Source organism: Sciurus carolinensis, chromosome 11, assembly GCF_902686445.1.
Source record: "Sciurus carolinensis chromosome 11, mSciCar1.2, whole genome shotgun sequence".
Lineage (NCBI taxonomy): Eukaryota > Metazoa > Chordata > Mammalia > Rodentia > Sciuridae > Sciurus > Sciurus carolinensis.
Genome location: NC_062223.1, coordinates 76,349,866 through 76,461,645, shown reverse-complemented (window position 1 = coordinate 76,461,645; position 111,780 = coordinate 76,349,866). Strand labels below are relative to the sequence as shown.

Below are 111,780 nucleotides of genomic sequence, written 5' to 3'. Positions count from 1 at the left end.
ACAGAGTTGGGTTTCAAACTCGTGTCTGATTTTGTAATCCCTTCGTACATGAGATAAAATCACTTTACGCATTTACTTACTTTACCCTCAGTAAATCAACCATTTGCATAACACTGTTTTGTGCCAGTCCTTCGAAAGAATCCTGGGCACACAAAAATGAATGTTAAGTGGTCCCTTACCTTAAGTAGCACATAGAAATTAGTTGGGAGGCCAAGTCATAAACAAGCAAATTATAGAGCAATGAGGAATTCAAGTTACAGCAATATACACATACACTGTGTACAAAGTGCATAAGCAGATAAAGTCAGCATCATGTGAAATAAATTTGAAATACGTTGGTTAGCAATTAAAAATTGTTGCTTTTGCTTAGCTTTTATTATTGTTACTGGAAGGAAAATGTGTAAAAGCAGGTAAATATGAATGGGGTTTCAATGACAGGGAATTTGGTTTACTGCCAAAATCCCTATCCTAATATTTTATCAATGCTTTAGATGATGAAATTCCAAGGAGCCACAGAGATATGTGTATGTAAATCTGCTTCTCCCCAAAGGTAGCTCTTCTCCCTTCTGGGGCAGACCTGCTAGGTAGACTATGATGGTTAATCGTATATGTCAACCTGACTGAGCAATGGGGTGCCCAGGTATTTGGTGAAATATCATTCTGGGTGTTACTGTGATGTTGTTTTGATGGGAGGTTAACTTTTTTTTTGTATCAGGGATTGAACCCAGGGGTGCTTAACCACTGAGCAACATATTTTTTTTTTTATTTTTTTTTTAGAGATGGGGTCTTGCTAAATTGCTTTGGGTCTTGCTAAATTTCTGAGTCTGGCTTTGAACTCACAATCCTCCTGCTCAGCCTCCCGAGCTGCTGGGATTCATGCATGTTCTGGGGTTGTGGCTCGGAGATAGAACACCTGACTGGCACGAGTGAGGCTCTGGGTTCAATCCTCAGCACCACATAAAAATGAATAAATAAAATAAATATACTGTGTTCATCTACAACCAAAAAAATTTTTTTAAAAAGTTGCTAGATAAAACTATGGATTCTAGATTTTTTCCAGATCTTGCATCAAAAAAAAAAAAAAAAAAAAAAAAAGTGTGGAGGTACCTGGCCTTTCTTGATTTATTTTTACAAGTTAGCCTTCTTTAAAAACTTTAGGGAAAAAAAAAAATCTGCTCCAGTCCTCAGCATAGCCACATCAGAGAAAACCTTGGGGAACAAAAGAAAAAAGGGAGGTCTTTTATGTTTAAAAACAGGTTAAACTTCCTTTAAAGTAATCATTTTATTGTCACCTATAATAAAGTTTCCTAATGGTGCCAAAAAGCTCTAATTCATGACTTATGTGAAAATATACAAATTATAAGCTACCTCAAATTAAAAAGTATTTTAGTTTCAATAGAATTTTTCTGCTTCTATTTTTTGGTATGGTTTTGGTACAAAGAATATCATACTTAAAAGGAAAAACAACACAAAAGGTCAGAGGCAGAAGAGGTTGGCTACCTAGGAAAAGAAAGAGGTGGTGCTCACTCCCCAACCTCTTAACCTGTTTTCTGTTTGTATAGGGCTGGGCTGACTGAGTAGTGATTACCTAACCCTGGAGAGGCACCTACAAGATGATGAAAGTGATTGAAAACAGGAAGCTCAAGTGAGTAGTGAAGTCATAGAAGCCCATAGGAATGCAGAAAGAGGGTACAGTGAACCACTTACCAAGCAACTAGGTATGCAACTCAGACAAGAATCTTTCCAGAAACCCAGAATCTGTGTTCTGGTTGATCCAGGTTAGCTCAGTTCCAGCACAGTAATATTCAAAGAGTCCCTGCTAAACAAAGTTCCTCCAGCATAGAGACACTGGGATACCTGGACACCTGAGAGGCTGTCTCATCTGTTCATTCAATGTTACTTCATTCAGTAATTGTTAACAGAAGATCCCATATTCAGGCCAGTTTATCATTATTACAGAGCCCCTGAGCAGTCAGTCCCTCCTTCCCTAAGGCCACCTGGAAAGGACCTAAAGGAATTAAAAGTTATTTCTCTACATCAAATAAAAAGTGAATAAATCCATGAAAACTCCCTCTTAGCTGGACACTGTGGTGCATGACTGTAGCCCCTGCTACTTAGGAGGATAAATCAGGAGGATCCCTTGAGCCCAGAGTTTGAGATCAGTCTGGGTAATATAGTGAGACCCTGCCTTAAAAAAAAAAAAAATTCATATATGTAGCTCAGTGGTAGAGTACTCCAGGTTCAATCCCTAATATAACCAAAAACAAATCAAAACCAAACAAAAACCCTGCAGTTCAAGACGAACCACACTTGGATACCCAGGAAATCTACCTGGGAAGGTTAGGGTTAGAAGTTCTAACTTCTTTATTTTCTTTCTTCTTTCCTTCCTCTTTCTCTCTCTCTCTGACTTCAGAGAGAGACAGTACAGCTATGAGGCAACACTCTAAACTTAAGGGATTCAGCTTTGAGAAGGCTCCTACACTTAGGCACTCCTACTTAAATGAAAGTTTCCACCTTTCTTCAGAGGTCTTTCCTAGACCAAGATGTTATAATTCTTGAGTTTCTCAAGACTGTACTACCTAGAATCCTAATATCATAAAGACTCTTAATCTTCTAATGCCTGTGGAACAACTTTCAAATGGATGGTGAAGTTGTGGAATGGCCAATTCTTAGCAGCTCTCCTTTCCTACCTGCCCCACCTCCAATCTGCTATCCCCTCGGTTCCGTTTAAATGTTCAATGGGAAATATAAAAATTATGGCACATTCATCCATGGAATACTTCATCCTATAGGTTTGTTTTATTTTGTTTTGTTTGTGCCAGGGATTGAACCCAGAGGCAGCTTAACTACTGAGCCACAACCCCAGCCTTTATTATTTTTTATTTTGAGACAGAGTCTTGCTAAGTTGCTGAAGGCCTCACTAAATTGCGAAGGCTGATCTTGAACTTGCGATCCTCCTGCCTCAGTTTCCAGAGTTGCTGGGATTACAGGCATGCACCACCCCTATGCATTCTATTAAAATGATAAAGAAAGACAGTATGCAACCAACAAATACATATTAGTTTGTTCCATTATATTAAAACAGATTCACAGGGCTGGGGATATGGCTCAGTTGGTAGAGTGCCTGTCTCGCAAGCACAAGGCCTTGGGTTCAATCCCCAGCACCGCAAAAAATAAATAATAAAAAAATAAAAGATTCACAGAAAAATAATGACAACGGTTAATTATGATTTTCTTTTTTCTTTCTTTTCTATCGGGGGGTGAATAAATTATTGCTCTTTTCATAATTTCTCAGTTTTCTAAAATAGGCACGTATGTTTATAATAAAAAAATTAAGTTCAAACGAGTCAGGCCACACCTGACGCGGCCAATTCACAGAGATGAATCAGCTCAAAGGAGAGGGAAGAGAACATGGCTTGTACTGGGACAGGCTTGGAAGGGAGGGACAGACACTGGATAGGGAGGGGACCGATCAGCTCAACCACAGTTCAACCCGGAAGCGCTGACGGTGGCACAACACCGAGCAAAATCCAGCTGCAAAAGCCGAGGATAACGTGGCGACCACAGCCTGCCAAGGCCAGCGGGGACATACTAAACCAGCCGCTCTTCTTCCGACCCGGATAGTCCCGCCCCTCGCTTCTCCCCATTGGTCCGCTGCAGGTCTTTTGGGTCCCAGGACCCGCCCCCGACCTGCCAGTGAAGTGGCGCTTCTCCTCTACTTATGCCTGGGGCGGCCATGATGAGTGTGGCCCCTGCCGGAGGCGGGTGTGGCCGTTCTCTTTCTTGGCCGCCTCTGACTCGGTCCCTCCTATTGTGTCGTAGTTGTACCTTTGTCACGGTCTCTCAGGGTCCTGAAGGAAAGATCTGGTTTTCTACTAAAATGATTCCCACCTGGGAGCTGGGATATGAGTGAAGTCCTCAAGTCTCCAGTTCTGCCTCCAATTTCCTGAAGGCCCATGGGTTTTAGTTTCCCAGAGGTGTTGTCATCACAAAACCTTTCCAAGGTCCTAATGCCCGAGGTTAGAATCTTATAGCCCACTCAAAGGCAGAGCTTCTTTTAGATTGGGTGACCAGATAATTCACTGTTCAAACTGGGACAGCTTTAAGAGTCTGGTAATTACGACCAGCACGACAGGCGTTAAATGTGGACCGTTCTGGGGTTTATAGCTGCACTATTTTAAGAGATCACCAGTTCTTAGGTCCAGCATTTTTTTTAATGGTATTTTGGATTGAATTTAGGAACTCAGTGTGTGCTAAGTAAGCCCTCTACCACTGAGCTATGTTCCCAGGCCCCCCTCCTTTTAAAAACTGTGGCAAAATACATTTTTTAAAATTTTCCATTTTGACTTTTTCTTCTTCTTCTTCTTCTTTGGTACTGCGGACCGAACTCAGGGGCACTTTACCACTGAGCCACATCCCCATTCCTGTTTTGTGTTTTATTTAGAGCCGGGTCTCATTGAGTTGCTGAGGCTGGTTTTGAACTCGCAATCCTCCTGTGTCAGCCTCCCGAGCCGCTGGGATTACAGGCATGCGCCACAGCTCATTTTGACCATTTTTTAGCATACAATTCATTGATATTAGTTACATTCAGTGTCACTAAACATCCCATTATCTACCTCCAAAATTCTTCATTATTGCAAAAATAAACATTAAACACTTAGTTCCCCATTAACCACTCCCACAAGCCCCTGGTAATCCCCAATCTACTTTTTTGTCTCTATGAATTTGCCTATTCTAGACATTTCACATAAAAACAACCTTACAATATTTGTCCTTTTGTGATGGCAAAACCAGAGCTGGTTGTGAAATGAAATTACAAAAAAGTTATGATAAGAGAACAATGCCTGGGGAAGGAATGAGTTCTGCTCCCCTCTCTCAGCCTTTCTCCAGGAAGCCTAATTAACCGTGGGTCCCTACCTTTTGCATTATCAATAACTTCCCTAAGAGCCTGAGTACTTCCTCTTGAAATGTAATACATTCCTGTGAAAAGAGCTGTTCTTCCTGTTTTGTGAGCATGCTTTATGTTAGAGACACTGCACAAGGGTTTCAGCCACATAGATTAGGAAAAAGCCCCAATGATAGGTGGGTCTAAGATGACATCAAATAACCTATAAATATTGTGAGAAACTGTGAGAAACTGTGAATTTGGAGTTTTTGTTTTTCTCTGCTCTCCCCAGCCCCCCCGGAGTAAAATAAAGTTCTCCTCTCCTAGTGCTGCTTGCTCCATCAGTCTGTTTCCTGCAGCACTTTTCCACCTGGTTTACTTCACTTAGCATGTTTTCAGGGTTCATCCATGTTGAAAATTGTAACATGTATCAATACTTTATTCTGTTTTATGGTTGGACAATATATCTTTGTATCCATTCATCTGTTGATGGACTTTTAGGCTGTTTCTGTTGACTACTGTGAATAATACTATGAATATTTGTGTACCGGCATTTGTTTGAAGGTTTGTTTCTCCACATTCTTGCCAACGTTTTTTAGAATTTTTTTATTTTGATTTTTTAAAATTCATTTTTATTGTAAACAAATGGGATCATCTTGTTTCTCTGTACATGAAGTAGAGGCATACCATTTGTGTAATCATACATTTACCTAGGGTAATAGTTTTTGATTCATTCTGTTATTTTTTCCTCCCCCCCACCCCTCCCACCCCACTTTTCCTTCTATACACAATCCCTCCTTCCTCCATTCTTGCCCCCTTCCCACCCCTTATATGTGTCATCATCCGCTTATCAGTGAGATCATTTGTCCTTTGGTTTTTTGCGATTGGCTTATCTAACTTAGCATGATATTCTCCAACTGCATCCATTTGCTTTATTTTGATTTTTTAAAGCCATCCAAGGACTCTGAAATGGTATTTTATTGTGGTGTTGGTTTGCATTGCCCTAATGAATAATGATGTCAAGCCTTTTTTCATGTTTTTATTAGTTATTTGTTTATTTTCTCTGGAGAAAAGTCCATTCAAAGTCTTTGCCCGTTTTCAGAATGGATGGTTTCTGTCTTTACAGTTGAGTTGTAAGAGTTTAACATATATATTCTGGATAGTCTGTATCAGATAAATGATAAATATATATATACATATATATATATGTATTGTATGTGCATATACATATTTTTTTTCCTCTTCCATTATGTTGGTTGTTTTTCCACTCCCTTGGTAGTGTCCTCAGATACACAAACATTTTTAAATTTAATGAAATCCAATTTATCTACTTTTTTTTTTTAGTTGTCTGTTCATTTGGTGTCATATTTAAAGAACCATTGCCAAATCCAAGGTCATGCAATCCGTCTCACTTCACAGGTGTAGAAATTGAAACCTTCAGGGAAAAGACCTGAGGTCTCAAGGTCACTGGAAGTTAATGACAGCTGGAACTAAGACCCAGACTTCTCTTCACAACCAATGCCAATAAACAACTTAAAAAAAAAAACTATTGAGTCAAGATTTATTTGCAATAATAAAATATTATAATAGAGTAAAACCTTTATAACAATTTTCCTCACAGAATAAACAGAAAAGGTTGAATATTGTTCAAGTTATTGTGACAGTAGACAACTCTGATTGAATGTTTGCTCAGTATTAAGCAAACAAAAACAGCTGCTTTTTTTTAAATACAGTGCTAGAGATTAAACCTAGGGTCTCACACATGCTAGGAAAAGGCAAATGCTATGTAACTGAGCTACATCCCCAACTCAAGTTGCTATATTTCTTATACCTTTATATTATTTATTTTTTTAATGTGGTGCTGAGGATCAAACTCAGTGCCTCACACAAGCCAGGCAAGCGCTCTACCACTGAGCCACAACCTTTGCCCTCAAGTTGCTATATTTGATATAGAAATAAACAGAATCTTGGCTAACCTCAGGACACAAAGTTTATAGAATGACCCTTTAATTTTATAAATGGCTTGAGATACTAGGATTTAAAATTTTTTTCCTGACTTAGTTACCTGAAGGGGTCCCTGTCTGAAAAGCCAAGAACCAAAATGTCAACTTCACTTGAAAAATTTTTTTCAACATTATACATTAATAGAAATGTCCTGGGGCTGGGCATATAGCTCAGTTGGTTGAGTGCTTGCCTTGCAAGCACAAGGTCCTGGTAAAACCAGAGATGTTCTGACAAAATTTGGCTTTAAAATTTTTTTAAAACATCATTAGGTCTATTAGAATTTTTATTCCTATTTTATCTATTAATTTGAAAAGTAAATATTAGGATTTTTTTTTCTTTGAGATTTACATGATGCAATCAGTTAGGGCCTGAGCAAGACTAGTCCTTTTCTCACGTATCTAAGTCAAAGTGAATGTGCTGTAACACCAATGTTTCCCATTAAGTTCATTAATGAACATTTAAAATTGCATCATTTTAGCTGAGCACAGTGGCACATACCTATAATCCCAGCGACTAGGGAGGCTGAGGCAGGAGGATTACCAGTTTGAGGCCAGTCTTAGAAATTTATCAAGACCCTCAGGATCTTAGCAAGATGCTGTCTCAAAGAATAAAAAGAACAGGGAATATAACTCAGTGTTAAAGTGCCCCTGGGTTTAAAACCCAGTCCCCAATAAATAAATAAATAAATAAATAAATAAATAAAATCATTATTTTCCCTTTGACATTATAAAATTGGGTATAGAAAGAAAATAATTAGAAATTACGGGGACAGGTGGGAGGACTATTTAGATCCTATTCTAATGTGAGTAGGTTGTAGTGATTCCTATATCCTAATGTGCTTTAAAAAGTAATATATGAGGAGATGGGTACAGTGGTGTGCTCTTGGAGTCCCAGCTACTCCTTCTTTTTTTTTTTTTTTTTTTTTTTTTTTTTTTTTTTTTTTTGTGGTGCTGGGGATTGAACCCAAGGCCTTGCCTCACAAGCACTCTACCAACTGAGCTATCTCCCCAGCCCCTGAGTCCCGGCTACTAAGAGGTTGAGTAGAGAGCCAAGAGCTTGAGACTAGCCAGGGCATATTGCAAGATCCTGTGTTTCATTGAAAAAAAAAATTATATGAAATATTTCACTCTTGAAAATATTAAAATATTTCTACCCAATGATCCCTACTACCACAAAAAATAAAATTAAAAAATCTGCCCCAAACAGAGACTATATAATAGCTCCCTTCATTGAGCACTTAATTTTATAGGCAGAAAAATTACCTATGATATCTCCCTTTTTCAAATCTTTCAATCAACTTTCCCACCCCTGAGCTATTATTCTATCAGAATTTGCTTTAAAAACAAGCAAACCTGAGAGAAAACTAATCATGACTTTTTTTTTTTTTTTTTTTTTTTTTTAATCTGCAGAGCATATCACATTTCAGGAACAAAGAAGGGCACGGTAATTATTTCTTTTGCTCCTGCTCCAAGATTTTACAAAAAGGATGATAGCAAGTATTTTCTATATCTTCCCTATAAAAATCAGACCACTCTAGTACATGTTTTCTAGTTCACTTTCTCTGTTAAGCATATAAGACTGCTTGAATTCTAAAGTCTTTTTCAAATTAGCTTAGTTTTACTGCTAAGGAAAGAAGCCCTTGGTCAGTCTGTAGGGCTGCAAGATCTCATTTCTAATTAAAGATTACTCAGAATTGCCAGATTTAGCAAATAAAAATAGGATGCCAATTAAATCCTAAAAATAGGAGGCCAGTTATTTTAATTTATTATTATTAATTCCAGGGGAGTACTGACAAGTGAACCCAGAGGTGCTTTACCACTGAGCTGCATCCCCAGCACCACCACCACCCCCCTGCCTTTTTTTTTTTTTTTTTTTTTTTTTTTTTGAGATAGGATCTCACCTAGTTGCTTAGGGTCTCTATTAGTTGCTGAGGTTGGCCTTGAACTTGTGATCCTCTGCTCAGCCTCCCCAGTCTTGGGATCACAGTTGTGCACCACCATGCCCAGCAGATGCCAGTTAAATTTTAATATAAAATTTGAAATCTGAAATTGAAATTTTACTTGGCATCTTGTACTTTAGTTGGTCATCCAATCTATGATGTACTAATATTATTCATTTATTATTTCAATTGAGTATGTGTATATTGAACAATACTAGTTTAAAACATGTGCTAAGCATCGTAGATTAGACAGAATATAAAATTTATGTCCTCCCCCAGACATAGTGGTCCAGACCTGTAATTCCAGTAACTTGAGGCTGAAACAGGAGGAGTGCAAGTTCAAATTCAGCCTCCCCAATTTAGTGAGACCCTGTCTCAAAGTAAAAAAGTAAAAAGGGCTGGAGATGTAGCTTAGTGATAGAGCATCACTGGGTTCAATCCCCAGTACCAAAAGTACATATGTGTGTGTGTGTGTCTATGTGTATGCACATATATAAAATTTATGTCCTCAAGGAAACGTAATTATCCAAAGATACAAGGCAGGATACTGAAGTTATAAATAAGCAAACAAAAAAAATAAAAATAAAAATTACCTGTGTAATAAGATTACTGCATAAAACCATCAATCTTTGTGTACTTTGTATCTTTGTATGTTGAGTATTAATCCTTTCCAGGTATTTATTTGCATTTCTAATAATAGAATCCTTCCTCTGTAGTGAAGCTCTGTCTTGGAATAAGCATAATTTTGCCTGTTTGTTACTAAAGCGTAAATATTTCTTATTGAACAATACTAACATTGTTCACTTCTCATATAGTAAAGTGGAAAATTAGAAAAGTAAACACTTAAATGCTTTTTTTGAATTTAATTTGAAATTTGCTTTATCTTGTGATTAATGGATTGATGTTTAATCAGTAGTGATTTGTTATAGTTGTGCTCTGTGTTTGACCTTCTATTAAGAATTTATTAGCGGGGCTGGAGTTGTAGCTCAGTGGTAGAATGCCTAGAACGTGTGAGGCACTGGGTTCGATTCTCAGCACCACATATAACTATGTAAAAAAAAGGTCAATTGACAACTAAAAAAATACTAAAAAGAAATAATTTAGTAGGGCCACAGTTGTAGCTCAGTGGTAGAACACTTGCCTGCATGCGTGAGGTACTGAGTTCAAGCCTCAGCACCACATTAAAAAATAAATAAATAAAGGTATTGTGCCCATCTACAACTAAATTTTTTTTTATTTTAAAAAAAGAATTTAATAGCCAGTGCCATGGCACACATCTGTAATCCCAGCCTCTCGGGAGACTGAGGCAGGAGGATTCCGAATTCAAAGTCAAACTCAGCAACTTAGCAAGGCATTAAGGACTTAGGGAGACCCTGTCTCAAAATAAAATATTTAAAAAAATGACTGGAGGTACCAAAAAAAAAAAAAAAAAGAAAGAAAGAAAGAAAGAAAAGAAAAGAAAAGAATTTACTGGGTGTGGTGGTGCATGTCTTGTAATCCAAGGCACTGAGGCTGAGGCAGATAGTCCAAAGGTGCAAGGTCAGTGTAGCAATTTAGCAAGACCTTGTCTGAAAGTAAAATAAAAAGGTCTGGGGACATAGCTCAGTGGTAGAGCACTTGTTTAATATGGGTGAGGCCCTGGTTTCAATCCCCAATATTGAAGAGAGAGAGACAGACAGAGAGAGAGAATGAATGAATTTAATGGAGTTTAATGATCTCAGAACACACATGTGAGAAGATGGTACTTTTAAAGTAACCCTGGGCCCCTTTACAACTCCTAAATCATTTTGCAATGTGATTAATATAATTCTCTATAAGTAAAATGGGTTAGTAGTTCAGATACTAATATTGCTTCCTATTAAATAATGTAAAAGGGATGAAAGAGGGTAGAGAGACATCTCTGCAGAAACACCTATTTTTTTCATCTCTCTCCAAGTCATATTATCCATTTATTGAGTTCTTTCTGGGTGCATGCAGTGCAGAGCTTTATAGACATCATTTAATTTAATGGGTTAACTGAGCCTAGAAAAACTAGATATGTGGTCCAATATTTCTGGTGGACACCTGGTGACCTTTTAAACACTAGAAATAGAAAAGCACACCAGTGCACATTTTCACTTCTCTCTTTTTTCCCCCCTCCATGGTGCTGAAGAACAAACTGAGGACCTGGCACACACTAGGCAAGCCTCTACCACTGAGCAACATCCCCAGTCCACATTTCCCCTTTTCATTTGTTGATGCTGGGAATTTAACCCAGGGCCTTTGTAGGCACAGGCTCTACTGCTGAGCTACCTTCCTGACCCAAAGATTCTTCCTAAATGAGGAATTTTAAAGGACTCAATTGTGAAAGGAGAGATGGGAAACGAGAGATTAGGAAAAACTTGCTGACATTGAAGAACTGGAAAAAGGGAGAATGGGAGAATAAAGAGAAATGCTTTATTACAGATACTGCATAATTGGGTGAATTTTATATGCCTGGAAGCTGATGGAGATGAAAAAATCATATAGATATTCTCTGAGCTCAGTAGTTATGGAAAATGGAGTTTTCCTAGAGACCAAAGAGGGGGTCTTCATATGTCGTGCATTGCTCTTTTAAGCTTCAACCTCCTGCCCACCTATTGTGAAAACTTGTACTGAGCAATTTGCTTCAACTCTAAAATAAAAAGTAATATTTAATTATATCTAGCTATTTGGATACTCACTTCAAGTGAAATATGTGTAAAATTAAACTCATTATCTTCTACCCTTTATAGACTTCGTCTGCCTCTTTAGGTGCTAATTATTTTCATTCCTTCTCTTAGAATCAAAATCCTTAAATTAAAAAAAAATCTTAATTTCTTGCCTCCATTTCTTCATCTTGAATTTACTTCGAATTCAAATCTGACTTCTGTCCTAATTACACCATTGATATTTCTCAGACCCAGGGAACCAGTAACTCTCCAAAAACATAACACCTTTTTAAAGTATAATTTCTATACTACAAAAGTCACTCATGTTAGGCATATAATTCAGTCATTTTTAGAAAATGTTCAGAATTGTGTGATCATCACCACAATTGAATCTTAGAACATTTCTAACACCATAAAAACATCCCTTGTGCTCTTTTGCAGTCATTCACCTTTTATTGGCAGATTAAATAAATGTTTTCAGTCCTTGGCTTAGTTGCTCCTATGTGTTTGATGCTGAAGAGACCTTACCTTTCTTTCTTTTTTGGGAGACGGGTACTGAGTACTGAACCCAGGGACACTTTGCCACTGAGCTATATTCCCAGTTCTTCTTCTTCTTCTTCTTCTTATTATTATTATTATTATTATTATTATTTTATTATTATTATCTTGAGACAGGGCCTCACTAAGTTATCCAGGCTGGCCTTGAACTTGCCATCCTCCTGCCTCTGTGTGCCCAGCCCTCATCTTTCTTTTTGAAAGTTCTCTTACCATTACTTTCCTGTTAACATGCTTTCTCTTGGTTCCTCCATAACCTCCTGGAATTTATTCACAGATTGTTTTCTCTTCCTGATCTTAAAGATTCCTGGGCATGATAGTGTACACCTATAGTCCCAGTTATTTGTGAAACTGAGGTTGGTGAATCATTTGAGCCCAGGAGTTCACTGTCAGCTTGGGCAACATGACATAATCCCCTTCTCAAACAAACAAACAAACAATTTGCTATTCTATAAGATTCTGGTCTGGCCTTCTTATCCTCCACTCTACTTAGGTGATAATGCTCCATCTTCATTACCACAGTGGACACTGACCTATAAGATAACTTCAAAATCTCTATCTCCAGCTCACATTTATGTCCTGAACACCAGAGTGATATGTTAGAGTAGTGCAAATACTTATTACCAACAGTGTTCATCTCTTGGACTTATTAGCTATAATAAAAAGTAGGTAAAACCAGGTTTTGGGAGGCTGAGGCAGGAGGATCTTGAGTTCAAAGCCAGTCTCAGCAATTTAGCGAGGCACTATACAAATAAGGCTGGGGATGTGGCTGAGACGTGAGGCATACCTGGGTTCAATCCCTGGTACCAAAAAATAAAAAAGTAGGTAAAAAAACTCATCAAATTAGGAGATAAATATTATTTCTTTTGGAGAAGAGAATTAAGATTCACCCAGATCTTAGTAAATTTTTAAAGTGATGTTTTAAAGTGGCAAATGAAGTAGTAAATATATAAGGCAGGAAGAGCACAAGCTCAAAGACAGCCTCAGCAACTTAGCAAGGCCCTGAGCAACTCAAAGAGACCCTGTCTCTAAATAAAATATAAAAAGGGCTAGGGATGTTGCTCAGTGGTTATGCGCCCTTGGGTTCAATCCCTGTATGCCCCGCCTCCTGCACCAAAATCTAAAATTACACAGGCAATTTTTTATTTTCGGTCAGTCCTGGGGATTGAACCCAGGGCATTCTACCACTGAGCTACATCCCCAGCCCTTTTTCTTTTTTCTTTTTGAGACAGGGTCTTGATAAGTTGCTGAAGCTGACCTTGAACTCGTGATCCTCTTGCCTCTCTCCCAAGTAGCTGGGAATATAGGCGTGTGCCACTTTGCTCAGCTATTACTCGCTTTATTCTGACTTTGATTTTTTATTTTTACACATTTGTATTATCAGATTGATGTAACCTCGAAAGTGAAGACCAACTCTTTTTCCGCTTCATATTTCCAACAGGAAAGCAGAATACTGGTACACCGTAGTCAAAGCATTTGTAGAAGGAATAAATAAACAACTAAATATTTTAGGACAAAACATACTGGAAACTGACTATACTGAACATTGGTATTAGGTTGCCAAATGTCACTTTCTGTCTTTTCCTCCTTATAACAAAATTATAATTTTATAGCAATAATTCATCTTTCTCCACACTTCCATATCTCTCTGTATGCCAGTCATATTAATACCATTTCTCTTGCAGTGACAGATTTGGGATGGATATATGAAACAATTCTGGCCAATGAGATGTAATGGGGAGTATACTGAGGGGTTCTGGGAATTTTTTTCACGTATAAATACAGATACATTGAGGTATCTCCTTTTTCTCCACTTTATAGTGTCTATATGTGTCAAATTGGACTATGGCAGCCATCTTGTAATTATTCAGGAAACTACTTCCTGAGCAAAGTCAATATTCTCATGAAGGCAGAGCAGAAAGACAGAAGAACCTGGTCCTTGTTGATATGTCAGGGTGGTAATTAACCAACCCTGAAGATGTCCTAGCTACTGTGGAGGCTGAAGCAGGAGGATGGCAAGTTTGAGGCCCAATTGGGCAACATAGTGAAACCCTGTTTCTCCTTTGGTGTGTGTACTAGGGCTCAAACCCAGGGCCTTGTGCGTGCTATGCATGTATCCTACCACTTAGCTATAGTCCAAAGACAAAACAAAACAAACAAAACAAAAACAGTGGCATGTGCATAAATAGCACAGTGCCATAAACTCTGTTGTCTGTGTTGTACTACAGGTGTAACCTTCTCAGGGAAGGCTACACACTGACCTTGAAAGTCTCAGATGTGCACAGCAGAAATAGCAATTAGTATGTCAGGTGAAGCCAGGAAGACAGACGATAGAATCAGTGATAAGAAAATCTTATTTTTACTCATGAAAATAATGAGAATTTTCAACTGACTCTAGCACCAAATGCTGGCATTTTTATAACCTAAGGGGAAAATCCCAATAGTAGTAATTTTCAAGATGGTTGATAATATATATTGACATTGATTCTTTGTTATCACAAAGCTTTTACACAATATTCAACATACCTATCTTTTTCTCCTTCCGTTCCATCTACTCAAATTCTGCCAGTGTGCCGATAGGCAACTGAGATTTCACCCTGTCATAACTTCTCTCATCTCTTAGAGAGGCCTTTGTTCCTTATTTGGCAAACATTTATGCAACATGTTGTGAGATCTCTATTATTTTGAAATGTTCAAATATTTGTTTTTTAAATTTTCACATGAATTTCCTCTTCAACTAACTCCTCAAGGGCAGAATTAATGTTAAGGATCCCACCTAAGCACCTCATCTATTGGGTAATAAATTATCATGATTAAATTGTAAAATAAAAAAATAATATTTTCACATTTTTATTGGTACATTATAGTTATATACAATGGTGGGATTTGTTATTGCACATTCACACATGCACAGGATGTAACAATATAATTTGACCAATATCATTCCCCACTATTTCCCCTTTCTCTCCCCTTCTCCAGCCCCCATCCCCTGTCCCTTTCCTCTATTCTACTGATCTCCCTTCGATTTTTTAAAAAATATTCTTCAGTTGTCAATAGACCTTTATTTTACTTATTTATATGTGGTGTTGGGAATCGAACCCAGTGTGTCTCACACATGCCAGGCAAGTGCTCTACCACTGAGCTACAATCCCAGCCCATCACTTTGATTTTCATGAGATTCCCCCTTCTTTCTTTTCCTTTTAACTCTCAGCTTGCGCATGAGAGAAAACATACGACCCTTGACTTTCTGAGCTTGGCTTATTTCACTTAACATAATGTTCTTAAGTTCCATTCATTATCCTGAAAATGACAATTTCATTTTTCTTCATCACTGAATAAAACTCCTTTATGTACATAACACCACATTTTTCTTATTCATTCATTCATTGATGAACACCTAGGCTGGTTCCATAGTTTGGCTACTATGAATTATGCTGCTATAAACATGAATATGCATGTATCACTATAATATAATGACTACAGTTCTTTAGGATAAATACCAAGGAGTAGTATAGTTGAGTGATGTGGTGGTTTCATTCATAGTCTTTTGACTCCATATTGACTTCCATAGTGGTTGTACTAATTTACAATCCCACCAACACCGCAAAAGTGTTCGCTTTTCTCCATATCCTCTTCAATATTTATTATTGTTTGTATTCTTTTTTTTAATTTGGAGAATACTTTATTAGTTTCTATAATCAAACCCAGGTAGATAAGACCTTACACATTTAATGCAGTGCATTACCCCTGTACAAATGGAAAAAAATTATGTTTAATGTTTCTAGACCAATATGGTTGTTAATTTCTGTACAATGCCAACTCAACACAGTAAACTGGGATACTTTTTCCAAAGTTGATTATTATTTGTATTCTTAATGACTACCATTGTGACTGGTGTGAGATGAAGTTTTGATTTGCATTTCCCTAACTGCAAATGATGTTGAACATTTTCACATATTTGTTAGCCTTTTGTATTTCTTATTTTGATAAATATCTATTTAATTCATTTGCCCATTTATTAACTGGGTTTTGAGATTTTTTATGTAAAGTTTTTTGAGTTCTTTATATATTTTGGATATTAATTCTCTGTCAGAGAGTAGTTAGCAAAGATTTTCTCCCATTCTGTAGGTTCTGTCCTCAAATTCTTAATTGTTTTCTTTGCTGTGCAGACACCTTTTTATTTGATGCCATCCCACATATTAACTCTTGGTATTATTTCCTAAGCTTTAGGGATACTATTGAGAAAGTAGTTACCTGTGCCTATATGCTGGAGTGTTTTCTTCTAGAAGTTGCATCATTTCTGGTCTAATTCCTAGGTCTTTAATCTTTTGAGTTGATTTTTGTGCCTGGTGAGATGTAAGAATGTAGTCTTATTCTTCTACATATGGATAATAGTTTTTCCAACATCATTTGTTAAAAGACTGTCTTTTTTCCAATGTATGTTTTTGGTGCCTTTTTCAAGGATCAGATATCTGTATCTGGGTGGTTTTGTCTCTGTGTCTTCTATTTTGTACCATTGGTCCATGTGCCTGTTTTTATGCCAGTACCTTCTGAGTTTGACTTATTTCGCTTAACATAATGTTCTTGAATTCCATCCATTTTCAGTTTTTGTTACTAGGGCTCTGTAGTTATAATACAATGTCAAGTATTCCTCCAGCATTGCTTTCTTTGTCTTGGAATTGCTTTGGCTATTCTGGTTCTTTTATTCTTTCAAATAAATTTTAGGACTGTTTTTTTTCTAATTTTGTGAAGAATGTCATTTTGATGGGGATTGTATTAAATCTGTAGATTGCTTTTGGTAGTCTAATGGTCTTTTTTTTTTTTTTTTTTTTTTGGTACTGGAGTGTCCCGGCCTGCAGGACATCAACGAGGACGGCAAACCTAAGAGAGAAGGAATGAAGGGACAAGAGACGCAGGGAGAGGCAGCAAGACAGGAATTCTGATCAAGCTGCAAATTTTTATAGTTCTCACGGGTATTTATGCTGAGGGAATGAGGGGTATGACGAGGTGCAGCCTGGTTGGCTGTGTTCTTCTATTGGGCTCCTGATAGACTGCAAGTTCGCGCCGGCGGGAAGGTGAGGTTCGCAACGGCGGGAAGGTGAAGTCCCGGAAGAGAAGCAGGGACGGCACCATAGGCGCCATACTGTCAGAATTATCAGCCAGGAGGTGGGGGAGGGGTGCTGCTGCTTATTGTAAAGGTCAGAATGTTCTCAGAATGAGAACTTCTTGGTCCCTGACATTTCCCCCTTTCTTATATAAAATTATTGACCATTTTTTGATAGCCATATTTTAAGGGGGTGATAGAGGTTATGTGGCGAGACGGGGGCACAGCTTGCCTGAACAGGTATAGGGCTGGAGTGACAATCCCTCGGGAACTGCGCCTGTCTTAGGTTGTCCGTGGCAGAGCAACATCCTTACCCGTCATTGGAAAATGAGGCTCTGGCCCTCATTTCCTGTCTTAGGTTGGTATGAGCTCTCACGAATCTTACCCGTCATTGGCTGTCCAGTTCAGCTCACAGGGGTGATGGTCTTTTAAGATCACCATCACGATCCATCATCTCCAGTCGATGGTAATGAACCTGAATAGGTTTCGCCTGTATAGCCTCAATATGAGCTCTAAGAAAAGCCATGATCTTATTGAATATCAAAGGACCTATAGATATGATAAGCAGCAAGCAAAGGAGGGGACCTTAGCAGGGTCCTCAAGTCCTGCATGGCTGTGGGAGAGCAGTGAACAGGCAGCCATTATCCAGAGAAGCAATGGTGTGCAGTCACAGGGTCTGGCATTCAGGGGATTTTTCGCATAGATTGTCGGCTGCATCTATAAGAGAGGAAGATTCATCCTCAGGGGGAAGGTTTCCGTCCCTGGGTTGTGGTAAATCATTGACCTGTTTGACCAGGCGTTCTGGTAACCATCTTGGGGCTGCTTGTTCTTGATCTAAAATACAAGCTGAGCCTCGTCCCCAAATGAGGATGGGATCTGGGCCTTTCCATTTATTTGTTAAAGGATCGCGCCACATAACAGATGGGCGAGCAGAATTAGAAGAGGGATGCCAATGTCTGTCTGCGGTCGAATGTCCTTCATTGTCTAGGGTAAGAAAGTTAAGAGCAAATAATGCATGATTAAGGCGATCCCTGGGAGTGGTAAATGCAAGGGAAGAGGCCTTAAGGCGGGTAAGCCAGGTTTTTAAGGTGAGGTGTGCACGTTCCACAATGCCTTGACCTTGAGGGTTATATGGAATTCCAGTAGTATGAGAGATTTGAAGAGTGGCACAAAACTGTTTGAACTTGGTACTGGTATATGCAGGGCCATTATCTGTCTTAATATGTGCTGGCTTTCCCATTATGGAAAAGGCTGAGACAAGATGAGAAATGACATCCTTGGTAGCTTCTCCGCAATGCGGTGATGCAAAAATAAAGCCACTAAAGGTATCTATGGAAACATGTATGTACTTTGTTTTCCCAAATTCAGGAAAGTGAGTAACATCCATCTGCCAAATCTGATTGGGCAGTAATCCTCGAGGGTTAACACCCAGATGTTGAATAGGAAGGGAGACAACGCAAGCAGGACACGCTTTTACAATTTCCCTTGCTTGTTGCCTGGTAATTTTACAGAGTAACCGAAGGCTCTGAGAATTTAAGTGGTGAAGTTTGTGTAAATCTGTGGCCTCTCGGATGGATCCAATAAGAACTGGGAAAAGGGACCGAGTGGCTGCATCAGCCTGAGCATTACCCCGTGATAGGGGACCGGGAAGATCAGAATGTGCTCTAATGTGTCCTAAGAAAAATGGATGTTTTCTAGCCTGAATTAGTTGTTGAAGCTGGTTAAACAAAAAGGCTGCATTGGAGGAAGCCTTAATGGCGGGTGAAATCTCCAATAGGGGCACAGAATGGGTAATGTAAGCACTGTCTGTATAAATATTAATAGGTTTATCAAAAAATGTCATAAAGACTTGTGTTATAGCAAACAATTCTACAAGCTGTGCTGATGGATAAGCAGTGTCAAAGGTGGTAGGCTGATTATCAACAACAAAGGTTGCACGGCCATTGCTGGAGCCATCTGTAAAAACAGTAAGGGCTTGTGGAATAGGAGCCTTCCGAGTAACCCGAGGAAAAATAAATGGATGTAACTGAGCAAAATGCAAAAGGGGGTCATTGGGAAGGTGGTTATCGATTATTCCCAAAAAGCCTGATAGAGCAATACCCCATTCATCCCTCGTCTGTAGCAAAAATTGGGTTTGATCCTTAGTGTATGGAATCAGAATGTTATCAGGGTCTTTGCCAAAATGTTGTCGAGAAAGCAAGCGACATTTAATAATGATAGAAGCTACCTGAGCAGGATAGACAGCAATAACTTTAGAGGATGTGGCGGGCAAATGAACCCAGAGCAAGGGGCAACCCTTATTTTTAAAATGTGGATCCCGCTGCCAGAATAGTCCCGTGGGTGTATGAGGGGTGTGTAATATAACCAAAACCAAAGGAAGGTTATAAGATATTTGTGTAACAAATTGTTGAGCGATGGCTTCTGTGACTTGAATTAATGCTTGCCGTGCCTCGGGAGTAAGCTCTCGAGGAGAAGAAGGGTCAGAATCTCCCCTTAAAATATCATTAAGAGGCAAAAGCACATAGGTGGGTAGTTTTAAATATGGTCTTAGCCATTGGATATCCCCTAGTAGTTTTTGGAAATCGTTAAGAGTGTGGAGATGGTCCACACGCAATTGTATATTAGGGATTTGAATTTGATTAGTTTGAAGTTTGAGGCCCAAGTAGGTGTAGGGGTCCTGTGTTTGAACCTTATCAGGGGCTATCTGAAGTCCCAAGGCAGTAAGGGCTTTATAGAGATCCAAATAACAATTGTTAAGATCATAGGTATTAGGTGCAGCAATTAACAAATCATCCATATAATGTAATATATAAACTTGTGGCCACCGCTCTCTCACAGGGTCTACTGCTTGAGCAACATATTTTTGGCAAAGACTAGGGCTGTTAGCCATACCCTGGGGAAGGACCTTCCATTGAAATCTTTGCATAGGGCCCTGAAAATTGATGCGGGGGAGGCTGAAAGCAAAATAGGGTCTGTCCTCAGGATGTAAAGGAATAGTAAAAAAGCAATCTTTTAAGTCAATGACCATTTTATAATGGTCCCTAGGAATAGCTACCGGTGTAGGGATGCCTGGCTGTAATGCCCCCATCGGGCGCATAACCTTATTGATAGCGCGCAAATCCTGTAAAAGGCGCCATTTGCCTGATTTCTTCTTAATAACAAAAATAGGAGTATTCCAGGGTGAGGTTGAGGGTTCCACATGGCCGGCTGTCAACTGTTCCTGTACTAACATGGAGGCAGCCTCTAATTTTTCTTGGGTAAGGGGCCACTGATCCACCCACACAGGAGTTTGAGTTTCCCAAATAATTTTGTCTGCATGGGGTACAGGAGGGTCAGGGACCGACACTAAAAATCCACATACCCAAGTCCAAATTTGTCTGTTTTTTGTATGGGCTGTACAGGCTCAACCTGTCCTTGTCCTAGCCTCCCAAGGCCTGTACCAGGGATAAAGCCCATACGAAGCATTTGATGAGTGACTAAAGAGTCGGGACTAGCAAGAATAACTTTCATTTGGCTTAGAATGTCTCGTCCCCAAAGATTGACAGGGAGATCAGGACAACGAAGGGGGTAACGGTTCCTTTATTCCCTGTGTTATCTTTTGTGTCAGTCCAATTAAGCACCCTGGAGCTAACTAAGGGGTTTCTTGACTGCCCTATTCCTTTAAGGTCAGTTAGTGATGAGGTGAGGGGCCATTCTGATGGCCAATATTTTTGAGAAATAACTGTGGCGTCCGCACCAGTATCTAGGATCCCTTGGAATTTCTTTCCTTCAATAAATAAGGTAAGAGTGGGTCTTTTGTGGGAGATAGGTTGGGCCCAATACACATCAGAGGAACCTAAAGAGGCTGTGTTTCCTGGTGAATTTCCTGAATTGAGGGGAAGAAGTATTAATTGTGCAATTTTTGTTCCTGCAGGGATGGCAGCTACTCCGTTAACAGCTGTGGCCAGTATTTTAATTTCTCCAGTGTAATCATCATCAATGATGCCAGGGAAGACCTGAACACCTTGTAAGGTGTTAGGAGCTCTCCCAACAATAAGAGCACACATATGAGGTGAAGGGGGGCCTACAACCCCAGTGGGTATTATTTGAGGTCCTTGCATAGAGTCTAATATTGTATTGGTGGAGGCACAGAGGTCCAATCCTGCGCTGCCTGGGGTAGCACGTTGGAGGGAGGTGATTGTGGAGAAGGACAGGGAGCCTGGATTGGGTTGGGAGTCTGAGAGGGAACAAACCTTATTGCCCCTGGGTTTGCTCTGGGGGTGGTCGGGGCCAGGGGCTGGCCCCGAGAGGAGTTTCCCGAGAAGTTAGAGGGAATAGGCTGTCCAAGGGCATTGGTCTTGGATCTACACTCCTTGGCCCAGTGGCGACCTTTACCACATTTAGGGCAAAGGGTGAGCGGAGGTGGTTTAGTCCTTGTTTGAGGAGATATGGGTCCTTGACCCAGTTTCCCTGTTAGGCAGTCTCGCGCAAAATGGCCAGGTTGTTTGCAAGTAAAGCAAGTACATGGGCCAGGGTGGTGAAGGGCCTTGGTGAAGGCGGCACCAATGGCGAGACCCATGGCATGGGCTGTTCCTACCCCGGCACACAGCCTAATGAAGTCAGAAAGGTCCCCTTTATCTTTGTGGGGCCGAAGAACATCTTGACATATTGGGTTGGCATTTTCAAAGGCAAGATATTTTACAAAGGAGCTCTCGTTTTCACTTGGTCCAAGTAAGCGCTCCGCAGTTAGATTAAGCCGGGCAACAAAGTCACTGTAAGGCTCGTCAGGACCCTGACGAATTTTTGCTAGGGAGGTGGTGGCCGAGCCCTTTTGAGGGAGCCGTCTCCAAGCATGCAAACCAGCAGTTTGAACCTGTGCTAGGAGCCCAGTAGGAAAGCGTGCCTGTTTAGGGTTAGTATCAAATGGCGCATTACCCACTAGTTTAACATAGGTCCAGGATTTAGAGGAAGCCTTGGTTGAATTTTTTTGGGCAGTTTCCCGACAGTATTCCCTAAATTCTGCGTTCCACAACAGGAAGTCACCTGCACTGAGGGTGGCTCGGGCCAAAAATTTCCAATCATTAGGGGTGAGCCACTGTGTACTATGGTTCTCTAGCAAGGCCAGTGTATAAGGTGCAGTGGGGCCACACTGTATACAAGCCTTTTTAAGTCTTTCAAGAAAGCGGAGGCTCAGCCTTTTATAAGAACCAAGGGCTCCACTCTGTCCAGAGGTGGGCTCCTCCTCATCCCCTGATTCCTGGTCCTCCTCTTGTTCCCTCTCTGGTTCTACCTCTTGTTCCTCCCCTGATTCCTCTTCCTGACTTCCTTTTAAATTCTCTGCTTCAGTTTGTGCGGGCTGATCTGCTTGACTGCGAGTGACTGGAAAGGCAAGAACAGGCTGACCATGTGGCTTCACCTTACGAGTATTGAGGGGTCTTGGGCCAGTTTGTGTTAACTCCGTGCCCAAGGCCAGTGAGCGAAGCTCGGCATCAAGGGCTTTTAGTTCTTTTAAAAGTTGGATTTGTTCCCGCCTATGTTGGAGAGACTCGCGTAAAGGGGTTAGATTAGGCAAGGGAAGTGGGGAAAAAATGTCTGGGGGGGCAGTAGGTCCCTGAAGGGCCGGAGCACGAAAGGCAGGGGGTGTATAAGTGGGAAGTGGATTTTTAAGAGGTGGCAGGTCTGGAGAATGGTGTTGAGCCGCTGCCCCCTCCAGGGTAGCCTCCTCCTCTGGGGTCACGTCATCATAGGGATTTAAAACCGGATAAATCTTAGGGGGACTTTTAGGGGACTTTTTTGGTAAGGTGGGGTCTGGGAGGTTCCCGGGGTCTGGGAGGGTCCCAGGGTCCTGAGAAGGCTGAGTAGGGGGCATTTGAATACTAACCGAAGGGCATGCCGATGGGGGGCGAGAGGTGGATTGCATTGCCTGCTCCCCAATCTTTACAAGTTTTAAAGTACCACTGTCAAAGGGTGAGCTTTTAAGAATCTCATTAATTAAATTCCAATAAGAAAAGGCAGTGACAGGCACCTTTTGAGGACCAAAAGTCTCATAATAATCTTTGAGGCAGTCTCCTACTCTGAGCCACCTTTTACCATCAATTGACCCCTCGAGGGGAAACCAAGGACACAAATCCTCTATGTATGAAAAGAATGATCTTAAATCCTTTTTCTTAACACGCGCTCCCCAAGTCTTGAGGGCCTCCTCGAGACCCGTCAGAAACAAATCATGTGACGAAACTGCTTGTCCCATGGTGCGTCACTCACCTTGCGCTGGCCTCACTCTCCTCCTGGATCTGACTCCCAGTCGCGTCCACCGAGGCGATCCCGAATCCCGCTTGGCCAAGTCTTCCCCAGAGGGCAGCGTTCGCTTCTCAAACAAAGGCTCGAGCCAACCACGTTGGGCGCCAACTGTCCCGACCCGCGGGACATCAACGCGGATGGCAAACCTAAGAGAGAAGGAATGAAGGGACAAGAGACGCAGGGAGAGACAGCAAGACAGGAATTCTGATCAAGCTGCAAATTTTTATTGTTCTCACGGGTATTTATACTGAGGGAATGAGGGGTATGATGAGGTGCAGCCTGGTTGGTTGTATTCTTCTGCTGGGTTCCTGATAGGGTGCAAATTCGCGCTGGTGGGAAGGTGAAGTTCGCGCCGGCGGGAAAGTGTAGTCCCGGAAGAGAAGCAGGGACGGCACCATAGGCGCCATACTGTCAGAATTATCAGCCAGGAGGGGGGGGAGGGGCGCTGCTGCTTATTGTAAAGGTCAGAATGTTCTCAGAATGAGAACTTCTTGGTCCCTGACACTGGAGATTGAACCCAGGGGTGCTCAAACACTGAGCCACATCCCCAGCCCTTTTTTATATTTTATTTATAGACAGGGTATCACTGAGTTTCTAAGTGCCTTGATAAGTTGTTGAGGCTGGATTTGAACTCTTGATCCTCCTGCTTCAGCCTCCTGAGATGCTAGGATTACAACTGTGCACCACTGCGTCCAGCTATCTAATGATCATTTTAACAATGTTAATTCTACCTATCCATGAAGATGGCAGATGTTTTCATTTTTGAGGTCTTCAATTTCTTTTTTCAGTGTTCTGTAGTTTTCATTGTAATGTCTTTTGCCTCCTTGGTTAGCTTTATTTTTTGAGGCTATTATGTATGGGAATGTTTTCCTAATTTATTTCTCAGCAGACTCTGTTGGCATATAGGAAAGTACTGATTTTTTTATGTTGAATTTGTAACCTACTACTTTGTTGAATTTGTTCAGTTCTAGCATTCTTTTGGTGGACTTTTTTGATCTTCTAAGTAGAGGATCATATTATCTATGAACAGTGATCATTTGACTTCTTCCTTGCCTGTTTTTATCCCTTTTATTTCCTTCTCTTGCCTAATTGCTCTGGCTAAAATTTCTAGACTCTATTAAATAGGAGTGGTGAAAACAAGTAACTTTTTTGTGCATTTTTAAAATTGTGGTAAAGACACATAAAAATTTACCATCTTAACCATTTTTAAGTATACAGTCCAGTAGTATTAAATATATTTACAGTGTTGTAGAACAAGTCTCTAGGACTTTTTCTTCTTGCAAATCTAAAAATCTATACCATTAAACAGTTTCTCTTTTCTCCCTCTCTCCAACCCCCAGAAACTACCATTCTACTTTCTGTTTCCATGGATTTCAGTACAATAAATACCTCGTATAAGTGGAATCATGGATTATTTGTCTTTTTGTGACTGGCTCTTTTTTTTTTTTCTCTCTCTCTCTACTGGGTATTGAATTCAGAGGTACTCAACCACTGAGCTACATCCCCGGCCCCCTACTCCTTTTTTAAAAATTTTGAGAAAAGGTCTAAGTTGTTGAGGTTGGCCTTGAACTTGGGATTCTCCTGCCCCAGCCTTCTGAGTTGCTAAGATTACAGGTATTCACCACTGCCCCAGACATGATTGGGGCTAATTTTATTGAGCAAATTTGGTTTATTCATTCCACTTCTAAGGTATTGTGAATGGTGCCACTATGAACAGGGGTATGTGAATATCTAAGGCCCTGTTTTCTTTTTCATTCTTTCTTTTTTTCTTCTTCTTCTTCTTTTGGTACTGGGGATTGAACCCAAGGGTGCTTAACCACTGAGCTACTTCCCCAGACTTTTGTTTTGTTTTGTTTTGAGACAGGGTCTTGCTAAATTGCTGAGGCTGGCCTCAAACTTTCAATCCTCCAACCTCAGCCTCCCAAATTGCTGGGATTACAGGTGTGCACCATTGCACTTGGCTAAGACCCTGTTTTGAGTTATTTTGACCCAGAAGTGGGCTTGCTGGATCACATGGTAATTCTATTTTTAATTTATTGAAGAACCTCCATAGTTTTCCATATTAGTTGTGCTATTTTAAAACCCCAAGACAGTACATGAGGGTTTCATTTTTCCCACATCACCTCCAATACTTGTTATTTTCTGTTTTATTGATAGTAGCCATCCTAGTGAGTGTGGGACAATATCCCATTGTGATTTTGATTTGCATTTCTCCAGTGATTATTGATGTCAATTATCTTTTCATATACTTGTTGGCCATTTGTATATTATCTCTGTAGAAAGGTTTATTCAAGCACTTGGTCTATTTTTAAATTAAGTTATTCAATTTTTTTGTTCTTGAGTTCTTTATATATTCTTGAAATTAACCTTTTATCAGATAGATTGTACATTTTTAATATACCATGTTAAGACTGTATAGAAGTAACAGATTTAGCAAAGGAGTTAAAAAATTTAGAAATTTTCTATGTATTTTGTTACTGAGAGCTAAACAACAACAACAAAATTGTGTGTGGGGGTATGATACTAGGGATTGAGCCCAGAGGCCCTATACCACTGAGCCACAGTCATAGCCTTTTTTATTTTAAGACAGGGTGTCACTGTTTCTGAGGGTCTTGCTATTTTCCAAGATTGGTCTTCCAGGGTCACTGGAATTCCTTTTTTCTTTCTTTTTTTTTTTTTTTTCTGGTACCAGGGATTGAACTCAAGAGTGCTTAACCACTGAGCCACATCCCCAGTCCTATTTTATATTTTATTTAGGGACAGGGTCTTGCGGAGCTGCTAAGTGCCTCACTAAATTGCTGAGACTAGCTTTGAACTCGAGATCCTCCTGCCTCTGCCTCCTCAGCCACTGGTTATTACAGGCATGTGCCACCATGCCTGACTTTAAACAAAATTTTTGGAATTGCAAAAATATCCTTGCTTCAAATCCTGAAAAGAATATCCTTGCTTCAAATCCTGAAAAGGATAGTAATTCAGTGGCAATAGATATGGTGAATCAAAGAAGACTGGATTTGTTTAAGTCTTTGTATGAAGTGACTCTCTTGCTTTATTTTCTCTTACCTCTCCTTAGCATAAAGCATATTGGATTGTGTATAATTTGTCCATAATGAATGTTGAAACATATTACAAAATGTATAGACTCTTAATGATAAACTATGGTTATTTTGTATTTTTTATCTTATAGAAGTTTATAAATATTATTTATATCTAATTATTATTTATTAAAAACAAATTTAAAAAACAGAAAGTGCCCAGTTAGCTATTTGCCACTATTTTGTTTTAATGACCTGTATAGCTACTCACTAATTTATTTGGCCTCTGTTTTTTTTCTATGGGATTCGATTGTACTTTTTATCCTGTTCTGTATTTTATTTATATATTTTCACAGTTGTCCTCAGATCATTTGTTACTATTGAATCCTTTGCCTAAACTGTCCTTCAAATAACCGCCAAAGTTTCTCTCTACTGTCATGACATTTTATTTTATTTTATTTTTTTGGTGCTGGGAATTGAATCCAGGACCTCATGTATGCTAAGCACACACTGTACCATTGAGCTACACCCCCAGCCTCCATCATGGTTTTTTTTTTGTTTGTTTGTTTGTTTGTTTTGTTTTGTTTTGTTTTTGCGGTGCTGGGGATCCAACCCAGGGCCTTGTGCTTGCCGGCCCTCTACCAACTCTACCAACTGAGCTATCTCCCCCCTCCATCATGTTTTTATATTCACATTTCCAAAGAGCTTTTCTTGTGCTTGTTTCTTTTCTTTCTTTTTCTTGTCTTCTTCTTCTTCTTCTTTTTTTTTTTTTTTGGTACTGGGGATTGAACTCAGAGTCTTGCACATTCGAGGCAAGTGCTATATCACTGAGCTACATCCTCAGTCCTTTTTTGAATTTTATTTTATTTCACTAAATTATCCAGGCTGACCTTGAACTTGTGATCTTCCTTTCTCAGCCTACCAAGAAAGATGTGTGCCACCAGAGCCTTTCTTTCTTTCCTTTTGTTTTTCCTTTTGGTTGAGATGGGGTCTTTCCATGTTGCCCAGGCTGGTCCCAAATGATCCTGTTATCTCAGCCTCCAGAGTCTCTGGGGCTATAGATGTGCACCACCTTTCCTGACAAAGAATTAACCCTAACAGTTTTATGAACATTAAAACTCCCTTTTCACTTTATCTTCAATCCCCCCAAAAAAGAAACTACATCTATGACAATGCTTGTATATAACATGAACTATCAATAAGTATTTTTACTTGAAATACAATTCACATGGCACAAAATTATCTCTTTAATGTGTATAATTCAGTTGTTCAGTATATTCACAATGTTGTACAGCTATCACCACTAAATCCAGAACATTTCATCAAGAAAGGGCTAACGTTGTGTCTGACTTCTTTCACTTGGCATCTTTTCATCCATGTATGCTATTGAATGTATCAGTACTTCATTACTTTTTGTGGCTTAATAATAACAGATTTTATGGGTATTGTTTACCCATGTCCTCAGCTGATAAGACATTTGGGAGGTTTCTGCATTTTGGCTATTAGAAATAATCCTGTTGTAAACATTCATGTACAGGGTTTGTGTGAATGTTTCCAGTTCTCTTGGATATATACCTAAGAGTGGAACTGTTGGACAATTTCCTCTGAAAGATCTTTAGAAGCGACAGAAGGTAGCATATGATTAGTGCTCATAGAAGGACTGGTACAAACTATAAGAATTAGAGGAGTTGTGGAAAAGGTAAGATAACTGTGGTCTAGCATGAAGCTTCTTGGTGCTTTAAAAATTCGATTACACTTAATTGAAGTGCTATATGTACACAGTTGTAAAGTTCTAATAAACCGATTACAGTGGCCCCCACCTATAATCCCAGTTACTTGGGAGGCTGAAGCGAGAGGATCACAAGTTTGAGCCTCTGCAACTTAGGAGACTCTAAGCAGCTTGGTGAGACACTGCCTCAAAATAAAAAATAAAAAAGACCAGGTGTGGTGGTGCACACCTGTAATCCCAGTCACTCAGAAGGCTGAGACAGGAGGATCACAAATTCAAGACCAGTCTTAGTAATTTTATGAGGCCTTCAGCAATTTAGTGAGACTCTGTCTCAAAATTTTAAATAAGGACTGGATATGTGGCTCAGTGAAACCCTGTCTCAAAATTAAAAAAAAAAAAATAAAGGGCTGGGTATGTGGCTCAGTTGTTAAGCACCCCTGGGTTCAATCCCTGGTCTGGTACCAAAATGGAAAATAAAATAAAAAGGTCTGGGGATGTAGGTCAGTGGTAGAGCATCCCTGGGTTCAAGCCCCAGTAAAACATACATACACATGTGCGCGCGCATGCACGCACACACACACACACACACACACACACACAGCCCAATAGTGCTAAAATGCTATTTTCATTTGCCTAGTTTTTATTATTGCATTTGTTGGTAAGTTTTGGTTCACCTTTTGGTTGTCTCTCAACTGTTTTCGATGTGGTCAAATTTAACTCATCCATCTGATCTATCCTGTCTGATAACTGACAACTCTTGCCCTATGACTTTTTTTAACCTTCCCTGGGGATTTCTTTTATTCCTTTCTTGTATAGGATTTTCTATTCTTGGATCTATAACTTCTTCTTTATCTTTAGTTTGACTCCTTAGCTAGTTCTTTTTTTTTTTTTTTTTCCTCCCCCTCAGGGCTGAGAATCAAACGGAGGGCCTCCTACATGCTAGGAAAGCATCCCACAACTGAGTTACATCCTCAGCTCTGTTTTGAATTTTATTTTATTTCACTAAATTATCCGGGCTGACCTTGAACTTGTGATCTTCCTTTCTCAATCTACCAAGAAAGATGTGTGCCACCAGAGCCTTTCTTTCTTTTCTTTTGTTTCCCCAGCCCCCAGATAGGTTTTTGAAAAAGAGAACATGGGAGGTGAATTTCTAAGACCTTGCAGATCTGGAAATATTTTTACTTTGCCCACACATTTAAATGATACTTTGCCTGGGTAATAAATTCTAGGTTAAAATCTCTTTCATTTTGGCATTGCTTCGTTGTTTCCAAGTTTCCAGTTTTATAACTGGTTTTAAACCTTTTTAAGATTCTTGGTTGTTATGGGGCACAACTTAAGAACAGACCAATCACCACTGAGAAGTCCAAATTTGAGAGTCTTTATTAAGCCGGCGAGCTGACTGTCTCACACAATGCCCCAAAAAATGGCTATTGGGAGAACAGCCCTGACCATAGGGTTGTAGGAGTTCTTATACCAAAAATCACATCAATCATAAGTGTCTGTTGCTATGATTCAAAATTACAAACTAACATCATGAGATCATCGACAGAGGGAGAAGTGGGTCAAAATGACCCTTACCTAGGTACAAACTAAAGAATGGTTACTAACATCCACACAATCACTGTTCACATGGTACATTGTTTAGGAGCAATAGGAATCAAAAGAGAGCAATTTTTCTTTACGTAGGAATTGTCATTCTGTATTGTTAAACATGTCACACTAAGTAACTGATGATGGGTACAGAGGCGGGATGGTCCCATGGGAGAAACTTATTTCCTACATAACATGGAGTCTCAGAGCAAAATGGAGTCTGTTTAGTCATTTCCCTTAGAGTCTGGCCTATAACATTCTCATGGAGCCAGATCTGTCAGTCTATCACATTGGTCTTTGATATTGTGGAATTTCATGATGATGTAACTTGATGTGGGTATTCTTTTATTTATTAATTATAATTTTTTTATACTGGGGATTGAACCCAGAGGAGTTCTACCACTGAGCTACATCACTGGTCTTTTGGATTTCTTTATTTTGAGTCGGGATCTCACTGAGTTATCTGGGATAGCCTCAAACTTGAGATCCTCTTGGCTACACCCCTGGAGTCACTGGGATTACAATCAGGCCTGTGCCACCATGCCCAGTTCTTTAATTTTTGCTGGGTATCTGGTGTACCTTTTCAATTTAGACATTCATAGCTCCCAAGTAGGATACATTATTTCTTTTATAATTTTCTCTGCACTACTTTTTTCTTTCTTCTAATATAATTCTTGTTCTTTGTGTGCTGATCGCCTGGATTAATCCTAGATAATCCCCACATTATCTAAAGTCTATTATTTTTTTGAGATAAATGTGTGTATATATATATATATATATATATTTCTTTTCTTTTCTTTTTTTAGTACTGGGTATTGAAACCAGGGGCACAATACCACTGAACTACATCCCCAGCTTTTTAAATTTTTTATTTTGAAACAGCGTCTTGATAAATTGTCCAGGTTGGCCTTGAACTTGTAATCCTCTTGCCTCTGCCTCTGGAGTTGCTGGTATTACAGGGTTACACCACCACACCCAGCACTGTTTATATATATATATATACACACTCACACACACATATACACATTTATATATGAATATTTCTTCAATGTTATCTTCCAACTCTTTCATTTTACGATTTTACATTATTTTATTTATTTACCTATGTATTTGTCAGTACTGGGGATCAAACCCAAGGCCTTGTGCATGCTAAGGTGCATGCCTACCACTAAGTTATATCACCCAGTATATAAACCTGATTTTTATATTGAAGAACCTCAATAGTCAGAATTTATAGGCCCTTTCTTTGTGAGGTTTTAGTTTATCTTAATGAAGAATCTTTCAGTCTCTTTTTGGGCATATGTGTCTGTCAGTGTTATGGAAGGGCTTGGGTGTTTAAGAAGAGATGATTAGTTCTCAGTCCCCGTATTTTCTGGCAGCACCTCATCCTGGTACTCTACTATACCTGGTTCATGAAGCCTAGAGCTTCTTGTGGCCAGTTCCTCCACAGAGAGGGATGGGTTTAGAACTGCTATTTATATAAACTTTGATACAATTTCCTTGTTTTTGGCCTCTTGGTTCTGAGTTCTGCTTGGGTGACTGGCTTGCTTCCTACTATTTTCTCCTTCAGTAACTAAAATGTGCTCTTTTTAGTTATTACAGCTCATTCTTTGTTTCTCTTTGTATGTGTGTATGTATATATATACTTGGTACTGGGGATTTAACCAGGGGTACTTAACCACTGAACCACATCCCCAAACCTTTTTATTTATTTATTTTTTATTTATTAAAAATTTTTTTAGTTGTTGGTGGACCTTTATTTTTTATTTATTTATATGTGGTGCTGCGAATCAAATCAAGTGCCTCATATGTGCTAGGCAAGTGCTCTACCACTGAGCCACAACCCCAGCTCCCTTTTTATTTTTTATTTTGAGACAGGGTTTCACTAAGTTGCTGAGGGCCTTGCTAAGTTACTGAGGCTGGTTTTAAACTTGCAATCCTCCTGCCTCACTTCCTGAGTTAAATCCAAAGTATTGTGGGCTAGAGATGTTAAAACCAGAGTGTACATTTTAACTTTTTTATTCTTCTTTTTGAGTGGTTTCAGAAAAGGAAGGAAACAGAAGTATCCTTGTCTTCCTAAAGCTGGGAGTTTGTTCAAGTTTTCCCCATGGCTTTGTAACTTATCTCAGTGGATAGTTTGAGCTATGACTCCTATAATGATTTTGATATCTTTTGTTTTTTACATACATAAAATCCTAGTCACTTTGTGCCATTCAAAATTTGAAGAAATTTTCACAGAAAGTCTATCTTGGCTTCTTTTGCAGGTTGCAATTTGACTGTATATTTTGTTGGAATTTCAGCACAAGCAGTGTTAGTTTCTCTTTTCTGTCTTAAGATGCTATTTTTTATAGAAACATCCATAGAAGCAGTTCTCTTTTACTCTGAGAGTGATTATTTCTGAGTAGCAGGTGGAGTGATTCATTCTTCTGTACATCTTGGAGGAAACTTTATTATTTGTGGGGGATAGTGTGTAGGGAGAGAAGAGCTCCAGCAATATTCAGGTATTACACATAACAAGCATAACAAGAATCAAATTCTTCCCCCACTCCAATTTCAAAGCCTGGAAGTAACACTCCACTTATCAGTCTCTGAGAAATCATATTATTCATAACAGGGACCATGATTCACATGAGTGGAGCAAAACGGAATTATCAAAAATAGATTTTGTAGATAAATCTGTAGCAAAAATATCTCTGACTTAGCAGTAAATTGGTTTTAATTATAGGAAGCACCAAAATTCCACTTAAGTTCTACCACCTTCTCCTCCACTTTGAATAACATTTATTGATCTCTCATGGTATCATTATACGTCAATGTATTTGGAAAGTAGGATTTTTTTGTGGGGTGGGTTTCTTTGGTGCTAGGGATTGAACACAGGGCCTTGTACATGCTAAACTTGGAAAACACAGGGTTTTTTCCCATATTTTTGTTTGAGGTGCAGGTGGATACAATACCTTTATTTTATTTTTATGTGGTGCTGAGGATCAAACCCAGGGCCTCACACATGCTAGTCCAGTGCTCTACCACTGAGCTACAACCACAGGCCGGAAAACAAGTTTTTAACATGAGATGCTTCTCTGCTTTCATGGTCCTTACCAAAGGAGACTTCCTTAGAATGTGAGGGTGATCTGGCTGTGCTATGTTACCCCATTGTTTACCAGTGTTGATTAGGCTGATCTGGCTGATTAGGCCAGGGTTTTCTTCTGCCCTCACCCCTTGTTTGTGTCCCTCCCAAAGCTAAGAGTTGGGTGGAAAAGGAAAACTTTCCTTGATAGAGGGTCATTCTTTGGTCAAGTGCATGAGTAGCTGCACTCTCCTATTAGAACCTCCAAACAAACTCTCAAATGAGACTTAAATATGCTTTGTGTTAATTGTGCTCATTCAATTAATCACCTTGAGTTGAGCATTTTCACTTTTATGTTTTATATATTGATTATTATTTTTAGTAGCAATGATTATAATAACCTGTAGAGTAGGTTAGAAGGGCATCACATTTGATGGAATTCGAATTCATGCCAGACCTATTATTTGTTTCAAATAGGAACAAAGTGATTTCAGTCCTTTTACCTGAACAGTTTTTCTCCTTCTGTTAACTTCCTGACTCTCCAAGAGCAATAAATCCTTTTTAGGGAATAGTAAATAAGAAAAGGCAGCTCAAATTTGATACCTACTACTGTATTATATTACACACACATAATATTCAGTGCCTAATGTTCAAGGAACTATGCAAGGGTTTTTAAGGGATGTAAAGATTAGAATGTCTGCTGTTTTCAGCTATAACAATAACAAAGGAATACAAAGACGTTTGTATTAAAAAGACATTAGTAAATATAAATAAATTTATTATTTTACTAAAGAGAAATCCAGTCTAGAGTTGGTACAGTGGCTCATGATGTCTTTTACTTCTTTGCTTCTCTGTCATCAATGGGTTGGCTTTTTTCTTTATAATGTTCACAAGAACTGTATTAGCTCTCTCACATCTTTACACAATCACATTGAATGGCAGAAAAATGGCAGTTTTTCCTCAACTACACCTTTTCACCAAGGAAGAAAATTTATCTCAGGAGCCTCTAGCACATTTCCTTCATTTCCTGCTGGTTCAAATTGAGTCATGTGTCTATACCTTAGCCTAAGGGAAGTTGGAAAAAGATCTGTGCTTGTGTGTGTGTGTGTGTGTGTGTGTGTGTGTGTGTGTTGTATATTATTGGATAGGAAACTAATAATTTCTTCCACTAAGAATAAGATGAAATCCAGGTGCTCCTTCAGAAGGTTTGTCTCTTATGGCAGAAGACAAGTTATACTTTTATTGCATTTCACTGTGGTAGATTCCTGGACACACTTATAGTCTTCAAATAGAAACCCCCTTCAAAATGATCAAAGAAAATTGCTCTAGGTACTTTGAATTTGCAGCAGCCAAGGCTGTTCTCTCCCACTGTTCCCAGTTTTTTTGTTATGAGATCTGATCTGGACACCTTTTCATAAATAATGTTTAGAAATCAAGTATCGATTTACATAACATGTTTTGGGGCAATGTTCTTTTTCTCCAAAATGCTCTTACCCTTCCTTCTCTGAATGTCCAAATACCATCCATCCTTTGAAGATAGTGAAATAATTCTTCTTGTTTATTTTACTTAAAATCTGTTGCATGCTTACTATGTAGTAAGAACTTCATAGTGCTATTTTTGGGGGGGAGGGGTGCCAGGGATTGAACTCAGGGGGCACTCTATTACTGAGCCACATCCCCAGTCCTTTTTATATTTTATTTAGGGACAGGGTCTTGCTAAGTTTCTGAAGCTGGGTTTGAACTCACAGTCCTCCTGCTTCAGCCTCCTGAGCTGCTGGGATTACAAGTATGTGCCACGGCACCTGGCTTCATAGTGCTCTTGAAGCACTTCAAGAGTTGGGAGCTCCGATTTCAACAAGCCATGAGCTCTGGTCTCATGGAGATTAATGGTAAATAAGAGTTACAAGTAACAATGATTTAATTAAGCTATGGGGGAAGAAGAGGGTACAATGGAAGGACAAGCAAGGATACTCACATTGTTGGTGGGAATGGTAGCAGAAAGGAAACTTTTTGGAAGATATCAGTGGTCTGAATGTGTACCTTCAAAATTCACATGTGGAAAATCTTTTTTTTTTTTTTTTTGTTAATTTTCTTTTAGTTGTTGATGGACATTTTATTTTATTTATTTATTTATTTATTTATTTATATGTAGTGCTGAGGATAGAACCCAGGGCCTCACACATGCCTAGCAAGCACTCTACCACTAAGGCACAACCCCAGCCCCACATATGGAAATCCTAATTGCCAATGTGATGGATGGTATTTAGGAAGTGGGGCCTTAGGTGATTAGGTAATGAGGGTGGAGAACCATCATGAATAGGATGAATACACTTATAAAAGAGATCCTGGAGAGTTCCTTGTCCTCTTTCTGACATATGAAGACACTATGAGAAGAGAGTTGCCCATGAACCAGGAAATAGCCTTTACTAGACACTGAATCTTCTGGCATCTTGACCTCGGACTTTCTAGTCTCCAGATCTGTAAGGAATAAATCTTTTTTGTTTTTTTCTGTACCAGGGACTACACCCAGGGGCACTTAACCACCGAGCCACATCCCCAGTCCTCTTATATTATATTTACAGACAGGGTCTCCCTGAGTTACTTAGGTCCTTACTAAGTTGCTGAGGCTGACTTTAAACTTGCGATCCTCCTGCCTTAGCCTCCTGAGCTGGGGATTACAGGCATGTGCCACCACGCCTGGCTAAGGCAACTTCTTTAGGTGGTAACTGAAGGAGTATGAATTGGTCTCTTTTAAATAATAGGAAAGAGCACCATTTGACTAAAGACCAAAGCAGGAGGAAGGAATTGATTCAAGAAGCCCTGGAAAGGCGGTTGGGGAGATAGCTCAGTCGATAGAGTACTTGCCTTACAAGCACTAAAGCCCTGAATTCGATCCCCAGCACCCCCCAAAAAAAAGAAGCTCTGGAGGAAGTATAAAGTAATTATAGTTCAAGTCTGTTTTAAAAATTTTTTTTCTAGTTGTAGATAAATAGCATGCCTTTATTTTATTTGCTTATTTTTGTATGTGGTGCTAGTCCTCATCCATGTGCCAGGCAAGCACTCTGCCACTGAAACCCAGCTCCTGCCCTATAGTTCCAATCTTTAGATACTACTTTAAAGGGTATTTCAGAAAACAGCTAAACCCTGTCTCAAGAAGGAAAAGGAAGTTGGGTGTGGTGGTGAACACCTGTAATACCAGGCATCTGAGGCAGGATTGCAAGTTCAAGGCCAACCTGGTCAATTTAATGAGACCCTGTCTCTAAATAAAACTTAAAAAGGAAAAGACTGGGGATGTGGCTCAGTAGTAGGTCATTGGCATTGTGTGAGGTCCTGGTTTGATCCCTAGTACTGTAAAGAAAAAAAAAAAAAAAAAAAACCCAAAACACAAGCTTTTAAAACTCCAAAACATTTGGGGTCTTCCATTGGGAAATAGCACCACCTGTCTAGGAGGAATTGATTCATAAAGCTCTAGAGGAAGTATAAAGTGATTATAGTTCCAATCCTGAAATGTTACTTTAAAAGCTATTTCATGAAGCACAATGAAAACTTGGTACCCATTAAAGAAAAAAAATGAAAAACAAAAAACATTAACTTGTTTGTAAGAGTTTCTTTTTTTTAATTTTTTTTACTTGTGGATGGACTTTTGTTTTACTTATTTATTTATATGTGGTGCTGAGGATCAAACCCAGAGAGTCACACATGTCAGGCAAGTGTTCTACCTCTGAGCTACAACCCCAGCCCCTGTAAGAGCTTTTTAAAAAGTTTCTTCATATTGACTGCTCTTTGTGGGTCAGGGTTCTAGGTTACTGTTGGGGACAGCCCTATCAGACCTGAAAAGCTACTTGTAAAATGAAATTAAAAAAAAAACAAAAACAAACAAACAAAAAAACAATGGCCATGTCATGACTCAAGTTTTCCAGTCACTTTTTAAATTTTAAAAATTTTTTTAGTTGTAGATGGCCACAATACATTTATTTATTTATTTTTATGTGCTGCTGAGGATCAAACTCAGTGCTTCACACATGCCAGGCAAGTACTCCACCACTGAGCCATAACTCCAGTCCATACTATGTCATGTTAGAGCATGTTCCAAAATCATGCTACTTTGATGAAAGCAGGAAGGGATTTTGATAGATAAGAAGGTTTTAGGATATGGTTGTTGTCTTGATAGGCCAGAATAGATGATATTTTAAGAACTTCAATTCCTCTTCTTAATTTATTCTAGGTCAACAATTCATCCTGGAACTTGAGAAGGCCCTTGTTTGATCCTGTCATTCTGATAGCTAAGTAAATATCAACTACCAAATCATGAGAAAATGTATTAAATGTGTTTTGTGAATTATTAAGGATACTATACGGGAAACTAAGGACTTTTATTATTAGGTTGGGAAGCTCTTTTTTGTTGTTGCTGAGGTTGGCCTCCAGCAAGGTTATTGTCTTAACCTTTTGAGTCACTGGGATTACAGGCATGCACCATTCTACCCAGCTTGGGAAGCATTTTTGATACCAGTTTTTATTTTTCATTCATTTATTAACTTTTGCAGTACTGGGATGCTCTACCATTGAGTTAATATCCCCAGGTCTTTTAATTTTTTTATTTTGAGACAGGGTCTTCTTGTTAAATTGCCACAGGTGGCCTGAATTTGAGATTCTCCTGCCTTAGCCTTCTGAGTAACTGGGATTACAGGTACGAGACGCCAGGCCCGGTTTTGACATCAGCTTTTTTTTTTTTTTTTGGGGGGGTGCTGGGGAATCGAACCCAGGGCCTTGTGCTTACAAGGCAAGCACTCTACCAACTGAGCTATCTTCCCGGCCCCTGACATCAGCTTTTAAAAGGGTTTCTCTGAGGGCAGAAATTTCTTGAATTTTTTTCCCCACCCACTTATAATGAGGTGTTGCTGAAGTTGTATGATGGCAAAATCTATAATTCGATGATTCTTTAACCTTTTGTCTTTTCTTAATAGAATTTATTTAGGAACTTTAAATTTTATCAGTGGACTTTAGAATAGTTTTAGATTTACAAAAATAATATACAAGGAATACAGAAAGTTCGCATATACTCCCCCTTTCCTCTATTAACATGTTACATTAATATATTTGTTACAATGAATGGATCAATATCAATACATTTATTAACTAAAGATTTCCTTTGTTTTTGTCTAAGTTTGTTTTATGTTCCAAGATCTCGTTCCACTGAAAACTATATTTAAATTTAGTAGAAAGAACTGAACTCAGGGGTGCTTAACCACTTAGCCACATCCTTGCCCCTTTTTATTTTTCATTTTGAGACAGGGTCTCACTAAATTGCTTAGGGCCTCGTTAGTAGCCTTGAACTTGTCCTTCTGCCTGAGCCTCCAGAGTCTCTACTCCTGACTGAAAAATTATATTTAATTGTTCTGTCAATTGTCATGTTAGAACCATGTTAATATGTCATGTTAGTTGTTCACATTACACTTAGTTGTCATGTCTTTTTAGGTTCCTCTTGGTTGGGTTATTCACCTTCATTTTTTTTGGGATTATGAATCAGATTGAAACCCTGATGAAAGCTATGGATCTTCTCCACAGAAAAATGCACGTGCTTCAGATGGCTAATTTAAGGGAGGTTCACCCATAGCAGATTCAGAAGCCCTCCTTTAGGAGGAAAGGGTGATTTTAAAAATATTCCCTTACCCAGATTTGGGTTCTAGTTCAGGCTTTCCCTCGATTTATTATGTGAACTTTGAAAAGTTGTTTGCTGCGTGATCCTGTTTCATCGACTGTGATATAATGTCTGAACTCATTTCTGGCAAGGTAAAAGATGGGCATCACCTAGAGTCATCAACATCTGAGCAACAAGGGTGTGGTAACAGAGGACAAAGCCAGGTTAAGCTGGGAAAGTGGACGGTTCATCAATAGGGAGGTTGCAGTTCAGGCAAGAAAACCTGGGTTCCATCTCATGGCTCTGTGGATTTTGCAAGTCATTTCCACCCTCTGGGTTTCAGTTTCCTCATCTACAAAATGAGGAGGACCGCTCATGTGGTAGTTATGAAACTCTGGGAACAACGGAGAATGTTATCCAATAAGATGCCGTGTGAAGAATTAGGATCAGAAAGAAGATGGAGAAGGTAGGTGAAAGGGTGATCTGAGGAAAGTGAGGCTGAGCTGACAGCTTAAGAAGAAGGCACCTATTACACAATTTACTGCTACCCAACTCCACCCATACATCGCTGGGGTCATTCCACCTCCGTCCCGGCTCCGCCTCCGCCCCACCTTTCTTCTTCTCTCCCCTCCCCTCAGAGTGCAACGCGCCACACTTCGCATGGCCGCCGTAGTACCCCACTTTCCACCGCTGGAGGGTCGCGCGCGCTCTCGCGCCGCCACCTCAATCTTGTCCCTGCCTGTCCTCGATCTTTTCTGATTGGCTCGTAGAGTAAGTGACGTAAGTGCTCCATTTTTTTTTTTTTTTCCCACCCGCTCACTTACCCTGACTCTGCCCCGCCTCTTTGTTTCTCCTAACGCCAGTCTAAACCCAGCCAACTCTACTCTCTGTGGTGCGAGAGGAGCTGAAAGAGCCTCTAGACCAGGAAGGCGCTGGCGGTGACGCGCGCGCAAGCACGCACGCACGCACGCACGCACGCACGCACGCACGCCGGCGGCCGGCGGTGCGGCTGGCTCGCGCCCGGGCTCGCCCCGCGCCGCGCCAGAGGCTCGCGCACTCAGCAGGTTGGGCTGCGGCGGCGGCAGCTGTGGGAGTCGAGGCGCTGCGTGTGAAAGGTCCCAGACGCGCCTGCGGTTCCGGCCCCGCCACACTCAGCCTCTCTCACCCCAGTCTCGGTGCCGGGTGCTGAGGGAAGAGACTGCACTAGCTTTGGGAACCCCGAGCACACCCCTGACCGCCTCCGACACCGCCCTCCTTCCCTTCGCTGCGGCGGGCCTCGCTCGGTGCTAGGCGTCGGCGGCGACGGCTGTGTGCTGTGGAGAGTCCTGCTGCCCTCCAGCCTTGCTCCTTCGCCCGGCCCTACAGGGGCCGAGAGAGTTCGGCGCCCGCCCTTCCGCTCGTCTTTTTCGTCAGCGGGTTGGAGCAGCGTTGGTCTGGGAGGTCTCTGGGCTGAGGCGGCGGCAGCTCCTCCTGCTCCATCATGTCCGCGGGCGGAGACTTTGGGAATCCGCTGAGGAAATTCAAGCTGGTGTTCCTGGGGGAGCAGAGCGGTGAGTGCGCGGCTCCCCCCTCTTGGCAGCCGGCCGCTGCTTCCCCGCGCCGCCCCCAGTGCGGCCCTTGTGTCCGCTGAGCTCCCTGCTGGCCTCGCGTCCGCGCCGGGTTCCACCCCAGCTCTTTCCCGTGCTCCCCGACTCCTTGCCAGCGTGCGTCGGTCGGATTTTACCGGGGTCCCCAGGCTCTTCGGTCCCGACTCGGCCCTGTCGCGTCGGTCGGCCTCCCTCCCCAGCCCTCACCCCGCCCAGCCCCAGCCTTCCGTCCATCCCTTTCTTCCTCCGGTCTCAGTCGTCTTCCCTACCCTGGCCTTACTCGAGCCCCACCCTTATTCCTTGCTCTTTCCCGGTTCTTCAGCTGTGTGAGGCCCTCTCCGGGAAGCCCCACTCCCTCCAACCGGCCCTCTTCAACCTTGGGCAAGGAGGGTGGGATCTGGGCGTTGTTTTCCCCAGAGGCTTGGCCCTAAGAAGTGCGAATCGCCTGGAAGGTGGAAGTGGTAGTCGCAGAAAAAAATCCTTGGATGGTTTTCACCTAGGTTGAGAATTAGTTTGGGTTGTAGAGGAAATATATCTGAATTGGATGAGACTTGAAAATGGGGTGAGAGGGGTGGCGTTGGCAGCAACGATTTTTGCCCCTTGGGTTGGGCTGTGGCTTGTTGAAAAGCTCATTTTTTTTCCTCTTGACTTTGATCACTGAAAATTCTTTTGGCACTGTTGATGCTTTTTCTGTCGTTGCCAGATGCTATGTCATGACCATTTTACTTGGAATTTTTAACATCTCACCTCTTCTCCTTTTAACATGAAACAGCGTTTAATTCTCCTCATGGTGGTGCAAACAGGAATTGCTGGGGAAATATTAATTCATTTTTTCTTGAGCATTTTCCAATTTCATGTTTAGGATTCATGTGAGAGAAGACTTAGAATAACGAACATCTTTGTAGGATTTCCTTTGAGTAACGGAACAGAGTAAGAATAGTCATCTGGTTATCTAAATTAGATTTAAATATCTTTTGGGCTAAATGATTCTTTAAAAGTAATATTACTTTAAAAGTAATATTTTATAATATCTGGTCAGGGTTTGCTGTTGCTTTACTTTCCAATTTTTTAATGGTTGTCTCTACGATTGCTTGTAAAAATAGCTGTTTTATGCTGCATTATATAAACTTAGCAATAATTCAGAAATTATCATCCTCCTTTGTCTTTTTTCACACTTTTCATTAACATCTTTAAAATTCAGAAACTTGAGGTTATAGAAAATTTTAGTTATTTGTTTTGACTAGAAGATACATATAACTGATATAAATTCAGAGTTTTGTTACTATCTTGAACTATTCGTATTAATTTGTATGGCATTACAGCAGGTTAATAGTAGTTGCAAAATTGCCTGTAGTTGGCCCTGGGAAATAAATTTTCTTCTTTTTTTTCTCCTTTTCTCAGTACTGGGCGTTGAACCTTAGGGGTGCATTACCACTAAGCTAAATTCCCAGCCCTTTTTATTTATTTATTTTGAGACAGGGTTCTCAGAGGCTGACCTTGAACTTGCTATCCTTCTTCTTCAACCTCCTGAGTTTCTGGGGGTTACAGATTTGTGACCTGGTGCCTGGCTAATTTTCCTTTTTTTTTTTTCCCCTCATGCTTGGTTTATCTTCCCTTGCCCCTTTAATGGAATTGGGGAGGTTACAGTCCTCTTCTTTGCTTATGAATTTTCCTTAAGTATAAAACTGTTTGCTTAGGTGAGTAAGTAGAACCTATGGAGTTGATTTTGGTCCAGCTACAATTATAATTGCAATGATATTTTCAGGGCGATACATAAAATATAGCTTATTGGTCATTATTGATAGATTCTAATGTGCTAATTGTACATTCCAGGAATATTATTGCCTGCTATGTTGTGATGAAGTGCTGTTTAGTTTGCATGAAAAACCCATTAAACTGTCTAGGAAGTTTTTAGCATGAATAGAGATCTGAATTTCCTAAGTATCTGTAGTCCTTTGAATTTTTTGAGTATTTATGTTCCAAATCATATTGTAGTTTTATGATTTCTTATTTCTCTAATCTACTAATTCCTCCTCTTTTGTCCTCCTCTTTTGTCCCCTTTACCCATTATTCCTGAATCTTGTTAAATTCAAAAGAAAAAAACTAACTTTTTTTTTTTTTTTTTTTTTAAAGAATAGTTTTAGATTTACAGAAAAAATGAGGTAGTACAGGAGATTCCCGTATATCCTTGCACCCAGTTTCCCCTGTTATAAGCATCTCTCATTAGTATGGTACATTTGTTACAGTTAATGAACCAATATTGATATATAATTATTAACTAAATTCTATAATTTAGTCAGATTTCCTTAGTTTTTACCTAATGTCCTTTTTTTCTTTCAGCTCTCCATTCAGGATACCACATTACATTATTAAGTTGTCTTGTCTCCTTAGCTCCACCCCCTTAGTTTTTCTTCAGGATTGTGTTTGTGCTTTTGTCTGTATGGAACTGTGAGGTTGATTTTCTTTTGAGGTTACTGTGTTGCTAAGTAATGCCATCCAATAGCTTTGACAAGAAAGATTGATCTGTTTTCATGGTCAGTGTCTAGTTTTCTTATGCATTATTAGCAAAGGTCTGTAGAATCTATGTCATGTTGATGTAACTCTTCATGAATTATTTATTTTTAGGTCTGTTGGAATTCTGCAATTCAGCTTTCAAAAACTGTAATCTGTGGCAAAGCCTTGTTTATTTCCTTAATAGCATTTACCACATTTATACTTATCATCCTTACTCCCCTACTGGGAATTGAATCCAGGACTGTGTGCTTGGTACACCAGGGCTCCACCATTGAATTATGTCCCCAGCATCCCCACCCTTTTGCTTTGAGAGAGGGTCTTGATAAATTGTCCAGACTGGCCTTGAACTTGTGATCCTCTTGCCTCAGCTTCCTGAGTAGCTGGAGTTACAGGCATGTGCCTCAGTGTACCTGATTGTTCCTGCTGCTGCTTCTTATAATTATTATTATTTTGTGGTTCTGGAAATCAAACCTAGGTTCTTATGCATGCTAGGCAAGTGCTCTACCACTGAGCTACACCCCCAGCCCAATTATCCTCTTTTTTATTTTGTTTGTTTCCCACAGCAGAATGCAATTACATGAAAATAAAAGCTGTCCTCTTTTTTTTTTTTTTTTTTTTTTTTCATTGTATCCCCATTGCTTAGCATGATGCCAGGTTCATAGTAGCTGCTCAGAAATATTTAGTGAATGAATGAATGATGGTTGAATCTAATAGTAATCAAAGCTAGCGGCCTATATATGCTATGGTAGATCTATTTTTTATGCACTTAATTGTTTAACAATAACATTTTATGTTTATATTATTTGTTTGTATATAGGATGCTCTAGATGTTAGGGGATGGGATGGGAAAGCCAGTAATTTAAAGGCTTAACCAGTTCACTAAAAAAAAAAAAAAAAAAAGACTGCATTTTGCATTTTTTTTTCAATTGAGCAAAATTAAATTAGTCTTGCTCTGTTAAAGCTATTAAATTGTTTGCTATTAGTGTAACATAAGAATGTAGATTATAGCAAAGATGTATTTATGGAACTTAATTTGAAATTAGGTAGACTGGGTTTTATTTAACTTATTGAAAATAAGGTGCTTTGTAATGATGTTGAATCATTTCAGTACATGAAACAGATTGAGTTAATGGCATTGGTCTTGATGATCTTCATATGAATCTCTTGTAATTTCTCTATATTTCGCTAGTACATCGTTTACTAAAATAATGATGAAATAAGTAATTCCTGAAGTTTCCTTCGGGTATCTCTTTTGTTCCTATCTCTGACTTGTCTTTTTGTCTTTTTTTTTTTTTTTTTTTCAGTTGTAGATGGACACAATATCTTATTGTTATTTATTTTTTTTTTTTTTGTGTGGTGCTGAGAATCAAATCCGGTGCCTCACACATGCTGGGAAGCACTCTACCACTGAGCCACAACTTCAGCTCCTATTTTTTTTTTTTTAATATATATTTTAGTTTTTGATGGATCTTTATTTTATTAATTTATTTATAGATGATGCTGAGAATTGAACCCAGTGCCTCACACATGCCAGGCAAGCACTCTACCACTGAGCCAAACCCCCAGCCCTGAACAATTTGTATTATTATTTATTATTATTATTTTAATACATATTTTTTAATTGCAGGTGGATCCAATACCTTTATTTTTATGTGGTGCTGAGGATTGAACTCAAGGCCTCACATGTGCTAGGCGAGCGCTGGACCACTGAGCCATAACCCCAGTCCACAGTTTATATTATTAATCACTCTGTTTTATATTATTACATATTTCTTCCCTGATAAATTCCCTGTAAGTTTCTTATGAGTAGGCTCTATCAAACCACTAGTAGTTTTCAATAAATACGTGTTAAAGTATTTACTAAGCATTTCAATATTCTAGACTCTCTCAGAAAAACTTTACATTTATTGACTAATCTTCACAATAACTGTATGGTAAGTCCTATTATTATCTTTATTGCATTAATGAACTGAAGCATGAAGATATTGAGTAATTTGCCAAAGGTCAATGGCCAGTACTAACATATGAAACCCAGATTTGTGCTCTTAAACATTAACTCCACTGTTTAGTTTTAAGACTTTAAAACAAGATATGGAGAACATTCCCCTTGAGTGTCCTAACTTGTAATAGGAAGCTGCAGGAAGGTAGAAATGGCTCGATAGTATCTAACATAGTAGTTCTCTAAGTGTGGTTCACTGATGCCCTAGGGATGGCTCACTATCTTTCAGGGGCTCCTCAAACCTCCTGAGGGAGGCCCAAACCATTTTCATAATATGAAAGTCATATATATGACTTTTCCACTTTTATTTTCTTAAGAGAATGTATTGGAGTCTCCAAGAACTTACCTGATGTGTGGTCTTATAACAGACTTTGGAAGCAGCTGTGAGAATCCAGCTATCTTGTATTGTCACACATTAAAGAGCTCTGCAAATATATAAAAAAACAATCCACTCTCTTTACTGATTTTTGTTTGCAAAATAGCTCTTTTTCATTAAAAAATTATTAACGTGATTGATTTATTACTTTAATTTTAAATGTATTTAGCATTTAAAATTTTTTCTGGTTAATTCTCAATATAGTAGATATTGATATATAAAGTAAATAATTCTTTAGGGTTCTCAATTTATAAAAGCATAAAGAGGTTTAGAGAAGAAAAAGTTTTAAGAACACTCACTGATCTACATAGTACAATGATATAAAACTGTACAATTGACACTCATGCTTTTTCCCTTTTTAGCATATTAAAATTCAAAAGAGTTGATGTAAAAAAAAGCAATATAAAGTGAAAAAATAGTACTAGGTGTGCACTTCCTCACCATTATATTTCTAAATTAATAATTGATAACTTGTATATATGTTAAAATCTGTAAACTATTCAGTGATATTCCTAATATAAGACAGTAATGTCCTTTTTCTGTTCCAGGACCTCATCTAGAATATACTACATTAAATTTAGTCAGCAGGTCTCCTTGGGCCCTTGTCTATGACAGTTTAAACTGGACTACTTTTAATTTGCTTCATTTACTGCATTCTATTTTAAAAATCTGCAGGAAAACATTTTATTTTATTTTTTTAACAGCTCTGGGTATTGAATCAGAGGCACACTACCACTGAACTATATCCACAGCATTCCCCCTTCTGCTTTTTTAAATTACAGTTCTGAGACAGGGTCTTGCCAAGTTGCCAAATCTAGCCTAGAACTTGGGATTCTCCTGCCTCGGCCTCCAGAGTCTTGGGGTTACAGGTGTGAGCCTGTATTTTATTAATTTTATTTATTTATTTATGAGATGGGGGTCTCACTATTTTTTGCAGACTGGTATCAAACTCTTTGTGGGCTCAAGTTATCCTCTGCCCTTAGTTTCCTTAAGGGGTGAAACTATAGGTATCTGCTACCACACTCAGCTAAATTTAAGGGTTTTTTTTTTTGTGTGTGTGTGTGTGTGTGTGTGTGTGTGTGTTCCTGGAGATTAGTGTGTGTGTGTGTGTGTGTGTGTGTGTGTGTGTGTGTGTGTGGTCCTGGGGATTAAACCCAGGGCCTTGTGCATGCCAGGCAAGCACTACCAACTCAGCTATATCCCCAGCCCCCTAATAGTTTTTTTTTTTTTTTTAAATTGTAAACAAATGGGATACATCTTGTTTCTCTGTTTGTACATGAAGTAGAGGCATACCCTTTTTGTAATCATACATTTACCTAGGGTAATGGTGTTTGATTCAAATGGTGTTATTTTCCCCCTCTACCCCTCCCACCCCTCCCACCCCTCTTATCCCTCTATACAGTCCCTCCTTCCTCCATTCTTACCCCCCTCCCACCCCCCATTATGTGTCATCATCCGCTTATCAGCGAGATCCCTAATAGTTTTTAACATGAAACTTCCCTGTTAAATCTATTCTTTTTTTTTTTTTTTTTGGTGGGGGGGGTGTTGGGGATTGAACCCAGGGCCTTGGGCTTGCAAGGCAAGCACTCTACTGACTGAGCTATCTCCCCAGCCCCTAAATCTATTCTTATTCTGTCTGGTTGAGCTTTTCTTATTTGGCAGGCATTATATTGTGATAAAGACAACTTTTGAGACAATTAAGCTTTGCTTGTAATTTTGATCTCCAGCATTTTCAAAGTATTTTTCAACATTTTTCTTTTTAAACTCTTCAAGCCTAACTCCTTTTCCTTTCTAATGTGACATTACTAATCTCATGGTATTTTCTCCATCCTCTGAACATAAATATTTTATGTTTTGGTCAGATCAGTATTTAAATCTTTACCTTATTGTAATTAGGGAAATGATATTCATAGTTGAGCCATGTATCATACCGGTAACTTGTACTCATAAACTTTTGTTTTCCTTTGTATCACTATTTGCTTTTTTCCCTATGTTTAGTTTGTATGCTTATTGCTAATTTATTCCTAAACTCCACCATTTTAAGTCCTCTCTCAGTATGTAAGAGTGCATCAAGTTTTACTGTTTGATCTTCTTGGGATATTATTCTAGGACTTTCTGACCTATTTTAATTTATACTCGTTATATATTTATATCATGACTGATATACAGTTGTTAATCTGGGATCTATCTTTACCATCATTCTGAAGTTTTTCTTCTTTTTTTTGTGATGGTTGGAAATTTCCTAGTTTGTACATTTTCTTCTTTGTTGTTTTATTTCCTCATTCTATTGAACATACTCTGTACTTGGTAGTTTCTTAATAAAGGAAACATGGGAGGAAAATTTCTTGAGACCCTGTGTATCTGAAAATGTATTCATATAACCTCATACTGGTAAGTGGTGGGGTTTTGAATTCTAAGTTGAATGTGCAATAGTGTTGTCCCTTATCTGCAAGGAATATGCTGCCATCCCCAGTGGGTGCCTGAAATAACACATAATAATGAGCCCCGAATATTGCTGAACCCTTTGTATACCAGACATACCTGTAATAAATTTAATTTGTAAATTAGGCATACCAAGATATAAATAAAAAAAAATCATAACCATATACAATATTAGAAGTTAGTTTAATGTGGTCTCTCAGAATACCTTATTGTGTTCTGCTCACCTTCGTTGACTGGCTAACCAAGACCTTGGATACGGTGGCAGGAGTTGCTCTATTCTTCCTTCAGAGTTTTTTTGTTTTTTTTTTTTTTTGGTACCAGGGATTGAACTCAGGGACAGTTACCACTGAGCTACATCCCCAACCCTTTTTTATTTTTTTGTTTTGAGACAGGGTCTTATGTTATTTAGGGCCTTGCTAAATTGCTGATATTGGCTTTAAACTTGCGATTCTGCCTGTCTCCCAAGGAATAGCTGGGATTACATGTGTGTGCCACCATCCCTGGTTTCCTTCAGAAGTTTGAAGACCATTAGTATTTTGCTGTTGTTACCATTCTGACCCTACTTTTTTGACTTTTGACACTATGTGTCTATTTTCATTTTCTATCTGGGTACTAGTTTTAAATCCTTTCAGACTAAGGACTCAGGTCCCTTAGTTTTTTTTGGAGGGGTAGTAAGATGATAAAATATATTTTCATTTTCTTATACATGTGTCAAATATAACCGGAGGGATATATAAAGAATAACTGTTTGCTTGTGAGAAGAACTCAGTTCCTAACCGGAGGGATATACAAAGAATAACTGCTTATGAGAAGAACTCAGGTCCTAGGAGGCAGAGTTGTAAAGACTTTCAAGACTATATATCTTGTTTGACTTTTGAGCCATGTGAATATTTTCTTTATTCCATAATAATTAAAAGATTCTAGCAATAGAACAATAATTGGTAAATTCTCTATTTTGACTAATATCAAATGCATTCATTACTACCATTTGACTAGCTCAGATTAGTCATTCACTAGAAGTTCAGTTGTTATTAGACTCAATCAGGATGAGAGGGCTGGGGAGATAGCTCAGTTGGTAGAGTGTTTGCCTCTCAAGCATAAGGCCCTGGGTTTAATCCCCAGCACCGCAAAAAAAAAAACAAAAACAAAAACAAAAACAAAAAAAACCCAGGATGAAACTGTAGATGGGGGGTTAGATATAAAGAGAGGAGAAAGGAGCTCAGAGGAGAATATGGAATTCTGCGAGTTTTCAGGACGAACTAAAACAGGACATGAAGAACTTGACCAAAATAACTCAAATGCCAGCCTTCCCCAAAAATGGTTTTCCAAAAAATGTCCCATAACGGTTGCTCACTGGACAAAAAAAGGTTGATGTTTTTCAAGAGAAGATTTCCTCCACATGAAAGATCCACCTCAGCACGCAGCAGCACTACAATAGGGCTGAGAGCAATTAAGGTAGCAGGCAGACACACTCATTTCTGGGGGCAAACTCCTGTTAAGAGACAGCTGTGTTGTTTTATGGCATAAAGATGTTGTAGACGGGTTCTTAGGTAGATTTCATCAGGAGGGGGCTTTTTGCTCAAGGAATTTCTTAATTGAACTCAGATTCCATGCGACTTTTTCTGTTGGGGTAGTGTAGCTTGGGCCTCAATGCCATGATGGCTTTTCAGGCTTCTGGGGTCCACTTGGAGGACCATGAACTGCCTCATGTTCCTCAGTGTGTGTGTGTGTGTGCGTGTGTGTGTTTTAAAATTTTGAATCATATTTTTGATGGAATTTATTTATTTATTTATATGTGGTGCTGAGAATCGAACCCAGTGCCTTCCACATGCAAGGCAAGCACTCTACCACTGAGCTACAACTCCAGCCCCCTCATGTCCCTTAGTTTTAAGAATTTTTTTTTTTAATTACTAATGAGCTATTTTCTCCATTTTCAGTTCTCTTTGGAATTTTTTATCATTATTATTTTTAATGTCCAAAGTTTGTAATAGAAGGGCAGAGCTTTCTCCTGCATTCAGTTTTTATAAATTCTCAGTGGGCTGGTGAGGCCAATAGGGATACTTCTTGTCTAATTTGGTTTCTGTGAAGACCTCATTCAAGTTCTCAATGGTCATCTGATCAAATGGAATTATGTTCTTCATTTTCTCCAGCTGTTTCTCATATTCTTCAATCCTGGCCTTTGAGAGAGACACAAACTCAGCACAACTTTTTACATCTTCCTTTTCTTCAGCATCCACCTGGGCAGTATATTTATCCTCTGGCCTTGGAACCTTTAGGGCATTAAACTTGTTTTCAAAGTCATCCACCAAGCCTGCCTTGGCCTTGTAGTAAGCCCAGTCGATAGCTGGCAGTTTCTCAGGCAGAGTAGCCAACCAGGAGATAAGGGTCTCATTCCAGGACTTCAGGGAGTTAGCAATAGGCTTTTGATTTCCGGGAATGATCTCCCCAAAAGCTACCCAGTCAATGGTTTTTAGAGCAAGTTTGCCCCCAACCATCTTGGGATCCTTCACCCACCCGGGGAGAGCGCAGTCCTCAGCAGCAAGTAATGGAAGTGGGTCCTCTCTTTGGAATTCTTATTAAACCTTCTGGATTGGTCTTATGATTTTATATTATCTTTCCTGTTTTCTATTTCTTTATTTTTCTATTTAAGTCTAATAAATTTTTTCCAACTTTCTTCTATCCTATTTAGTTTTATTTCTGTTGTCATCATTTCAAAGAGCTTTTCACTTTCAGAAGCATCCTTTTGATTCCAGTGTTTTCTGTCATTTTTAGGATATTGAGCTATATGGCTTTTTTTTCTCTGAATGCTTAGTTTTTTATAAATTGTTTTTCACCTGTTTTAATTTTTCTGTTTCCCTATTTGATGTAGTTCTCAAAAAACTATTGATTCTTAGCTATTCCGTCTATTTAAAAGTCGAATTCTAAAAAAATTTATTTTAGCCTTTATGTGAATTTATGGTGCTTCACTGTAGAACAATCTGAATTCTTTTTTTGGAGGGGGAGGAATCTCTAATGTTAGGTCTTTTTTTTAAATTTATTTTTATTGTAAACAAATGGGATACATCTTGTTTCTCTGTACATGAAGTAGAGGCATACCATTTGTGTAATCATACATTTACATAGGGTAATAGTTTTTGATTCATTCTGTTAATTTTTTTCTTCCCCCCACCCCTCCCACCCATCTTTTCCCTCTGTACAGTCCCTCTTTCCTCCATTCTTGCTCCCCTCCCACCCTCCATTATGTGTCATCATTCGCTTATCAACGAGATCATTCGTCCTTTGTTTTTTTGTAATGTTAGGTCTTTAAGTCTTTTGCCTGCCACGTTTCCTGAAGAATTACCCGGTGTCCTTTTGGAGAGAAAGATCCTGGTATATTCTCTCTGGATGGAGAGAGGATTTGAAGTTATACAGTGTGGATTTAGTTTTCCTCTTGCCATACTCTTGTCTCCTCCTTTTCTTTTCTTTCTTTCTTTTTTTTTGGGGGTGGTGGGGTGGGGTGGTGGTGGTGTTGATGTGGTGATCCCAGAACCTTTTAGTTGCTAAGCATGTTACTTGCTGTACCACTGAACTACACCCCAGGCTCTAGTCTCCTTGGTTTTAGTTCTGTTTGTACTCCATGTTTTCAGCCTCATTTATACTCTCAATCATACCTTGTTTTCTGTAGTCCAGAAATCCTCTTTTCCTTTCTTGGCATGAAAATTCTGATATTCTGATGAAGTAGAGCAGGAACCTGATTGTGTGGAATCGAGAAAGGGATGTAAGAGTCAGTTTACCTGTTAAACAGATTAATCCATTCCTTCCATTATTAGCTCCACATTCACCCTTATTTCTATGTGTATGTGGTGCCAGCAGTTCCGGAGTCATTTGGGGGTTCTGTGGCACAAATCAGAATGTTTCTCAGCTTACCCACTATCAGTTTAAAATTGAACTTGATGTAGTTTGTTGAGCAATTACCACTTCTCCATTTGCTTTTGAGTTTCTAATTTGGATGAATTAGCTTTTTTGAGAACCAACACTTACATGTAGATATTCAGAGTTAACTTAGGCTCTTTAGAGTTTCTGTTTTTTTTAAAAAACCCATTGAAAAAAAATTAAAACCACTTGATTTACAACCATGCTCATAGTAGCCAAAAGATGGAGTCACCCAAGTGTCCATCTACAGATGAATGAATAAACAAAATGTGATAGAGGGTCTGGGAGTGTATTTCAGTAGTAGAGTGATTGCCTATTAGAAAAAAAGTGATACATACGTATGATAGGATATTATTTAGCCCTAAAAGGATAGGAAATTCTGACATATGCTACAACATGGATGGCCCTTGTGGACATTAATGCTAGGTGAAATAAGCCAGTCACGAAAGGGTAAATACTATTTGATTTTTATAGTTAATCAGTAGTTGAGATCAGTGTTGTCTTGTTCTGCCACTGTGAGTTTGCACAAAACTTTGTCTGCATCCCACATAGACTTCTCTTTTGAGATGAAGTCTAGAACACTTTTGTGTAAGTTAAAGTCTTTTATAATGTACTTTTTATAAACCTTCTTTACTGTTCACCCATCTTTATTTGTTACCATAATAATTGGGCATTTTTGGCAGAAGGTTGTGATACCAGGGGTCAGAGGAACCCAGGGCCTCGTTAATGCTAAGCAAGGACTGTCCCATTGAACTACCTTCCCAACTCTAGTATGTTTTATAAATCATTATTTAAGGTATATGCTGTATAGAAGACTGTTTTTTATTTTTTTGCGGCGCTGGGGATTGAACCCAGGGCCTTGTGCTTACGAGGCAAGCACTCTACCAACTGAGCTATCTCCCCAGCCCAAGACTGTTTTTTAAATCTTCCATTCTTTTTATTTTAATCTTCCATGCTAAGAATTGTGTAATATTAGTGGTTAATTATCTGATACTGATTGTATACTAGGTACAGTGCTGATTTGTGGGTAATATGGTCATTAACAAATAGTTATAGTCTCTATTCTCTTGTGTACAGTGGATAACAGGGAGCTTTAAGGCAAATTTAAGTTTTTTCTATTACTCTGCACCTTCCAACCTCTGTCTTTGTACTTCCCCTTCAGTTCATCCTTCTGCATTGATATCATAGTGAACTTTATAAAAGTGAAAATTACAGAAACTTTTTTGCTTTCAAAACAAAAATGTCATGGTTGAGTATGGTGGTGCTTACCTTTAGTCTCAGCCACTCAGAAGCCTGACCGAGGCCAGCCTTAGCAACTTAGACCTTGTTTCAAAATAAAAAAGGACAGGGGCTATACCTCAATGGTAGAACATTTAACTTGCATGTATGAGGCCCTAGGTTCAAAACCCAGTATTGCAAACAACAAAAAGTAAAAAAATTGAATATATAATGAAATAAAAATTTAACAATTAACCTAGGGGGAGAAAGATTTGATATCCCAAGTATCTGGTATGACTCTAGTCAGTGGCTTAGATGGAGGAAAATGTCTTTTCAGAAAAGACCATTGGGTTTATTAAGAAACAAGTAAGTGATTTTCTCCCCATGTACTGGGAATTTAACCCAGGGTAGTTCTACCACTGAGCTACATTACCATGCCTTTTTCTTTTTTCTTTTGAGACAGGGTTTTGCTCATTTGCTCAGGCTAGTCTCGAAGTTGGGATCCTTATGCCTCAGCCTCCCAAGTTGCTAGAATTATAGATGTGCATCACCAGGCCTGGTTATATGAGTACTTTTTTTTTTTTTTTTAATATTTTTTAGTTGTAGATGGACACAATGTCTTTATTTGTATGTGGTGCTGAGGATCGAACCTGGTGCCTCGCATGTGCCAGGCAAGCGCTCTACGACTGAGCTGCAACCCCAGCTAGATGAGTTTTTTTTAGAAAATAGTTTGAGTTTTGAGGAGTTAAGGATTCAGAAGTAGGCAGTGGGTATAAATGGTGTATTAAGAAATTAATTTGCGATTTAACCAAATACTGTGTTTTGGGGTCCTTAAGATATTTGAAAACTTTTTTATTGTGAAAGATTTGAAACTTATTATAAACCCCCACTATAATGCTTACTCAGCAGTGTCAGTAGTCACCAACTCAAGACTTCTTTTTTCCCCTTGGCTATATAAAACCCCCACTCTGGTACCAAAGTGGGTTATTCGAAGCAAATTCCACATATTGTATTCTTAGTATTTTGGTTGCCAAAAGATTAAAGATCTTATTGAATTATTCTTCTGTATGTATGTAACTTAAGAAATCTTTATTTTGACAATAATCTCCTTCATGTGTTTTGGGGTTGTGATATTTCAGGTTCTCTAGATTATCAACTGGACAAATTGGACTTTCTGAGTTGGCAAAATGTCCAATACCTGTGACTGGGGAATTGACTTTTAGATTTTATTTTACTTTAATTTCAGTAATTTCATGTAGTCTTAACCTTTCTTAAAACTAAAGAATACTCCAGAAATGCTTGTATGTTCACTTTAGATTATCTAAATAATCATGATGAATTAAGTTGACTATAATAGGGAAATAAGGAATGTGATGTTTCAGATTTAGGCAGATTTTAGACTTTGTTCTAAAGATATTTTGATCTGTAGTATTTAATGATACAACAAAAAAAATCTAGTCTTAAGCCTTTTGGATCTCTATTTTTTGTGTCTAGCATAATGATCATATAGGTAACCATAAAATATTGAATTTGTCCAGTCATTTGAATTTAAAATATTGAATTTGTCTTATTTATCCTATAAGTTCGTGTCTTTTCCTTAAGAAGGTGAGGGAAATGTCTTCATGGTATTGTTAAAAAAAATAGGGAAAACACTAGATGATTCCTGAAGTAATGATAGGGTATTATTATTAATTTGTAAGCCTTTTATGTTTTTTATCAAATTATTTACTATGGAACATTTGTTTCCTTTGGTCTATGAAACATTTAAAATTTATTGTGATCTAAGTGGGTAAATCCTGGAGGAATTAGGAAAATTTAACTTCATCCTTGGCTCTGCCAAATTATAAATTATGTGCTTTTTTTTTTTAGTGCTGGGGATTTAACCTAGGGCTGGTGCATGCTGAGCACACACTCTAACATAAGCTCCACTGTCTTAAATTACATGCTCTTAAAAGAAAACACAACCTCTGCCTCAGTTTCCTCCTTAAGTAAAATGAGAAGAAAAAACACTTGAATATATTTACCTGTTTGTTTATTTGTTTATGCATGCATACAAACCAGGGATTGAACCCAGGGGCATTTAACCACTGAGCAACATCCCCGGTTCATTTTTATTTTTTATTGTGAGACAGGGCCTCACTAAGTTGCCAAGGCTGACTTTGACTTGAAATCCTTTTACCTCAGCCTCCTGAGCTGAGGATTATAGGTGTGTGCCCCCATGCCCATCTTACCTATTTATTTTAAAAAGGTGCACCTGGGAATAGCTAGATGGAAGAAGTGCATAAAACAAGGTATGAGGAAGGTAGAGGAGGCTTCCATGCCCACTCCAATCCTTCCAGAACCTCAGTGAATTCAGCAACCCAGAAGCTCTCTAGATCTTGACTTTTAGGTTTTATAGAAGCTTCTATGCTTAGGTATGATTGATTAAATCATTGACTGTTGGTGATAAGTACAAACTTCAGCCTTTGTACCTGCCCTAGAGGTGGGGCTGGAAGTTCCAACTCTATAATTATATGGTTGGTTCTTCCAACTCTGTAACCATATAATCACATGGTTTTGGTTCTTCTGGCTACCAGATTCCCATCCTTTAAGGCTTTCCAAAAGTCATCTCATTAACATAAACTCAGGTGGGATTGAAAGGGGTTTGTTGTGAATATTAAAAGATGGAAGGAGCTGGGCATGGTAGTGCCCACCTGTAATCCCAGCAGCTCTGGAGGCTGAGATAGGAGGATTGTGAGTTCAGAGCCAGTCTCAGCAACTTAGCAAGGCCCAGTCTCCAAAATAAATAAGTAAATAAATTTTAAAAAGCGATAGTCCTTTTCACTGTTATCACTTTTACAAAAAGGGAAATGACTATAGCTTTAGTAGCTATGTATCAGGAACTGTGGAGTAGACCCAAATGTGTATTTTTCCCCCCTATGTAATGCATTTTATTTACTGACCTCTCTGAAACAAGCCAACATTCTTATGGCTAATGGAACCTTACATTCTAACATGACAAATTTCTACCAAAAAAATATTTTAATGTAATGCCTTCTCTTCACTCTTGAGGAATCAACATATGAACATTACATTTAGATGGTAAAGTCAAATTAAAAATATAGGATAAATATGAAATCATATCATACTTCTGGTTTACTAGAAAACAACAGTCATGGCAGTCATGCTTAAATTAACACTTTGGTTAAGAAAAGAAAATGGGCAAGGGTTTCAGAGGTATGCAAAGATTAAACAGTTCAAATGATCCTTAGCCTTTCTCAGAAATATGGGAAATGTATAACAAGTATTCTGTAATATGGTGTTATCAGTCATTTAGTTATCATTTTGTCCAAATATATATATATATTTCTTACATCATAATATAACATCCCCAAATTGATATGTTGAAGTCATAACCTTCAGTACCTTAGAAGGTGGGTGTGTTAGAGATATAGTTAAGATGAGTTCATTCTGGGGTATGATCCTAATACAAAATGGTTGGTGTCCTTATTAAAAGGAAATTTAGACATAGATGTACAGGAGAATGCCACATGAAGATAAAGATAGAGAACAGGTTTCTGCTCTGTATACCAAGGAATGCCAAGAATTGCCAGCAAACCACCAGAAGCTAGGGAAGAACATTGGAACAGATTCTTCTTCACAGCTTTCAGAAGGAACCAACCCCACTGATACTCCGATTTCAGATTTCTAGTCTTTAGAACTGGGAAACAATAAATTTCTGTTATTTACACCACTTGGGGTGGTACTTCGTGGCATTTTATTATGGCTTCCATAGCAAGCTAATACAGTGCTTAATATCCCTTGGCAAACACATGTAAAACTCAAAATAGCAACTCCTGACAACTATAATGATTAATAATTATGTGTATTTCCTATGAGACTATAAATTTTTAATATTTTTTTAGTTGTCAATGGACCTTTATTTTTTATTTATTTATATGTGGTATTGAAAATTGAACCCAGTGCCTCACACATGTAGGCAATCTACCACTGAGCCACAACCCCAGCCCCAAATTTTTTAAAATAGGCATACTGCCTTTATTGTTTTAAGCAAATCCATTTTTTGTGGTTTCCAAGTAATAGTATGTTTATTTTCATATGTAATAATCAACTAACGTTTGATTACTTATTACATATCATGCCCTGTTAATGCTTTATGGTTTTAATTCCTTTGATTGTTAAAACCAACATATGAAAGCCAGGCACAGTGGTACATGCAGAGGAATTGCAAGTTTGAGGCCAGCCTTGGCAACTGTCTCAAAATTTTAAAAAAGTCTGATGATGTAGCTCAGCTGTAGAGTGTTTGCCTAGCATACCTTGCCCTGAGTTCAAACACCAGTACTGGGGTGGGGGAAAGGTAATATTGAATTGGATTATAACTGATAGAATTAAAATACTCACTCATGAATCTATACTATTATAAGGGAACAGGGAAAGCCCTTTCTTATAAAAAAAATTCAATTAATGAATGTAGTAAGATAAATTGAAAATCTCCATTAGAACACTAACATAATAATTGCAGCAGGTGAGAGCACTTCGATGAAAGCGAAAATTAGTGGACAGAAGTTTGAGAACAAGACATTTTGCAGTCTCAAAGTATCTTCCACAATCTGAAGAGAGAGGTTTAAACTGAAATAGTGAAGTCAAGTCATACATGTAGAAGAATTTCCTGACTGAAGACATTGTGGAAATATTAGAGTGAGTCATAAAATCACCTGGAGAATATTTTTTCTCAAGTAAAGAAAGTGGTTTTTGAAAAAGCTAAAAGTGTTCAGATAAAACCAGTAGTATACCTACAACTGTTAACAGATCCTACTTTGTGTTCTGTAGCAATATATTTGTTGATGATTAAATGTTCTTGTTCACTAGTTTTAGTTGTTCTTCCTTGCCTTGATATAAGCTCCTCCTGCCCCATTATTCCAGGGGTGTTCTTCCTCTTTGCTATTATATCCCAAACCTTTTTGTTTATTTCGAGATGACCTTACTAAATTACTGATTGGTCTTGAACTTGAGATCCTCCTGTCTTAGCATCCTATGGGATTTTAGGCTTGCACCTAGCATGAACTTCTTTTTAATCAGGATTTCTTGGTGATTGATTTCCTTCAGTCTTTATTATATAAATCTATTGTATGGTATTGGTGGGAGGTGGGATAGATAGAAAAATGGTAGCATGTAATACTATATAATGTGTTTGCACAGGGGTAGTAGGGGAAAATGTAAAAATATTGTTGAGTAAAAAATGAATAGCCATACTGCCCATGTTAATATTAGTCTCCGATTGAAATGATCATTTAAACTCTAGGGCTGAGAGTGTAACCCAGTACTAAAGTGCTAGCTTGGTATATTTGAGGACCTTGATACCCAGGACTATAAAAAAACCCAAAAAAATCTAGATCTCATTTTTGGCATAGCATGTTTCAGCCCCTGGGTTCAATTCCCAGCACTGCCAGTGAATGAATGAGTAAAATTTATTCATAGGAGGATATCATTAGTGCACTATTAAAGGTTTTGAGAGTAAGCTTAGCCAAAGAGCTTTGAATGAATACAGAGGACATGCAAATTAAGTTTTAAATTTAGATATTCCTAATCTTTCTGTGAAAAAGAAGCTATTTTAATTTTGGAGTCTGGTGATCACAAATGAACAGGAAAATGTAAAAAGATGCTGAAGTGTGTCCTTGAATATACAGTAAAAAGGGGTCTCCTAAGTAGATTTTGACTCCCTTTTTCTGGAATTTTGGGATAACTTCATTATAAATAGGAGGCATTGACTTGAATGCTGACCAAGTGAGACACAGATCCTGATATACTATTTGGGGGTTCTACTTTTTAAAAACAAAAAACTAAATAAACAAAAACCAAACTGCCTTAAATTAAATATAGAAAAGCTTATTCTGTATATCAAAATGATATATTTCTATATTTTAATGTTTTTACAAATTTAAAGTTCCATGAGACTAATGACTTTCATTTACTAATTGTGAATATTTAAAAACTGGTATAGTATAAAATTTGTTCTACTACTAGCTTTGTTTTTCTTCCTTGGATTTAAAATTTTTTTAATTACATCACTATTGTAATATCCAGTAGTATTTTTCAAGTTCAAAACTTACTTGGTTAAAATATGCCATCAGGAGAAAAGTTAATGTGTGCAGTCATAGTTTTGAGAAACCAAAAGTTTTAACACCGATGGTACTGCTTCATCCTCTCCTTCAAAACTTGTGTCCAAAAAATGTGATGTTTTTCCTAAGCACACCAACCTACTTGCTTGATTTTTTTCACTCAATAGAATTTTTTCACAAACAAATAATGTTAAATTTAATGTAAATAAATGTATCAGTCTTTTCTCTATGATTAGTGACTTTATTTTATGGGTACTGAGGATCGAACCTAGTACCTCACACAAACACTCTACCATTGAGCCACAACCCCAGCCCTCCCTTTATTTTTTGAGACAGGGTCTTGCCTTACTTGCTTAGGCTGTGCTCGAACTTATGATCCTTTTGCCTCAGTCTCAAGAATAACTGGGATTACAGGCATGTGCCACGTCTGGAATTTATTATAAATTTTAGAGTGATTTTTAAATTTGTTTTGCCTTTAGGTTATAATCCACAGAAATTAGTTTTATGTGTACTGTGAAGTAGATGTCAGATTTCTTTCCTTTTTTTTAACTTTCACATTTTTTATTTTTTATTTAAAAAATGTGAGAGAGAGAGAGAGAGAGTGTGTGTGTGTGTGTGTTTGTTAGTGGGTGGTTATGTGGCCCAGTATGGATACATAATTATCCCCACATCCTGTGTCTATTTTTGTTTGGGAGCTACAATTGAACACAGGCCTACCACATGTTTGAATTGATTGATTGTGATGCAGGATATTGTATGTAAGGCAAATGCTGTAACACTTGAACTACACCTGCAGCCCCACTATATTTAAGATAACCTTTTCCCTCTTGCTCTGATATGTCACTTTTGTAATAAGTGTGTATAAATTTATTGGTCTGGTTCTGGGATTTCTATTCTCCTGATTAGTTTGTCTACCCTTTCAGCAGTACCAGACTATCCTACTCACTCTAACTTTATATAAAGATTTCTGATTTCCCAGAGAGCAAACCTCCTACCTTATTTTATTCAAGAGTAAATCTTGGCTTTTTGCAACCATGGGGAAGATTTTTAAATTAAGGTCTTGTTTCAGTCAGCTTTTGTGCTACTATGACTAAAAGGTCCGGAACAGAAAAACTGTAGAGGGGGGAAAAGTTTATTTAGGGGCTCATGGTTTCAGAGGTCTCAGTTCATAGATAGTAGGCTCCATTCCTTGGGGCTGGAGGTGAGGCAAGAATCATAGTGGAAGAATGTGGACAGAGGGAACCAGCTCACACAATGAATGGTCAGGAATCAGAGCTCTCCACTTGCCAGCTACAAATATATACCCCCAAAACCACACCCCAGTTCCCACCTCCCTCCAGCCACACCCTAACACTTCAATTACCACTCAGTTAATCCTAATCAGGGGATTAATTCATTGATTGGGTTAAGACTCTTATAACCCAATCATTTCTCATTTGAGTTTTCTTGCATTGTCTCACCCTTGAACTTTTGGGGGTATACCTCACATCCAAACCATAACAGGTTTCAATTTCTTTAGTTATTATAAGACTTTTTAAGATTTTCCTTTACTTATTTTATTATCTTTCTAGGACTTTGTATATTTTATCTAATATTTCAAATTTATTAGCACACATTGCTCTGTGTGTTTGTGTCTACAGAATCTATAGTTATGCCTTCATTAATTTCTTTTTTTAAATGTTTTAGATGTTGATAGACCTTTAATAATTTATTTATATGTGGTGCTGAGAATCAAACCCAGTGCCTCACACATGCCAGGCAAACACTCAGTCTGAGTCACAACCCAGCCTGCCTTCATACATTCTCTTTTCCTGATAAGATTCAATAGAGTTTTACCAATTTGTTTCCTAGGAATTATTGGTTGGTTTTGTTGGTCTTTCTCCTTGTATAATGTCTTCTGCTTCCTTAATTTCAGCTCTTTATTTCTTAGGATCTATTTTGTTGATCTTTTCTAAATTTTTGAAAGATACGTACTTCATTTTTTTTTAGCTTTTGCACCCTAATACATGTTATATGTATATGTGAGTATAATTGTACAAAATTTCCCTTTAGTTGCTGTCATTAAATTGAGATTTTACAAATATTTTTGTTTACCTGAAAATAATCTGTATTTTGCAGTTGGTAGGTGTAAATTCTGCATATGATTACTCAATTTTGTTAATCTCATGGTTTAGTTCTGTGTCCTTATTTAATCTTTGTTCTGGTACTGAAAGAATAATGTTAAAATCTCTCACTGTGATGTGACTTTGTATATTTACCCTTATAGTTCTTTTCATTTTTATTTTATGTGCTATTAAGACTTTAATGCTTGGCATACATCTTTAAAATTGGTATATTTTCTGGTGAATTGAAAAAAAAAATATTTTTGTGCCTGGGATTGAACCCAGTGGTTCTTAACCACTGAGCTACATCTCCAATCCTTGTTACATTTTATTTAGAGACAGGGTCTAGCTGAGTTGTGTAGGGCCTCACTAAATTGTTGAGGCTAACTTTGAACTCACAATCCTCTTGCCTCAGCCTCTGAGCCACTGGAATTACAGGCATGTTGCCACCATGCCTGGCTTAAATTTGAATTGAATCTTTGGTCATCATCAGATGTTCCTTTTTATTTCTAGTAATTCTTCTTGCTCTAAAGTTTACTTTGATTTTAATTTGTTTTGCTTTTATTTTTTTGGAGATAGGATATCATTATGTTGTCAAGGCTGGTATCAGCCTGGTCTCAAGGGTGTGAGGGTGAACTGTAACCCCATTGATTGCCAGTGTTAACTTGACTGATCTGGCTGGCCAGGAGGGTATCCCCTTCCTCCCTCACTATTCTAGGAGTTACCTTCCAGAAGCTTCATGCTCATGCTTGATCAAAGAGGATCCTTCTCCATTTAGAGGAGTACCCTTCTCAGGTAGCCGAGCTTCCCTGTTTGAATCTCCAAATAAACTTTCAAACATGGCCTCAAGTGATCCTCCTGCCTCAGCCTTCTGGGTAGCTGAAACTTCAGGTGTGCTACTGCATCTGGCTTTACTTTTATTTATTTATTTATTTTTTAATGGTACAAGGGATTGAGCCTAGGGGCACTTAACCATTAAGCCACATCCCAAGCCTTTTATTTTTGCTTAGGGCTTCACGAGGTTGTTGAGGTTGGCTTTGAACTCAGGATCTTCCTGCCTTAGTCTCCTGAGCTGCTGGGATTACTAGCATGTAATCTGTGCCTGCTGGCTTTACTTTGATAATAATATAGGTATACCGTCTTTGGCCATGATTTTTATCTTTTTAGTTTCAGCCTTTTCATCCTTAGGTTTCAGATGTCTTAATAAGTAGCATGTAGTTAGGCTTTTTGCTAGTCCAATCTGATAAACTTTTAAAAATTGAAACATTAGGACATTTATTTTTAATAAAATTATCGATAAGCTGTATATAGTGAGGCATGCCTGTAATCTCAGCAACTCCAGAGACTGAGTCCTTGCTCTCAAGTTCAAGGCCAACCTGAGGAGTTTAGGGGGCTACTGTCTCAAAATTTTAAAAAGGAAAAAGGGCTAGGGATGTAGCTCAGTGGTAGAGTATCCTTGGGTTCAAACCCCAGTTTGATTATGAAAATGATTTTTAAAAGACTACAAATTCAGCTAACACAAGGGAAAAATTATCTGGGGAAAAAAGCAATTAAGAAGATGGTGGATTTATTTTAAAACCAAATATATATATATTCTGCACCTCCCCACCCCCCACCCCAGTACTGAGAATTGAACCCAAGGGTCTTCTACAACTAAGCTACATTGTCCCCAGCTCTTGGATTTTTTTTTTTTTGGCAGGTGTGTGTGTGTGCGTGTGTGCGCGCGCGCTGGAAATGGAACCCAGGAGTGCTAAACCACTGAGCCACATCCCTAGCCCTTTTAATTTTTTTAATTTTAAGACAGGATGCTTATGACCTCACTGCATTGCTGAGTCTGGCTTTGAACTTATGATCTTCCTGCCTCAACTTCCCAAATTACTAGAATTATAAGTATGTGCTACAATGCCCAGCTCTTTTTAAATTTTGTTTTGAGACAGGTTCTAGCTGAATTGCCAAATCTGACTTCAAACTTAAAATGCTTCTCCCTCAGTTTCCTGAGTTGCTGAGATTATAGGTGTGTGTAACCATGGCTGGCAGTATTTCGATTTCTTTTTTGGTACTGTGGATTGATGCTAGACAAGTGCTCTACCTGTGAGCTATCTCCTCAGCCCCCTACATTTCAGTTTTTGAACTTGATTTTGTAAGTGTGTTTCTTTCAACTGTATCCACTTTCATTTCATAGACTCTGGATCCCATTAACTGCCTAAAATAGTGGATGCTCTCTACTTATGAAGTTTCTTTCTTTTCTTTTTTAATTTATTTTTATTGTAAACAAAGGGGATATATGTTGTTTCTGTTTGTACATGAAGTAAAGGCAAACCATTTGTGTAATCATACATTTACATAGGGTAATGGTGTTTGATTCATTGTTATTTTTTCCTTCCTCCCCACCCCTCCCACCCCTCTCTTCCCTCTATACAGTCCCTCCTTCCTTCATTCTTGCTCCCCTCCCATCCCCCATTATGTGTCATCATCCGCTTATCAGTGAGATCATTCATCCTTTGGTTTTTTGAGATTGTCTTATCTCACTTAGCATGATATTCTCCAATTTCGTCCATTTGCCTGCAAATGCCATAATCTTATTCTTTATGGCTGAGTAATATTCTGTTTGTGTGTGTGTGTTTCTTTATCCATTCATCAATTGAAGGACATCTAGGTTGGTTCCACTATCTGGCTATTGTGAATTGAGCAGCTATGAACATTGATGTGGCTGTATCTCTGTAGTATGCTGATTTTAAGTCCTTTGGGTATAGGCCAAGGAGTGGGTTCTTTTCTTTTTTTAATTTGTTCTTTTTAGTTATATATGAAGTTTCTTTTCATTTATTAATTAATTCATTCAGTACCAGTTAGGGACTGACAATTCCAGTATGGCCATGAATAAGATAGATGAAGTTCCTTTTCCTCATTGTTTATAGCTGAGAGTGGTAAACTAGTAAATAAATAATTGAGCAAGATAATTTGGGATAGCATTAAGTATTTCTTCTTTTAACCCCATAAGAAAAAGTGGATCATGTTTTAACTTAAATTTCTACTCTTACATTTAAGTCTTTGAACAAAAGTAATGCTAAGAAGGTGAGTCTTTATGTTAGTACTTTTTTTGAGCTTTCCACTGGACTATTTTTTGAGGGTAGAGATTGTTTGGACTTACCTTTGTGTGTGTGGTCCTAGAAATTGAACCTAGAGCCTCACCCATGCCAGCAAATGCTTACTACCACTGAGCCACATCCCCAGCCCTTGACTCATCTTTATCATCCTTACGATACATTCTTAAATCTAATCTAAAATACTTTTCAAGATCTGCTCTTAGGCTGAAAGTAATTTTGAAAGTTAATTTAGTTTTTCTATCCTTTAAATATAACCATATCGGATACCAAATTTTAAGGTCATAAGGTAACCAGGAAAGAGAAGATCTACAAAATTTCATTATGAGAAAAGGCTCATTCTCCAAGTACATGGTTGGCACATGAAGTTGGTTGTCAAGGGTAGGAGATGAGACTAAAGGCTAGGCTCAAGTTTGATTGTAAAAGTCTTTAAATACCTGCTAAAGATTTTTAACTTTATCTTATGGATGAGCCCTGAAATGTTTTATAAATTGAGGAATGTTACCCCCCATGAGTATATAGGTTAGGCATGGCATAGTGCTTCCTTCTCTTGTTCTCTTTTGTCTGTGTGCATGTTTATTTCCTTCAGTGGATTGTAAACTCATTTCAGATCCAGATCTTATTTGTTTTTGCATTCTCATCCCTCAACCTCCTTATTTACTAGCAATTTATAGTTTTGGAATGAAGTGAGAAATAAATACGAGCCATCTAAGCATTAAAATATTTTTATACTTTTTATCTTTGATAAGCTAGTGGGTGTTTATGTATCTTTCTTGTTTTCAACTTTTATGTGAATAAAAATATTTTTTAAAAGATTTAGCTTTTTTTTTTAGTTCAATTTTAGGTTCACAGCAAAATGAAGAGAAAAGCACAGAGATTTCGTATACACTTCTTGCCAACATGAATACATACCCTACCCCCTTTCAATGTCCATCACCAGAGTGGTACATTAGTTAAAAATGATGAATATGCATCATTATATTAGGTTTCACTTGTGGTGGTGTACATTCTGTGATTTGGACAAATGTATAAAGACATATATCCACCATTGTTGTTTTATACAAAGTGTTTTCATACTTTTGTATATATCATTTTGTATATATCATTTTATTTACAAAATAAAGTGTTAAACAATAAAATAAATCTGTTGCTATGTACCATATGATAAATGAAAGAATGAACAATTGCAACAGAAGCATTTCAATAATCTTCTCTCTGAGCCTGAAAGCAAGACTTTTCAACCTGTTTTCCAAAATATTACTTCATCAAACCTATCATTTACCCAGTTTTCCACCGACCTTCATGTCAGGTGTTCTTTTTTCCAACAATATCAATAATTAATTTAATTATAAATGAACTAGATACTGTAATGAAAAGGTATAATTGTTCAACATGTGTAAAATGCAGATGATAACTATATGCTCTATACATATGTCACACTTTATCAATACACCAGTAGGTTAAAAGAAAAAGAAGAGGAAAACATGAGAAATCTGAAGTAGAGCTATTAATAGAAAATGAATTTCAAGAAAAAGTATTTTCAGAGATAAAGGGGAACATTTCATAACTATAATAGGGTAACTTCTTCAAGAAAGTATAACAATCTTAAGTGTATATGTACCTATTAACAAAATTTCAAAATACATGAGGTAAAAATAAAACTAGAAAGACAAATCCACAATCATATTTGGAGATTTTAAGCCCCCTCACTTTGCTGGAAGGAGTAATGATATAGAAGTAAATAAAAAGTGCTTTGATAAAAGCTTAAGATATTAGAATCTCTGGGATGAAATAGTGCTCAAATGAACACATAATTTATAAGTATTTGTTATAACATATGTATTTATATCAGAAAGATGCTAGATAAGCAGATTATTAAAATAAGAGTAGGAGCAGAAATATGTGAAATAGAAAAGAAATAATACAGCTAAAAGTTGATAAAAATCTATATCAAGAAAAAAAAAGGCAAGAAAAAGTATCACGGGAAAGGGAGCCATCGAAACAACCTTACAGTTGCTAAAAATGTATTAAGGTAATATTACAATTGTATAATTACAGTTATATAGCTTACATAACTTGGTCTATTTTAGAGGATAGAAATCCCTGCTTGTTTACATGATCTATGTGGATGATTTGTTTTTTCCCATCCTTTCACCTTCAATCTGTGAATGTCTGCCTACAAGGTGAGTCTCTTGGAGACAGTGTATTGTCAGGTCTTGTTTTTTTTTTTTTTTCTTAATTTTTTTTCATATATATTTTTAGTTGTTGGTAAACCTTTATTTTATTTATTTATATGTCGTGCTGAGAATTGAACCCAGTGCCTCACACACTTGCTAGGCAAGTACTTTACCACTGAACCACAACCCCAGCCCTGGGTCTTTTGTTGTTGTTGTTGTTAAATGGACCTTTATTTTATTTATTTATTTATTTATTTATTTATTTATTTATATGTGGTGCTAAGAATTGAACCCAGTGCCTCATGCAAGCACTCTAGCACTGACCCATGACCCCAGCCCTTGTTTTTAACCCCCTATGCCAGTCTTGTCTTTTGATTGATGAGTTTAGGCCATTAATGTTCAAGGTTATTATTGAAATATGCTTTGTGTTCCCAGTTATTTTGGTTTATTTCTAGGTCTTAATTTGAATTAGTTTCTCCTTTGATTAACTATTCCTTCAGTGTTGTTTTGAGACTTTGCTGGTTTTTGCTTTTTTTTTTCCCATTTCATCTTCATGAAATATTTTGTTGAGAATATTCTGAAGTGCAGGCTTTCTGGTTGCAAATTCTTTTAATTTTTTTATCATGGAAGGTTTTTAGTTCATCTTCAAATCTGAAGCTTAATTTTGCTGGTTATAGTATTCTTGACTGGCATCCATTTTCTTTCAGAACTTGGTATATGTTATTCCAGGACCTCTTAGCTTTGAGGGTCTGCCTTGAAAAATCAGATGAGATTCAAATTGGTTAATTGGTTTCACCCTATATGTAATCTGATATTTTTCTCCCGCAGCTTTTAAAATTTTATCCTTATTCTGTATGCTAGGCATTTTCATTATAATGTGCCTTGATGTGGGCCTATTGTTATTTTGCACATTTGGAGTCCTATAAGTCTCTTGTAATTTATTTTTCATTTCATTCTTTAGCTTTGGGAAATTTCCTGATATTATTTCATTGATAAAATTGTGCATTGATTTGGTTTGTATCTCTGCACCTTCATCTATCCTGATAAATCTTAAATTTGGTCTTTTCATGTTATTCCATAATTCTTGGAAGTTCTGTTCATCATTTCTTACTATCTTCTCTCCGTGGTCAACTCATTTTCTTTCTCCTTTTTTCAAATAATTTTTAGATGTTGTTGGGCTTTTATTTCATTCATTTATTTATATGCAGTGCTGAGAATTGAACCCAGTGCCTCACACATGCTAGGTAAGTGCTCTCTACCACTGAGCCACAACCTCAGCCCCTAAATTCTATTTTCAAGATTATATATTTTGTCTTCATTGTCTGAGGTTCTGTCTTCCAAGTGGTGATGCTTTATATTGAATTTTTAATTCGGTTTATTTCAAGGATTTGTTTGTTTTGTTTTGTTTTTTTCAGAATCTCTATCTCTTTATTGAAGTGATCTTTTGTTATCTGTATTTGCTCTCTTATATCATCCTTTACTTCACAGATCAGTTTAACTATGTAAAGTTTAAACTCCTCTGACATTTCTTCTACTTTGGTATCGTGGGATTCTATTACTGGAGTACCTTGGTTTCCTTGGGGTGTTTTGTTCTCTTGCTTTTTTCATCTTTGTCTACCCATCTAACAATTTGGATCTGAGGCAGTAGGGTTTCTACCCTGTGGACTTAAAGTGCCCTGAAGGTTTCCAGTACCTCACTGTTTTAGGGGGAGACAATAACAACAACCAAATCAAACAATTTACAGTATTAAACCAAATAGTTTCTATTATGACATCTATAGTGTTAATTATCACAATAAATAGAAATTATATGATCAGTTATTGTGTACAATAAAAACAGCAAGTTTGCACAAGTTTACAATTTCAAATGGTGAACAGGAAGAGAACAAAAGTGATATGGGATGTGGCAATTATGAGGGAGGAGGTGAGAAGACAAGTAAAAGATTAAAGGAGGAGTGAAAGAATAATAGAGATTAACTGTTAGTAGAAGAAAAGGGAGAATCAAGGGAAACAAAAATATAAAGCAAAAATTTAAATAAAATTAAAAATAAAAGAATACAGAACAAAACTAAAATATACTAATCAAACATCCTAGTTCACAAAAAACTAATCCATATAAAATAATTGACTTCAAAAATGCTAGAGATGAGAAAAAAAATAGTTAACTGTATAACTGTCCATGTACCATTAAGATCACAATTAAACAGTGAAAAAGAATTTTTAAAAAATCTTGATGAAAATCTAAACAATTCTTTCCATTGGAGTTCAAAATATTCTCAGTTTTTCTTCTCTGCAGTTTTAGATGGGGTCTTCTGGAGTGTGATACTCCACCCTCTGGATTGCAGGAGTGAGAGAGGTAATCCTTTAGGCAGCAGGGGATTAGATGGACTCCAGGCTCTTTCATTAATGCTAATTGGTCCGAAGATTTTAAATCAGCGCACCTCCAGGGCCCAGTACTTGATGGTCCACACTGGAAGACTTTACCCCAGGGCTCTCCTGGGTTCCACTTGTGTGGTGGGGGAGCCAATTCTTAGTCCCCTATGTTACCTGCAGACCCCACGTTTCCTGGCCAGGTGCATCTCTCCCAGTAGGTCCTGTAAGCAGTCAGATTGGAAGAGGAGGGGTTGAGCCGGGTGGCAATATGAGATCAGTTGTTGTTTGTGTAAACCTCTCTCCACGTTTGATGTTCTTCTGGTCATTAAGCACACTCTGTGGTGCAGTGTGTTTACTGGGCCTGTATTTCAGGCCAGACTCGGGTTTGCCAGGAGTTGGCTTGCTCAATTGCCAGCTCACACCCCACACCCGCTTGCCACCTGGAGAGATGGCAGCTTCTTTCCCCACACTCCTATATTGTGTAGGGAGACCTTCGAACCCAAACACGCTTCAGGCCTCCCAAAAATGCAAGTTCCTTTAATTCCCTTAACCCTCCACTATGTTCACAGAGGAACCACTCTAGTTCAGCTGTGGTGTAACTGTACCGCTGGGAAATTTTTCCTTATTTTATTATATCCAACCTCCTATGTCATGGATCTGCTTTGATTGTTCAATTTTAGATTCCAGTAAAGTACTCCACCCTTTATTTTTTTGTTCACCCACCTTATGGAGAAGCTGCCTGTTTTCTTTCTTGGTTTCAGGCCAGGGAGCAGCCAAGAATGTGACCTCCTGTGTTCCGCCATCTTGAATCTCTCTTTTCATACTTTTAAAACACAAAGCGTTAAACATCTTCTATGCTCTCCCTGTTTATCCCTACTTCCAACCCCTGGTAAGCTAATATTTTTACTACCTCCTTAGGTTTGCCTTTCCCAGAATGTCATATAGTAATTGGAATCATACAGTCATTTTAGATTGGCCTCTTAAATTTATAGTGTACATTTAAAGTTCCTACACGTTTTTATGGTTTTATACTTTATTCCCTTTTAGTACTGAATAAATTCCATTGACTGGGTATACCACAGTTTGTTTATCCACTTACCTACTGAAGGACATTTTAATTGTTTGTAAGTTTTAGTAGTTATGACTAAAGCAGTAACATTTTTGTGCCAGTCTTTTTGTTTGTTTTGTTTTCTGTGGTGTTGGGCATTGGAACCCAAAGTGTTCTCTACCTCTGAACTACACCCCCAGTCCCCCATATGCATGTTTTTTGTGTAGACATGTTTTTAGCTCTTTGGAAATCACCACTTTTATCATCCCAGAAACTCATACTGTAGATCTAATTAAATATTGTGAAGAAACAAAAGAGGTGAAGACCTCTACAATGAAACCTACAGAACACTAAAGAAAGAAATTAAAGAAAACCTTAGAAGATGGAAAGATCTCCCATGTTCTTGGATAGGCAGAATTAATATTGTCAAAATGGCTATACTACCAAAAGTGTTATACAGCATATAATGCAATTCCAATTAAAATCCCAATGATGTTCCTTATAGAAACAATCATGAAATTCATTTGGAAAAATAAGAGACCCAGAATAGCCAAAGCAATCCTTAGCAGGAAGATTGAAGCAGGAAGCATCACAATACAAGACCTTTTACTATACTACAGAGTGATAGTAACAAAAACGGCATGATATTGGCACCAAAATAGACAGGTAGACCAATGGTACAGAATAGAAGACACAGAGACAAATCCACATAAATATAGTTATCTCATATTAGAAAAAGGTGCCAAAAACATACAGTGAAGAAAAGATAGCGCTTTCAACAAAAGGTGCTGGGAAAACTGGAAATCCATATGCAGTAAAATGAAATTAAACCCCTATCTCTCACTCTGCACAAAATTCAACTCAAAGTGGATCAAGGACCTAGGAATTAGAACAGACACCCTGTACCAGATTGAAGAAAAAGTAGGCCCAAATCTTCATCATGTTGGCTTAGGACCAGACTTCCTTAACAAGACTTGCAAATCACAAGAAATAAAATGAAGAATTAATAAATGGGATGTATTCAAACTAAAAAGCTTTTTCACTGCACAGGAAACAATCACTTGAAGAGAGAGCCTACAGAGTGGGGAAAATCTTTACCACCTGCACTTCAGATAGAGCACTAATCTCCAGAATTTATAAAGAACTCAAAAAACTTAACAACAAAAATACAAATAAGCCATTCAATAAATGGGCAAAGGAACTGAACAGGCATTTCACCAAAGAAGAAATACAAATTGTCAAAAAATATATGAAAAAATGTTCAACATTTCTAGCAATTAAAGAAATGCAAATTAAAACCACAGTGAGATTCCATCTCCTCTAGTCAGAATGGCAATTATCAAGAATACAAGTAACTAGTATTGGAGAGGATGTGGGGAGAAAGGTACACTCATACATTGATGGTGGGACTGCAGATTGACCCAACCACTATGGAAAACTGGAGATTCCTTAAAAAATGTGATGGAACCACCATTTGACCCAGCTATCCCACTCCTTGGCCTATATCCAAAGGACTTAAAATAGGCATATTACAGTGACACAGCCACATCAGCGTTTATAGCAGCTCAGTTCACAATAGCTAAATTGTGAAACCAACCTAGATGCCCTTTAATAGGTAATGGATAAATAAACCATGGTATATATACACAATGGCATATTACTCAGACATAAGGAAGAATAAAATTATGGCATTTGCAGGTAAATAGATGGAGTTGGAGAATATCGTGCTAAGCGAGACAAACATTCCCACAAAACCAAAGACCAAATGTTTTCTCTGATAAGTAGATGCTGATACACAATGGGGTGGGTGGTGCAAGGGAAGAATGAAGGAACTTTGGATTGTGCAGAGGGGAGGGAGCAGGAGGTGAGAAAGATGGTGGAATGAGACAGACATTACCCTATATACATGTACAATTGCACAAATGGTGTGACTCTGCGTGTACAGAGAAATGAAAAGTTGTACTCCATTTGTGTACAAATCAAAGTACATTCTGCTGTCATATATAACTAAATAGAACAAATTTTAAAATGCAAAAAAAAAAACACCTTTATTAAAAACAACTTTAGAGTCATAGATGAAAGCACCCAGAAACCACTCCGGATGTGGGAACTCAAGCAAGAGATTTTATTAAGCGTCTGCCCACCGGGTGAGAGAGAGAGTGAGTGAAAGCAAGGAGGAGAGAGAGAGAAAAATGGGGGAGCTATTCTTAAGTAGTGGAATTTCATGAGCTAATAACAGACCAATGGCTGGCGAGCAGGTTCGCGGACTAAAAATCTGGGTTGTAAAGTGGTGTCAGGGAAGGAGAATAATGGTGGCAGCAAAATAGCAGATCTCATGCCAATAATAGATATGATGTTACTTAATTCAACAAGTATGTATAACCAAACTCTCTTCATTTATATATGTACATATATATGTGTAAGTGTGGTTTTTGTTTCATAATTTTAGGAGAAACAAAATATTTAGGTCTAGAAAAAGACTTGTGTTACTAAACTTCAGTGTTATAGACTGGATTAGCAAAATTAAAGTATTCTAGATTGATTTAATTGATTTTCTGTTTTGCTATAGAATTGCATCACCTAGGGGAGGCATCCTTGGATATGATAGTGCAGTGAAGTTGTTTGTACTGTGATCCCCAGGTACTTTTCTCAGCTGTCTTTGTTATCATAATGGAACAGTGACTACAAATACTTTTTTTCTCAGCTCTGTTCTTAAAATCATATCATATGATTTAAGCTGTGATTATGATAGTACATTAATATTTCCTAGTGGCTTCCATGATTTTTTTTAAAAAGGTAGAAAATTATAAATATTTAATTGGTCAGATTCAGTACTATTTGGCCAATGTAATTGACCAAGATTTGTGAAGCAGATCATACTTTGTTATATAAGAGTTGCAGAATAATTGAGGCTTCTCCATTTGTGCAAACACCAGTCTTACATTCTTTGAATCCTGGGTTTTCTTTAAAAATCCCCTGTAGGTTTTTTTTTGTTTTTTTTGTTTTGTTTTGTTTGTTTTTTTAATTTTTATTTTTTGCTGTTAAGAGGGTTTTTTAAAAATTGTGGTAAGAGGCAGGCATGGTTGTGCATGCCTGTAATCCCAGCTACTAAGGAGGCTGATGTATGAGGATCACAAGTTTGAGACCAACCTGAGCCCTGTCTCAAAATAAGACAAAAAAGGGTAGGGACATGGGTCATTGGTAGACCACTTGCCTAGCATGCTTGAGAACCTGGGTTTGATCCCCAGCTCTGCAAAAAAGAAAAGAAAAAAAAATTTGCTACATAACTTATAGCAAGAGGTGTCTGTCATTTTAGGTTATAGATCAGTGGTATTAAGTACATTCACAGCCAGACGTGATGGTGCACACCTGTAATCCCAGCTGCTCAGGAGATTGAGACAGGAGGATCACAGATTCAAAGCCATCCTTAGCAATTTAATGAGACTGTAAGCAACCTAGTTGAGGTCTTGTCTCAAAAAAATTAAAAAGAAGTAGGAATGTGGCTCAGTGGTTAAGTGCCCTTGGGTTCAATCCTTGGTACCAAAAAAAAAGTACATTACTTAGACAACTGTCACCACTGGTCGTCCTCCATATAAATTGTGTGTGTGTGTGTGTGTGTGTGTATTTTCATTTTGGGGGCAATACTGGTAACCCAGGGCCTTGTGCATTCTGAGATACATCCCCAGCCCTTTTCTTTTAAATTTTGAGACTAGGTTGTCCAGACTGGCCTCTAACTTGCAGTCTCCCTGCCTTAGCCTCCATAGTAGCTGGAATTACAGGTGTGCACCACCACACCTGACCCCCATAAGTCTTCCCCCACCCCTCTCTTTTTTGGTACCAGGGATTGAACTCAGGGGCACTTAACCACTTAGCCATATCCCCAGCCATTTTTATTTTTTATTTTGAGACTGGGCCTCACTAAGTTGCTGAGGTTGGCTTTGAACTTGGAAACCTCCTGCCTGAGTCTCCTGAGTTGCTGGGATTATAGGTGTAGAGCACCATGTCCAGCTTCCACAAATTCTTTATAATAGCTTTATTGAGATACATTTATATAATTCAACCACTGAAAGTGTACTGTTAAATGGTGTATAGTATAATACTATATATGTGCTACATACTATATCTATTATTATATGTTATAGTATGTAGTATGTTCACAAAGTTGTGCAACCTCAAAAAGAATCCCTGAAACCTTTAGCTGTCACTCATAATTTCCCTCCATCCCCCAGTCATAAGCAGCCACTAATCTACTTTTTCTTTCTATATTTGCCTTTTTTGACATGTGTAATAAGTGGAATTATATATAATGTTTTGTGACCTGCCTTTTAGTGTAGTGTTTTCAAAGTACCTTCTTTTTATAGTGGATTTCAGTACCTCATTCCTTTTTAGGGCTGAGTAATATTCCATTGTATGAATAATCACTTTTTGTTTATTCCATTCATCAGTTGATGGACATTTGGCTTGTTTCTACTTTTTAGCTATTGTGAATAGTGCATATGCTATATTACAATTTCCATTATGCAGTTCACATTATTTTTAAACTTCTGTGACTTTGTGAATCCAGGGGGTTACAAATAACATAGGATACAGTGCCAGAGTGCACTTGCTTAACATGCATGAAGTTCTGGGTTCCATTCTTAGCATCACCAAAAAAAAGGAAAGGAACGAAATAGCTGGCATAATGTATGAATTCCATTATTATGTTTAATGTATCAATAAAAAAGTTTTTTTAAAGGAAAATAATAGATTAAACTGTATAAGTTACATACCTAGTAAAAGTTCATGGTTAGGAGAATAGACAAATCCATAGAGATGGGAAGTGGATTAGTGGTTACCAGGGTCTGGGGGAATGGGAGAAATGGGAAATGAAATGGTTGTAGATTTTTTTTTTTTTAGAGCCATGAAAATGTTCTAGACTTGTTATTAATGGTGGTTGCACAACTGTCTGAATATACTAAAAATGACTGCATTTTTTGCCTTAAAAGGGAATGGTATGGGAATTATATTTCAATTTTTTTAAAAGGCAGGACTGGAATTCCAGCCCAAAAACTGTCTCCTCAAATATTGCCTGTTTACTCAGTAAGAGGTCGAGATAGGTTGAAAAACTGGCAAATGAATCTTAAAGTATCTTAAAGTTATATTCTGCATATGGTTCATTACAAATATGCTTTTTTGACTTGTATTTGAAGAATTCCATTAATCTCATGTAGGTACAATTACATACTTGGGTTCATAAACATAAAACTCTAAAAATAGCCTCTAATACAGGATAACCCTTGGAGTTTGTTAATTTTTTCAACTAATCTCTCCTTCAGATCTCTGTAAAGTCATTATTCTCTGAGAAGTTTTTCTTTACCTTCCAGTCTTGTTATGAGTCTGTCCCCTTCCCATGGCATAACTTCTGTATTTTTTTATAACACTACAATATTTCTGTCTCCTTCAATTAACCTTGACAGGAACTAAGTTCTGATTGCTTTTCTATTCATTCAGTCCCTGGCTTTTAGTATGTGCTTGTTCAAATGAAGAAATAATGGGTACTGGAGTTGTGACTCAGTGGTAGAGCACTTGCCTGGCATGTGTGAGGCCCTGGGTTCGATACTTAGCACCACATGTAAATTAAGAAAAACAAAGGATCCATTGACAACTAAAAATATTTTTAAAAATAAAAAAAAGAAGTACGTGAGTAGGCTCATTTTTTCATTATATTTGCCGCGGACTACAAATGTTTCAAAGATACAGCACTGTTTCACCCTTAAATTGTTTTCTAGAGGTTATTAGTATACTAAAATTAAATAGGAATCCTGTTGAGATCATTGGCATGCAGGGTCTTATGCAGAAGTGCATGAGGGTATAATTAGCATGTTAAAAACATAGTTCAGTTTCAGAAACAGTATTGTAAATGTTGAAATTAGGCTAGAATGTCTGTTTTGTTTCTGGAGGTACCATTAAAGAGGCATTGTGAATATTATTGTAATATTTTATAGATTATTTACAAAAAAGTCATCTCTTGATATCTCTTGATTGGTTCCAGGACCTGTTGGATAACAATGCATGGGTACTTAAAATGGCTTAATAAAACCTTTGTGTGTCCTCCTGTATACTTTTTTCCTTGCCGTGTACTTTAAGTCATTTTTTATGTATTACTTAGAATTACTGTATTATTTATATTGCCTAATATAATGTAAATGCTATATAAATAGTTATACAGTATTTTTGAGGGGGGTAAGGTGACCCCCCCAAAAAAAGTCTGTACATGTTTAGTATAGACATGATTTTTTTTGGGGGGGGGGTACCAGGGATTGAACCCAGGGGTGCTTAACCACTGAACCACATCCCCAGTCCTTTTTATTTATTTATTTATTTTAATTTGAGACAGGGTCTTGCTCAGTTGCATAGGGCCTCAATAAGTTGCCGAGGTAGGCTTTGAACTCGCCATCTTCCTGCCTCAGCCTCCCCAGTCACATGGATTATAGGCATATGCCACTTGCCCAGCCAGACATGAATTTTTTTTTTTTTAAGAATATTATCAGTCCACAGTTGGTTGAAGGCTCAAATATAGGGCAAACAGTACATGCTTTAGAATGGCATATTTGAACATTGTATTGCATTCTTCTAAGCCAAAATAGACCATTTAGTCATCTTTTGGGTGAGAGCATAGCTTTTTGTATGTGGAACTACTGCTCTTTATGAAGGACTTAATTAGACAGACATTGGTATTAGTAATGATTGATCAACTAAGACTAATGTAATGGTGTAATGATGACAAATGATACATATTTTAAACTTATTTATTTTGTTGTGCTGGGATTGAACCCAGGGCCTTGCACATGCTAAGTATATGCTTTGCCACTGAGCTTTAGCCCCAAACCTGAATTTGAACTTCTTGTTTTAGTTAAAACATAAATTAGCATACATTTGGTAATTGATGTAGGAACAGTTTTTCCCTCTTCATGGGTCAGTGATTTCTTTTCAGTTTCTTCATTGCCTGAACCTTAACAGTTATAGTAGATTTTTTTTTTTTTTTTTTTTTGTGACCCTGTGTAATTCAACCCAGGGCTTCATGCATGCTAGGCAAGTGCTCTACACTCTGAGCTACATCCCCAGTCCCCTCTTCTCTCATTTAAATGACAAAAAGTAATTTATATGATCCAGTGATGTACAATATCATTTATAATTCAAGGTTTTTGCTACTATTACAGTCAGATTTCCTTCCTTCATTAATTCTGTTGTGTTTCTTTGTAGCAGAATAATGCTTTTTATTTTTTTGTAAGGTACAATTTTTATTTAAATCAAGTATCAACAAAGCTCCTGCATCAGCTAAGGATAACAAGTTCAGGAATCTTAAAGATTAATTGACTGTGTATAGCTTTAAAATGAAATAATTCTACTGCTCCTTTTTTAAAGTTTTTAAAAATTTTTTTAGTTGTTGATGGGCCTTTATTTTATTCATTTTATGTATATGTGGTGGTGCTGAGACTTGAACCCAGTGCCTCACACATGCTGGGCAAGCGCTCCACCACTAAACCACAATCCTAGCCCAAACACTGCTCTTTTGATATGGCCTTCTGTCTGTGTATTCAAAATTTCCTCTTATAAAAGTACTACATTGAATTAGGACCCACTCTAATCCAGCATGACCTTATTTTAACTTAATTACAGTGTAAATTTAACAGGAAAGAATTTATATCCAAGCAAGGTCTGGGTGAATGTGAATTTGGGGGGTATGATATTTAACCCAGTTCAGTGACACTTAGGGGGAGGCCAAAGTTGGGATATTTATGTGTTTTGGTGACCTGATTTAATGTGGCTCTTTTAATATGGAAATTGGAGCCCGGCACTATGGTGCATGACTAATCCCAGTGGCTCAGAAGGCTGAGACAGGAGGTTCCCAAGTTCAGGACCAGTTTTAGGAACTTAGGCCTTAAGCAACTGGGTGAGACCCTGTCTCAAAATAATAATAAAAATGACTGAGGATATAGCTCATTTAGCTCAGTGGTAAATTGCCCCTAGGTTAAATCCCTAGTACCCTTCCAACCACAGAAAAAAAAAGAAAAGAAAAAGAAAAAGAAACTGGGTCAGGATTGGGTAAAGGTTTGTTATAATAGCTAGACTTGTGAGAATAATAATAAACCTAGGGTTTTGAAGCAGGGTTGAATGAATCTTGGAGAGTAAGAATAATAGTTTGTTCTTTCCCTCCCCTCTCCTCCTTTCTTTCCCTTTCAAATCTAAGTTCCCCAGACTGACCTTGAACTTGGCTATTCTTCGCCTCAGTCTGAGAAGCAGGTGTGCACCACCAGCCCCGGCTGGACAAGTCTTAAATATATGGCTTTTTAGAAATTTAACATATTTATATACCCTCAACTACCACTCAAATAAAAATATAGATTATTTCCAGCATTCAGAAGATCCCCTGACCCGATTTCCCAGTTAGAAACCCCTTCCTATTCTTACTCAATTTTGCCACTTTTGAATTTATGTAACTGGAATTATTTTGAGTTCTTTTTCTCTATTTATGTCTGAAATTTATCTTTGTAGGTTTTTTTTTTATATTTTTTAAATTATCAATGGGCCTTTTATTTTATCTATCTATCTATCTATCTATTTATATGTGGTGCTAAGGATTGAACCCAGGGCCTAACACATGCCAGGCAAGCACTCTACCACTGATCTACATCTCCAGCCCCTCTATGTAGTTTTATATATTAGTAGGATATGTCTTTTGCTGTATCAATTTTATGGTGATGCCACAATTTGTCCATTCTGTTATTGGTAGGTATTTGGATTGCTTCTGGCTTTTTGCCATCATGAATAAATCTGTTATAAAGTCTTTATGGTTTTGGGTTCAAATACCATAAACTGTCTCTTTTCTTACTGAACTTTAGATTTTTTTTGAATAAATATTTTGTTATTAACTGTTATGCTAGGATTCAGAGACATTAAATGTTTAATTTGTTATAATATCAGTAATTTTTTACCAGTTTCATTGGGGAGAATGTATTTGTAGCACCTTACACTGTCAGGCTGAAACTATTTCCTTTGTCAGATATTTCCCTTTTGGGGCTTGCCTTTTCAGTTTGTTTGTTTGTTTGTTTGTTTGTTTTTATTGTCTCTTGATGAACAGAAGTTCATAATTTTGATGTTTAATTAAAGTTTTTTTTTCTTTTGTGAATACTGCTTTTATATCCTCTTTAAGAAATCTTTGCCTACTTTTCTTTTAAAGCTTTAGAGTTTAATCTTTACAGTTTGGGCTGTGATCCATCTTGAGTTAATTTTTTTATGAGGTGTAGAGGTCAAGGGTCTTTTTTTTTGCTATTCAGATATCCTTTTTTTTTTTTTTTTTTTTTTTTTTGCAGTGCTGGGAATTGAACCCAGGGTCTTGTGCTTGCAATCCCAACTGAGCTCTATCCCCAGCCCCAATGGTTCTTTTTCTTCCCCACTGAATTCCAGTGGTACCTTGGTCATAAATCAAGTGACTATTCTTGTTTGATTCTGTTTCTGGATTCTAGTTTATTCTGTTGTCCTATTTGTCTATGTGTACAATATTACATTGTCTTATTTACTGTAGGTTTATGATAAATCTTAAAATCTAATAGTATATTTGCTCAATTTTTTTGTGGGGGGAACCTGGGATTGAACTCAGGGGCACTCAACCACTGAGCACATCCCCAGCCCTATTTTGTATTTTATTTAGAGACAGGGTCTCACTGAGTTGCTTAGTGCCTCACTTTTGCTAAGACTGGCTTTGAACTCGAGATCCTCCTGCCTTAGTCTACCAAGCCACTGGAATTACTGGCATGTGCCACCTGCACCCAGCAAAGTTGCCCAATTTTGTTCTGTAAGCTTTCCTTGACTATTCTAATTTACTTCTTTGCCTCTCCTAGTAATTTTTTTTTTTTTTTTTGAGGGGGAGTGTGGGGTATGGGGGATGGAACCCAGGAATGCTTTACTACTGAGTCATATCCCTAGCTCTTTTTATATTTTATTTTAAGATAGGGTCTTGCTAGTAGCTGAGGCTGGCTTTGAACTTGTTATACTCCTGCCTCAACCTCTCGAGCCACTAGGATTACAAGCATGTTCCACCATGCCTGACTTTCCAAGTAATTTTTTAATCATTTTGTCAGTTTACACCAAACAAAACTCTGATTTGTTTTGATTGAGATCGTTTTGAATCTGTAGATCACTTTAGAGAGAATTGACAACAAAATTGAATCTTCTACTTCTTGAATGTGGTGTATCTCTTTAATTTATTTAGATCTTTAATTTCCCTCAGTAGTGTTTTGCAATTTTCAGGGTAGAGTTCTTAGATAATTTTTGTTAGATATTTATTTAAGTACTTTGTTTCTGATTATGCCATAAGTTAAAGTTTGTAAAATTTCAGTTTCTAATTGTTAGCAGAAATATAGCTGATTTTTTATATATTGACCTGGTATCCAGTGGCCATGCTAAATTTACTTGTTCATTTAAAAATCTGTAGATTCTTTTGTATCTTAGGTCATGAGAGATATTAGCCTATAATTTTTTCCTTTTTTATTTTACAATGTCAGTTTTTAAAAATCAAGGTTTTACAAGCAAGATTTAATATTTGAAAGTCAGTCATTGTAATTCATTGCATTAACGAAATAAATGAAAAAAGTCAATCTGGGCAAGGCATTTCACAAAATTAAAAACTTGTGATATAAGCCTCTAATAGAAGCCAAACTTTGTAAATCTGATAAAGAATATTTACCAACTTACCCCCCCCCCAAAAAAAAAAAGCTGCAAATTGCATCAGGCTTAATGATGACATAATGGCCTGTTTTCTCAAGTTTAAGAAATAGACTTTGAAGTCCATAGGTTTGTTTTAAAGCTATACCCAGAAATAATATTCTGTCAGTAAATATTTCAGCACTTAGCTTGTACAACAGTGGAAAATACCCAAGTGCATTGTTCATAGTAAGTTTCAGTTACATAATTGTATTTTGGTTGGGAACTTAAAATGTGTTTCTCATTGTGAGTTTATGGTCAGAAAATTGAGGAAAGCACTGTCTTAAAGGTCGAGTCTTGAACCTTCATTTTAGAGAAACCCATATTACCTCCTTTTTTTTTTTTTTTTTTTTCTTATTACTGAGCTACATTCCCAGCAACACCCCCACCTTTTTTTTTTTTTTTTTTTTTTTTTAATTTTGAGGCAGGGTTTCCCTGATTTGCTAAGGGCCTTGCTAAATATTTGAAGGTGGCATTAAACTTGAGAACCTCCTGCTTTAACCTCCCAGATCGCTGGAATTACCATGCCCACCTTGTTATCTATCTTATTGATGCTCCTTTTTGATAGAATATTTTTCTTACCAGTTTTCTGGAAGAATAATGTACATGTAACAAACTACATAAAATATCATTTCCATCATTCCTAAAAATATTACTCCCTTTTCTTTTAGTTCCAGAAACCACCAGTCTACTGTTTATTCATTTATTTTTATATGGTGCTGAGGATCGAACCCAGTGCCTTACATATGCTAGGCACGTGCTCTCCCATTGAGCCACAGCCACAGCCTACCAGTCTACTTTTTAAGACTTTATTTTGCTTAAACTTTATTTTTTAGAATAGTTTTTACATTTACAGAAAAGCTGAAATTGTACAGTTTCCATACCTGTACCTATACCTAATTGCATTTTAAGAAAACGGTTTAGCTATAAATTTTTACAATTTATTTTCTTGTAATATTCTTGAGATGCTAATGTAGAAGAAAAGATGAGAATTGTCTTTTCTCTGGCCCTTTTAGAAGGTATCAAACAGTTTTGTTCTCAGAAATATAGAAATATTTATTCAACTGCCTAGAGATTTTTTGTTTATTTCTTCCATTGATCTGTTTTTCTTTTGTTAGGCCAAAACCACACTGTCTGAATTTCTGTAGTTTCATGGTCAGTTTTGAGGTTGGATGGTTTTTAAAACTTGTCAAGAATGTTTTTTCTTACCTTTATATAAGCTTGAGAATCAGTTTGTCAATTTGTTTTTAAAATGCTATTGTAATTGTAACTGGATTTATATTAAACGTGTAATTTGGGGAAGATAAACATCTTAACATTCTTTTTTTTTTTGGTACTTGGGTAACCACTGAACCACATCCCCAGCCTAAGAAGTGGTGAGATCAGATTCTGAGATAAGTTGTAAAATAGCTTCTTGTCACTTCTTACTCACTTTTTTTTTGGGGGGGGGGGGAGGTGCTGGGGATCGAACCCAGGGCCTTGTGCTTATAAGGCAAGCACTCTACCGACTGAGCTATCTCCCCAGCCCCTCTTACTCACTTTTTAAAAAAAAAAATTTTTTAGTTGTTGATGGACCTTTTACTCATTAGTTTATGTGTGGTGTTGAGAATCAACCCAGTGCCTCACACATGCGAGGCAAGTGCTGTACCACTGAGCAACAACCCCAGCCCTTTCTTACCCACTTTGTTAAACCAGTTTAGTTCTTACAGCTCTCATACCCTCTTAGGACTTTGTGTCTATTGTCTGTTTCTAGGGATTGTACTTAGATTTACTAGATCTAGTGAACCTGAGCATCCAGGAGTCTTTTTCTTAGGGCCCCATGTAAATATCTCCTTGGCATTTTGTGAATTAGGGATGTCAATATAGTTGAGTGTTTTTCTCTATTTTGTTTTTTCATTTTCCACACCTCTTTACTAAACACTCCTTTGCTCTTTGTTGTCATTATTGTTATACTGGGAATTGAACCCAGGACCTCTCATGTGCTGAATAAGCACTGAGTTACATCCTCAGCCTTTTTCATTTATTTATTTATTTTGAGACAGTCTCACTAAATTGTCCGGGCTGACCTCAAATTTGTGATCCTCCTGTCTCTGAGTAGCTGGAATTATAGGAGGATACTACCAGTACATGTAGTTTTTTTGTTTGTTTTGTTTTGTTTTTTTTTGAATTCTTTTTAGTTGTACATGACAGTGGAATGAATTTTGGCATATTATACATACATGGAAAACTTATTCTAATTAGAATCCTATTATTGTGGTTGTACATGATGTGGAGTTACCCTGGTCATGCATTCAAATATAAGACTAGGAAAGTTAATGTTCCATTAATTCTACTGTCCTTCCTATTATCCTCCCATTCCCTTCCCTTCATTTCCCTTTGTCTAATCCAATGAACTTCTGTTCTTCCCCTCTCTACCCTCCCTCAACATTATCATCAAGACTATTCAGCCTTTGTTTTTTTCAGATTGGCTTATTTCACTTAGCATATTCCCCAATTCCATCCATTTACCCATAATTGTCTAAATTTCATTCTTCTTTATTGCTGAGTAATATTTCATTGTGTGTATATATCACATTTTCTGTATTCATTTATCCATTGAAGGACACCTAGGTTGGTTCCATAACTTGGCTATTGTGAATTGAACTGCTATAAAGATTGATGTGACTGTGTCACTATAGTATACTGTCCTTGAGGTATAGACTGAGGAGTGGGATAACTGGGTCAGATGGTAGTTCCATTCCAAGTTTTTTAAGGAATCTCCGTACAGTTTTCCATAGTGGTTTGCACCAATTTGCAGTCCCACCAGCAATGTATGAGGATACCTTTCTCCCCACATCCTCACCAACACATATTGTTACTTGTATCCTTGATAATTGCCATTCTGATTGGAGTGAGATGGAATCTCAGTATGGTTTTAATTTGTATTTCTCTAATTGCTAGAGATGATGAACATTTTTTCATATTTTTTTGACAATTTGTATTTCTACTTCAGTGAAATACCTGTTCAGCTCTTTTGCTCATTTATTGATTGGGTTATTCCTTTTTTAGGTGTTAAGTTTTTTGAGTTCTCTGTATAACCTGGAAATTAATGCTCTGAGGCGCAAGTGGTAAAGATTTTCTCCCATTCTGTAGGTGCTCTGTTCACATTGTTGATTGTTTCCTTTGAAGTGAAGAAGCTTTTTAGTTTGATACCATCCCATTTATTGATTCTTGATTATACTTCTTGAGCCATAGGGTCTTGTTGAGGATGTTGGTTCCCAATCTGATATAATGTAGGGTTGGGCCTACATTTTATTCTAGTAAGTGTAAGGTCTCTGGTCTAATGCCTAGGTCCTTGATCTACTTTGAGTTGATTTTTGTGAAAGGTGAGAGATAAGGGTTCAATTTCATTGTATTACATATGGATTTCTAGTTTCCGCAGCACGATTTGTTAAAGAGGCTGTTTTCTCCAATATGTTTTTGGCGCCTTTGTCTACTATGGGGTAACTATGTGGGTGTGTCTCTGTGTCTTCTATTCTGTTTCATTGGTCTTAATTTGAAGAGATTGTTGTCATTAGACAAAATCTTATTTGCATACTTGGGGATATTTGGTTTTTAATTATGGTTAGTAGAACCATCGCAGATATTCTCCATAGAATTTAATTGCAGTTCTTCGTAGAATTGCCTGAGAACACAATGTGTTTACTAAGCAAATGTGTTTTTCTTTTCAGTTGGAAAAACATCCTTGATCACCAGATTCATGTATGACAGTTTTGACAACACCTATCAGGTATTTTGTTTTTGTCAACTTATTATAGTTGTCTATTCTGTGTTAGAAGTAACATTCAAGGTATTTTAAAATTTTCACTTGTAATATTTACATGCATTTATGGATGTAAAAGCACTTTCTGTAATCTGTAAAATGCTATATATATATATATATATATATATATATATATATATATTCCCACAGTTGTCACCCTTATTCAATTTGTCTCTTCTCCTAAAGTCCTAAAGAAGATCATCTCTAGCACCATCAGGGAGGGAATGAGAAGTGATAGTAGATGTTTGTTTTTTTACAGAGAATCCAAGTCTAGGAATTCTGTAACATTTCAATCTATACTTGAAATCAAGAATAAATGAGTTAATGAAATTAAAAATCATTAACATAAGGAAATTTGAGAAATTCACATAGGGGAATTAAACAACATACTCCTAAATAATAAATGTCAAAGGTGAAATCATAAGGGAAATTAGAAAATACTTTGAGATAAATAAAAAAAGAAAACACAATATACCAAAACTTTTGGGAGATAGCTTAAAGCAGTGCTGTACAGAAAAGGTTAAACTAATAACCTGATCTTCCACCTCAAGAAGCTAGAGAAAGAAAAGTAAAAGCAAGCTGAAGGAAGAAGTTATTTTAAAATTTAGGTTTTATTATTCAAGTATGTCAAACCTAGTAACTAGATCAGGAAATGATTGACAGGAGGTAGGGCTAACCTTTTTTTGTGGGGGCTGGGGGCTAGGGATACAACTCAGGGCACTCGACCGCTGAGCCACATCCTGAGCCCTGTTTTGTATTTTATTTAGAGACAGGGTCTCACTGAGTTGTTTAGTACCTCCATTTTGCTGAGTCTGGCTTTGTACTCACAATCCTCCTGCTTCAGCCTCCTGAGCCCCTGGGAACTGGGATTATAGGCGTGCTCCACTGTGCCTGGCAAGGCTAACCTTCTTAAATGGAAGGTTAGGTTTTGTTTTTTGTTTTGGTGTTTTCCTTCTCTTCAGTACTGACAATTTAACCCCAAGGCTTTGTCAAGTTTAGGCCAAGTGCTCTGCCACTGAGATATATCTCCAGCTGGTAAGGTTAGGTTATTATTTTAAAGTCTAATATTTCACCACAGAGAAAGGATTAATGGTTGAGGAGATGGATAGGCTGTTTATCCTGCTATCATAATTATACAGTGTAAACATATCTGAACATCATTTTGTACCCCATAAACTTGTATAATTTTTATTACTTTAAAAAATACATACACAGGCTGGGGTTGTGACTCAGTGGTAGAGTGCTTGCCTGGCACTTATGAGGCCCTGGGTTCGATCCTCAGCACCACATATAAATAAATAAATAGAATAAAGGTCCATTGACAACTAAAAAAATATATCAAAAAATATACACACTCAACAGACTAGGAATAGATGGGAACTTTCTCACAATGGTAAACAGTCTATGAAAATGTCACAGCTAATATTGTATTTAATGACTGAATGCTTTCTCCTTTTTTTGGTACCAGGGATTGAATCCATTGGCTCATAACCACCAAGCTATATCAGTATCCCTTTCTATTTTTTATTTTGGGTCTTGCCAAGTTTCTAGGGGGTCTTACTAAATTGCTGAGATTTTGCCTCAGAGTTGCAAAGTCCCTGAGGTTATAGGTTTGTGCCACTGTACCCAACTAAAAAGCTTTATTCTTTTGTGATTGTTATCGTTTACCATTTAGAAAAAAATATTGCTTACCTTTATTTCTTTGAAGACTTTAACTGTTGTTTCAGGCTTTTCCTCTCCATTCTAATTCATCACCATTTAAGGCAACAGTAATTGTTCACACAGCAATCTGTTAACCTCTTATATTTTTATTTTTATTTTTCTTTCTGTATTTTCATTTCCATGATCAACTTCTCTAAAAATCATTAGTTAATATATTCTCTTCTTAGACCATCGACTTCTATTCTTCTCTAAGGTTTTCGTTGTTCAAGTAAAATTCCTGCCAGCATTTCACATCAAAACCTCACTCAGATCCACTAATTCTTCCATGTTGTTTGTAAACATCAAGTCCTCTTGTCTTCTACCTTACTCTTCTAGCTGAAATTCCATGGGAAATATCTTTGAATTTCTAGACTTCTTTTGGCTCAGTTACATCTGCCAGGCAAAATCCATACTGTAGTTGAATTTAGTCATTTCTTTTCTCTTTTTGAATATGTTAGTGTTGCTAGTGTCAGCTGGGTTATAAATTCTACCAAGCACTCTTTTAGTAACTATTTCATACTTGTTTTGTACTCCTCAAACCTGATCTTTATCACTCTAATCACTCTTCTCTGACCCTTATTTGAAGACCATGTTGTGGCTCAGTGAGTAATCTCTGGTACCAAAAAACAAAAACAAAAGCCAGACCCACAGGTTAAATCTCATCTTCTCTGGCATTTATCATTCCCAATTCATTTCCTGGAGTTTTTGTTTTATGCTAGGCACTGTTTTATATCCTAGATACATAGCACTGAACAAATAGACCAACCCTTGCTTTTAGGGAACTTCTAGTGGGGGAAAAATTATACAAGTTTGCAGTCAAATCATTCATCTAGTTAAAAGTGCTATGAAACAAGTGCCTTAAAGGGCTGGGTTGTGGCTCAGTGGTAGAGCACTTGCCTTGCATGTGTGAGGCACTGGGTTCAATCCTCAGCACCACATAAAAATAAATTAAATAAAGGTAATGTGTATATCTACAACTTAAAAAAATAAAAGAACTGTCTTAAAGGAAAAAATGATTGCAGCATAACTTTGATCTATAAAATATCCAGCCCCAATTTGCTCTTTTTAGAGGAGGAAGAGAGTACCCTTGTTTTGTTGTTGTTGTTTTTGGGTTTTTTTTTGTTTTAATTTTTATTTATTTTTATGTGGTGTTGAGGATTGAACCCAGTGCCTCACACATGCTAGGCAAGTGCTTTGCCACTGAGCCACAGCCATAGCCACAGCCCTGAGGGTACCCTTCTTGATAGTTACATATTATAAAAGTTGTTTTTAGTCAGCTTTAAACTGTTGCCTGTTAGACATAAGTGAGTATACCTTTTTCTTTTTCTTTTCTTTTTTTTTTTCTTTTTTTGTCCAATGAGATTGATTGGTTAAACTCTCCAGTATGATGTTAATTAGAAGCAGCAGAAGACATACTTGTCTTGTTTCTATGCAATGCTTCTATTATTTCTCAGCAGAGGGCCCACAAATGGCAGGCTCAGGGACTAAAAAAGTATTGAGGTTATTGAGCCAGATAGGGAGAATGAATCTTTGAGAGTAGAACAGAAGATCACAGCATAAAAAATTTGAACTAGGGGATCTAAGGCTTAGGAATTATGAGCTAAAGACTTTATAGAGTTTTCTGGATGTTTTAAAAGTACCTTAATTATACCCAAGTTCTCTGAGAAAATAAGGAGACTTTTTAAGCATACCAAAAGTGCCATTGATGGGGTGAGGTTGTGTAGAATTTGATAGATAAGGAAAGATTTTGATTGTTTGAGTTAAAGTTGCTAAGGAGTCAGGTGCAGTGGCATACACCTGTAATCCCAGTGGCTCTGGTAGACTGAGGCAGGAGGATCGCAAGTTAAAAGCCAGCCTCGGGGTGGGAGGGGTGGGGGGAAGGGAAAAAAATAACAGAATGAATCAAACATTACCCTATGTAAATTTATGATTACACAAATGGTATGTCTTTACGCCATGTACAAATAGAGAAACAACATGTATCCCATTTGTGTACAATAATAAAAATAAATAAATAAATAAATAAAAAGCAAAAAAAAAAAAAAAAAAAAAGCCAGCCTCTGCAAAGCACTAAGCAACTCAGTGAGACCCTGTCTCTAAAGTTGCTAAGGAAACCAGAATATCATTGTACTTTGGCACTGAGAGGAGAGGCTAATTTATGATGTTAGATAAGATTTTTTGTAAGTATAGTACTAGATCCAAAGATATAAATCTATCAAGAAAATTTGTATGGCATGTAGAACTCCACATCCTTACTGAGGAAACTTGTCTTTAAATTGTATCGAATATTTTCTGTGTGTGTGTGTGTGTGTGTGTGTGTTACACTGGGTACTGAACCCAGGAATGCTCTACCACAAACTACATCCCTGGCCCTTTTTCTTTTTTATTTTGACACAGGGTCTCAATAAGTTAGGTGCCCAAGTTGACCTTGAACTTGTGATCCTACTTCCTTGACCTCCTGAGTAGTTGAGATTACAGGTATACATCATTCTACCCAGTTCAAGTATTCTTTGAATACAAACAATTGACCATATGTATCTGGAAGTGATTCTTTTAAATTGCTGTTGTTTTTTCACAGTTCTTTTTCTTTTTCCAATTGTAAAACCACAGACTTATCTAACAGTTTCAAGTTCACTTTGAACCATATTGTTACCATTTGTATAATTTAAAATTAATAAAACATTGGCAGTTGTATATGGTTCGACAATATAAGCTCAAGAAGATTTTCCACAGTTGGAGTAAATTCTTTCTTTGATTTGAGGAAGATAATGTTGCTCAGAATAACTTTTTTTTTTTTTTTTTTTTTGTATTTTTAGTTGTCGATGGACCTTTATTTTTATGTATTTATTTATATGCGGTGCTGAGAATCAAACCCAGTTCCTCACATATGCTAGGCAAGTGCTGTACCACTGAGCTACAGTTCCAGCCACAGCTCAGAATAACTTTTGAAATTACTTTGGGATTTAGAAGATTTATTTTTATTCCAACAGATATTATAGATCACCAATAAACATAAGGACAAGATGGCATAGATAAAACAGCAGGTTTTAGGCACATAATATTTTCAGAAAGATGGTGGTAATTTAACCCTTTAGAGTTAAAGCTCTAAGCTGGGCACAGTGGCACATGCCTGTAATCCTAGTAGCTCAGGAGGCTGAGGCAGGCAGATCACAAGTTCAGAGCCATCTTCAGCAATTTAACGAGGCACTAAGCAACTCAGTGAGACCCTGTCTCTAAATAAAATACAAAAAAGGACTGGGGATGTGGCTCAGTGGTTAAGTGCCCCCAAGTTCAATACCCAGTATCCCCGCCACCTGCAAAAAAAATAAAAATAAAACTGTAGATTGTTCTACCCAAAATTTTAGTGTCCTTCCAACAGAAATAAAATCCCAACTGGTTAAACCACTTTTCTTCCTTTTCTATAATCAAACCCAGGGCCTTGTGTATACTAGATGGTCGCTCTACCACTGAGCTATACCTGTGACCCATGAACCACTTTTCTGATTGAGTGTTTGATTTCTTGTTTTTAAATATGCTTTAATTTATCATAACTCATTTAGAAAATCCACAGCCTGCCTCGTTTCTTTTATGCATAATACAGCACAAAGATATTTAGGGGGAAAGTAGATAAGACATACACACACATACATATAAACAAACACATAAGCACATTTACTAATGGGATGATTAGTAGTAGAATTTGCACCAGTATCCTCTTTCTGGGGCCCTTTGCCTTTTTTTTTTTTTTCCACCCCCCAAATTTAATTTTGGATTCTTCTTTAACTTATCTACTTTTTTCCTTCATTATTCTAATCTTTGCCTTTTTCCAGCTCTTTTAAAAGCTATTTCTCCTTTTTCATATATTTTTTTTCCTTGATGGTAGGCAAAGTAGCAGCCAGGCAACAGAATTTTTCATATATTTGGACCTTAGAAAGAAACTGTTTATCATTGTGGTATGTGGAAAAGTTTTCCTTTACTAATTTTCTTTTATATTGGAAAAACCATATGCCTTTTAGAAAATCACATTTCTGGGTCTCTGGAAATGTGGCATCAGGCCAGTTGTCAAGCCATTATGTAGGAAATTTAGGCAGAACAGCAACTCACATCAGCAATATTTTATAAAATTACTAGTGGAGCAGATAGCACCATTCTGCCTGGGAAGTATTCAGAATAATATTCAAACTAGGGTTTAAATACAGATACTTGAATGTTCAAATATAAATGTGCAAACTAAAATTCTTTGGTCTTGTTATCTATGAGAGAAACAAGAATGGTAAACCTTGCAGGAATGTGTGATAATTAGAAATGATCACATAAAGGGCCTAAAGTGATTCCCTAATAAGAGCAAGTGCTTTAATATGTGGAAGCCATTATCACTGAAAACTTTATTCCTTCTTACTTGGCTATAGTAAATCTATTCATTATTTCTTCCACAATCATAAATCCCACTTGCACCTAATTGCTGGCCACCATCAGACTACCATTATTTGTTAACTTTGTTTTGTTTTGTTTTACAGGCAACAATTGGCATTGACTTTTTATCAAAAACCATGTACTTGGAGGATCGAACAGTGAGTAATGCTTTCAGTGTGCAATTTTTCCAACACCCCAGGTTAGAAAACTAAGATCAAAATGGTAATCAGTGATTGTCACCATTAGAAGTACTTAGCAGTTACAAAGTTGGTGTATAGACCTTGAGAAAAACTATTACCACATGAGTCTTCACATTGTGATTTCTTATACCCAATTGAAATCCAAAGAAGAAGAGAATGTCAAGTGTTATATAAAACCCTCATGTCCCTTGGCTTGTTAAATACAATTTATTGTCTTGATTTGGAAAAATGACAACAGATAACTTTTAGAGAGAATTAAAAGAACTTTCACAAAGAAATTGAAGAGTTGCCGAAGACCTTCTGAATGTCACATGAGACGTTCAGAAAGCTATCATTTAAATATTATGCTTTTGTGAACTTCAAGATTTTCTTTGTCATAATAGAATATGTACCAAAGTGACTAAATAAGAAATAACGTGTATTTGCACTTGGATATTTATCTTTCATGCCTTTTTGAGTTTTCCTTTTTTTAATGATGTAAATTCTTTATTGTAGCCTACTCTTCTTTGAAGTGATTTCTGTGACCTAAATAGTGAATAGCTTAGATGCAATATTGCAAGATCTGCACCCCAAAAACACTATTTTATCTGCAATGTTATTTCTTGTGTGAGTTTTTTCTTTTGGAAATTTTCTTTTGTCTTCATATAAAACTTTCCATTTCTTAAACCTTGAAAGCTGGGAAACTTCTTTATACTGGTAAGAAAACTTGATGCTTATTTTCAGACTTTTCATCCTATAATGTAGTGTGAGAAAGTAAAGAATTTTTATGGAGGTTTGCATAAAGATATTTCTTCTTTTTGTTGCATTTTCTATAATGTTCTGGGGAGAGATAAGCACAGCAGTCAAAGACCCATTTTCAGAGCTGGAGATGTGGCTCAGTTGTAGAGTGCTCACCTAACATGCAGAAGGCCCTGGGTTCAGTCTCCAGCACTGCAAAATAAAAAAGCAAAGCTAAACAAAAAACCATGCCTGTAATCCCAGCTATTCCCTCTAATCACAGCTACTCTGAAGGCTGAGGCAGGAAGAGCACAAGTTCAAGGCCAGCCTGGGCAACTTAATGAGATCCTGCCTGAAAATAAAATAAAAAGGATTAGGGATGTAGCTCAGTGGTAAAGCCCTGGCTTAGCCCAGGGTTCAATCCCCAATCCTGGGAAGTAGGGGGATAAATTATCAAGTGCTCTAGACCCAGTGGAAAAGAGACATGTTTTAGCCTCAGAGGCTTTCAAAAAAGCATGAATTCCTTTACTCCTCTTAGCCTGAGCTGCTCATTGACATTTACCTTCATTTTCTCTTTTGTGTTCAGTATCTGAACATCAGTAATCTACTTTTTGTCATCTAGAAGACATAGGGATTTAAAAAGATTATAAGGAGGGGAAAAAAGGGAAGTCATATTTCTGATTCTGTGACATCTTTCACAGTGGCATTTTTCAGTCATGTACTTTCACAGCAAGCAAATTTTTCATATTACTCTTTTTTGTAAAGGGAGTTTTATGTAAATTTTCATTCTTACTTCCCTGCAACCTCTTGCATGTGTCTTCTTTCTACCTTTCATCCTCCCCTTTACAAAAACATTATTTCTTTTTTTTTTTCCTTTTTTTTTTAAGTATCAGTTTTTTGTTTTTTGTTTTTTTTTTTTTTATTTATTTTTTCCCATCCCACAGATCAGGCTGCAGCTGTGGGATACTGCGGGTCAGGAACGTTTCCGTAGCCTCATTCCCAGTTACATCCGTGATTCTGCTGCAGCTGTAGTAGTTTACGATATCACAAGTAGGTATATTGCAACGGGTTGACCTTTCTTATTTTTCTTGCTTGTTTGACTGATTTTGTTGTTAGGTACGATTGCAATTATGGGACACAGCAGGTCAAGAGCGATTCAGGAGCTTGATTCCTAGCTACATTCGTGACTCCACTGTGGCAGTTGTTGTTTATGATATCACAAGTGAGTGGGGGGAATTATGCATTTCTGATCTTCTTTCAACCTTTAGCTTACCTGCATGCATGTTCTTGTCTTGTGCTTGTTTTTCTTACTGGCATGTAAAAATAAGTTTTGTCATAGCAAACTGTCACAGACCAGCCAGATCAGAAATACTTGCTTTGGTGTTTGTACCAAAATGCTTCATTTCTATTGTGCCAAGTTTTTCACCCCAGAAATTGTCTTTCAAGTCCAATTATGAATCTTTTTTTAAGGCTTTCTTAATATCCTGTAATCCCTAAGTCATGCCATAATTATAATAGAAGGAAGTCTCCCTTTTCATTTAATTTGATCTCAGATTTCTCTAAAATAATCTGCATCTAAGCCTCTTGCAAAGTTTTCCAAATCCTACAAGGCTCTGTTGAGGCTATTAAAAACTTCTGCTAGCCAGCTTTTCTCTGCTTCCTCCTTCCAGCCATTCTTTCTTTATTGAGGAAGACAGAGAAAACATAATGTGCACTTCTCTGTTAATGATTTTTGTTTGAATCATATCTAGATTCTTTGACAGACATACCTTGTTGCTAAGAAATTACACTTAAGTTTCTCTCCAAGAAAAAATTTAAATGGGAAATGAAACAAGTTATGTTCTTTTTATTTTCCCCAAAGACTGAGCAATGCCTTTGACTTTTGTAGTGACTAAATTTTTCGTGGAGCATTGGTGACTAAAAGGAAAATTGCTCTATGATTGAAATTGTCTTTGTAAATTGGTTTATCTGTACATAGGCAATATTTAATCATTCCATATAGTGGGCCATAATTTATGAGAAAACCAGGATTATGTAGCATCTTGGACTTCTTTAAAATTATTTTATAGACAAACTATTGATTTGGACTAGTAATAATATTACTAGACATTTTTGTGTATTTGCTCAGACATCATAACTATTAAATAGTAATTGCAGTGGCAAAATTAGAAGTTAGAAGTTTGCATTCAGGGATTTTTTTTCGATAGGTACTATATGCAGTCTTTATTGTGCAGCTTTACTTTGGTTTGCTACTTCTTTAAAAAAAAAAATAATGTATGTTCATTGTTATACATTGACCAGTTTTGTAGCTTTAACATGTTTGTGCTTACTTTAACCAAAGCAAATGAAACCTGGTATATTTTTCTTCAAAAATTCCATACATGTGTTAAAATACTAGTAAATTGTCTTCTTTAGCTACTTTTTAAAAAAAAAGTATTGAAGTACTCTTTAGAATATATTACTATGTTTGATCCCTAGCACCACCCCCCAAAAAGAAAACAATCCAACACTAGAAAAGATGAATTTTGTTAGAAGTGATTCTGGTACATGAAACTAATGAACTTTAGGTTAAAGTGATCACAAACTGAGTAAGCAACACAAACACAGTGATGTTGAAATCTATTTGAAGGCTTTATAAATTTCTGGATATGTTGGGACTTACTGGCTGACATACTTTTGGAAATGCTTTCTTTGTCATGTTTGGTATGTGTAAGTGATCAAAAAAAGCATTGTGGCAATATAACACCATATTATCTGCATAGCTGTCCTTATATTTCAAAAAGCTTTTAAATTTTTTTCAATTACATAGTACATTGTACTCATTTAATTATCAAAAAAAGTTTAACTTACTCTAAAAAGAATCTTGAGGATTTTATTATTCAGATTTGTTTAGACACTGATAGATGTAATCAGATAAAATGGAGTTATGTTGTAGGCACATTAAAAGTGGGTTCCTAATGTGCCATCCCTCTTCCAACTTGCAGGGTATTTGGGGTAGTGCTATCCATCACTTAGGGAGGCATTTCAGTAACACTAATCTCTCTGTCCACCCTCCTATACCAGATGTTAATTCATTCCAGCAAACTACAAAATGGATTGATGATGTCAGAACAGAAAGAGGAAGTGATGTTATCATCATGCTAGTAGGAAATAAAACAGATCTTGCTGACAAGAGGTATGAAGTGGTTTTGTGTGTGTGGGATACCTGACTTTTGTGTTTATCTATTTTATACTTTGGTTCATTAAAAAATTATTTTGAAAGGAGGTATGTTTAATCCTTAGTTTAAACTTTTCTTTAATATGAGAATATAAAATATTTAATATGTAAATAGTAAACTCAGGACTTCAGGGAAAATTAGTTATTTAGTGGAAGCCCATGTATAAATAGCTCTTGTACAAGATTGTTTAAACATGAAGCCTGTACATATTTTACATTCTTAAAGTCTCTCATAAGTGGTGTTTTGTTAAAGAACTAACCATTTTTTAAAGCACCTTTTTTAAAAATTATGATTAAACTGTACACTTTTTGTAATATTATAAAATTTGTTATCAGTCAGTGGTGTAGGTTTTTGTGTGTGATTTTATTTTATTTTTAAATTTTTTTTTTATTTGTATGAGCCAGACGGTGTAGTTGAACTGAGTATCTTAATTGTGGATACCTTAGTCAAAAGTGCCAAGCCATATTGAAGCCACAGGATACAAAATATATTAACATTAGCTCTAGAACCCATGGCTTCAGTATCTGCTTTCAGCATTCATAAGTGATATGCTGCACATATTTCTGCTTAAGATAGTCTTGAACATAGTACTAAATAGAGCTTTTACTATCATGTGTTTATCCATAAGATGGGTAATGAGATTTGGGTATTGAATGATATTAATTAAAGTGTTGCAATGAAATCTAATGTTCAAAGACTAGTGGAGGTATTACAAGGCCTTTTCTGCCAAAGGCACCTGAAATATAAAATGAGTACTACAGTTTCAAAAAAAGGTCTTAGTTTAATTCTTTAGTTTTGCAGTACTGGGGATTGAACCCAAGGGTGCTGTATATCCCCAGCCCTTTTATTTATTTATTCATTTTTTTATTTTTGTGCCAGGAATTGAACTCGGGGCACTGAGCCACACCCCCAGCCCTATTTTGTATTTTATTTAGAGACAGAGTCTCACTGAGTTGGTTAGCGCCTTGCTTTTGCTGAGGCCGGCTTTGAACTTGAAATCCTCCTGTCAGCCTCCCAAGATGCTGGAATTACAGGCTGCACCACCATGCCTGGCCCCAGTCCTTTTTATTTTTTATTTTGAGTTAAGGTCTTACTAAGTCACTTAGGGCCTTGCTAAATTACTGAGGCTGGCCTCAAACTTGGGACCCTTCTGCCTCAGCCTCTGTAATTTCTGGGATTATAGACGTGCACCATCATGCCCTGCTTATTTATTTTGATGGGCACAATACCCTTATTTTAATGTGGTGCTGAGGATCAAACCCAGTGCATCATACTAGGCAAGTGCTCTTCCACTGAGCCACAACCTCAACACCCACCCCCCATGCCTTTTATTTTTTTATTTTATTTTTTTAATATTATTATTATTTTTTATTTTTTTGCGGTGCTGGGGATTAAACCCAGGGCCTTGTGCTTGCGAGGTGAGCACTGTACCAACTGAGCTATCTCCCCAGCCCTATTTTTTTTATTTTTGAGAGAAGGTCTCACTAAGTTGCTGATACTGACCTCAAACTTGATATCTTCCTGCCTCAGCCTCCCAAGTTGGTGGGGTAACACATCTGGGCTGTCACACCTGGCTACTGCTTAATATTTTAACTGAGTGCACAAGTGCTAGAAACTTCAATTATATTTACAATAATTTTTCTTTTCCTTTTTTCTTTTTTTTTTTTTTTTTAATTTTATTTTAACTGTGCTGGAGATTGAACCCAGGGCCTTGTACTTATGAAGCAAGTACTCTACCAACTGAGCTATATCCCCAGACCTTAAAATAATTTTTCTTAAAGGTAATATTTGTCAACTGCTTTGGGGTTACCAGCATTCTTAGTAATTTTTGCCAGAGTATTACCTCTCACCTATTAATTTTTCAAAGATTAGAGATTGTTCATTACACTAAAATGACTTCCATATTAGTGAAAGTTTCATTGTTTAGCAGAAATCACTAAAAGAAAATGTTTTGGTCAATGTTTGGTAGAGAGGGTGGCCTTGTGTAAGCATAACATGAAATTCTAAAGCCATAAAGGGAAAGATTGTTCAGTTTCAATACATAAGGGTCATATTTACTTAAAAGAGTGATTGTAACTCAGAACATTGATAATACACAGTGTTATCAAAAGTTTGAATAAACAAAAACTGTCATACACTAAAAAGTAACTGATAATTTGGGAGGTGGGCAGTTTGATAATATTGTAATTTATAATACTCATGGGCTCAAATCTGCCTCTAGTATCTCACAGAGAAACCCACAGAAACACTCAAAGATGACCATATAACAATGTTACGTGGGCTGGGGATATAGCTCAATTGGTAGAGTGTTTGCCTCATAAGCACAAGGCCCTGGATTCAATCCCCTGCACTGCAAAAACAAACAAACAAAAACAACAACAACAACAACAAAAGAATGTTATGTGCAACATTACTTTAGTGCTAAAAAGTTTAAACAGCCCAAATGTGTATCACAAGCGTATCAGATATATAATTTTTGGAAGTATTGAAAATACTTAGTAGCAATTAGAAAGAGAGGAATTTATTGATATCTTACCATATCTAACACCTGAGGTTTAAAAAGCAATTGATTAATGCATCTAATATGATATCTTTCTGTTTAAAAGATTGAACCCAGGAGCATTCTACTGCTGACATCCCCTGTCTGCCACCCTCCCCCCCACCTTCTCTCTTTCTAACTGGGGATTGACCCAGGGACACTTTACCACTGAACTAAGTCCTTGGTCTTTTTATTCTTTATTTTGAGACAGGGTAAGTTTCTTAAGGCCTTGCTAAATTGCTGAGACTGGCTTTGAACTTGTGATCCTCCTGCCTCAGCCTCCTAAGCTGCTGACCTTTTCCTTTTTTATTTTGAGATGGGACTATAGCTCAGTGGTAAAAGCACTTCCCTAGCATTCCTGAGTTCCTGGATCCCCAGTACCATAAAAAATAAATAAAGGACATGACTGTTTGTGGTGGCTCAGGTCTATTATCTCAATTACTCAGGAGTCTGTAGGGATGTAAGTAGCTGGGACAATGTCGAATGGTATAACACCTATGAGGAAGGAAGGGTTGATGTATAATGCCAGGAATGGTGGCTCATGCCTGTAATGAGTGCTTATGGAGGCTGAGGCAAAAGGATTACAAGTTTGAGGACATCCTCAGCAATTTAGCAAGACTCCATCTCAGAAAGTAAAAAGGACAGGGAAAAAGCACAGTGATAAAGCACCCCCCCCCCCGGCCCCGGTTCAACCCCCAGTACCAAAAAAAAACAAATATAGTATATAATATACAATTATGTAATAAGATTATAGTTATAATGATTTTAAAGTATTGTTTGTCATGTATTATAACAATATATATACTTATGTATATCACTGTAGATAATGATTTCAACTTATTTTAATGTACTTGTGTCATTTTTTTTGAAATATCCACAGAATTAAAAACTTGTGACTTAATGGGTTAAGGGAAAGAAGTAAGCCATTAAGAAAAAAGTTGGCTATTAAATTTTGGTTTGGTGGGGTTTGGGGGGATTTTGTTTTGTTTTTGTTTTGTGGGCCTAGTGCTCTGTCATTCCCAGCCCCTAAGTTTTTGATAGTAAAAAAATTACAGGATTAGCCAAGTGGTACACTTCTGTAAACCCAGCTGCTCAGAAAGCTGAGCAAGACGATCACACACTTGAAGCCAGCCTGAGCATCTTAGTGAATTTTTTTTAAGTTTTTATTGTTTTTAAAATAGTTTTTTAAAAAAATGTAAAGGTCTGGGGATATAGCTTAGTGTCCCTGGGTTCCTTCCCCAATACCACCAAAAAAAAACAAAACAAAAAAATGATCAGACTAAGTTCATTCAAGTAAAAGCAAATCAGTAAGAAAACATCTTTTAAGCTGGACATGTTCACAGATGCCTGCAATCCCAGCTATTTGTGAGGCTAAGGCAGAAGAATTGCAGGATCAAGGCTAGCCTGGGAATTTAGCAAGACCCTGTCTCAAAATAAAGTTTAAAAAGAGGTTGGGGATTGGGCTGAGAGATAAACTGCTCTGAATTTAAATATCCAGTACAAAAAAGAAATTAAATGTTAACTAATTAACTAATAAAAATTAGTTAAGTATATCACACATACAAACAAACGTACAAAGTTTAAGTGTAGTGCAGATTTTTTTTTTTTTTTTTCCTTTAGTTTTTGGTACTTGGGATTGAGCCCAGGGATACTTTACTGCTGAGCTGCATTCCCTACAAAGAAGGCTTTTTATGAGACAGGATCTTGCTAAGTTGCTTAGGACTTCACTTAAGTTGCTAAAACTCACCTCAAACTTGCAATCCTCCTGCCTCAGTTTCTACAGTCCATGGGATTATAGGCATGAGCCAGCGCACCCAGCCCACAAATTTTTAAAATTAATATTGCCTATGTAACTATCATCTACATAAAGAAAGGTTATTTTCAGAACTCTGTTTATAATCTTAATAATGTCATATTTCAAAAGTAAGAATTTATCTTTTTTTTTTCCTTCAGGCAAGTGTCAATTGAGGAAGGAGAAAGGAAAGCCAAAGAGCTAAATGTTATGTTCATTGAAACCAGTGCAAAAGCAGGATACAATGTAAAGCAGGTAAGTGTCCATTGAGTATTGAAAAAACACGAAATAATTGCATGAATATTATGTTCTTTAGTGTAAAGTTTTCATCTAGTTAGTAAAAAGGCTTCATAAATTAGTAAAATATTTTCAAACAGTGAAAAAAGTAAAAAGCATGGAAAATGAAAAAAGACTTGACACTTTTCAGATTGTACACAGGACAACTATTTTTTTATGGTTGTTGTAACTTACATACTCTTACTACATCCCTAATCTGAAGGTAAACATTAATAGTTTCAGAGGTGGCAAGATTGTGGTAAATGAAAGCAATTATTTGTTGTCAGTGTTTTGCTTGTGGTAAAAGTACATTCTGGTGATTTTAGACTTACTAAACTGCTGGTGTTGAAACAGTGTTTACAGCAGGAGTGTTTGGAGGGAGAGGGCAGGAAAATACAGAAATCTCATATTACTAAGTTTTCGTCAAGAAGAGTCAGCCAAAGACTCATTTGCTTAATCAGAGCAGTATCTCATAGAATATGATTCATAAGATTTGTAACAGTAAATTTTTTAAATTGCAAATGATCAAAAAGTAAAAATCCTTTCAATTAGAATTAGCTTTGTGGGAAAAAAAATCTCTATATTATTTTTCGTTTTTGCACTATACTTCCCATTCCCTTCTTGCCTTATATAATTAAGATGTCAGCTACATCTCCTCTGACATTTCCTACCCTACCTTCTGGCTAGGCTAATAACTTTGTGTTTTCACAGACACCTTGCCCCTGTGAAACCACTGTTATTGAATCTTATCACAATTATATTAAAAATCAATCTCTCTCTTTCTTTCTCTCCCCAACCGTTCAAAATTACATAATCCCAGAAACTAGCAATGTGTGTGGAATATAACAAATGATAAGTATTTGAATCCTAGAAGTCAGAGACAATTTAAGATTTTGAGTGATAGAAGTTACTACAGTATTACCATAAGCCAGTGTTCCAGGAAAAAACAGTAGGTAGCTTCATCTGAATTATTCTATTGGAGTAACCAGTAGCTCTGGGATCATCAGCAGGTACAGAGAACACTACTGATGGCTAGTATTTTCATGATATTTAATCACTCCCACATTAACAGCTTTATTGAAGTATAAGTTATATATCCTAATCCAAAGTGCCCCAAAATCTGAAGTGTTTTGATTACCTACTAGATTTCATTAGTGGAAAATTCTACATCTGACATTACAGCTGCATTAAAAATACTGTGTTAAATTACCTTCAGTCGGTGTGTACAAAGGGCATATGAAACATGAATAAATTTCAGGTTAGACTTTAGTCCCATCCCTAAGATGTCTTATTATATATATATACAATATTCCAAAATCTGAAATCTGATTCCAAGCATTTCAAATAAGGGATACCATGTACTTTATGTACTTATATGTAACATAATTTATATATCATGTTTATATAATTTATATGCCATAAATTTTGCTTAGTTTAAATGTACAGTTCAGTTATTTTAATAAATATGTGGCATTGTACAACTGTTACCATAATCTGACTTTAGAACACTTTCATCACCAAGCACATGTTTTTTCCAAAAGCCTGACCAGTATAGACTGATATAGGTATGTAGTGATAATGAAGAGAGATTTCTGCTACAAGAGTCTTGTCCTAAATTCAAAACCCACTTACAACTTTATTGTTTCTTCTTATTTATATGGTATGTCTGAACATCTGATTTTGCTCTGAAGTTCCTGATTCTAATGGGGCTTGATTTTACTATTCTTTCAAATATACATATAATTAAAATTACTTCTTAATTTTCGAAACAGAGCTGCCTTTTATTTTTCTACTTATTTATTTTTTTAGCTTCTCTCTTAACTCACAAAAACCATTACCTGTTTTTCATTTTATCAGGAGTACCACACATGTTAGGATTTTATCTCAATATTTAGAGACCATACTTTGTTAACTTATATAATTCAATCAAGGTAGAAAAATCCTGGAATGAGAGAATGAAATCAAAAAGAAATTAAAATCTTATTAATAGACATTTAAGCTGATCGTCACAGCACCTGTCTACAATCCCATGAACTCAGGAGGCTGAGACAAGAGGATCATAAGTTTGAAACTGACCTCAGCAATTTAGTGAGACCCTGTCTCAAAATAAAAAACAAAAGGTTGGGGAGTAGCTCAGTGGTAGAGTGCCTCTGGATTCAATCCCCATTACTGAAAGAAAGCAAGCACATTTAAGTAATAGGTTAAAGTCTTTTCCCTTGTAACTGGCATTGATTAATCTTATAGAATTTTTCTGTCATGAGAAAACGACATGGTAGTTCAAAGTATTAACTAAGAAATACATTGCTTTTTTTGGGGGGGTGGGGCAGATATTGATCTCAGGGACACTTAAACACTAAGCTATATCCCTTCCCCAGCCTCCCCTTTAAAAAAAAAAGATATGTATTTAGAAACAGGGTCTCCCTGAGTTGCTTAGGGCCTTACTAAGTTGCTGAGGGCTGACTTTGAACTCAAGGTCCTCTTGCCTCAGCCTCTCAAGCCACTGGGGTGACAGGTATGTACCACCACTCCCACCTGCATTATTTTTGATGAATTGTCTGTTCATTGAATTTTTTTTATAAAACGCCCTCCCTTTTCCTTCATTCTCTTCCCTCAGAAATCAGCCCCTCAGAAATCAGAAATATGCTGAATATATATTTTGGTTAGATGTCCAAAACTGAATGTTAGTATATAGAATGAATTTCTGGAATACAGAAATAAATCTAAAACTTTATCCTAAAAACACTATCAGAATGTGATATAGTGCCACATTGTCAGCCATAGTACTTTACTTACTACCTATTTTGATATTGGTGGGGGAATACTATTTTTTGCTTTTTTATATTCTATAAAATATATTTCCCCCCACACTCTATATTATTTATGGTAAGATCAAAGGTAATATAACAACAGCTATTGGAATTTTTCCTGATGCATGAAGTTTTGAACTGACAAAAGTTGGTATTCTGCTTTTAATTCAATAATATTAATATATCATAACTTCAAAAACATTAGAATTATCTAATTTTGTACTAATTAATTTTTTTATTATTTTGTGTGTATTACTAAGAATTGAACAAGGGGCAGTGGAGCACTCTACCACTAAGTTATATCTCAGCCCATTTTTTAATTTTTATTTTGAGACAGTCTCACTGAGTTGTGCAGATTGGCCTTGAACTTACTATCCCCCATCTCAGCCTCCAAAGTCTCTGACATTACAGATGCATGCACCACTGTACCTGGCCTAATTAAATTTTTATTATCACCTGTTGGCTTAAAAGGGCATAATCTTCTTCCTAAAGATATCTATTACATTGTAAAGATCTATTTTTTCATTTAGCTTTTGTATAAGTTTTTACTTTCATTTATTATGATAGCAGCTTTCACAGTCATTTATTAAGAGTATTTTTATGTCTAAAATGTTTATATTTGGGACTCATATTAAAATATGGGTATTCATATTTTAATCCAAATAGATGCACTGCCTTATATGGATTTGATATGTTAGTCATTTATAACACTACATGATCTTTGATTTTGCTTAATTTCTGGCATACTAGAAATGATGTTAAGGTAAGCAAGCATTCTACAGTTTGAAATCTAATATTTGGTTTGGGAAGAATATTGAGGCTAATACCTAATTTGGTATCTATTAAAATGTTCCTAAACCTTATAGAACCAAAACAACCAGTTTTCCCCTTTTTTCCCTATTCCTACCCTATTGGACTGTTTTCTAACAGATAAAATCTTTAGTTTGCTCCTTTTGCCCCAAACAATTTAACACACAGATCCAGCTCCTCATCTCTAGCTCTTCATTCATTGTTCCTTCTCGGTTTAAGTAAGCAACATTTATGGAGTACTTTATACAATGTGTTTTTCAGCCAAGAGATTTTTGGGGAAGAGTGGGCGGGTACTGAGGATTCAACCTAGGACTGCTTTACTATTGAGTCATATTCCCAACCCTTTTTTATGTTTATTTTGAGACAAGGTCTCACTAAGTTGCTTAGGGCCTTGCTAAGTTGCTGAGGCTCTTCTGGAACTTGGATCCTCTTGCCTGAGGCTCCCGAGTCACTGGGATTATAGGCATTCACTGTGATGTCTGGCCAGCCAGGTAAAATTTTAAAACTGCCTTTAAGTCCCAGCTCAGATGTCACATCCTAAAAATTCTCATGCTCCTAAGGAGGGCTTTCTTCCTTTTTTTTTTTTTTTTTTTTTTTTTTTGGTACTAAGGATTGAACCCAGGTGCTTAAGCCCTTGACCACATCCCTGGCCCTTTTTATTTTTTATTTTGAGACAGGGTCTCATTAAGTCGCTTAGGGCATCAATAAGTTGCTTAGGCAGCCTTGAACTCTCTATCCTCCTGCTTTAGCCTCCCAATTCGCTGGGAGTACAGGCTTGTGCCATCATGCCCAGCTAAGGAGAACCTTCTTAGATATATATTCTCATATCATTTTCTATGTCATTTTCTACTTCCTCTGTTTGTAATAACCTATCACATTGTGACATAAGGAATTGTTTGAGTCTCTGCTTTGCCACATTGCAAGTTCATGAATTTAAAGACTCCCTTGAGCTAGGTACCATGGTGCATACATCTGTAATCCAACTACTTGGGAGGCTTAGACAGAAGGATCAAGCTTAAGGCCAAGCAGGCCACTTGGTGAGCCCTGTCTTAAGATAACTATTTTAAAAAATAGCTGGACACTGTGTCACATCCCTGTAATCCCATCAAAAGAGCTGGGAATGTAGCTCAGTGATAAAGTGCTTGCCTCACAAGTGTGGGCATATGTTTAATACCCTGTACCACCCACTCCCCCCCAAAAAAGGTACATTTTTATATCCCTAAAGAGTTTTAGATAATGCCTTAAGTTAGTAGGCACATGATACAAGGGAGTTACATCATAAAAGAATTCTATACTACAGGCCTAACTAAAAGAGAAATAATGGAAATGATCAGGCAGTTTCTTCTGACATTCTACTTGGCCTAAATGTGAATCTGTTGTTCTTTCAGTCAGTATCTGTTCCCAGGTATTTCTCAAACATCTTATCAGGTTGGGTGTTTCTTCTATTGAAGATAACTTTTTTGTAATATTTTATGACTCAAGTGACATTTTTGCTGCCTGTTTCACAGCTGTTTTGTCTCATCTGTTGGAAAACAAAAATTGTCTTTGTTCATGCTTGGTATTTAGCGTTTTTTTATATGATATTAGTTTATAGGATGAATAGACATTTTAATATGCTTTAATGATGCTTAGGTCTAAGTGAAGAATAACCCAGAAGCCATATCCTTTCACTCAATACCCACTAGCCATCCACCTTACTACCATTTCTCTCTCACAGCTTTTCCGACGTGTAGCGGCAGCTTTGCCTGGAATGGAAAGCACACAGGACAGAAGCAGAGAAGACAGTATCCTTTTTGTTTTTTCAGGAAATTTTATTGTTGATAATCATTCTCAGAGTTCTCCTTTGCTGGCTGAGGAATATTGTGCCATTTCCTTCTACAGTCAGGAATTGATGACTCAGGTGAACAAAAACTCAGAGGTCTTATACACAAATGAGGTCTATTATTAAGTATCATTTGCAACCTGCTACTCACTATAATTATTCAGTGTGAGTGTTGGTTGTTGTTTTTTTTTTTGCGGGGGTGAGGGGGTACCATGGATTGAACTCAGAGGCACTCAACCACTGTGCCATATCTCCAGCCCTGTTTTGTATTTTATTTAGAAACAGCAGGGTCTCACTGAGTTGCTTAGTGCCTCACTGTTGCTGAGGCTGGCTTTGAACTCATGGTCCTCCTGACTCAGCCTCCTGAGCTGCTGGGATTACAGGCATGCCCAGTGAGAGTGTTGGTTTTTGGTTTGCTTTTTGATAAGAAACTTTTAGAATCCCAGTCTACTCCTTCTTTATTTTGGACTTTTTCCCCATAAACAATCATTTTCTTTTCCTACCTTTTCTAACATTTGAGCTATTTGGCACAGGCAAGAAATAACTCAGAATGCAATTTTATCATAGACTCTAGTGCAGAAACAAAACATAATGAAGCACATCTAATAATCAGTTATTTACAAGAATTTTGAATTTTGATGTTTCATTGTTTTATATTTACAATCTTCTAACATTTTTTCATATGTAGACCTTTTTAGTAAACAATAGAGTTCATAATATTTTGTCCTCAACTCTTCCCATTTCTAAATATTTTATATTTTTCAAGCCATCTTTATTACTTTTCATAATATAATGTATTCTATTAAGTGCCATCGTTTATTGCCCATTTTTGGAACTCTATTGTAGGTTATTGTCAAACTTTTATTATAGATGATTCTATAACGAATATCATCTTTGTACTGTTTCTTACTCCTGTAGAATAGTATTTTTATGATAGATTGCCATGAATAGAGCTTGTATTTCATTCTGACTCTTGCTGCATGTAATAGACATAAGCAAGTTTATTCCATTAGAATACCATGTATGATGAGGTAACTATATAGAATATAGCAATTGTGTAGGCTCTGAAGTCAAGTAGAACTGTAAATGGTTTGCCAAAGATGTCAGAGTTAAGAATAATTAGAACTGTGCTTTTCTGTTTATGGCTCCTTAAATTTTGTTCCAGTGATTGACATAAAACTGGAAAAGCCTCAGGAACAACCAGTCAGTGAAGGAGGCTGTTCCTGCTAATCCCTCATGGCATCTTCAACCCTTCTCCAGAAGCTCACTGCTTTGGCTCCCATACTCTTTCATTGACTGCAGTGTGAATATTGGCTTGAACCTTTTCCCTTCAGTAATAACGTATTGCAATTTATCATTGCTGCCTGTCTCGTGGAGATGATCTGTTAGCTTCACAAGCACAAAAAAAGTCAGTGTCTTCATTATTTATATTTTACAAAAAGCCAAAAGATTCCAGCATATTTCAGTGATAACCTTAAAGATCAGATACATTTTCTTAACATTTTTCTTTTTTTAATGTTATGATAATGTACTTTACAATGATGGAAATCTCAACAATATGAGCATGGCTTGGTTAAGGAGCAGTATGTTCTCAGCAGCATTTACCTACCTACTTGATCTCTCCCTGCTTTTCTCATCTCTTTCTTATCTGCAGTCCCTATTCTTACCTTCCCACAAAACAAACAAGATGAGGCAACACAGCAAACCCACTGGAATTGTCCTTCAGTTTTACAGATAGCCACTTGCTCTAGGCCAAGATGTTCAAAATTATTCTTGAGCACTGATGTGAATGAGCTTTTTTGAGGTCACTTAGTTATCATGGTAGGCTATGCTTGAATGAGGAAAGGGTTCTGATGTATCTTCAAAATGAGTCCTAATGAACATACTGAGTACTTACAAGTAGACGAACAAAAAATCTATTTCTGACCAAGACAAATGACCCTTTCACATGTACTTTATTAGACTCTGGGAGAAAAAAGTGACCAAGTGTTTCAGAACAGGTTTTTAATGTTTAATTATTCATGGTAAAATCATACAATTTCAATTAGCTCTTTCTCCCAAGGTTTTTAAAATTGTTGATATAGTTATTGTTTGTTTTTTAAAGAAAATCAAAAGCACCACCCCTTTTAAGCAATAGATTTTGATTGGAGTTTTTCTTTTAAAAAATGCTGTGCAGGCAAGGCATTATGAAAGACAAATTCCTTTAAGAAACAGTGAAAGAATTTAAATTTGATGACATGGTCAAAATTATAACAAATAGAAATAATGATATCCTAAGCTTACCAACAAAAGAGCCCTTGCAGAATAGCAAATACTATACTTTGAACATTTGAAGTCAAAATGAAAATGAAAATAATTTTCTTATAAGCCCCTGGAGGCAGATAAGAACATTGAAAAGGGAAAGGAGAGAATGGAAATAAAAGTCAATGCGCAGATTTATGCCTTATTTTTTAGCATTTTTTTTAAAATGTTGGGTCTTTCAGGCTGGTTTTGCTTTTTATTAGATTTGTATAGTTTGGTTAATTAACTAGTGATTTAGTTTTATATTTAAGCTACAATTAATCTTCTTTGGTGATATTTATTTCTTTGCCTTTTTTTTTTAAACTTTGAATTTTTAGATGTTTTGGTGAATCTTTTTAGAGCTTCATCACCATGGCAATATGCATTTCCCTTAAAACACTGCAAACAAATATACTAGGAGTGCACCCTTTTAACCTTTACTAGTTATTGTGAGATTGCTGTGTAAGTTAATAAACACATCTGTAAATACATTGTTTGCAGGGAGAAAATTTCTGAGTTAAAGCTCAGGAAAAGCCTGCTGAATTTATGTTGTAAGCATTACTTAACACAGTATAAAGATGAAAAGACAACAAAAATAACTTCATACTTCCTCATCTTCTCATTGCTACAAAACCCTTAACTCAGAAAACCTTGCTCCCCTCTATTCCTCTTCCTCCTTCACTTGTCACTTATTGTCACCTTGTAATATTCAGAGAGCACTTGGATTATGGATCTAAATAGAGAAATGTTTTCAGATAATCATTAGCCCACATACCTGTAACTTACACTCAAAGATGGGATGGAGTTGTAAAGTGCTTTTATAATACAATATTATTGTTAAAAGCAAGGATTGACTCTTTTGTTTTATTTTGACATGGCATGTCCTGAAATAAATGTCAGTTCAATATGGCAGATGGGTCATATTCTTTATTTGGAAGAAGTTGTGATTTCTGAAAAGTCTTCCTATATTGTTGCATTTGATTCTTTTTATGTATCTTTAAGAAAGTAACCAGTATGCTGCTTTTACTATTGGTCTTTTTATTTGGCTTGGGGTTCTTTAACTGAAGCAGTGAAGTGTGTTCATAGTCTAGGCTTTTTTTTTTTTTTTTTTTTTTTTTTTAATAAACACAATTTTGCTGCCAAAAATATATAAATAAAACACTGAAGAAAACAATCATGGACTTGGTTTCCCATTCCTGCCAAGGTGTTGAATTAGCATATGCTTCTAGAACTATGAAAGGAACATGGAATTCAGGGGGGTGGGGAACAAGAAAAAAATGTGAAAAATCCTTTGAGAGTCCAAAGACTTTTTAATTTTTGGAGGAGTGGGCGAGTGGCTGCCACTTGAAAGATGGCCCTGGTAGAGGCAGTATACAGTTATGTACCACATAATGACCTTTCAACCAATGATGAATCACATATACAGTGATGGTCCCATAAGTTTTCAACAGCCAAAAAAAATTCCTTTTGGCTAGTGATATTGTTACTGGCAACCTAGACCAAAGGCCGTGCTGGAGTTCTGATGGACTGAATTCAGTTGCCTACCCACATCAGAAATAAGAGAAAACAATATAAAAAGGAAAAATGAATTTAATCACAGTTTGACCAACTAGGAAGGGAGCCAATCTGCCTCAAGCAGTCCTACCAGAATGTTACAACTTATAGGAACAAAATCCAGGATATATATACATATGTAGATTTAGCCAGGCTGTGTTAGCCAGACAGATTACAATTTCAGTTTCCATTTTCAGCATAAGGAAGCTGGGGTGAGGAACAAAAAAACAATTTGGGACTTTTAATTCGAAAGGATTCTTACAGTATTATAATGTCATAACATTCCTCATCTGTCTGGTGATGCTGGTATAAACATACATTGTACTGCCAGTTGTAAAAAAAAAATACGGCACATACAATTATGTACAAGACATAATAAATGTTACTGGTTTATTTTTACTATACTTTTAACTTTATTTTTAGAGCATACATCTACTTATTTAAAAGAAAAAGGTTACTGTGAAACAGTATGCCACACTGCACCAGCCAGCCCCACATGTCTTGTCTACTGCATCTCACTTTTTTGGGGGAGCAGGGGTACCAGGGATTGAACTCAGGGGCACTTGAGCACTGAGCCACATCCCCAGCCCTATTTTGTATTTTATTTAGAGACAGGGTCTCACTGAGTTGCTTAGTGCCTCGCTGTTGCTGAGACTGGCTTTGAACTCACTGTCCACCTGCCTCAGCTTCCCCAGCTGCTGGGATTATAGGTGTGCACCACAGTGCCCAGCTACTGCATTTCTTGATTGCCTCTTCTCTTGTGCTCAATTTAATCTTGTGCTGTTTTGTTCATCATGGCCCTAAGAGCAACAGGCTATAACATAACACATGGACGCCATGTAGCCTAGGATTGTAGTAGGCTGTACTATCTAGGTTTGTGTGAGTACACTCTGTGATGTTCCCACCATGATGAAATTGTGTCCTGTCGTTAGTGAGGACTGACTTTATTAGGAAAAAATAGTTTAAATTCTGCTTTTGCCTCCTCACTCTGAACTACACCTAGCTTTGGGACAGGAATTGACAAACTAGAGCCCTCCCATCTACTCTAACTTGATTGATTTTTTGTTGTTTATTTGTTTGTATTGGGAATTGAACTTTGGTGTGTTTTATCACTAACCTACACCCCCAACCACTTTTACTTTGAGACAAAGTCTCACTAAGTTCCCTAGGCTGGCCTTGAACTTCTGCCTCAACCTCCCAAGTAACTGGGTTACAAGCAAGTGCCACTGCACTGTACCCAGCTGTACTACATGTTTTAGGTATTATTGGAACTCAGCCATACTTTCATAGGGCAGAATTGAGTAGTTGCAACAGAGTTCATGACTTAAAAAGCCCAAAAGGATTTACTATCTGGCCCTTTGCAGAAAAGAGGAAAGCCCCATTCTTGGGTCAACCACAGCTGATCCTCTTACTATACAAATAAAGGCCACAGATCAGAATACTGCTGCAATTGTCCCCAGGAGTAACAGTAAGGTAGTGCTGCTACTGTCAAGTAAGGAATTGATGAAAATAAAAGTAAAGCCCTGGAATAAGATGTACCCCATGGGGATGATACTGAATGGGACTGATTACATGGAGTCTTAATGGGTCTTAGAACTCTTCACTCCAAAGCTTGTCCCTTCTCATCCTCAACTCAAGAATCCAGTCTTTGCCCCTTATCTTGTATACCTCTTCAGACTAATAGCTTGTACGCCAAGAATTTTCATTTTGGGGGAGGGAAAATGGGACTGTGAATTGAACTCGGCACTCTACCACTGGGCTACATCCCCAGCCCTTTTATTTTTATTCTGAGACAGGGTGTCACTGAGTTATCTGGGCTGACCTCAAACTTGATATCCTTCTTCCCCAGCCTCCTAAGTAGCTGGGCTTACAGATATGTGTATGTGTCTCCCTCCCTCCTATCTTTACTTTCATTTTCTTTGTTACATAAATCTCTGCCCTAATCTTTTATTTCCTTCATTCTGGGAACTTTGGGTTTAGTTTATCTTTTTTTTTAATTCCTTAGGATGTATAGTTGGATTATTGATTTGAAGATTTGGGAGGTGGAGGTGAGGGTGGGGGTACTAGGGATTAAACCCAGGGCCTCCTGCATGTTAGGCAAGTACTCTTAATACTGAGCTATACTGAAGTCTGAGATCTGTCTTTTTTAATGTATTCATTTACAACTGTAAAACTTTTAGCATTGCTTTAGTCTTCCTGATACATTGGCCATTTATCTTTATGAAATATTCTTGTTTATTTCTAATAATTGTCTTGAAGTTTGGTTTTGTCTGATACTTGAATAGCTGTTCCAGCTTTCTTATAATTAATGTTGGCATGGTATATCTTTTTCCATCCTTCTACCCTTTTTTTTTTTTTTTTTTTTTTAAGAGACAGGGTCTTAATATGTTGCCTATACTAGCCCCAAACCCAAGTATTCTTCTTACCTCAGCCTCCCAAGTAGCTGGGACTATGAGCATGTGCCACTATGCCTGGGGTCTTCTACATTTAGCTTATTATTTATTTTGTGGTACTGGGATTGAACCCAGGGGCATTTTAAAGTTTTTTTGTTTTTAGTACCAAGTATTGAACCCAGGGGTGCTTAACCACTGAACCACATCCCCAACCCTTTTTTGTATTTTATTTAGAGACAGGGTCTCACTGAGTTGCTTAGGGACTCACTAAATTGCTGAAGCTGGCTTTGAATTTGCAATCCTCCTGCCTTAGCATCCTGACCTGCTGAGATTACAGGCATGTGCCTCTGTGCCTGACTGCTGGTTTTGTTTTTAGCCTAACCTTTTTGGTTATATTTGCAGTGGTTCCTAAGATTTCCAGTGTGCATCTTTGGCTTATCAGCATATACTTCAGTATTGTACATAAGGTACAGGTAATTTACCACAGTATAATTCTATTTTCCTACACTCCTCCCTGTTCTCTCTGCTATTTTTTGGGATTTATCCATAATTTGGCATATATCTATATATAAATATATATATATTTATGGATAACTATTCTTATTTTTAAATATTCCATTTTGTGGCTGTTCTGATAGATCCATTCTTCTAGACTAGGTTGGCAGGGTGCTTTGTCACCGAGCCACATCCCCAGTCCTTTTAATTTTTTATTTTGAGAAAGGGTCTCACTAAATTACTGAAGCTGACCTTGAATTTGTGATCCTCCTGTCAGCCTCCCAAGTTTTTTGTGCCACTGCTCCTGGCTTAATTCAGAACTTTTAAAAATTATTTTGGTGACCATATAAAATGATATGTAGGCCAAATGTGGTCCATAGGCCACCTCTAGATTATAATTTGTTATCTTCAAGTTTTAATATTTGCCTTAGTATGTCTGAATAATTTGAAAATCGTGTATTGGACAGCTGGAAGAATTAAACATTCATGTTGCGGTTCTATTAATGAAGAGATTTAGAAGCCAACTGTATGTGTAATGTCTTTTTGCACTTTTAGGAGGATTGAACCCAGGGCTGCTCAACCACTGAGCCACATCCCCAGCCCTTTTGTATTCTATTTTGAGACAGGGTCTCCCTAAGTTACTTAGGACCTCACTAAATTGCCAAGGCTGGCTTTGAACTCTCAATCCCCCTGCCTCAGCCTCCCGGGCCGCTGGGATTATGAGTGTGCGCCACCATGCCAACTTCTTTTTGCACTCTTATTGCTC

The 111,780-nt window shown here is 37.2% G+C and overlaps 2 protein-coding genes and 1 non-coding gene across 5 annotated transcripts; 1 reads left to right on the top strand and 2 right to left on the bottom strand.

The window, feature by feature from the left end:
* Window positions 1-39,451: 39,451 nt before the first annotated feature.
* Rab6a (RAB6A, member RAS oncogene family) lies at window positions 39,452-107,482 on the top strand. 2 transcript variants are annotated; one of them, XM_047517164.1, is made up of 8 exons: window positions 39,452-40,035; window positions 83,906-83,964; window positions 90,216-90,269; window positions 91,973-92,078; window positions 94,092-94,203; window positions 98,739-98,832; window positions 104,188-104,254; window positions 105,458-107,482. In XM_047517164.1, the coding sequence occupies exons 1-8, from the start codon at window positions 39,966-39,968 to the stop codon at window positions 105,520-105,522; spliced, it is 627 nt and encodes a 208-aa protein (XP_047373120.1). In that variant the 5' UTR covers window positions 39,452-39,965; the 3' UTR covers window positions 105,523-107,482. The 2 variants fall into 2 exon arrangements, with proteins under 2 accessions (XP_047373120.1, XP_047373119.1); XM_047517163.1 differs by lacking the exon at window positions 91,973-92,078 and adding an exon at window positions 92,145-92,250 and having other exon boundaries at window positions 39,459-40,035.
* LOC124958764 (ATP synthase subunit d, mitochondrial-like) lies at window positions 49,424-49,897 on the bottom strand. 2 transcript variants are annotated; one of them, XM_047517166.1, is made up of 2 exons: window positions 49,673-49,897; window positions 49,424-49,621 (listed from the first exon to the last, which is right to left on the bottom strand). In XM_047517166.1, exons 1-2 carry the CDS (start codon window positions 49,895-49,897, stop codon window positions 49,424-49,426), a joined length of 423 nt encoding a protein of 140 aa, XP_047373122.1. The 2 variants fall into 2 exon arrangements, with proteins under 2 accessions (XP_047373122.1, XP_047373121.1); XM_047517165.1 differs by having other exon boundaries at window positions 49,424-49,897.
* Window positions 52,145-52,218, bottom strand: Trnat-cgu (transfer RNA threonine (anticodon CGU)). The gene has a single exon. It is a non-coding gene; the product is annotated as a tRNA-Thr (tRNA).
* Window positions 107,483-111,780: the final 4,298 nt, after the last annotated feature.

Bases quoted from the DNA above. Each gene is read 5' to 3' on its own strand.
- LOC124958764 (XM_047517165.1), bottom strand. From the start codon at position 49,897: ATGGTTGGGGGCAAACTTGCTCTAAAAACCATTGACTGGGTAGCTTTT.
- Rab6a (XM_047517164.1), top strand. From the start codon at position 39,966: ATGTCCGCGGGCGGAGACTTTGGGAATCCGCTGAGGAAATTCAAGCTG. The intron at 90,270-91,972 runs GTGAGTAATGCT...CCCATCCCACAG, and splicing joins TGTACTTGGAGGATCGAACA to ATCAGGCTGCAGCTGTGGGA. The intron at 104,255-105,457 runs GTATCCTTTTTG...ATTTTGTTCCAG, and splicing joins GGACAGAAGCAGAGAAGACA to TGATTGACATAAAACTGGAA.